The 144,179-nt window shown below is 39.0% G+C and overlaps 2 protein-coding genes and 1 pseudogene across 2 annotated transcripts in view; 1 reads left to right on the top strand and 2 right to left on the bottom strand.

Annotated features, from left to right (window-relative positions):
• The window catches only part of LOC139726506 (uncharacterized), a 67,712-nt gene extending 53,054 nt beyond the window's left edge, over window positions 1-14,658 (bottom strand). The window contains exon 1 of the mRNA XM_071637463.1: window positions 14,597-14,658. Within this exon, the coding sequence (XP_071493564.1) occupies window positions 14,597-14,658 (62 nt within the window). The remainder of the gene's footprint in view (window positions 1-14,596) is intronic.
• An 822-nt stretch (window positions 14,659-15,480) lies between these two features.
• On the top strand, window positions 15,481-37,766 carry LOC139726505 (F-box only protein 9-like). The gene is made up of 13 exons (XM_071637461.1): window positions 15,481-15,596; window positions 17,890-18,264; window positions 19,550-19,607; window positions 21,970-22,053; window positions 22,965-22,992; window positions 24,211-24,240; window positions 25,515-25,617; window positions 26,403-26,566; window positions 27,125-27,324; window positions 31,506-31,621; window positions 32,105-32,215; window positions 32,809-32,888; window positions 35,235-37,766. Exons 1-13 carry the CDS (start codon window positions 15,591-15,593, stop codon window positions 35,341-35,343), a joined length of 1,464 nt encoding a protein of 487 aa, XP_071493562.1. The 5' UTR covers window positions 15,481-15,590; the 3' UTR covers window positions 35,344-37,766.
• Window positions 37,767-46,992: 9,226 nt separating this feature from the next.
• On the bottom strand, window positions 46,993-111,093 carry LOC139726519 (exocyst complex component 3-like; annotated as a pseudogene).
• Window positions 111,094-144,179: the final 33,086 nt, after the last annotated feature.

Genomic DNA, 144,179 nt, shown 5'->3' with positions numbered 1-144,179 from the left:
AGAATGGGTGACGTTTCTCTTTAATGTTCGTCATTACGTGGGATAGATTACAACCAACCATGTATTCGAAGCCCAGCCAATTACATGCTGCTATACAACCAACCCCGACGCTGTACATTCCATGTCTGTTCCCGCCGCCGTCCTTGCATTTGATAGAATTAATTAGAACATTTTTTTTCTTGTCCATGGCTTGTTTAAACACCATGTAGTCGCAGCGTCTCTGCCGTACCCGAATGTTTTGAGTGTTCTTCACTGGGCCTTTGCGGATGATGATGATGATGATGATGATAATGATGGTGATGATGATGAGGAGGAGGAGGAGGATTTTTGTCTGTTTGGGTGTATAGATAACGGATGAGAGGGAGGGGAGGAGGGGTTTAGGAGGAGAAAGAGGGGTCAACAGGGGGGAAGGTGGTCAAGTTTGGCATTCTACCAACAACATGCGTTGTATACAGTCACTATAAGCTTGTCATTTCTCCATTCATTTTCCAAATACATGCGAAAAAAGACACAACCAGCCGTATGTCCTTACCGTTTGTCAACGTCACACGATCCGTCCTGACAACATAGGCCTTACAGCAAGCAAGGAGATTAATACTGATTATGAGCAATCATGCTGTCTTGTGAAGTAGTTTATGACTTGTACACGGCATTGTTCAACATTCTCTTTCAGAAGAACTTTAAGCTTTATGGCTGATTTTTTTTTTTTTTTTTTAACGCAAATGTCAAATTGTATTCTCTTTTTTTGCCGGAAATAAAATAAATTGAAATGCAATGAAATGAAATGAAATGAAATGAAATAGGCTGCAACATATTTTTTAAATGAAGAAATAAAATATACTGTCGTCTATGAACAATCTTATCACCACACGAGTATGCTGTTTGCGAATGGTTTATTTTAGCATTACTAATTCAAGGCAGATTCAATATGGTAGCTCACAGATTTTCGAACTTCAAAGGCGTCTGAGCAATCAATTCAACCGCTTAAAGTTTGATACTTCTTTTTTTCGAATATAGTATAGGAGGTGTATATATCACGTATATAAGAACCAATAAGCTCAGATTTCTCAAGCCGAAAATGATCCTAATCAATACCTTGAAAAACCAAACAACACACGTGAACAGGACCTTCCTAAACAGAAATTCTAGTTGTTCGTTTACTGCAACCAATCTACTACAGTTATCGCTACCTGAAGGTCCTTGCAGCCTAGTTTTCCTTTTTATCTGAACTTGTGAAACTGGCCAGAAACAATCACGGAACAATAGAACATCGAACTCCCCACAGGAATAAAGAAAGATTGTCCTCTGATCAGTCTGATACCTTTATTTTGTGATTGCCGCTTTGTTGGTTTCCCTTGACAGGGATATACCAAGGCTTAGGAGCAAATTCACCAAAAAACGTGTCGTGGATTGAGTGAATGAAGCGATATCACATCAGGTAAAGTTTGTGAATAACATCTGACAATCCGTTCATTAGGTATGAATCTTCAAATGTTAGTGTCGCCCTTGCTGGACCTCAGGGCAGGTCAGCGATATATAAATGAAAATATACCGAGAATCCTGCAAAAAACGTATTTTTGTTGAATGAAAAGTAGGCCTACACATTCCCTTGACTTATCACTGACATGTAATGTTGATGGTAACATTATTCTCCCTGCTATCTGAAAGCGGTAAGTGCTCTTCCATTTTGTGAGAAATATGAGAACATGTTGAATTCTGCTTATATTCCTTTTATATCGTTGTCCTGCACGAACTGCTGCAGCCTGCTCATCCAGCGATGGCGGCGCTGAAACTTCAAAAATTCATAAATTTTGAACGTATTGCTCGATTTTTCTCAGACCTTCACTGATGTGTTCCACCATGCAAGGAGTTAGTGGTAACTCCTTGCTGGTTCTACTATTATTGCTGCTTTTGCTCAATTCACATATAATTATTTGGGGGTTAAGTTGTCCTCTGTGAAAAATTACCACATGAACACTTTCCACTTATTTTTGTCTGTCCGACATAATTATCATTACTTTTTTGCTCTTTGATGTAGATTCAATATACAGTGTCAAAGGTCACGCATGACGGACTCGCAAATCGAAAAGAAAATAATCATCTGACTATGAGTGGGGTTCTTCGATGAAATATATATCTGACTATACGAGTCAACGAGTCGTAAATCGTTTGAACATTTAACGTAATTAAAAGGATTTTTGTCACCTGCGCTGGTGATAATTCATCTCTGTTTACACTAAAAGACGCCATCTTTTATCATTTTCCTTCTTAAACGACATGGCCACAGCCATGTACTTATCTCGCTGTGTGTTTCTTAATTCCGCTTGGCCTGCTTGGCATTAACCAGCTTAGATCTCTCGCTACAGCTTTATCGTATCGACTGATATCTTGTTCTTTTCTATTTCTCGTGTTTTCTTTTTTATTATACTTTTGCTTCGTTGCTGCGACTGTTGCCATTGTTGTTTTGCTGGTATGATGTATGAAGTTGTTATTGTTGAGAGTGCAATTCAACTCTACAAAAATGGAAATAAACATCGATAAAAGAGGTCAGATTATGAAAATGATAAATATAATCGGATTTCAACCACAATACGTCAGTAACAAAACTAGATTTACTGTTTTATTCATTATGGGGGAGTACCTTTCACAGTCTATTGTGTACGTTGCTGCGAGAAACGTACCCGATTTGATCATCTATACTTCCATTAAGCATAGTCGTTCACAGAACAGATGGGATTTTTGTTTTTATTGTTATTCTGATTGCAAATCATACCATGAATTCAACCTTTGGGCACATTTAGATATTAAAGGCTCTACAAAGAGAAGGCCAAATAACCAAATAAATAAGTAAATGAATAATAAATAAATGAAAATGATAAAACATTGATAAATGAATACTTAAGCATACAAAAGTAATCAGTGAATGAATGAATAAATGAATAGCGACCTAAAAAGGATAGATAAGTATACAAATAAATGAATAAACAAATCAATGAATAATTCAGGAAACGCATGGAGGGGAGCAATCAGCATGAAACACTAAACATTACGGGCTCACAATGTGTCCAAACAAGGACCTACTTCGACCACGAAAGGTGAAAATCCGCTAATAGTCGCAACAACCTATATGGAAAAAGAGGACGAGTTGATGTTAAGAAGGCCAGAGAGATAATGGATATTACCAGTGATGAGTCACGGATCATGTAAAGGCTGACACGTGCTTATTGTTGGCTATTTTTCTTCTTTTTGGTCACCGAGTACACATCTCAGTGCTTCACGCATTTTTCTTCGAAAGAAGAATCATGATTACTTACGTGATTGATAGGATTACTTAACGTGATTGATAAGATTAATTACCTGATTATTTAAGAATCGTAATTACTTACAAAATAATTACGTTGGCCCAACGTGATTACTTCGTATAAGTTTGATGATAAATGACGATTCATGTTGAAGTTCTCTCTTTCTAGCAGGATCACTCTAGCCGAAAAAGAAGAAATAAATTATTTTAAGATTTTATGCTGTGACAGAAAAAAAAAACTATAAACGCATGCTTAGCGCGTCGAGCTATGACTGGTGGCATCAGGGAGGGTGGGGGTCGTCTTAAGAAACCGACACCACGAGTCATATAGCCCACGAGTTCGACACTGAATGAAGTTCTATGAGCCATACAGCCCATGAACTCGACACTAGGCAAATAAGGCCCATAAGTGCGACACTAGGTGTAAACAGCCCACGTGTTCGACATTAGGCCTATACATCACGAGGCTAATTTGTCGGTCTCGCGGAGCTTGTTTGCTTAAGTGTCGAACTCATGGGCTATATGACTCGTGAGCTGTATGACTCGTGGGTTGTATGATTCGTGAGCGTCGAACTCGTGGCGTTCACCCCCGGCCCGGGGAGGTGGGGTGGGGGGAGGAGAGAAAGCTCCGTCACCATTTTTGTATTGTATTCCTTTCATTACGGGTTTTATCGTATAGGAGCAAAGTGTATTCATGCTTTCTTTACCCTCTGCATATCATAATACTCCTGTCCATAAGTATTTGTGTGAAATTCTTGCACATTTGACTCACTGATGGTATAGATAGGGTTAACTAAAGAGGATTTCCATCGCGAGTTTAAATGCGCCGTTGCTATTGAAAAGGAAGTAGGTCATGATTGAGAATTTGAAGTTATGATTGTAATAAAAGGAACCTATCTGGTAAGTCTATGCCATCCCAACACATCCCCCCCCCCAACTCCCAAAGATACCCTCTCTGAATACAGTATTGCCATTAGCTCTGAAGGAAAGCCGGGAGTGAAGGGGTTAAATCATCACAAGCTGCTAGAGCGAGACAAAAGTGAGTGAGAGAGGAGGGGAATAAAAGGACGTAATTACAAGGACAAGCGACGACAGACAGACATAGGCCTACTGGACGATGCAAAAATAATCATGGCTATATTTTGTCGATGGAGTGCACTTATAATTTGGCAAATTGACAGCGCGAAATCGCAACTAGATCAATAGCTACCGCAGCTATTTAGAGTGAGAGGGAACATTAATGGATGAGATATATAGATAGGAGACGAGAAGCAACGTTTGTATGTTCAATGTCGTGATGGTGTTTTTTTTTTCTTGTGTATACCCATTTGCTTGAGTGAAAAGGCATATGATACTATCTGTTTTCAGAACCGATAGAATAGCGATTTGATACGATATTCGAACTCATTATCCATTCATTTACTCTTTTTTGAGAGAGTGGACAAATAGCCATAAAAAACCCGTAGTTGTAATATCACAATTTGTTTGGTTTGGAAGGTTTGGCAAGAGAGAGTTATACAAAGTTCACTACCCGAGAAAGAACTGAAAGTTATGGTTACGAAAAGCACACACACACACACACACACACACACACACACACACACACACACACACACACACACACACACACACACACATACACACACAAAAAGGCACATATAATAGCACACACACGCACTCACTCATTATACATATCCATGTACACACATACAAATCAACAACAACAACAACAACAACAACAACATGCGCAGGATTACCAAAGGGTAAGCGTCGATAGTCTCTGTCATAATTCATACTGAAGCGGTATGATTTAAATGTTGACTCACTCATGGTTAGTACATTATGAAATTAGTGATGAATTCTGTTTAAAAGGACCTCAGTTGTTAAACACTTACCAATGATCGTAGGCTGCCATAGCGTCACGTGTATCCTTTCAGTACACCAACAGTAAAACAGAGGATTGAAAAAAATAGAAGATTTCCGTTTGATGAATGAATGACATTCGACGGTACCGCACTTATAAATAAACACTTGCTCCCTCTTTCCAGTCAGGACTCGATCTCAACCGGGTTCAGGCATCCACAAGCGGAATGAGGATGGGTGAGGGAAAAACGAAAAGACCCACAAACAAACAAACTAGAAATGAAGTGAGGAAAAGACATGAAGGAAAATAAAAATATAAAATATGAGCATCACAGGCCGGAATCCCCGCAGTGAGTCAAGTTCAAGTGAGGTATACCGTCTGCCACCGCTTCAGGCATAGAGACGCAGACGTTACCAAGAGCCAAGCTCCGCCAAATAATCAGAAAGGAGAAATGAATATATCCAAATATTTAGCTTCGACCTCGGCCAGTCAAGTGAGATGGACTCCAGTGCAACAAGCCGAAGGCTGTGAGACCGGACGGAGCGAATTGGTTGGCAGCTCAGCCGTTGTCGTTCTGCGATTCCACGTCGCTGAAGGCGAAGGGGGAAAATGCTACTGCGGGCAAGCACGCCCGGACGACCTGCGAGCATGTCAGATTTCACGAACCAAACGGTTCGATATAAAAGATGGAATCGACGCACCGACCGAAATCATCACGGACGATGAAGGGTTCGTTTTGCGACTGTTGTACGCGTTATCGTCACTTGCGCAGTGCAGAGGGAGATGTGAGGTGTAGTGGTATACTGGAATCGAACAGGGGAGAGGGGAGGGGGCTTCGGAGTAGGAAGGGGGTAGGCGGGAGATATCGATAAAATGATGGAGGAATAAAGTACAGAAGAGAACTACAGCAGGAACTCCCGAACTTTTATGTGTGTATGTGTATGTATGTGTGTGTGTGTATGTGTGTGTACGTGCGTGTGTGTGCGCGCGCGCGTGTGTGTGTTCACTGTGAGGGGGGGGGGAGGTCCAATTTCCCCCTCATCCCTTCACTCAATTGTAAATCTTGGTGAGTTGAATCCCCGGGAAACTGTACTTTGGATATTTCCCGTTGTTTTTATTTTTAGCCACTATTTTTGTTGGAAGAATTATGTATAATCACCATTATATTTTTTTTCTGCTTCTTCTTGTCTTTGTTCTTGTTTATTTTTGGGGGAGGGGTGAAACTGTTTGTGTGTGTAGGGAGATACTCAGAGAAAACAGCTTGGTCCTTGTGAGCAATACGTTTACTGGAACTAAATTCGATTCCACAAGTTTTAAATTCAAATTGATAGGCGAATCGAATAGCAGGACATTTCTATCTCCCCCAAAGAGGGTGGGGACGAAGCATCCGATCAATGAATTGACCTGATTATTGGTATTGGTGGTGAGGTCGATGCGTTAGCCGGTCATACGCTTTGCTTATTTCTTCCTCTTCGAAAACAAGCAGTACGCGGAAAATAATGACACGTTTGACTTGATCCAAGAGAGGGCGCATCGAATTATCACAAATTCGACAAATCACACTGGAAACCAGCCAGCGGAACATTTCCCTTACGCAGACCTGCGGTGCCATTTCCCGCGAAAAAAAAATGAAATAAAATAAAATCCTCCCGGAGCTCACAGATGTGAAACTCGGCACATGGCCTTTAAAATTCTCGGATAGGCTGTTGTTACAAATTCACGTTCATCCGTTGCCATGATTCTCAAAGTTATGAAGTGTATTAATGTCATATGGATACTTGTTTGTTTGTTTGTTTGATTGTTTGTTAGTTTGTTTGTTTGTGTGTCTGTGTGTGACTGTGTGTGTGTGTATGTGTGTGTGTGTGTGTATGAGATGCTTGCCCATGCACCCTCGAAGTGGGCAAGGGGGTGTTGCTTTAAAAAGAAAGAAAGAAAAGAGAGCATTATTTAAAACAAACAAATGAGATAGATTGCAGACGGGAAGCGATTTTATCTAGTATCATAATCGGTAATTACATACATATTGATTGAGATATCAAGTTCAAGATTGAGTATCAACTATAGACTAATTGTACTGAAGAGGTTTAAACGGTACACAGATGGATTCTGCTTCTGTTACGTTAATGTGATGAGTCACAAGCAAAGGTAGAGAAAAATGTTGCGGTATTTTCATGTCAACATTACACAAGGATTTCTGAAAAGAGAAATGCGACGTTTACCCATATGGAGTGTGACGTGAGCTATGTGGGTTGGCTTAAAGTGGATAGCGTCTTTGCTACAAATCGGGTATTCATAATCTTTTTTATCTTCATAATGATCATTATCATGGTAATTATCCTCTTTATCATTATCATCATCATTATCATCTTCATTCTCATTACCACCACCACCATCATCATCATCATCATTACTACCATCATCATACCATCATCATCATTATCACCTTCATCATCATCATTACCACCATCATCATCACCATCATCATCATCATCATCATCATCATCATCATCACTATCATTATCATCATCATCCCCATCACCATTACCATCATCATCACCATCAACGTCATTATCATCATCATCACCACCACCACCACCACCACCACCACCACTATCCATCATCATTATCACTAGTGCTGCCACAATGACACGTTACTAAATCCATAAATCGTACACACACAAAGGAATAGACTGACTAAGTACGGAAGTGGGTAAACAATTGTGTCGCCTTAGCCCCTGCGTTGAGGTTGTAACACTTGCTTCAGGTTATGTCCTTTAAAAAAGTCTGGTTTTGAGTAAAGGCCAATTTCCCCGATGAAAGAGAGTTAATCGAGCTGTTTCATCAAATCGAATGTATAATGAGAAATAATTTACAGTTTCCTATCCTTTCACGATTCGGGGATAAATGAGCTATCACGCGGTAGGTAAATAATATGCAAGGTGATGAAGTCATGGTCTCACACACCGACCTACATACAAATTTGCACTTATATCTACCCAACTTATTCGTGTGTAAACATTGAAATTATAACAAACGCAAACAGAAGGAAACTGACGAGAAATGAATTGAAATTATAATCAGAAAGCACAAACTGCCACCTTTGCAACGGCATTGTTGTTTGTTGCGATATATAGCCAAGGAACAGAGGCACTTATCGGGAAAAGGCTTGTGATTGCCATTCTATCCAGCAAAGACATAAGTAGGATATTTTTTGTGCACAAGCGAGAAGCTGACAATAGAGGCCGTGACATCAGACAAAACTGAGGCCGAGGTTAACGGGATCGTATAGTTTTGGTTGAGACCTAATTTCAAGTTTCTAACATTCTTTCATGAGATGAGAAACCTTTTATGAAATATGAAAGAGCATGTCTTTCTATGAGGAATTCAACCTTTATGTCATGAAAATTGGTTTTGAAATGGCTGAGATATCCAAAAAAGAGCGATTCTAATAAAGTGTGGGACCCACACTTTAGTACAATCGCTTTGTTTTACTTTGTTTTTGGATGTTTCAGTCATTCCAAACCCGATCTTCATCAAATAAACTTTGAATTCCTCTTAAAATGGTATGCTCTGTACTATATCATAAGAGTTTTCTTGGTATCTCGCAAAAAGTTAAAAGCCCAATTCTCATCTCCACCAATACTGTACATCCCTTTAAGGTCTACTCCATGCACGAAGTCTGCAGAATATCTCAAGTGTCTCTGTGACGTAAATTGCGCCATCTCTCTTCACTTGAATCTGTCTCTTCATTATAATTCTATATGTATGGAGGCATCGGATTGCATAAAAATGATGTGTATACCCAATATACGATTATCATAACGGTCGGCTATTAGCAGTGGCAAGATGTAGTTTAATCGACAATCAACCCCCACTCCTCCCCACATCCCTCCACCCCTTACCCTGCCCATGGCCTTTTCCCTACACACGTGTAGAAGAGTGTTTGTAGAAAAGAGAGCAATTACATTTGTTTTTCATGTGATACGACACTTGAACAAGGATAAAAAGAAATACAAGAAGAAAACAAAGACAAAAAGAAGCGGAAAGGGGGAAGAACAGGTCGGAGAAAGAGGAGGAGAAGGAAGAAGAAGAGGAGGAGGAGGAGGAGGAGGAGGCAAACGAGAAAGTATGATGGCTAGAAAGAGGACCAGAAACAGATGAAGGAGGAGGCGGAGGAGGAGGAGGAGGAGGAGAGGAAAAAGAAAGATGATGAGTAGCTGGAGGGGGAGGAAGAGGACGAGAAACAAATGAAGGAGGAGGAGGAGGAGGAGGAGGAGGAGGAGGAGAAGAAGAAGAAGAGAAGAAGAAGAAGAAGAAGAAGAAGAAGAAGAAGTGGAGGAGGGAGGAAGAGGAAGAGGAGGAGGAGGAGGAGGAGGAGAAGGAGGAAGAGGAGGAAGAGGAGGAGGAGGAGGAAGAGGAGGATGAAGAGGAGGAGGAGGAGGAGGAGGAGGAGGAGAGGAGGAGGAGGGAGATGAAGATGCTAAAAATAACGACAAGGAGAAGATGAAGAAATACCGGGGGGGGGGGCAGTGGGAGGAAGAAGAAGAAGATCTGGACACTTATCCTGGAGGCGGAAGAAAATGGGGAAAGAAACATGAGAGAATGGTTGTGTGTCTGATTGCTTTATCCCTATCCCCTTTTTTGCTTTATCCGTCCGCCCATCTATCAATACCGGATGCATTCAGACGATTTACTGTCCATCCCGTTACAAATGCCACCTCTATAATGCTAACGCTTTGATGGCTTGCGTTGCTATGTCATGTCTGTTACAACAACAAAAAAAGAAACTCGGCAGAGCCATAATACTCATAGAGTAAGTAAGTCGGGGTCACCGTCGATATTCGCGAACTTTTTGAGGTTGAACTTGCCGACTGACATTTTCAGCTGGGAAGGGGGAGCAGCAATTTCCCCGTCAACTAGAACGTGACAAGCGCCACAGCAGCACAATAATGGTCGTCATTACCATAGAAGCGACAAGGTCTCTAGATTAGACATGGATCGATGGTTCTTTCTCTATTATGTCTCTTTCTCTCTCGATATTCGCGTATATTTCCATCTCTTATTCTCTTCGCAATGGATCGGTTGCCTTGTACCAGAACTAGTCATTATGGTATTATTACTGGCAAATGATAGCGGAGTCAAGCTTGCAATGCACAACTGCTTTCGTTATTGGAATGTCTTTGTCTACGGTTAAGGTCCTCTTCTTTTTTTTTAATAAAACCATGGAGACCTCTCGGACAAAATTCAATATGACGTGAGTCATAAAGACGAACTGATAGCTTTACCACAATTTGAAGCTTTTAATTAAGTTACTGTTCAATTCTATTCACATTTTTCTTCTTCTTAAAGGAGGAAGGGTCATTCTAAAGTAGGTTAATCTGCAGTGCAGTCACGAAGTAGACGAGAATTTGTCGTCTTTGTCCTTTTATTTTTATACATAATATTTCGTACATCTTTGTGTCTTCGTCTTTATAATGTTATACATTGTATCATGCATATAATTATTCACATGCTGTATGTATTTATGATATACAAACGTGTACATATTTATGATTCCTCTCTCATTCTCGCATTCTCATTCTCGCATGTCAATTGGTCCATGCATGTGGATTAGCTCCTGAACTGTGTGTTTGACAACCATGAAATCCTGACTGGCCTGCGAATTACTCTGCTGGGAATTGGAAGCCGAATTACGTACAACGTTCTCACGCACATCGACAAGATTGGCAGATATCATAATGGTCCTCTTAGAAACGAAACTACACTTCATGATCAACGTGGCTTTGATAATGAGTTATAAAGTGATGGGTGACACGACATTTGTTCCTGCATGCGACAATTGCTCCGGTCTTATTTTCTCCAAGGACGTGAGGTTAGAGTTAGTGTTGTGATATGGTTTAGGTTTAGCTTGATGTGAGGAATAGGATTAGAATTAGGATTAGGATTCGGATTAGAGTGATGTTGGTGGCTAGAATTTATGTTTGGCTTTGAGTTAAGATATTTCATTGGAGGAAACTGTCGCAGGAGCAAATATCATGGAACCAAGATGATGATGCCAACGTAAAGAGTGCAAGCCTGGTTCACTTATAGTATCGGACAAAAATTGTCGTGTCATCTCAGGGAGTCTACTTCAAAACGGAGTTGTGGTTTTCTTTTAGCGTCTGCAACTTCTGTCAATCATACACCGCAGCAGCTTGTAAACTCTTTCTTTTCCAATAAGGACAGATTTGCATACGCTGTCACTGGCATTCTGTAATCTGGTGGTTTTCAAAGAATTAAGATCCCAACAGATGTATCCGACGTGTTCCTAACGAGACAGAAAAAGAAACAAAAAATGATAATATTCCAGATAAGAAAGTACAAAAGAATAACGACCACCGGAGAATTTAACGATGTGTGTTTCCATGTACTTTTACTGATTTTCGTTTCCACGTTACTCTTCGTTGTAAAAATACAAACAAACAACAAATTCAGCTATTGGCTAGAAATTTTTTAGCGAATACTGATTAACATCAGCCCCCGCCCCCCCCCCCCCCCCCCCCAACACGAATAGCATGGTTTGCAGCAAAGAGTTGACATAGGAATTTATTGATTTATGATTCTGTTTACGGGAACAAATTCATGACGTATTTGGTAGAAAGGTCCGCATAGCAGCAACAACAACAACAAAGAATGGATGTTGCAGAAGATATCTTATTCATACTTGAAAATGTTTAAATGAATAGATTGTATTATAGAACTGGGCCCCCTTGCTAGAAACTCAAATTGCGTTTAAACGCAAGTCCTTTCAGCAACAGACTTGCGTTTAAACGCAAAGATGCATGAGATTTGAAGGAATTGCGTTTGATTTTTTTTTTCTAGCAACGAGGCCCGTGGCCTGGTCTGTACAGTTGACGGATTGCAGTAAACATTAACTGAATACGTCAATGTTTAAGAAGAAAAGCCACGTTCAAGTCGACCTCTTTTCTCAGGATTTACATTAAACAGACGGAAGTTTCACAATAAAATTTTTAGGGGAAAAAAAGGAATGTCGATTGAGAGTAAATATGCAAATAGGATGGGGTAATGGCATCACCTCTTCGCATTTTTTTACTAATGTATACACTAAAATTTTGTGAAGTATTGTTTCAAGTTGATGAATTAGAAACTGCAAGCCATTCATCTTTATAATAAACACATTATCGTTTTACGTGATAGATATAATCATTTTCTTTCTTTCTTTCTTTCTTTCTAAGTAATTTCAAAGAAAGAAAATTAAGTTGGGACCTGCGTCAGCATCATTTGCTTGTTTGGGTTGCGAATAGAACTCAGAAAAAAAAACATAAACTTTATAAACTCTATTACTCTCTTCTCTTTGATAAGTTTTGTCTTTTTAATTATTTGTTTGGTTGCTTATTTGGTCGTTTTGTTTTGTTTTGTTTTGTTTTTCCGTGTGCTTCATTCATTATTAGTTTATTATGATGATATCTGCCAGAATGTGGTTTGGCTTTTCACTTAGAGTCAAAGGATTCAGAGAAAAAAAAAATTAGTCGTGCGAAATCTTTTCATTGTTTGCTATGATATCATTAATGGCAGCCATTATGTCCCTTTATTTCCTGCAGTGTGTAGTTAATCGACAACATTCGGATGTAACTTGACCTACGTCACTTGTACGTGACTGCAGCAGTCAAAGTGGTTTTAAGTAATTTATATAAGGATACTTTTTTTTAGCAAGTCAAAGTATTTGACAGAATTCCAGTGTCTGACAAAATATCTTATAATCATAATGATCATAAATGATCAATATAATATATCATGATCCAGAGAATTCCATATCTTCCTTCATCAAGAATTATATGTTACAGAGATTAAACTGTCAGCAGTCACGGCACTGTGATAGATCATATGCCACTTTTCATCACCTAGTATTATAGATGCAGTCCAAGTCGGTTCGGCCCCCTACCGCTTTCCCTTTATTTCAAATTAAGCTATGTTGACCTAGCTCGTTTGCTAGACTCGTCTGCAATAATAATTTGATATGCTGTCACAGATGCGTGCGATGATTACCTCGTGAGCTGTGATTGTCTCCATATCGGACCTGTCGGAGACGCCAATTATTATTTCTCTCAACGTCGGGTCGGGAGCAGCAAAGACGAGGTGCAATGATTAGCGCCATCTACTGGTGATGGATAGCGATTCCATTCCAAAGTCAAAGTAACCACGTCTTCATTTGAGAGAGATGTAAGACAGGCAGAGATGAAGCTGGGAGGACGAGAAAAGAGAGGAGAACTTCTGTGAAGCTAACGGCAAAGATTAATGGGGAAGTAATTGACCAGAGATGCCATATACGTGAAGACAGGAAAGGGGGATGCACCAAAGAAGACATCCATTTCCAGGAAGAGATAAAGACATTAACATTGTTGGTATCTCTTTCTTTATACCGCCCTCCCTGGTTGATATATCGTAATCACACTGCAATTTGTGTATTATACAGTCACTTTCATAATCTACAAATCACTTTCCGATCGAAAAATATTCTTTTTATTATCTGTATTATAATTATAATAACGATTGTCAATATGCCAGAGAGAATACTAGTATCGGAAAGGTGTGAGTGGTATATTGAATTCCTGTCACGTGTGGTATCAGTGAAAATGATGATATTATCTTGCATATGCCTATCTTGCAATTACTGCCTTATGAAGATGGTATCATGCTGTGCATGATGATCTCATTGACGGGTAAAAAAGACTTTAAGATGGAAGATTCAAAACGGACATTTCCAACTGGGATTGGTGTTGTAAGTATTATGTCATGCTTGGCTATTTTAATTCAGGGTTGTGCCGATTAGACACAACGCAGACCGTAAGATAAGACTACGCACAAACGGCATGACATGATTACCATTTGTGAACATCAATGATGAATGATTGCCAATTGACATCGCAGCTTCATCCTTTATCCTTCGACCAGCTCTCCCATCCATTAACTCATCTTCAGCTGCTTCCTGCTCCTCCCCCCCCCCCCCTCATTCCGACTCCTCGTGTCTCTCCTTATTGCCCCATCTCATCCTCCTCTCCTACCATCTCTTTCCAGAGCCCCCTATTCTCTCCCTCCTAACACCCCTTACTCCCCTCCTCCTTACACCATCTTTGATCGCCCTTCCTCTTCACCCCTCCACTCCCCTTCCTCTGTCATTCTCTTTCCCATACCTCTCCCTCCTCTCGAATCTCTACTCCATCATCTTCCCTCCTATTGCCACCCCACCCCTATCTTCCTCTACCATTCGCACCTCCCCCCCCCCATCTATTTTATAACCTTCTCTCCCAATCGCCCCACCCTTCATCTTCCTCATCTTCTCCCTCCCCATCTTCTTTTCTCTCTCCTTTTTCACTCCCGCCTCTCCCTAAACCACCCGCCCTCCTTCCCTACCCCTCATCAGCTCCACCCACCTTCCCCATTCTCTATCAATTCCCTCATCTTCATCTCTGGCTCCATCTACAGCAACATACATCTTTCCGCTTAACCCCCTCCCCCCACCCCCCCCCCCCCCACCCCACACACACACACACACACACACACACAGTGACACACACACATGATGCACATCACTAAATGTAATTTCTCCTCGATACCTTCGGCACCCCTTCTTCTAGTGGCTCGGTTCGCAGCCCTGTCAATACTAGGGAGCTTTAGATTTTCGACGCGCGGACGTTCAAAGGAAAAAAACACGTTCTGAGCTTGCGCAGTAGAGCGCGTAAAGTCAATCTATTTTTAGCTTGCGTCGCCTGAGTTGTTTACTACGCGTACTGGGCTATTTTCACGTCCGCACAGTTTGCGACGTAGAGAGCTTCTTCATGCACTGATCGTATGGGGGCTCGATTTGACTTTTTCTACGTTGCGTCCCAGCGTAATCTAAAGCTACTTTTCCACACGACGCAGGGAGAGGAGAACGTCCAGCGCAAGCGTCGGCTCAAACGTCCGCGCGTCAAAATCTAAAGCTCCCTACTGTATTCCTCATCTCATCTCAGGTTGAGAGCCCCGCGGAGCCCCACCCTCCTTACCCCCTTTTGGTGCTGCAGCTGCGTCCCCGTATCACGTATGTATGCAGTAAATACCTCGAGGTGAGGTCATTGGTCATCTGTGATGCATACATGTCTTTAGCCACACCAAGGAGATTTTGAGCCACACCTAATTTGTCCAGGGTACGTCGTTTTACGGAGACCTGGGAAGTTAACGTACACACCTACGTGCACCGTACCGTGCGACGCGGTGAGCTGTGTTGCGCAATCAAACGTCAGATCCATCATAAAACCCGTTCCTCCATGAAGATTGAGTAAACAAGCTCAAGATGGCCGCAGTCTCAAAAGCACTCAAATTTGGCACCGTAATTCGCTACACTGACCGAGAACTGGAGGCTTGAATGACGGCCGGAGGCGAGATTTGATGATGGTAATTACTCTTTCTTTGCATAAATGCGTAATTTTGTCGTGATGAGGTCTCATAAGGAAAATATTTTGCAAATATATCAGGGAAGTTCAAAGGGTACAGCTTCACCGTCATGCGTCCATTCCTTCAGTCCCATGCACTGAAACATGTGTATGCGACCACAAACGTACGTCGACTGCCATAAATCAAAATGTTTAATTGGTGTAAAATTGCCTCGGAAGTTAGCACTACTATAGTACTAGTTTAACACTCTACTTGTTTGTATTTGAGTTGTGTGCCTTAGATGTGGAAATTTATGTGAAATATACATAGAATCTAGATCTAATAATATCCAATTGTACTGGAGTGGATACAGTGACAGTCCACAGGATGGAGTTCTTTGACTTTGTCTTTTAGTTTTATAGGAAACTTTCAGAATCGGTATGCGGGATGCGGTAGTAAGTTATCGTGGTCAGCTAGAGAGTGTAAATGCTTATCCGATATTACTCATTCGCTTGGAAAGAGCTGCTTCATAGATATTGTTATCACATCAAAGATCCATTGAGGGCATGTCTACCACTTTAGTACTGCTGAGTGCTGTACCGACATGCATGCATTTGTACTGCTGCGTGCTGGGCAGCCGGCAAGTGTTTATGGGAAATGTGTTTTTAAGCAAAATCAATCTGTCCTCAAGGGGTTAAAAACACAAGAAAGGTCATTGCAATCGCAGTTGGAATTTGGAAGTGAAATAGAAGCTACTCAGGGCAATTCAATGACAATGTATTAATGGAGGTGCCACATTAGCATGTACAACATAATATCACCAAAATTAGGAAAAAGTGAACTAACTTAAACCTGTTAGTTCTTTCATTTGGACATCAGGCCTTAGAACAGACATCCTTGCAATTCTAGTTGTGGAAAAGATGAGTATCTGGGTTAGAAAACGAGTTTGATGTAGCATAAACAAGTCCTGCACAGAAATGAGAGTATGCTATTTCCTTCTGTGCAGTGGTTGTCGAGCTAGTCCCTGCCCAAACCATGATTTTTTTTTTTTTTCAATGAAAGAAAAGACTTTGAGGCAATACAAAGCTGATAAAAAGGGAAAAAATTAATTATGTGCTGGTAATGTTGTCAAAAGACATATGTAAAAAGCAGACATAAAACTCTTGGTAAGTCAAAGCAACCTACTTCAGTATGACACCTACCAGTAGACAAGAAGAAAAATCAAATGTCATTAATTCTTTCACTTACCCTTTTCACTAATATATATACACCATGTCCCCTGCCCCCATTATGACATACTGATGTTTCATTCTCTAGAAAAGTATTGTAGTACACTGTACAATTGTACATAAACATGTCAACATAGATGCTTAACTTGTAGAACCTTTTCATCATCATTCAGTGTTCACATTCCCTCATCTGTGAACGAGTTGTAAAGTTGGTAAAGCAGGTCCACTCAGGTGTAGCAGTACTTGTGCCGAATGTAGCAATGTGCACTAATCCAACAGGAAGGCCAAGGTGACAAAGTAGGGATTAGGGGGATTACTGTAGGTAATCTCTCTGCATTGACAGTAAGATCCTAGTTGTGAATCAATGTTATCCATTCCTTCTGCAATTCTCTAAATACCTTCAATGTCCCCAAACGAGATTCTTTTTGCCCATTGACAATAACAGAGAACAGACAGGTTGGTAATCCACCTGTGCGAAAGCAGTCAAGCGGTGCATACATCCCCTTCCCATGGTCAACTACATCTGTACCCTTGAACAATAGAAATATCCATCGGGTGTGATGTATGAATAGAGCGTGCTCTGATGGGCTCACAGACTCTTTTGTTCTACACAAATCAGGCACCAGAATATGATGACTGGGGTCAGCGAACCCAGATATCTACTGTGATCAACTTTGATGGCTAATGTACATGTTCATACAAGTTATGTAGCAGAGCACGGGCAAACTAAATCAGAACAAAGGTAAAAAAATTCTGTGATGTACGAATTCAACCATCAGTAAGAGAAAAAGTGCTGATAGAATAAACTCTAATCTTTTTATCAAACTCATTTTTTTTTTGGACTTTATAACACAAAGAAGCATGAATTTAGGCCACGAAAGCAGGCACTCTCATCTTCTTCTTGGGAACCTGGTATACCAGGTTCCCTTATATCAGTTGCTCCCACAGGAACCTGATATACCAGGTTCTCGTAAGGAATGGGTTAATTGCCAAACAAAGTGCTCCAGCTTGCATGCCAGTTTGCAAATGGAGCACAAAAGAGTTAAGAGCAATTATGGCATCACTTGCATCCAACTTTTGTTCAGGCAAACGAGAACTTGATTGTTCCTGTTTTGGATGGCGATGACGACTCCGACGCAGACGAGATGCTGGAGCTGGAGGGACTCGACACCGGGAACGACGACCACACTCCAGCCTCGCCGCTGAGTCTCGAGCAGCAGCTGGCAAACTTTCGGCAGCAGTGGCGGCAAGAGCTCAGCGGGGAGCAAGCCGCCACACCCTCCCCAACGTCGACTCTGACGACGACCGCCACTGGACTGAGCAAGGCGGCGGTGTCGAAGGGGAGAGACAGCGCTTCCTTGTCTCGCGTCCAGACTGCAACGAACAACAACAGTCCCTCGCCAGAGGTCGCGAATGAATTCGAGGTATCCTCTCTCCGCACAGAGTCTGTTGAAGAAAAGGTACAGTTCATTATCATGTATTCAAGATACAGTATTTTATTTATGGTAGCATTCAAAATATGAATTAAGCTAAAAAAAAATCAATGCATAGATATCTGAGTAAGACCCATCAGTGTGAAAACTGGACAAAGATGCATATCATCAGTATTTGTGCTTTGTTATCACCAAATTTCCGAGTCTCTGAGCTGCTTCATTCCAGTGATATACCTTATTTTAGTATCTCCCACTCAATTTCTCAATACTTCTCACAAAATTAGTAGGAAAACTCTCAACCTGGGCACCGTTTCATGCAAGTTGTCACCCTGACAAGTTGTCAGTCTCTGACAATTTCAGTACAATGCTTAGCTTTGATTGGCTGAGAAGATCTGGTCACTGAATGTTACTGTGGTAATTGTCAGAGAATTACAACTTGTCAGGGCTGGTTGCTTTGATGAAACGGTGCCCAGGTAGACACTGCAAATTGCCATTATTATACTAGATGACTTGTGTGGGAGGAAACTTTCAGTATGATCCATCGGAAGGGTTTGAAATGTTATCGAGAGAGGTCACTAATCCTGAAACCAGGTCAAGTTACTTACAGCCTCCCAGAGATAGCATTTTGAACTCTGGGGTTAGAACATGGACTATGACCTAGACAAGAAAAGGCATCATGCATTTGTATTCTGTAATGTTTTGCAGTATGATAGTCAACATACTCTAAATTTTCTAAGGTAGACGTTTGTTGCAGGATTGCCACCATTCTCACAGTACAATGTATGTACAGCTGCGAGAGTGCAGGTTTTATGCCTTGTTTGCATGAAGCACATACCCAATGTAGTCAGGCCCTCTGTCCCTAAATCACATCTCTGTACATCATAAGAATGATTGTTCGCTTGTCATTTAGCATATTTTGTCGTTCTCTCAGCTGCAGTAAAAACTTCACTTTAGCATTCATTGGTACTATGTTATATTCATTTGCACATGAAGGGGGAAGGTTGCCCAGCATACTTATCAAGTTCCACATGAAACCTGGCATGAAAAAACTCACAGTCTTGCATACAAAGTTTCTAACTTTGTAAGATACCAGTGTATTTTGCAATAAGAATGCACACTTCTGAAAAATTGCAAATCTACTTGTGTTACCTTTTTGGTCTTAGCTAACTGCACGAAATTTTTTTTTTTTTATTAATGAGGTATGGATTGTAAAACTGTACTTTTGTGTACCTTTTAGGCATTTGAATGAAGAAAAAGATACTGGAGGAAACATCGCTATGTCCCTGTGTTTTCATCTCTATTTTGTTTACAGGCCAAATATCTGTTTCAGCAAGGCGTTCGGCTGGAGAGAATTGGCAAAGTCTATGAAGGTAAGAACCTCCATGTTCACTGTTAAAAATGTAGCCAACACGGAATACGGTACATAAAACACCTTGGTGTTGCATAGAATTGATTACTATTCCTTCATTGAAATGCACCATTACACATATCTGACAAACAACTGTTTAAATACCATGAGGCATTTTAGGCATGTTGTTGTATCAGCATTCGCATCCGAAAGACGAAATTTTAGGTATCTTCCTTCAAATTGTATTTGATTTGTTTTCCTGATGGTTTGTTTTTTATCTTTGTTTTTGTTTTTGTTTTTTTTTTGGGGGGGGTTGGGTTTTTTATTGTGTGCCCTTTTCAGCATCCATTATTTGTAGTAGTAATGTCATTGTTGTGTGATGGATATTTTTTATTGAATTGAATTAAATTAAGTTCAATTTTTTATAATTCAAATCAAATCAATTCGATAAAACATTCAGTAAAATGGCGGAAATACACGAGCATGGGCTCGAGGCACAGCATGCAATGAGCTGAGGTAGACCCTTGGACACAATATCATTGTGAAATTGGGCAATTTTCAGCATATGGGTGGAAATGAGCTGTTTTGAGGAGATCTGCGCTCTCAAAGTGCTTTTCTAGTTCAGGATATGTAGGCGCACATGTAGGCGTAAGCAAATTTCTTAATGATTATGATTATATAAAATGACTTGTGAACCACTGGAACTTCAGTGGAAGGGCATGGCCTTCTAATACCCTGTATGCATGTATTTTCTTAATGCAAAATTTTGTGATGTGATTGAGTGTGCCAAAGACTTCTGAAAGCTCAATGTGTGTTGTATGCAGCAAGTGAAAACTTCTCTCTTCAAACTAAAGAATTCAGCTGTTTTGCAGCTGCATGCATTTTCAATGAAAGTTCCATCAAGTGTGGTATGGGATGGAAACCAAACTTCTCTTTGGTATTGTTAATCAAGCTAATGCCTCAAGGAATTTTTATAGTTCATTGGACACTGTATGCTCCAGCACTTTCAAAAGAGTTGGAGGCAATGAAAGTGGGTGAAAGTTGGTATTAAAGCAGTTTAGGTTTTGCCACTTTTATAGATAAGAATCACTGGTACAGTTCTTGTTGTTATTTGTTCCTACTCTTGAGAAACAAACCAACAAATGAACAAACAAAGACAAAAATGAAAAAGCTCGAGAAATAAAGTGGAACAAATGTGGATGAAAGGCTTTAGAATGCATGGCATACTTTGTTTTAAATGGGTTTAAACTGATTCCACCTATTCCTTCAGAAAAAAAATTACTATTCTTCAATTTACTTGTTATAGGCAGAATTTCATTCTTGTCAACAGGTTCTAAAAATGAAGTGAGATTCACTGTTTTGGGTATGTAATCAGTGAAATATTATTTCCAATGGTACTTTGAGAAGATTGTTTCAGGAAGCTCAGCAAGATGAGAGGCGTTCTCCCTGGATGGAGGTTATTGCTACGGTACTTGGTAGCACTCCACTTTCATCTACTTCAGTGAGTTTCCTTGGTCTTGTGTTCAGCAGTGATGCCCACCAATGCAAAAGTTGGAATTGTTATTTATAGTGCTCTGGTCCTTCCTCACAACAATGCCTGGAATTTCCTATATTCCAGAGAGGAAATTTTGTCCATACATGTAGGGGCCTCATCCCAACAAAGTAGAATTCCACTGGGCTTGTACAGTAATTTGGCCTGTGCCCAGGTCTACCAAGGAGATACAGTACTAGTAAGACTAGGCTCGCTTAGTACCACCTTGGTTCTGCCAACCCCAAACATTGAAGGAGAGGAGCAGCACACAAGTTGTAGGCCTACAGCGATTTCTCTTCATGGGACCTGTCCAAAGAGAAGTGATTATTCAATTAGTTAGCCAAGAGGGAGGCATGTATTGGAATTCTCATTACATGTATGTGTTTTGTGCTATCTAAACACAATAAGCAGGAAAAAAAGTCAGTCCGGGGGTTAAACTCTCCATTACCATCCACCTTCTTGCTGAATACTGTAAAACCAGAAATTTTTGCATGCATTTTAATTTCACAAATTTTTGGAGAGCCATGATTTGCAAAATTAAAATGCATGCAAAAGTTCTTGTCTACACTACATTATGCATAGAATGCCAGTGGCATTTTGCAAAAATATTATGCCGCGAAAAAGTCTGTCGGCTCCAATTCGTGCAAGTTTCATGCCGTGAAAATTTCTTTCTTCATTGTTGACAATCTTCATGTAATGAGGCAGATGACCCAGTTGCAACACTCACAGTGGTGATATGCATGTGATTACTTTTACAGAAACTTAGCTTCAGCTTTAACTTTAAGTTAACTTAGCTTTAGTTATGTAAAACATATTCATTCCTTTATGTACTTTTTATTTTTTAACCCTCCAGCTGTGATGTTCTACAGGCAGGCACTGCAGTTAGTCCCAGACATTGAAAGTCGTGTGCAGGAGAGTGAGGTGAACAGTCGCTCTGGTAAGATATGGACACTATTAAGCAGAATTGAGCTATCATTCTGTTTATGTAGAAATCAAGAAATCAAAAGATTGTCTACTGGTTCTAGCATACAATTCATTGATAAGTAAGCTGGTTTATGGGGGGGGGGGGTGTCATTTTAGGCCCATCTATAATAGATCTTGTATACATTAACCACGATCACACTGGCAAAACTTTTCAAAGTTTTTAAGTTTTTGAAGTTTTGCAAGTATGACTGCACACTTCCCGAAATCTTCTCGCAAAACTTCTTATAACACTTCCCACTAAAACTATGAAAATTTCCTAAATCCCAGCAAATCTTCTCAAAATATGTGCAGTCTGAACGCACATGGCTAATCTTCACGAAGTTTGTCACGTGACCAGTCCAGTTCATGTGTGTGGCACTGCTTTCTTCTTTGATGCACATGCCTCGCATGTGCATCAATGACCCAAACTTCAAGAACTACATAGATGATTATAACTTTAAGAAGTTGGCTGCCAGTTTGAACGGACTGGCCAACTTCACAAAGAGTTGTCGAAGTTAAACTTTGAGAAGTTTTGCCGGTGTAACTGCTGCTATTGACTGGTGAGTGTGATTGGATATTGAACTGACTGTATGATGCAGTGTGAAGTTTCTCACATGAGGATTTTGCAGACGGGATCAAAGTTGTAAGTTGTGAGGAATTTATTGAAATGAAGTATGAGTTTCAATGTAGATACCATGAATTATGATTCAATTATACAGTGTTAAAAATACAGGAAACATTTACCTGGTAGTAATCTCTGTGATGTTAGTGTGATATTGCATTGCTACACATTCTGTGGACATGGTATATGACTATAGTGCATCACAGTGTTGCTCTTCTCTATGCTAATTTATGTTTATGTTTTATTTTTTTCCGATTCTGCAGGCAGTAACCAAGTGTCTGATGATGAGGAGTAAGTAATGATATCCTTTGAAAAATAACTTCATTCTACTATTAAAAGCCTAGAGACTATACAGAGTATACCTATTATGACACTGCATCAAAACATTGCCAGACACAGATTTTTTAACCCGTTGAGGATGGACTGATTTTGCTACAACACGCATTTCCCGTAGACCCCTGCCGAGTATACTCGGAACTCGTCCTCAATGGGTTAATAGTAATGGACAGCTTCTGAAAGAACAGACTCTGAGCTTTATAATGATGTAAAACTCTTAATAGCTCTCTTAGCCCATTCAAATAATGGCAAGAAAGTACTCTGAAAAGTGTTTACTGATGAGGAAGGGGGCTTTGAAGGTTAGGGTCTATCCAAGTGTGAAATCTCATGCAGCAGTGCTCTGTGCCGTGAATGGGACTGGGGAAATTAAAAAAGAATAAACAAGCACCCAACTCACTGGATATAAAACTCCTAAGCAGTGGGACTACAGTGTACTTTGGAGGGGATTATCTCCTCAGGCCGAAACTTTGCTCACTCTTTATATAAAAAGCATTCTATTCATGACGACCGATAATACCAATTTTCAGTGTAATGGCGTCATCCTGACCAAAGTTATTGAAAGTGAAAGGTGTGTGAAGGGTTTTCACGAAATGAAAAGGAATCTCGAAGATACCTGATCACCCAGACTAAAAAAACAACAAGTGTTCCGAAAAGAACACCCAGGCAGAACAAGAGGAGGAGGAAGAGGAAAGGAAGTAGAGAAAAAGGTCTTGTTGAAGAGAAGATGGGATATCAAAAGTAGAATATAAAGAAGTATATGATAGACATGTACTGGATACACTTCTTTTTCTTCTAGTACAGTTTTAATCAAAATTTAGATACTTATCGCAACTGTCAATTGCCAATGTCTCACTTACTGCATTTTCTTTTGAAGGTGACATGACATTTGCTCCTGCGACAATTGCTCCTGTCTTTTTGTCTCCATTGTCTTAGGGTAGAATTTGTTTTCGGCTTTAAATACAGTGTAGCATGCAGATATTTCATTGGAGTAGTTGCCACAACATTACAAATGTCATGGAACCCTCTTCAAAGGGATGAGAAGAATTTAACTTTTTAGTGCTTATTGTGCAAGTAGTTGCTATGAGATGAAAATGTCAAAATCAGTATATCAATTAAATTCTTGGAAATGCTTGTGATGCCCTCATTTGTGACTTTCATTCCCTTGCTTCTTAGAAACAACAATGATGTCACTAACATGATGACGTAAGTCAGTGCATTTCCGCTTTGTGTGTGAGCCCAGAAACAAGTCATGCCACTTTCTCTCCCGCATGCACATCTTGTGCCACCTCCCTAGACCCACACATATGTTTCTTTGTGTTGGCGTCAGAAGCATTCATTGCACTCAGAGAAATGAGCTTTATGATTATGTGAACGATATATTGCAGAACAAAATAAAAGGAATTATCGTTCAGTACTTGCAATCATGCATGAATTATGAAATTGTGTGGCCTACAATGTATATTATGATTCATCAGCATGCACATATTTGTTGGTCAACATGTCACAAGAAAAATTCAAAAAGGTATAATGCATCAGGTAAAATACACAAAAGTGACTATAAACTCTGTGAAAATTATGTGACTTACACTAGTTCCTTCGCATGTAGATATCCTTCATCCGAACTTTGTCATTCAAAAGTTTTGCCTATAATAGAAAACAGTGAGGTATATGTAGGAATGTATGTTGCTTGTTGTCTGTGCTCAAGCGGATGGTATAAATTTTACCTGTTTTGGTTTGTTTTGTTGTTGTGAGTGCAGTGTATGACTGTACCGTGTGCTGTCTGAAGCTGTAGATGTACAGTAGGACTAACCAGTCTGCTGTGAATGTTGAAGTCTTTAGACAGATTATTCATCATATATGTACAGGGATTGTATTGTTAACTTATTGCTGTGTGGCATGGCTGTTTCATTCCTAGAAATTTTAACACATGAAAAATTCGATGTAAAGTCATACAAGACACATTTTTCAAGAGCACTGGAAAGTGTGTTGCTGTGGCAATAGTGCATTATGGCCCCCAAATCAGAAAAAAAGCCATGTAGATTAAAATTCTTCTTAAGTTTTTACTTGACTGCGAAGAAATTTGGCTCACATTGATTGTGATATAAAGTTGTGCAGGATTTTGAAGAGTTTCAAATATGTATTGCCATGGTAACAGTGCATTATGGACCCCAAAAACGGAAAAAAAAAGCCTTGCAGAAGATAGCATATTTGTGAGTGCATTGTTTATGATTCTCGGCAGTTTACCTGTACAGAAGTGTAAGGTGGGGATATCAGTCAACTTCAGTCATATCATACTGGTTTGTTCAAGGTTAGCACCAGCCGCACAGTCAACCAGTGCCTATTGACTCATGTCGAAGGGGGTTTCATAATCTTGTAGGGATTGAGTTAACTTTGTGTGGTATCAACAGGGAATGATTTCCTTTTTGCCATCTGGACATTAACGTCTCAGAGATATTTTTTATGCTGTTGTTTCGTAGGGAATCGGTGGATGACAATGAAGTGGACCGACTGGCCGTAGAACTCCGCGCCATGACGACAAATGATCTAAAGAGCCACTGCCGAAACAACACTCCACAAACCGTATGTCCCCTCATCCAGTTCTGTCATATTCTACTAGTCTGCTATCTGTATTTATCTACAAATACTTGGTCGTTTCATCTAGAAATACCATGGTAGCCTTTTCAGGCCTACCAATATTCTGCTGCTGGCCTATTCTGACCTGACGTTGATGTAAATGTACCTGGCATAATTTCTGTTGTTGATTACAGGGTGGAATTTATTACAGTTGTGCCCTTTCACAAAATTTCTTAGCTTATGCCACAATCCTCTGCAAATGGCATTCAGCATGAAGGTAGAATGTATTGAATGTTTAAATCAAACCACATACAAAGTGTCACAAATTTGCTTTGTACCCCTTCATTTCCTTAAAAGTATCTTTCGAATAAGGCACCATCAATAAGTGCAATAGTTATGCGAGTGTATTCAGCGAGACTCAGCATAAATTTTTTTTTCATCAGCATTGAGAAAGAGTGATTGAATAAACATGATAATGGGCTTGTCTAGTCCCACATCCATATTGCCACTGTTAGCGTTACATGTTCTGCATTGAGTGTGGTTAATCTCTGTAGTTTCTATTAAAGTGTCTTTGCTACATTCTCATCATCGTGATCATAGATCATATGATTCACCTGTATTACATCATTGAGTTGATCAAACAGTGAAGGGCAATGTTAGTAAGGTACTGTAGGTAGTCTTAGTACAGTGTCTGCTCAAATTGTGCTAGCCCTATTAAAATGAAACAATCAACTTGTCGAAAAACTTGTAGATGTAACCACAAGTTTTTGGTTTGTATTAACTGTTTGCAGGCCACCCACATCTCAGTATTGCCAGTGGAGGTGTTGCTCTACATATTTCGCTGGGTGGTGTCAGCAGACCTGGACCTGCGCTCCTTGGAGCAGTTATCCAGGGTGTGCCGAGGTTTCTACGTGTGCTCTAGAGACAGCACCATCTGGAGGAAGGCTTGCTGCCGGTAAGCTTGGTTGCCGTTAATCGTTAGCTTTAGCCTTGCTATTATCTTCTTCATTATCATCATCAGCAGCAGCAGCAGAATCATCATCAATGATAAGCATCTTCATTATCATCATCACCATCATCATCTTCATCCCCATTAACATATCATCACCACCACCGCCGCCACAAACGTCGTCGTCATCATCATCATCATCATCATCATTGTATCACTGTCTGCATCCTCATTACTGTCTTTATTATATCATCACTGTCCTGATCACATTTTGTCTTCTCAATTGAGTATTTCTAATCAATCATGATAATAATTGTAATTGTAAAATTACATTTTTGTGTATTTCAACCCTTCTTGTTCAGTTTTCTTCAAACAATCCCTGCACTGTAAGAAGCTGCTTTGGCATCAAAGTCTACTGTTGAATTCTTGTTGACTTTAGATATCATATCTACAGTACAGACAAAATGATGATATTGGGATTTTTTTCTCAATTCACAAATAAGATGCTCAAGTGTTGTTAAATCAGAGGAAATTTATACTTCAAGTTTGCACCCAAACTCTCAGGATCTGGGGGAAGATGGCATACCTCTCGAAGGAATATCTTTCTTGGCGGCACATGTTTGTGGAGCGCCCTCACCCGCGCTACGATGGCATCTACATCAGCCGCATCACCTACGTTCGGCAGGGCGAGCCGAGCATGGACAGCTTCTACCGACCGTGGCACATCGTGGAGTACCACCGTTTTCTGCGGCTCTTTCCAGATGGTGAGAATCTGACTTGAAGATGTATCAATTTACCTGTGGCAGGTGATGGTGACTTCACTGTAGTGTTATCATAGTCGTATTGATGCTCAGGGGGGTGACACTACATTTGCTCCTACGACAATTGCTCTGGTCTACTTTTCCCCAAGGATTTCGGGTTAGGGTTAGGGTTGTGATAGGGTTTTAGGTTTAGTTTGATGTGAGGATTAGGGTTAAGGTTCAATAGGGTTATGTTTGTGGGTACAATTTATGTTTGGCTTTAATAGCGTGCAGATAATTTCATGGGAGCAATTGTCGCAGGAGCAAATGTCATGGAACGATTCAGGGGAACCTCATAATGAGGTACTTGGGGCCACTGAAATCACCTCAAGTTATCAGGGATTAAATAAAAACGACAAAATAATGTGCTAGGAATGGGACCATCAGAATTACCTTTTTATACAGATTTATCAGATATCTTGCTATATCTGACCTCATTGTAATGGGTTTCCATTGTATATTGATGGAAGGTGCATGTAGCTGGCTTCAAAGTTCCTTCAAACTTTTTTCGCCCTGCTCAAGAGAGGTAACCCATTAAATTCCAGAAACTTAGTTTCTCTGATTTTGTGCTCTATCTTGTTATCAGAGTTTTTATTGTTCATTGATAGTGCTATGAAACCAGAAATGTTCATGTGCATTTAAATTTTGGGAAATTCATAAAAGCCAAGATTTGTGAAATTAAAATGCAAGTAAAGGTTCTTGTCTACATTATATGTGTTAAATGCCAGTGGCAATTCGCTAAGATTTTATTCCACAAAAAAGGCAGTCAGCTCCAATTTTTGAAAATTTCAGGCTGCGAAACTATCTTGCTTGACAGTATATCATTAGAATAGCATCTTTCTTTTTCATTGGAGACCTATCTTGGCCGTAAAACATTATCTATTTTGGTTGCAGAATTACCACATGCCTCTACATTACTACATTTATAGCAGATCCTTGAATTGGTAACACATTTTAAAAGACGAATGTTCTCAAAGACCCCGTTGCATGGGGAGAGGAGGCTAGCCTGATTGAATCTCTCTTCATTTGCTGCCCACCGGAGTTCATTACAAAACTGTGACTGGTGCAGGACTGTTGCAATACAGTTGTCTGTGCATCGAAGTGTACTCTCATCCATAACATTAAACTCCATTATAAAATGGGTTCAAGAATGTAGCCAATAGGAAGCGCTGAAATGAGTGACGTGTGCCTTGGTTACTCAGTCCCATTGCACTGCGTGTTAAATCCTATTGCCGATCGTCTGTGCGCGCGGCGGCTCCTTTGAATTGCATGCATACGCGCTGTCAATCCTGTAAACAACTTCTAGTTCGGGCTGCCGGCCGGCCGGCCGGCCTTTCTTCCCTTGTGCATAACATGTGTGGCACAGGTTTGGCGTACGTATACTCTACTTACGTACACTTTGTACAGTACAGTAGACCAAGTGTTGTGGGACCGGACGCGTACATGGAGTCACTTTGAAGGGCAAATCCAACGATTTAGCAGGTTAATTCTCACGCCGTTTTCAGAGTATGTTGTCTAGTAGACCTATATGAGGAGTCTATATCAAGTCTTTAAGGTAAAGGGTGCATATTCTATGTAAAATAAGGAAGTTTTCATGCGGGAACTTAAGTGTCCGGAAACCCAACCCCCCATCATACTGTATGTGCGGGATTTCCGAGTGCGACGTGCGTAAATGTTTGGGACGAACATCTTCGGACGTCTTGACCCACAAAGGTACGTGAAAAACGCTGAAAAATGCTGTTAGTTTTCGAATTTTCGACCCATTTTATAAAACAAAGGATTATTTCGTATGTTTCACAATTGTAAATACCCTCGAGTGCACTATACGCCTACACTAACGCACTCTATCCTGTGCATCATTTGTATAGTTTAATTCTTTGGCTGTGTTTGTGCTGCAAATTAAGCTGTACACAATTTGTTATGGGAATTTCAGAATTCATCCGAGTTTCTCCAGCCTTCCCATTACATGGTATCTCCAAGCTTCTGGTCTTCAATATTTTTGCCTCGTATTAGCAATTTTTTATGCCTCCGCCACGTAGTGGTGCCGGAGGCATTATGTTTTCGGGTTGTCCGTCCGTCCGTCCGTACGTCCGTACGTACGTCCGTCCGCTTTCGTTTACGCGATAACTTGAGTAATATTTACTGGAATTTTACCAAACTTGGTCCAAGTATGAAGTATGATGGGGCAATGATTTGATTAGATTTTAGGTGAAATCGGCTAAAGGTCAAAGGTCAAAGGTCAAGGTCAAATCATGAAATTTATCCGTTTACACGATAACTCAAGACTGTATGGAGCAAATTTCACCAAACTTTGTTGGAGGATGATGTATGATGGGACAATTACTTGATTAGTTTTTCAGTGAAATCGGACAGAGGTCAAAGGTCAAATATCAAGGTCAAATCCTAAAATTTATCTGTTTACGTGATAACTCAAAACTGGATGAAGCAGCTTTCACCAAACTTGGTCCAAGGATGATGTATGATGGGACAATTAGTTGAGTAGATTTTAGTGACATTGACAAGAGGTCAAAGGTCAAAAGGTCAAGGTCAAATGCTAAAAATGTTGCTATTTCCCCCATATCTGTGCAATGCCTGCAGTTGTTTTCTTGAAACTTAGTGTAGACATGTACTACTGCATAAAGATTCTCCAGAGAGAGTTTCATGTCATAAGGTCAAAGGTCAAAAGGTCAAAGGTTAGGTGAAAATGTTGCAATATCACTTTTCTCACAAATGGTTCAATGTATCTTCATTGAACTTGGTACATATGCATGTACTGACTGGCAGGGATTATCTAGGGAATTTAGGGGTCATGGGTCAATAGTCAGGGGCCAAAGGTCAAGGTCAACTTCTCAAAATGTTACTATTTCCCTCATATACGCCTGTACTAGTATATGCAATGATTGCATTATTAGTTTTAAAATTTAGTATAATGTACATGTATTACTTAATGGAGATTCTCTTGGAAATTTCCAGCCAGAAGGTCAAAGGTCAAAGGTTAGGTTTAAATGAAAAAAAATATATATATATATTTTGTACTGGTAATTACACTCTCTCTTCATATTTTGAAAATTATACTCAATGCATAAACATATAATAAGGTCGGTCAGAAGTCAAGTAAAAATTTCCAATTCCCCAAATATGTGTACCTGCACTCTTTGATAGACAATTATAGCAAACCCAGTTCATGGAAAGTGAACATTCAAGATATTTCTGATAAACCTGTTATTTCGATATTTTGCCAGTTATGTGAAACTGTCATCACACATTGTGAAGACATTGTACTATACACCTATTGGGAGAATCATGCATTATGGCGGAGGCATCAGTCGCCGTAGCGACATTTCTAGTTTTTTAATTTTTGATTTTGTGCAAATGTAAAGAATACATTTAGTTCCATATGACCTCCAATCTCCAACCTAGGCTATGCAATACAATAAGCCAGTTCGGGGTTCCACTTTGAGCACGAGCAGAAAAAGGTCATCTGTACCAGCAGACCATGTTGGTTTTTAAATTCACTGACACAAGCATCTATGATGTAATGATTATTCAAGTGATCCTTTTAAGTGGTGCTTGCCAGCACATCCACCTGACAGCAAAATCAGTATCTGACGGTATGAATAGAAAGAGTTTGTTAATACATTCAATGAAATATAATGAAATGGATGCTTTCCAAAATGCCAATGGAAGGATCATTATGGTCACCTGGTCTATGCAAGTTCATCCTTTGTGTGAATATGACTGGTGAATTCCATGAATTGTTACATTGGGTAAGCTTATGCCTTCTGTCGCTTGAAACTAGTGGAGTGCCTAATCAACGGAGAAAGAAGAAAGGTCATTTGTACCCATGTGCCCATGAGCTACATTACCCCAAACTGGCTTATTGAGAGATGTCAAATACAGTGAGGACAGAATGATAATTTTGGTAGGAGAATAACCCCAGGCAGGAGCTGATACATGGTTGTAGCTTAAAGTGATCATACAAGTATAGGAGATTCAGGTTTCTTAAAATGATCATGTTCTTCCACAGTGCTGCTGTGAAGAAAATCCTGAAAATGTTGAGATATTGGGCAAAAAGAAAGTAATTTCAACTTGTGTCTCATCCTTATCTGGCCCACCCTTTCCCCGTGTCCATCCCTTCCTACCAGGCACACTGCTCTTGGTCAACTCTTCGGAAGACCCCCAGAGCGTGGTGAACAAGATGAATCGCTTCTCGGTCATCTCTGGCAAGATGACAGGCAGATACTGCCTGGTGGGCGAAATCGTAAGTGTCATGTTGCCATAACCTAGCTTTAACCTGTAAGGACTCATCATATAATAAACTGCCATTGACAGTACATGTAAAGCAGGTTGCTTTTGACAATAAGGAGGTTAAATTTGTCTCACTATATTCCACCCTTTTTTGCTGTAATTGTGTCTCTTTGTTCTTCTATTATTTTCTCTGTCCATCTACCTATCTATCTATCTATCTATCTATCTATCTATCTATCTATCCATCTTTCTCTATTATTCTACCTATATATTGCAATGTACTAGTATATGACCTCTATCTGTCTGTCTACCTATCTATCTACAGTGTATCTATCTATCTGTCTATCTATCTATCTATCTATCTATCTATCTATCTATCTATCTATCTATCTATCTATCTTTCTATATAACTATCTACATGAGTGTATCTATCTTTACATACGTTTTATCTATTTTCTGTTCATCTATCATTCTGTAACCATGGGATACCTGACAGGTGGAGGCAGTCCTGGAGAAGGAGAAAGTGAGGGACGTAGACCCTGGTAGGAGGTACATCAGGAGCCACGCCTCCCACACATTGCCGGAGTCTGAGCAGACGTTTCACATGGTGAGGAAGATGTAGTACAAATGGGTGCAAGTGTACCAAGAGCCCCTTGTTCTTTATCATGGGTACCCCCTATTGTGTAATCTCCCGCCTCCCCAATTTCATCTTCCAATGATGCTTGGCATAACTCAAGCAGGTGCCAGATTCTGCCTCATATAGCTGCCCACATTTTACTGTTGTGTTTCTTTTTATCAGAATTGAACGAGATATTTCAGTAGCCGTTGTAGTCAGAATTAAAACTAGGTTCAAGTTCTTGTCTCAGTACCAGATGCAAGCACCGGTGTCCAAACTTTGAATAGTCCTCTAGAAAGCTATTTGGTGTCCTCTAGAAAGTGACAGCTGTCATACTCATGCAAAAAGAGGGAAGTGCTCTATTGCTTGTTCCTCTTATATCAAGTTCTTGTGTTCCCTGCCATTCTCATTTAAGGCCTTGAATGGATAAAAGTCTGTTTTTCATGAAGTTGTTGTTTTTTATATATATATATATATATATTAACACTGGATGATATAATATCCTATGAATATCAAAGCATACTCCTGAAAGGCATGCCAGCTAAGTCACATGTTGTCCATCTCCCCCTCCTCCTACTGTGCAGGATCTGAGAATCTGTAACCATGGTCACAGGCCAGACACAAAACTGGAATGGCATCACTACGCCTGCCACACCCGTTACAGGTGAGTGGTGACAGGGGTGTGGTAGATGACCTTTTGCAACTTTAAAAACAGCTTTATGAAGGTAACCCCAAGGTGTGAATGAGGCTAAGCAAATTGAGGGTTTGTTATTTGTATTGCCCATTTGGTGTTTATTAACAGCAATGAAACGTTGCAAATGTTGGGAACAGCAGCCATTTTCTAGTCTTATATTTGGAATATTAAGTATGAATCCCAAGAGGGTTCTTTGCAGATGAGTGAATGTTTGTTTTTTTCTACAGACTTGGAGTGCTTGTATAAAACAAAATGTATTTCTACACCTCGTTAACCCATTGGCCCGAATTCACGAAGGTGGTACAAATGAAACCATGGTTTAAACCATGGACAAAAACCATGGAGCGCCAAGTGTCGCACGGAATATTTCGTTACAAAATCAGTCATTTCATTGATGAAATGATTATTTTGTAACGAAATGACAACATTTTGTAACTAAATGAACATTTTTCGTCCAAGAAATGATAATTTTGTTAATGGAACGGTCATTTTGTCGACGAAATGGCCAATATCGCAACGAAATATTCCGTGCGACATTTGGCGCTCCATGGTTTTTGTCCATGGTTTAAACCATGGTTTCATTTGTACCACCTTCGTGAATATGGGCCTTTGAGTGCTGATTGGTACAGACAACCCCAGAGCACTGTCCACACCGTCCAAAGTCCCTGACACAGAAAGGGGTAAAGATGATGATGATATGCAGAGTGGATTCAGATGAACTAAATGGTAGAGGAGGTATGATCAAAATTGGAGGTAAAAAAGGAAGTTATAAAATTTAACCTGTTGAGGACGAGCTGATTCTGCCGTAACACATATTTCCCATAGACACCTGCTCGAGTACACTCTGGGGGGTGTTTCATCCACGTTTGTCAGCGCTGACAAGTTGTCGCTGACAATCATCATAGTAACAGTCAGTGACCAGCGCATCTCTGCCAATCAAAACCAAGGATTTTGCTGAAATTGTCAGCGCTGACTTAACGTTGCTGAAACAGTCATCTTCACTCCATTATTACTGTTGCTGAATTGTCCATCACAAACATGATATCAATAATATTTTTGAGTGGCAATGATTTCAGAGAGTTGTGAGCTGTTGCCATCATCACATCAGCTCATTTGCAATATCTGATTGCATCCAATATCACTTTTCAGCAGAAAAACATGCGAAGCTTTATTTTTTTTTCTAACTTTCTCATTGTAAATTGTTGTTGTTGTTTGTTTTTTTTTTTTAACTTCTGCTGTTCTTATCATGTAAGCTTATTCTAGTCATGGAAAGCCACCTTGTACATGTTTGGGAATTGCACTGTTAATACAGAGATACCAATTGTTAATTTGAGCAGTACTTTTTGTCCCCGCCGAACGAGTTCGAGCAGGGGACTATGAAACGGGCTCCGTACGTGTGTGTGTCCGTGTGTGTGTCCGTCCGTGTGTCCGTCCGTGTCTCCGTGTGTGATCAAAATCTTCAATTTGCTACTTCTCTGTCATTTATGAGCCAATTTTGATTCTGTTTGCTTTATATGATAGCACTATGTGGGAGCTTTGAAACTTCTACACAGAATTTCAGTTGTGACCTTTGACCTTGACCTTTGACCTATATTGTACATTTTGCTACAAAATGCTACTCCTTCGCCATTTCTATCCCGATTTCGATTCCGTTTGCTTTATGTGATGGCACTAGTTGAGGGCTTCAAAACTTCTACACAGAATTTTGACTTCTGACTTCTTTGACCTTTGACCTTGATTTTTTGACCTGTATTGTACATTTTGCTACAAAATGCTACTCCTTCGCCATTTCTAACCCGATTTCGATTCCGCTTGCTTTATGTGATGGCACTAGGTGAGGGCTTCAAAACTTATACACAGAATTTTGACCTTTGACTTCTTTGACCTTTGACCTTGATTTTTGACCTATATTGTACAATGGCTACAAAATGCTACTTCCGGCGGGGACATATATTACGCACCGCGTAAATTCTACTTTTCCTTGTTTTGTTTTTTTTTAATGAATATGCTGCAGGTAGAATGGATAATGCTGTTTTTCCACAAAAAAAAAATGTTCATTTTCAGTCTTCAAAATGCTGCATAGCTGTGTACTAGGCTGGCATCTGTCTTAATATACGTAGAACATATAACAAATCTGGTTAAAGCCGAAATTCACCAAAGTAGACTGATTAGTGGAAAGTATGTAGTAACATTCTCAGTACAAGTGTTTACTTATGATGTATTATACTTGTAGTGTGGTTATTTGCTGGAGCAGATGTTATTGTGCCTTTTGCATTCTATGTTGAGGTTTGTCTTATTCTTCCCTCCATTACCAAGGTCAACTGGAAATGTGACGGTGACCGAATTCGACATGAACCACCAGTTCTCACCGTTCTACTTCTCCCGTGTCAAGAGCTATGCAAAGTTCTCGCAAGAACCCCTGTGAAGCCCGAGGCTCAGAGCTGCATTTGAGGTGTTCTGGGAAGGCAATGTTTATCTAGTTCGATAATGACTCCGTTAACACAAAGAGTATAGTTTATGCTGCCTAACATCAAGGGTTAGTAAGCAGATTTGTATCATAATCTAAATGTAATAAAGGTAAAGAAATCAATATTTTTATTAAAAATAAAAAAAACACTTAATTTTTACGGAGTGATGTATTGCAAGGTAAAGCAAGGAGAGTATGATAAGATTGTTTGAGTGTCATTTCTTGACTTTGTTTGCCAAAAATTAGGCGATCCGATGTGCGGCTAGGGCATTTGTGCAAGTTGTTTTAATACCTTTCCACCCTTCAAAAATTTACTTGTGAGGAGTTATGTAAACTTTGCATTCAGCGTGCATTCATTATTGCAATATTTGTGATTTTTACTGACATGAAAAACCTCTCTTTGGTTAGTTTTCTCCGCTTTTTCTTTTTTCTATTTTATTGTGAATGCTTGGAATGTTTGGTAATTGATGAGAAGTCCTAACTAAAGCTGTTGTGTCCCACACATTTGCTTCAGACTCCAGTTCAGTTAAGTGGAAGTAAATGCATGTGTACATGCTCACATAATACATGTAGTGACAAATGTATCATGGAGAAAGGGTGATATCACGTGGCGATAATAGCAGTTCATGCGACACGTTTCAGATGTAGGATATGTAGTGTTGTATGTAACAACGTTTAAAAAACCATGACCAGTGAGAATACGGGAAGAATGCATGCTGACACAGCTGAGTACAATTTGTAGTGAATGATGTTCGCATCCTGTATGCAAACCTTCAGCTGGTTATGCATACAGGACACGGTCCAGCACAGAGTGTCTTATCCAATTTTACCCCTCTGAACTCGGAATGACTCGAGTTGGCGCTTTTCTGGTTCAAAGCAAAAGGAGGAGGGAACTTGTAGTAGTTCACCTTTAATGTATTTTTGTGGGCACAACTTAAAAATCGTAGAGTGCAAATAACTCCTTGCCTCGCCTGTGGATGCATGGAGGTGATTTCTATTATTTAGGAACCCTTCAAGGTTGAGGTGGTGGTGCCTTTTCAGTTCTCGCAGGATGACTCTCAGACTTTTACTTTTGAGCAACTATAAATTGGTTATTATGGGTACAGAGTTTCTGCATTTGCTGTGATTGAGATGAGGACTAAGTATATTTTCAAAATGTAAAAAAAAATTACAATGAACAAGGATGATGACATAGCAGCTTAAAGGTGCATGGTCCCGGTGTTTTTAATAGTCAAATGCGTACGTGGGCGCACATGGCAAGTTTCCTATAGAGACCTACGCTATCGACTCCTCTTTAGTGCTTACGCTTTGGCCCACTTCCCCGAGTCCGAAGAAGTCCGATTCACTGTAGTCGGTGATTGGATCACAGTACGGCTCATGATTCGGCTGAGGGGGATGACAGCTTCAGCAAACTTCTTTTGTGATGTCATAATAACAAACACATTATGCACACACCCTGGCATTACTACAGACTGTGCGATGCGCAGAGAAGACAACGAAGGCAACGTTACTTAGCAACAGCTACGCACTTTACTCTTGATGACAGCTCAACTTCGGTAATCTTCGTATCAATGCTACCGGTGATCAGCAGTATCATCAACAGCGCCCTCTACACTACCGGGACTATGCCCCTTTAACCATAAGATTGCATGAGTGGGGGCTCAAGGAAGCAGAACAAAAGAAGAAAGCATGCATAAATGCTACAAAGGCGAACTTGTTAAGCAAGTGATATGCAATGGAATTACATCCCTGCAAGTCTGAAATATGTACAATATATGTGAGCCTCCCATATCATCATCCTTGTTCAGTGAAATTTGTTTTGGGTTTTTTCAGAGTATTGGTTTCTCCGATCTAGTACCATGATAAATTCCACAAATCTAAACGTGCATCTGTCAATTTATGTACTACATGATGTGAAATTATGAAAATCGTCTGGACTTCCCCTTTAAAAGTGACAAGATACATTGTAGTCTTTTTTCTGCTGCACAGTACTGTGTAAAGAATCAAATATTTCAGTGTCCTTTTGCCAAATACGTTTGTGGTGTTTCCATGTACTATTGTCTCAGATTTCCCGAACAGCTGCAGAGAATGTTCGGAGTATAGCAAAATGAAAATGTCTGTCGGAACAGCACGTACAATGTACCTGTTTGTATATATGTTGATTGTTCATTGGTTAGGGCTGACATTACTTCATGTTGATGAGGACATAACTTCATGTTCATGTTGTTTTTTAATCATACTTGTAATCAGGAATGATTTCTCTTCCATCTTCTTCCTTCAATATTCATCAAAAACTTTGTTGTAGCCGTGACTCACTCTTACGCATCAAAATCTTGTTTGCCCCATTCAATTTTTCTCATCCAGGGGAATTTGCCGTGAACAATTGACATTTTTACCAGTTAACCCTAACTAGGCCGGGGGGGGGGGGGGGGGGGGGGGGGGGGGGAGGCAGGCCTCCAAGGCCCCCCCCTCCCAACGTTCCGCGCAATGTATTGCTATCGCTAAAAGCTATCAGCGCAATATTTCATGACTTTTTTCTTTCAAGTCTCCCGCATCTTTTGACACCAAATTTGCGATGCCCGGGCACGCGGTTCTGAAGTTGCGCAAAAATATGTACGTGCATGTCAGACCAAAAATTGCTCAAAAACTTGAATTCGTGTACAATTTCAATGCAAACTGTGCTTAAAGGCACATTTCATAAAAGCATGATTATTTTGGGGTTTTATTGATTAAAATCAATTAATAACATATTTTCTTGTTCGGAACAATGTCACGGACAAATTTCATCGAAAGAACAATGAAAAACATAAAGTCGAAAAAACAACGAAATACATAAGAAATTCAACAAACAATAAAATACTTACGAATTTTTTTCTGATGGCACAATTTTTTCTCTTACTTTTGCTAAGGACACTAAAAAGAATATTTACACAAAAAATGTGCCTGTTTTGAGCTTTATTTAGTGATTTATACCAAATTGTCTGATTTCATGCATCATTATGCATAAATTAGCATAATTTAGCATAAATGATAATTTAAAAAAAAGATTAACTTCACGGTATTTTAGATTACATCATAGGCAATGTGTGTGCCAATTTTCGTCGCAATCGCGCAGTCCTGGGAGGCCTCCCCGGCTCTATCATCTACCTAAATAGCCCGGCCTAGTTAGGGTTAATGCCACATTCATGGCAAATGCTTTCTAGCACAGAAAAACAAGCTTTGCTAACTGCACTTCAGCCGCTCATATCCAGAATTAGTATCCCAGACTGAAAATTCTGCTGGTATTCAAGAGTACCCAGTGGTTGCTTCAAAAACATTGTTTCCATATGCCTGCAGAAACTGTCAATTTTTTGCAATAAAACGAAAGCACACACACATGCCTAAGAAATATGTGAAGTAATGCTGTGATAGCATGATTTGAATTGGGTAACGAAGAAAATGCAAAACATTAGCCAGACAGATACGCTGACAGTATTGCAGTCCCTGAGCACATCAAGTTGTACATATAGTTGCTAGTTAATGGATTACAATTTGGGCCCTAGCAGTTTATTATCAGTATTCCATATGAGAATGAATCACATGCAGCTTGTTGGGGATAAAATAAAGTGTTCCTGGTACTCCTAGGACATGATTGATTGTCATGTAATGTTGTACCTACCCACTACTGGAGAGGGAGGGCGCATCAGGTCTAAAAGTTGGGTATTCTCATCTAAATTCTTGTACACTTTTGATCTCGTAATGCTCCAAAACAACTCATTATCCTGGCAAATTGTGTCAGTCAAGCAGATTTCTTAGAAGACTCTTTACAGGGGCAGATCCAGGAATTCCGTAAAGGGGGTGGGGGGGGGGGAGTGGGGAGGGGGCGCAAACAATATTTCTGGTGCTACTTCCGGGTTTCATCCCTTTTTTTTTTCTTTTTACATTTGTATTCCTTTTGTTAACTAATAAAGAGGGGGCGCGTCCGGTGCGCCCCCCTCTGGATCCGCCACTGCTTTCTAAGCAAATTCCAAATGGTGGAAGATAAATTTTGAGCCCTTCTGAGAACTCAATTTACCATTAACCCACAGCTGACAGGATCATGGTGGGGATGGGGTCCTGTGTGCTCTTAGTCTGTGAGGATTTCAGACCCTCGAAGGGAATGAGTTCATCTCTTCAAGGGGATAAGAATGGCTGTGTTAGTGATAACTTCTTACACATACTCTGATATATTTCAGGGGTGTATCCAGGAATTCCGTAAAGGGAGGGGGGCACCTTTACAAAACTAAAGGGGGCACACTTACACCCCATTTTTGTCTTTTTATTTCTTTTGTTTTAACAAAAAATAAAGGGGGGCGCGTGCCTTGTGCGCTCCCCCCTATATCTGCCACTGTATTTGTCTATGTGTGTTTGTTTTCTTTTACAGCTATTTGTTTCGGAGAGGTTGGATGTTCCACTCGCTATAATTCTATATGATAGCTGTTGTATGTGAGACAAATATGATACAGTTTTTCATGTACAGGATATTTTGCTGTTGCTTTTTCTTTCTCTGCCCTGTGGCCTGCTTACATCATTCATGTTCACTTATTTTATTGCATAAACTCTGGGCGTGTATATGCTTCTTTCACTTATGGCTGGTTTGCAGTTCTATTACGTGAGTGTTCAGAAATTCATAAAGGCATGTTTTTTAATTGGTGACTGTATTGAAAACAAAAATATATATATATGCTGAACAGTGATCTTATGGTGAATGCTTTCTTATAAGCCTATGATGATAAATCCTACCATTCAGGTATATTTTATAGTATGAGGTAATATCTATTTTGCTACTAATGCCATCAATATGTTTTACGTGAGCGAACTTTATACTGACATGAGTTAATTAATATTTCTATGTTCCTCCTTAATTCCAGTTTTCCAGAAGCCTAGTACAGTAATATATTTGTGCAGGTTGGTGTACCCAGATTGTCAAACAGTTTTGTGTGTGCTCAAGTCTTGTTTGTCAGTGCAAGAAGCAGCAACACTTATGCTAGTCATAATGTTTGTATGTTTGTTTGTTTGTTTGTTTTTCTTTCCTATCGGCTTAGTTAGAATTTCTGGAACCATATAAACTGACAACCAACCTGGTAATTATGCAATATGCTAATGCATTTCATAATCTGTACACATACTCTCTCCCTGTACAATACAGAGAGAGAGAGAGAGAGAGAGAGAGAGGAAAAATATAACAAACAAATGGGAACGTGTATGTAGGGCTTTTCCATGAACATAAAAAAAAAAACCAGCACCAACAACAAAATCAAGTCACATGTCTTTATCTGGGTCATAAAAGTGCTACCGGATTTGACCATGTCTTTGTACATAGGATGTTTACATTATCGGAAGTCGTGTTCAAACACCGGGTGAAAAATGAGAGTGAAAGAAAATAAAAAGTTCTGTTTGCTGCTGTTGCTGCTGTAGTTATTTCCCTTTTTCAGAGAAATCAGCAGAAATTCTGGCTTGTATTGTGATGTTTTTCTCCTCTATGAGGCCATCATATACAGTGTTCCCTCATACTAAACTTCACCAAATTCTGAAGAGCTGCCATTCTGTATTATAGCGTGTTTTCTCCCTACTTTCTGTCCGTTTTCTTTCGCCGCCCTCGCGCGAAGAAAACATTAATTATCTTTGGAAATTGTCATGTGAGGGCGCTGTCAGGTCAACAATGTATCGGAAAGAAGACGGATCCAGGTGACAAAGAGATTATTGAAACTGAAATGACCTTGTCTGTGGTGGTTGCTGCTATCGGCAGAAGGACATTATTAAAATGACCGTTCTTTGGCCCAAAAGTGACATCCGGCGTATCCTTCTGTTTCCTGTGGTGTTTAGTGGTGTAATTTGTGTTGCTAGAATATCCCTTGCGGCTTCAGAATCGTATGGATGTTTGACTGAGTTATGGTATGTTAGTTTGCGTGTGTGTGTGTGTGTGTGTGTGTGTGTGTGAGAGAGAGAGAGAGATGGTGTGTAAAATATTTGGATATGGTGTATAAAATGTATTTGGGTATGGTGCGTAAAATATTTGGATAGATTTAAATAGTAAAAGAAGTGTTTTAAAGTTAATGTATTTGATTGGTAGAGGGCAGTTGGGGTTTGGTTAGGAAATATAACATTATTAGTTTTATAATGGTTCAAATTTATGCATTTTTACTTCTCCGTGGTTTATCGTTGACGCCTGTTTCTTTTTCTCCGTTGCTTGTTGCCATATCGCCTATGATTTGTGATAATATTAATTAGTATAGACAAGGAGGTGAGGGTTATGTGCGATGAAATATCATTATGGAACTTTAAAGGCAATTTTATTGAAGTGTAAAGGGTTGTGATGTGAGCGGGTACCCTAGAACTACGGGAAGGGGGAAGAGTAGGTCAGGAGTTGCCTTTTTCCCCTTTCTTTCTTCTCTATGTACTTTTTCTTCTTTTTCTTTTGTGTGTGCGTACGAGTAAGTTACTATAGGTTTCCCATCCATTTTCGCACTTTTGTCATTCAATTTCAAAGATTTATTATTCAATTTCGTCCCAAGAAGCACGTGGAACGCAAATCCTAACTTCAATTTCGTCAATTGTCATTGTAATTCGTTTTTCGTCAAACATTTTCGAAGACATAGCATGCAAAATCGTCAATTGTCATTCAAATTCATTCCTCCCGCTGACGGATCGTGGAATGTGAAGATCAAATTCGTTTTTGTTCACCCAATTTCATTAATTTTTCATTCAAATTAGCCAGATGTTGTCGTATGCGAGACGGTACGTCTGTTTGTATCAGTGTGTACTCGGATTGCTTGAAATTGTGTGTGTGTCTATATCTGTGGTTCTGTGTGTGTGTGTGGGGGGGGGGGAGGGGGGACACTTGTGTGTATGTTAACTTCTGAATGTAAAATGTGAACGGTTACAGAAGAAATATACATGAATGACTGGGAAATCACACCGCATAGAGATATGAGACGAATATGAATGAAAATTTAACGAAAACGATTGACATTTAAGACTAAATCGATCCTGCTGTTTTGAGTGCTGCGAGTGAGACTGACGAATTTGAACTGTAAATGACAAAAATGTATGCCAAATGACTAAATTGAATGGAGTTTATTTGAAAATGAACGACGAAAGACGAATTTGAAAGTAAGATTGTCCTATTCCCGACATCCTGCGACGAAATTGAAGTAAAAATTTGTGAAATTGAATGAAAAAAGTTTGAAAATGAATGGGAAAACCTATATACAGGTACATAGTATGAATTTAAGATAGGACCTATACAAGTATGTCATGATTATAGATTGTTTTTCGTTTTCTGAGTCATAGTTGATTGGATACTGTTGCATACATTCAAGCTGAATGTTCTGTTATGTTGTATTATTTATAAGGAATCAAATAAAGATTACCAAAAAAACAAAAACAAAATATGTTTGTTTGTGTGTGCGTGTATGTGTGTGGAGGAGGATTGGTGTAGTGAGAGTTCGCAGTGAAGACGGGCTTTCGTGGACGGTATGATTTGGTGTTAAAGGGACTGTACAGTACTGGTTGAGGTGAATATTCATGTTTTGAACATTCCTAAGTAAGATAATGAGAAAGCTCTTGTGAAATATGAAAGAGCATGTGATTTTAGGACGGATTCAACGTTTATTTGATGAAGATTGGTTTTCAAATGGCTGAGATATCCAAAAAAGTGATAATAATAAAAGGCGACAGGCCACGCCTTTTATTGGGATCTCTTTGTTTTACCCTGTTTTTGGATATCTCAGCTATTTCAAAACCGATTTTCATCAAATAAACTTTTTATGCCCCTTAGAATTGCATGCTCTTTGACATTTCATAGAGTGGTTTCTGAATATCTCACAAAACCTTAAATGCTAAATTCTCACCTCGACCAGAACTGTACACACCCTTTAACGACATTTCGATGTTGTTGATTTTTATCGAATTTGGCCTCTTATGCTTGCAATCGTATTGTGGGCACAAACAAAAACGTGACCTAGCAGAATATAGTGATGAAAGAAGCAAAAGGAGGGGGCAGTATAATATTACTATTAATTTGTCAACATTGTATATAAACTCACTAACTGAGGAGGTCTAAGATCTCGGGTCGAAAGTTGACAAGCCCATCTATGGAAGTTAAACATGAAGTTAATACAGTCCATTACTTTTGACCAAACGAACAGACCCTTGTTACTGTTTGACATCAATCTATATAATAAAGAATGCGTGTGTCAGCGTGTACGTGTCTATACCTTGTTATGTATAGACATGGCTCGAATTTCTGAAAAGGGTATATAGCTTAAACCAAATTAATCGTCCTCAATTTCTAACTCAATGGGGATAATACTAGTTTTATCAATTCGTTCTTTTTTCACTTTCAAAATCATTCACTCACACACTCAGTCAGGAAACTGTCATACACTTTACACGGTGCAGTCTTGTTTTTCTTTAGATTGCTTTATTAGGCTTTGCACATGATGCACAACAGGCAAGTTGAATTACATGAAAACATTAATTACACACCTTACAGTTCATTTCAGTCACATTTTGAGAATTCCAACACCACTTCCAGAAACAGTTCGGTCGAGTACGTATTACCTACATTATCCGGTTGTACCAATTAACATTATTGGAAGACGGAATTTCGAATTAACCATACAGATTGATTCATATTCCAGTCTTTCTATTTGTAAATTATATTCTCCACCAGTTTTAAATCAGTATCACACGTCTTTCCGTACTACACCCTCGATGTCTATATTTTGTCTAAAAACAATTATTCCCGTGATATTTTTTTTTCAGCGTAGCATAAATACAGACAGTACCATGATAAAGAAATACATACAGTATAAGAAAATATACAGTTTGGTCACAATTGTTATTGTTTGTTGTAGTTCTTACTTAAATCTGATCACAATGTACATATATAGGCTCTTACTCTGTTCGTATAAATATAACTTTCGGCAAGAATATGACATACTAACAAGCGTTTGCCACGTACTAAAAAAATGCTATCAAGTTTTAGTCTGAAATTCCAGCTTGATTGTAACACCTGACGGACACTGTAATTTTCTCATCAACCAAGAACCCAAAATAACATTTTAATGCTCAAATTATTGCAATCCTGTACATTTTACGAACAAACGCATATCCATTTTTAGTCGATATTGAATACATCGACACACTGCAGAAACTTAAAGCTGTATTCAGTCCTGCCGAGCTGAATGAGGCTACAATTACACCTGTTGATACAATTCGCACCGCACGTAGGGTGAAGACCATTATACGTAACACCTCTAAGTGAACGTGTTGTATAAGATATCACAATGTATTCCTGCAATTATTTACGAATCAAAATTGCCAAAGCTTTCTGAACACTAGATGTCCAGATCCTCCTTGCATTCGCCGCTGGTAGGTGGCATATAAAGAGATCTCAGCACTCCTCCACATTTACACTGGGGATAAAGCACCCTCTATCATTGCGTCATCTCCCCTTTGGTTTCGGGGAGGGGAAGGGAGTATAAGGAGGGGTACGTCTCCACTCTCAACGTGCGATCGTTGCTCATTAACGCTTTTCATCAATGGACAACCAATCCGTCAACAGCATCATTGACAACGTAGATAATTTTCAGATTTTACATTATCAAAATTATTAATCATTATACTTAGATGTAATTAATGTATTACAATAATGATAATACAATTCAATATTGTGCATGATCTTCCTTCATCAGTTCTGCGACTTTGCTGTATAACACTGCAGTAGTACTTGACGACAATCTTAAATAGAGCAAACACTACTATTCACACGAAAACTGGAAACATAATTATCATAGTAAATTTCAAGCGGAAGAGTCTACAGATTCAAATACACATTGAATGACACAAACACCCATACAGTTCATGTTACTATAAACTATCTTCCCACACTCACATCGACATTGCATATCAGTTTTTCTGCCTTTTTAATCCCGCGTTCTGCTTTTTCTAAACGGAGCAGCGTTTCAGCCTCATTATCTTAACAGCTTTCAATCTTTCATAAATCTCGTTTAGTCTTTGCTACGTAGCGTATATGTTTCCGATACCCCCTTTCCACCAACGAACCTAAAAACGAAGTACAAAAAATGGAACAGCTTTTACGCGAAATTTACATGCGTATTGTAACTACACCCGGCTCAATCGCAAACGTAAAACTTCGCTGGGCTTTGACGAAAACAAAATTTCAATAGCAATTATACATCTTTCGTAACGGGCAGTGGGTGCAGCCCTAAACCGCATTTGTTTGGTTGGTTGTTTTTAAGGAAACTAAAATACAAAAGTAAGGCAGTTCTGGACTGGTATATGAGCTCGACTCTACTCGTAAAACGAGACACAGTAACGAGACAAAGTGGAATAAATTTCAAGAAAGCGTGAAAAAAGAGATAATATCATACAAAAGGCAGTGAATGTGAAGGAAATAATCGGCTCCTGCAAAGGAACAACTGCGACAAAATCGAACGGACAGAGTTGTAAACTTGAGGAAAAGAAGAGTTGCACATTGAGATCATTGACAAAAAGAGAACCCTATATTTTATGTAAAAGTCGGTTATCTTTAAAAAGGAAACAATACTTGTCTAATTTATAAGCTGCGTGTCTTATAGGTTTGCATGATGTTAAAAACTCCTTGGTTCATGTAGACAGGATATATAACTTTAGAGATGCTGACAATCAGCTGTCGGAATCACGAAGAGTCCGAAACGGAAGCAGGAAGATTTATTTCATGTTAGCATGGTTACGTACATGCATCTGAGCGGTCAAAAAAAATGAGGAAAAGGTGAGAAAGACCCTGATAAATGCTCTTTTCCAGATATGAAGAAATATTGCCATTGTAAGGAAGCCCCCTGCAGAGAATCTAAGAGACTAAGCAGCTCTATAACTTGCTACAGATTGATTTACTGCGACATATATATAGCATGAATTAATTCGTAAACCTCAAGTCTGCAGTTGCTGATCTATCATGAATCTGTTCAAAATTGTATTTTTCCTGTTGCGGTAGTGTGTTAAACATGCATTTTTTTCCCCATTTTCTATATTACTACACAGATAAATACAAAAATGCGTGGACCTTTGTATTTAGATCATTCTACCTCAACTACATTGTAGGTTACATCTAGATATGAAAGGGGGAGACGGAGACCGTTGACAACTTATGTGTCCATTCCAACAATTTCAATCTTTTAAAATTTTTGACGACTGGACTCTTACGGTTTAGGAAAAAAAAAACGGGATCATTTCGTACCATGATATCCAAAAAGTTGTTCATTATTTTTTCTAGCAATAAAGCAAAGGGAAATGCATGAAAACTATTATTGCCCAAGAATGCGTATTCATGCGATCTGCTTGACATTTAAGGAGAAAGTATGACAGATAATTTGCTACAGCACCCTTAAACACATTTCATTTTCATCATGTCCTTTTGTTTGTTTGCTTGCATGTTTTGTATCGCTGGATATTATCAGTATTATGGAGGGGATGTGAGAATTGTGTTGCTGACTTACGACGTGTTACGAGTTTCATTCATATAGCCAACGTTGTGGTAATAACGGATATTATTAAGGAATCGACAAAATGGTTATTTTCATTCTGGAATTCATACACAGAAGTTTCCCTCGTCAAAATAATGCTGAAGCACACTGAAAGGAACCATTGTGTGGCAAAATTTATGCTGCAGGGAGTGCACTTTGTCAAAAAAAAAATAGTGAATAACATGAGAGAAAATTACTATCCACATGTGAAGCTCGTCAAAAACAGATCATAAAATTTATAAGGACTAAAATATAACATTTCTTTTCTTTTCTTCAATTGATCGTCTACAGCAACCAGCCGCGCGGGCTTCTAGGGAGATCGTGATTGCGTGTCAATGTGTTGTCTTGCAGCCAGCTGTCGTGAAGGTGTGAGGGCGCTGTTCCATCCATGAGATGACGTCAGCCATTAATTTAAACGTTGTAGCACACCAGGTTTAACCCTTTTGCAATCTCGTCTCGACATTCCATTGATATTGCGGGTGGTAGTCTTGACCTAGTTCGTGTTTAGGGTTAGTAGGCATTCCTTACGTTCATTGCTTGCTCGCAAAACACACAACGACTAACTCCACTGTTGTCACACTTTAAACACTTCATTCTGCATGCAAACTTGCATAGTTAGCTCACACATTTGCGATCACGTACACTCCGGTAGTATGTACATCGTTTGCTCCACTCGGAAGACGGAAGAAGTTGACGTTTCCATGACAACTCCACCGATTGGAAAAGGGTAATGTGATAGTTATAACGAGATTGGCACAATATGTCCTGCCGTGAAGTTCATCAATCTCAACTTCAACACAATGTACATGATGCGCAAGTGACATCTTCGTCCTGCTCAGCTGGTGTAGCCCCTCCCACCGTCAGGAAGTATAGCTCCAATGTCAGAATCATAAGGTCATAGGTCACAAAAAAGTATGTTCACTTGCACTTTGATACACAGCACGCGCACCGCGGTATAATGTTTTAGTAACTGTTCCTGTTTCCGGTGTCCCGGGTACTACTTTCGGTTCGGTGCTGTGCGGTTTTTCCAGGAGTTGTTTCCGAACATCTCAGTTTATCGTCACAGTCGATTCTCCTGAGCCATATCCGATGCTATCGGTATCGTCCTGTGCCATGGAGTTGACCAGGATCTGAGTGAGATGAAATATCACACAGCAGAAATGAAAACACATAGAAAGGCTGTCATACAGACTAAAACTTAAATAATGTAATGCACTTACTATTAGGATGCAACCTAATGTACTTATTAGCTTGCACCAGGCAGTGATGCAACGGATAAAATACAGCATAAAAAGTGTGGATAATGCATGCAGGCGGCCAATGGGATAAAGATACCCACTTCACAATCAATAATCTTCTGGTGTCTTCTCAATAGAATGAAAAAAAACCCAGTTTTATCGTTCATTACTTTTTCATTTCAAACGTACTACTATTAAGGAATCAATCTTTGAGATTTAGCAAGACCACAAGACTTCTGAATTTTACTGAGGCAAAGATGTGGGAACAAAACTCATTGTGTGACAACTTAGTGTCAAGTTCTCATGATGTTGCATTGGCTATCAACCCCCATCGACTTCTACCCCCCCCCCCCCCACACACACACACACGCACACGATAGAAAAATCGTTCTTTACAAACAAATAAATCGATTGAAAAACAATACACACCTTCTTAATTTTGGAGCTACTGATGTCACCACGGAGCCTTAGAATAGCCTTCAACTGTTTCCTTGTTAATTCAGGGTGTTTCTGGATCAGGCTCTGAAAAAAAAAAGGAAGCTTAGTAAGTGGGCATAATAAATAAGCATATCAAATAGATATATTCTTTTTTGCATATTCTGCCAGTACTTCACTATTTCCCTTCTTCTGCCAACTTTGATTATAAACCATTTTGTGTTGTATATATTTTGTACCTGTAACTGGCGCTGAAACTTAAAAAATTAATTAATTTTGAACGGATTGTCCGATTTTTCTCAAACTTTCACTGAAGGGTTCTACTACAATATTGCAGCATTCACTCAATCCAAACACATTATTATATACACCTGTACATGAATGAACTTGTCCTTTAAGACTGTCAGTCAAAAAATTCCCAACAGCTGGAAAGGGCAAGCTATAGAAAAAGGCGAAACAATTTCATAAAACAGAACCAGTGGGTCCACGAGGAGTCATCGACGGGGGAGGAGGGGGAAGAAAAGGAAAAAACAAACAAACAATGTGGTTGATGCTCACCGTTACCACGAGATCGATCATGGACTTGTCAGCCAGTCTGACGACCTCGGCCATCCGGCAGAGGATGTTCAACCCGGACATGCGAGCCTAAAATGATACAATAAAGAATAACATAAGAAAGGATTATAAATGGAAATCCCAAAGAGTCACTGGGTACGTGAATTGATAGTTTAATAAACAAGTGAGATAGATACTCTCTTCCATCTCTCTATTATGTCTGCCTACGGGTACACATAAACTCACAAACACACACACACACACACACATACACACACATATATACAGATAGATAGATAGATAGATAGATAGATAGATAGATAGATAGATAGATAGAGATAGATAGATAAATAGATAGATAGATAGATAGATAGATAGATAGATAGATAGATAGATAGATAGATAGATAGATAGATAGATAGAGAGATAGATAGAGTTAGATAGATAGATCGGTAGATAGATAGACAGACAGATAGATAGAGTTAGATAGATATGGATAAATAGGTAGATAGGTAGATATGTATTATGGATGGATACATATCCTTGGCCCTGTTGCATAAGAAGATGTCATCAAAGGTAAATCAGTTATCAACCTGTCAGTATAGAGATATATTCAGAGATTCAAAATTGACTCTCATGTTTGATTTTAGCTTTTATGCAAACAGGGCCGTGGTTTTCAAGCGGAGTGGGAAATCAGCGCAAGAACTTCCATCAGTACAAAAAAAAAAAAAACAATTAAGTATATCGTCCTACATATAATTATAGGCATACATCGAGAAATATATGGGACATTGCTGCCTATTTGTTCCTCGCTGGTTTTGGCTAACAAGGTAACCCTGGCGATGAGTGTTAATGGGGCTAGTATTTTACCACGGACATACAACCACCGATCTCTAGAGACCACTATTGGCCCATTCACGCTGTACAAAAAAGGGAAGCCACCGCGCCGCCATATTACCAGGCACACTCATTGAGGACTTTTACAGAGATTACAGAGTGATGTCGAGAGCTCCCTATACAAGTGCATGGGCGATGTGCGTGGTAAGATGGCGGCGCGGTGGCTTCAAAGCAATAGGCCGATGAGATATTCAGACACATCCTGTAAAGAGATCAGTGCACACAACACACCTGACCATCCCTAGTGACACGGGCTAGCGTGTTTTCCACCTGGTCCATCTCCAAGCAGATCTGGTCGGCGGCGTCCCGGCGGTCTTTGGCGTTCTTGCACGTAATACAGACTCCCCTGGACAATGATGAAGGCAAGGTCGAAATGCAATGAGTTGACTTATCAATGATATCTGAACTTTTCCCATTTCCCTATCTCACCATTATACTTTCATCTTCGAGTGCTCATTGAGCTCTTTATCTAATCGATTTCGCGCAATATAAATAGCAAGAGAAAGAGAATTTCAGTTTAGACATGGTCAACCAGTGCATTATGGGAGGAATTCAGATTATGACAGCCACGTGACCCGACAAGGCTTCGAGGAAACATAAAATAAAAACAAAGCAGCAGAACGAAACTGACAAACACTTACGAAACACAAACTTGTTCCGTGGGAGATCAAAACTCACTCCGAACAATTAAGAGTTTCAGCAAAATTTAACATTATACCTGCAACTCCACCTGAAGATGTTGTCGAAGCCACCACATAATAATGTAACCATCGATCATACAGATAAAAAGTGGTATGATCCAACACTTTGCGGAAATGTTAACCCCATTTAATTCTTGACTATCATGTACTGTAATGTTTCATAAAATTACATGAAAATGCAATAAAAGTACAATAACAGTGTAAACAATACTTCAGTGGATAGAAACAGACAGACAGACAGACAGACAGACAGACAGACAGACACAAGACACAAGCAAACAATAACACGATTAGACAAAAACCGGAAGTATAATGGGTATGACCAGCTTACTTTCTGGAGAATCCCTTTGAGTACTCGACCCGCAGGTACTGTTCGAGTCGGTCTGGCCAATCACTGATGAGCACTCGTCTCACGTGACTCGTGTAGTCGATGATGAGGTCGCACACATCTCCAACGCACGACGTTTTGTTGATGCCGAACCTGAGGAAATATACACAGGAGTTCAAGAAGTTTGTCAAATATAAACATATATTCACGTAGATATCCACACATACACCAACAAGTACATACACAAACACCTTTTCGATTATCTTTTTTTTATCATTTTCGTAACAGATTGGGCCAGTGATGGGGCATTGCTTCCGTGTTTGAAATTTTGTGTCCGGCCATTTGATTTCATCTGTATCTGAATTGATATGGGAAAATGCATTACAAATGCAAATCAGCCATCATCGCAGAATACGTCAGATTTACATCGCTGTCTGAAATGAGGATAAATAAATTTTCTCTGTTTTTATGAGACGTTATTTGCACCAGCAAGAAGAAAATTCGCCGTTGAACTGATAACACTGGTATACTGCAATTCATCCTACACAGAAATGGCGTTACTGTATGTCTATGCAATACCTGCAAAAATACAATCATGTTTGGAAGTATGGGTCACGAAGATTTGTCTGTATTGACAAGACAGGGCACCAGGTAGAGAGAAATGTTTATTATCATTTAATAGTCCACGTCAATCTGCATGCGACGAAAAAGCACTAGTAAGCGCTGTCATAAACTATCGCATCAGAACACAATGTCATGCACTATAGGTAATGAGTAAGGGGACTGGGGCGGGTGTGTGGAGTACCTACCACTGCTTGGTGCCGACTTGCTTGAGGAGTGGCTTCATTTCGGCGTAAAGGTCGTTGAGGAACTTCTCGACGCTGCAATAAAAAAAAAGAACGAGACACGATTAAAATCTATGTTCAGTTTCTCTGGGTAGGCCTAGCTGTGTATACAGACTTGAGTGAAGGCAAACAAAGCATATAAACAGAATAATCCAGTTGTCATAATTTTATTTGTACAGTACTCATGGAGGAGGAAAAGAAACGCCACGACTAAAAACTAGAGGTCCATCCATGGTGCAGGAGATGAAACTTTAAAACTTGAAGGGTCAACACTTGCACCTCCCAAGAGCATAGCATAAGGAATGAATTCCTAAGGAGCATCATAATTATGTCATGATGCATGCATATGACTTCAGATTTAAGTTCCAACCAATCATATTACACTTTATTCATGATTGCATATAACACATGTTTATTTTTCATCTCAATTTGGTAGTCTGGTGTTGTACTTCTCTCTAGGAATGGAGCTCTCTCGTATGGAAAGTGACATTCATATAAAATGTGGAATATGGAACAATGAATAAAGAATTGACTCGCAGCCATATGTCCTCGCTGTGTCACGCATCCCATTCTTCCTTGCTATTGATAGTCATCGTCATTGTTCATCAGAATCTTATCTTTCCCTTCCTCCTCCTTCTCCTCCTCCTCCTTCTTCTCTTTCAGTCTTTGGATATCCTTAACTCTTTCCTATCGACATATTCATTTTGAAATGTAATCCTTGAGTATGGCATCTCCATCAGCAACACCATCACAAACACGATTATCGCCACCAACAACAATCATCATCATCATCATCGTCCTCACTGTCATCATCATCATCTTCATCATCATCATAACCATAATCATCACCACCACCACCACCATTATCACCATCATCATCATCATTATCGTCGTCGTCATCATCATCATCATCGTCGTCGTCGTCGTCGTTATCATCATTTTCATCATCTTCCAAACCATCATTGCTTTATCGGAATTGTCATTATCATTATCACAAATCATATCATTCACCTTAATCACCATCATTATTGTTATCATCATCAGTTCCACATTATGAGACAAGAAGACAAAACACCAGTCCCCGCGTATACCCTCACCATTCGTCGGCCAGCGTCTTCATCGTGTTGAGGGAGTAGGTGAAGTCGTCGACTTCCTCGTCGTCATCGTCCACGGCTTCCTTCTCGGGACTCTGCTTCGGCACCACCTTGTCCTCGACCGAAAAAGGTGCCTTCTTGGCCGTCGGCGTCAGTTGCTGCTTGAAGATGTGCGAGCAGTCAATGATGGTTAGGAAGTTATTCAGCGCCGCACCCTATGTTCACCGGAATCATAAAAAGAGAGAGAGAAGGTATGTGAGAGACACTGGTGCAAAAAAAAATTGACTGTGTCAATCGTAATACCCAAGGACAAACCAAAGACTGAATCTTCTAGAAGGTTAATCTTAAAGAGACTGTACAGTTCTGGTTGAGGTGAGGATTTAGCTTTTCACGTTTTGCGAGATATTCAGAAACAACTCTATGAGATGTCCAAGAGCATACAATTCTTTGGGGAATCAAAAGTTTATTTGATGAAAATCGGTTTTGAAATGGCTGAGATATCAAAAAACAAGGTGAAACAAAGAGATTCTAATAAAAGGCGTGGCCTGTCGCCTTTTAGCATTATCACTTTTTTTTTTATTTCAGCCATTTGAAAACCAATTTTCATCAAATAAACGTTGAATCCTTTTTAGAATTACATGCTCTTTCATATTTCGTAAGACGTTTCTCATTATCTCGTTTAGGAATGTTATAAACCTAAATCCTCACTTCAAACAGTACTGTACAGTCCCTGGAACATCAATAAAAATCCTTGAATAAAAAAAAAAAGAAAAACCCCTCCTCAACCTTACTGTTATTACCAACAATAAACATTTTTATGCCTCCGCCAACGAAGTGGCCGGAGGCATTATGTTTTCGGGTCGTCCGTCCGTCCGTACGTACGTCCGTCCCGTTTTGTTTTTGTCGATATCTCAAGAACCGTGTGGTGGTTTTACATCAAACTTGGTATGAGAGTATATCCTGGGGGGATAATACTTTGTTTGGATTTTAGGGTCACGGGGTCGAAGGTCAAAGGTCACAGGTTATTTTGTGAAAAAAGAGGTTGAAAATTCATGTTTTTCTCCATATCTCGCAAATGGTTCAAGGTATCTTCATGGAACTTAGTATAAATATGCTTGTTCCAATGGGCAGTGATTATCTAGGGAATTTGGGGGTCATGGTTCAAAGGTCAGGGGGTCAAAGGTCAAGGTCAACTCCTCAAAATATCACTACTTTCCTTATATTTATGCAATGCCTGAAGGTGTTTTTTTTTAACTTGATGTATATGTATTACCCAATATATATTCTGTGGGAAATTTCTTGCCAAAAGGTCAAAGGTCAAAAGGTCAAAGGTCAAGTGAAAGTGCTGAATTGCACTTTTTCCTCCATATCTCAAAAGTAACTCAAGGTATCATCATGAAACTTACATATTTATGCATGTTCAACCTAACAGTGATTCTCTTTGGAACTGTGAGGTCAAAGGTCAAAGGCCAGGTTTAGATAATGCTATTTTCCCATTTGATACTGAAATTATACTTTTTCTCAATACCTTGAAATTACTCAATGCATAAACTTATAAAAGGGTCAAAAGTCAAGTAAAAATCATCAGTTCCCCAAATACTTGCACTCTGACATTTTAATCATTCATCCAGTTGAATCTAGTTCTAGGAAAGTGAACATTCGCACATTTGTGTCAAACCTGTCATTTTAATATTTTGCCAATTGTGTGAAACTGTCATCACACATTGTCAAGACATTGTACTATAGACCTATGTATTAGGAGAACCATGCATTATGGCGGAGGCATATCAGTCGCCGTAGCGATATATCTAGTTCATTATCATGCTTCTTCTTATAACTATGTTTATCATCGTTATCATTTCCATGATCGGAGTAATCATTATCATCATAATTATTATTAGTAGTGGTATTATTATTATTATTATTATTATTATTATTATTATTGTCATGATCATGATCATTATCATTATTATTATTCATCATCAACATCATTATCATTACTATTGACGGTGTTGTTGTTGTTTTTGTGGTCGTCATCACCATCACTATTATCGTTATTATATAAATGTATAGGTAGCAGTACGGAGTATCATCAGTATTTTCGTCATAGTTTTCTCAGTATGCTGCGGAAACTCACTGCGTATTGCACGTAATGTTTGGGCTTGTTCGGCTGCCGCTTCTCGTCCGACGTGATCTGGGCGAGGTGCGGCTCCACTCTCTTCCTGATCTTCTTGACCAGGGCCGTGGACGATTTCGAATTCGGCGACGGTGTCGGCGAGGGCGGAGGCGTCGTCGCAACCGACCGCGTCGGGATGTAAGCCTTCACGGCGGCTGCATAAAACGAAAAGAGCAGAATAACAGATTTAGCGAACAGAGTTTACTTTTTTTATCAACAGGTTTCATGGTTCATACTTTGCAGTGAAACAAAAGTATTCACGCTTCAACTTATGATTTGCATAAATGAGTATATTGACATGTTGCACCTTTATTCCTGAATTTTTTGTTCAATGCCTGGTACTTCTATGAGTCCGTATACATATCGTCCTCTTCCCGTGTTTCGTTGGAAATATGAATCAAACATGAAAGGAATTTTGAATATTGATAATTTACGGAGACGTCCTATGTTACGCACAAACTGTATCTACACACCCGAGTTCGTTATATTTGTATGAGCGTTGATTCTCGTAGCGTGTGATATTAAAAAAAAAATGTTCTTTTCGTGTTCGACCCTTTTAGATCCACAAACCATCCATGATTATGTATAGTCCAATTACTTTTCCATTCTATTTCCATTACTTAATTCCGTTACGCTTTCCAACTTAATTGTCAATAGTGAGTGTACTGTGTTAGGTATAACTGTTTCATAATGTTGTTATTCATTTGTGTTTGTGTGCGTGCGTGTGGGTGGGTGTGCGTGTGTGTATGTACGTGTGTGTGTGTGTACGTGTGTGTACGTGTGTGTGTGGGTGTGTGTGTGGGTGTGTGTGTGTGTGTGATTCCTGTGTTTCCTCCTCTTTTGGCAATTCTGACGTGCTACCTTAACACCATTATTGGCTACGAAGACAAAAATAGACGTAGGATCTACGACATTTGTTGGTGGTTTCTATCTTATTTTATTTTCTACACAAGCTGACGAGAAGTTCGAGGTGCCGCACTCGAAGGCCGGAGTGTCGTCCGTCAAGCAATGGGACGAAGCAGGCTCGGGTTAAATCAGGGAGGTGATCGGCTCATCGCCCTGGTTAAATATAGCTCGGCGGTGACACATCGAGGCGCTGCCCTTGAGTCGACCCTCATATCACATTCACGCAGGGACATCCAGACTTATATTAAAACTCACGAGACGAAGTTTTTTTTTTCTGAATGGTTGATCATACGCCTATCACACCCCCCCCCCCCAAAAAAAAAAAAAGCTTCTGCGGGTGAACTCGAGAGCAAGAATCAAATCTGATTTCCTTCGATAAACAATCCCGAAACGTGCTTTCGGCGCGATCACCCTTCTTTCGTGAATTGCATTTTGAGTCTATGCAGCTGGTTGACAGTCCTACTTAAGTCGCGTTCGACACAAATAGTTCTACGTCTTTTATATTTCTATCTTTTTTTTTGGGGGGGGGGGTAGACTGTCGTTAATGTTACCATTATTTTGGGGTTTTTTGAGAGGGAGAAGAGTTAATGCTGATTTGTATAATTCACCACACATTAAAATGAAAGTGTTGCAGAGTTAAAATATGAATTAAGAGACAGGTATTACTGACAGAGACAGGTATTACTGAATATGAATTAAGAGACAGGTATTACTGACCGGTTTTTTTTTTCCACACAGTGCATATATTGACAACTATTTCACTATCGTTACCTGTTCGCTACTGGTTTTTTTTCTATTACTGTTGTTTTCTCTGTACATTTGTATGCATTGTTTCTGTCACTCAAGAAAGTGAGATTTATGTTTGTATATTGTGGAAAAAACGAATAAAATTTAACTTCAACTTGAAGACAAAAAGCAACTGCAAGGAGTTAAATCGCACACACATGGATAAAGATAATGTACCAGCATGGAGGGTATAGGAGATATAATTCTATTCAAGATTTCCAAGTATGCGGATATATCAAAGTGATTGGCTATCAACAAATTTTTGTTTGTGACAAATAAAACCTGCCTTTCTCACACATGATTGAGGATCCAACAATAGGAAGGTAAAATTTGTTACAAACAAGACTTTTTAAAACAGTCCCTTTGTTAAAAAATGACATCCTTAACTGGTTGCGCGTGTATTCCTGTTCAGAAGGGGAACAATGACGAACGCGTCTATCTGTAGTTGCTATATAATTGGAATCTCTTTGAAGGCAGACTGGGATCTGGTGCGCTTCTAGGCTAAAAGTTCAATCAAAACGGAACGATCGGATCAGCTGTACGCCCCCAATCAGGATTTTCACTTGAGCGCTCAAGGGTATATACCACGAAGAAGAGAAAAAGAGGGAAATGAGAGATACAGTAGGAGAGGGAGAGAGAGAACAACAACAATGACAAAGAATCAAAGAAGAACTATCTGCCAATAGGTAATCTCCGCGTGATAGATTAATAAGCATTTGACTGCCCATGACCGTACTGAATGCATATGCAGACAAAAGATACACACAGACACACTCAATAGAACCGACCTCGAGAAGTGTTACTGTGTAATTGTCTGTCTTTTGAAGTGGAGGCATAGTCAAGAGTATCTCATCAGAGTACATGCAGATTAATTCGCACTCATGAATCAAACTAATAATGCGTTAAAACTAAATCATCTCTGACGGGCGTTCTTACAAAAACAAAAAAACAAAAAACACCATCGAACACGTTTTCACAATCACCACTCAACTTCCCATCACTATATCAGTCCTACCAAGGAGCTCCTTGATCCTACCAATCACGAACAATGCCTCACCTGCGTACTGTTGTACAATGATCCGGACCTCATCCAGACAATATCCCAGGAATGCCTTGTACGTTCCGGCACTGATCACTCGAGATACTTCCAACTGATAGTAAAGATAAGCATACAGATATACTCATATGAATTTTACACTAATGATGGTTCGTTTAAACATGTACCCTCATCATACGGAGTAATCTCAATTTCGGGCAGCGTTCGGTTAGCTAGTGATTCCCGAACCAGAACACTATTTCGCTAGACAGTCAAAGTATTAAAAAGATGGAATCAAACACAATTATTTCGTCAGCTCTCGCGGTTCACACACTTGCTGAATATTAAAAAGTGTGTGTGTGTGTGTGTGTGTGTGTGTGTGTGTGTGTGTGCGTGCGTCTGTGTATGTGTGTGTGTGTGTGAATAAAAGTTGACAAGTACCTATGATACAAAGGATTTACATGGACATGAATAAACCATTCTTGCGCGAACTGCTGTTTGAATGTGCCCCTTTCAGATGAAAATATGTTCGGTTTCAATCAAGCTTTCCAATTTTCTTAGCCACATAATAATATGAGATGATTGAACGAAACATCTTCAGTCTGCGATTAACTCACATTTTGCTGGAGAAGCTCGAAGAGATGGACGGGGAACTCTGTGTAAAGGAAACCGTCTTTGTCCTGTTTGGGAGGCTCGTCCTTAAACCAGTCCTGGAGAATAATAATGATAATGAAAATGATGATGATAATGATAATAATGATAATAACAATAATATTAATAATAATAATAATAATGATAATAATAATAATAATAACAACAATAATCATCATCATCATCATAATCATCATACTAATAATGATAATGATAATAAAAAAAACAATAACAATAAACTGGTAAGTAAAAATTAAAGAGAGTCCATTGATTTGTCTGAAGTGATATGTGGCAAGATGGAATGTGATGCCATGGAAAAAGAGACACTGCTAAAACAGCTCTATTATGGCTTTCCAGCTGTGTAGGACAATTGGAAATCACTACTGATGAGCCCCTTTAATGATATCAAACTTTATCCATTGATATTTCACCCCCTGCATTGCCACAATAGACATTTACTCCCTTGGGTCGAGAGAGACGTCAAGGCGGGTCAAGTTTGTTGTCCATGAATGTAGCGCTTAATTTCCATTTATGTTCATCTGTAAGAATAGAGCTGAAAGTTTGTTTCGTTGTTCTGTCTACAAGGATTAGGGCCCTATGACCACAGTTGCTTTGATTTAGACGCCTTGTCAAAAAAAAATAAATGATATGCACGGTGAGGTCGCGTGGGCTCGTCTGTATTTGCATTCCCTGATGACAGTCGTGCACGAATGACCACTCCATTGTGTGCCCAGCCTTGGGTATGGTGCATAATGAATTCTACCTGAAAAGATCACTGGAGGAGACTTCGCCGCGACTGCCGCGACTCGTGCGACTCTATGAAAGACGAAGAAGTTCACCAAAAACGGGAACTCCACGGCGACGTCCGAGACGTCTCCAAACAAGGTGACAACTTATTCACAGAATTCACAGAACTAGTCTCCGCTTCTAAGGCGACGTAGCGGAGACGACACGGTATTATCTCCAATGACCATCTGGACCACAAAGTCTACGAAAAGATTTAACATGTTCGATTTTAGCTCTCGCGACTCTCCGGACACCCGACTAGTTTCCCGGAGACGTCCCGGAGTCGTCGCGGAGACCACTGCCCGACCACTCCGAGGTAACCAATAGTCTCCAAGTTAATGAAATTCCCACTTTAGGGCCAATGGGACAACGAATGGAATAAAGTTATATGCACTTAGCTTCGATGACAAAATTAACGCAGTGGCAATAAAATAGCTTACCTCACTCTCTTTCTTCAGGGCATCGTTTCCCCACTGTTTGATGTTTGCGTGCACCGTTTTCATGTAGCTGTACAAAAGTTTAAAAAAAAATGATCATACTGGCATATCAGTGTGTGCAAATGCACGAGCAGGTCTGGACGCTCGGAGCTTAGAATATAATTTGCATAATTTATTATCGTCTATAACAGTACATAAGATTATTGAATTAAATACAAGACACGCTTCTAGATCAGCATATACAAGAAGTTAAAAATAATTTCTGTAAAATGGTGCTCTTCATTTAATTCATTCTTAAACCTCTAAAGTACTTTAAGTCTATCATCTCACACGTTTGTTACAAACATTATGATGTCTGATTCTGGACTTAAAAGCGATTTTCTGGATCATTATCAACGATGACAAAATAAGAGCATTTTCTTCAAGTATGCTGATACTTATATGCAGTGCCAGGCTAGTAAATGCATGTAGATATTTGGCTTTTTTTAGGCAGTTACATTTACACTGCCTGGACTTAAAAGCGATTTTCTGGATCATTATCAACGATGACAAAATAAGAGCATTTTCTTCAAGTATGCTGATACTTATATGCAGTGCCAGGCTAGTAAATGCATGTAGATATTTGGCTTTTTTTAGGCAGTTACATTTACACTGCCTAAACGTTATACTCTTAGACACATAAACCATGCACCCATACACCCCCTCCCTCCCCCCCCCCCCACACATACACATAAACATAAGAGTATGACAAAGGATCATCAATGTATACAACAAGAAGTCCTACAACCAGATACAGCACTGTGACAATGATCATGTGATGAGTGTGTAAACATGAGGCCATATTCATAATAATACATTATGTTTTAGTACCTGTGCTCGCATTCGATTCCTTCTGTAATGTTTACTAAAATCAAAATCACAAGCAGACGAAGGCGCATCCGTATTAAACAATACATGGCCCATATCCTTGCCACGTCAGTAAGATCATTATCTGCGTCAAAACTATGTGTCTCCATTCAACCCACGCTACCACCGACATAGTTAAGTTAACCGCTTAACATCTCAAATCACAGAAACAAAGCAGCGAAATGCCTGATTAAACCTGCGCATAATAGGACGCCACACATGAGAGCATAACAGTGACGCCGTTGGGCGTACATGTCATAAAGATGCTGAAAAACACACGCCATACATAAAATATTGGTCGCGGAACAATGGGACGGAGTTGCGGCTATTGGAACACAGTTGTGCCTGTTGCAAAGAGAGAAGAAAAACTTACAAACCCTAACTCTAAATCAACAATCACAGGATTTTCTTAACATTCTTTTAAAATTCTCTGTGTGCCTCGTTAATTTCGTGTCCATAGGGCGTATATGTGCAAAATATGTGCACATTTGACCCATTGGCACAGAAGGGGGGGGGGGGGGGGTCGGGGAGCGCTGGGTGCCCCCCCCCCCCCCCCCCCCCGATCTTACCAAGAGTAGCAAGAACGATCCCCACAAAATCGTTTCACGGCCCCTATACACCAGCACCCACAACACATAATTATTTGAATTCTACGATAGTAATATCATACAAATTACGTAATAAGTGTACCTCTGTTCCAGTTCCCTGGTGGTGTGTTCCGGAAGGAGGCTGTTTGCCGCTTTGACCAGACACACCCCGGTAACAAACGACTGGTTGAACTGTTCCATCTCAGCTCTATGTAAGAAGGAAGAATAACAATAGTGGGAACAATGTGACAAACAGCAAAGGAAACGGGTGAGCCACTTCGTTTAAAATTAAAAGGGGCCAACGATAGCATTTGAATTTCATTACACATATCGCTCAGCCTGTGGTTATCATTATCATAATTGTATACATGAATGAACAAATAAAATGAAAGAGAGAGAGAGAAAGCATTGAGTAAAGGGTCATAAGTAGGCCTACCTACATACATGCATAAATTGCAAACGGCAAATAGAAGTGTAGGGTGTACGTATGCCACAAAGTATATTCAGAGTCGCATATGGACCCTATCCCGACATCAATAGTATATTGAACCTTTGTGAAAATGCACAGATTCCCCCCCCCCCCCCCAATGCAATCGCAGTTTTAAAATGGTTGCATTACTGTTCCCACTGGGCCGTGACTGTCATATTATCGTGTCATCTTTCGAATGGAATACAATACCATCCTACGCGTGAATATTGTTCCATGACCGCATTGACACTGAACATGATTCAGACTATAATTATAGGTGTTTGTCATGATACGCTTCTGTGATATATGTTGTTTTGGTTTGGAAGACAAGAGTGACAGACAGACAGACAGACAGACAACAGACAACACAAGGAAATGGGGTGAGGGAGAGGGAGATGTTCTATTCTCCTATAATTGCTTTGTTTTCAGCCAGACTCGGAGTCGAGTTATACACAGTCATAAACAATTCTCTTTCTATTGTCAGTATAAGTGAAAGAAAAGAACAAGGTTGGGTCAGTGGTACGGGGTCAAAGATATATCCTTGTTCCTTGTATCGAACTCGAAAAGATAATCGTGCTTTTATGTTCCGGCTTGCAAAGGCCTATATCCTTGTGATTTCACCCGATATAAAGTGTAGCACATCAAGCTGCTATACGCAACATGGCGTATCGGAGTATAAAGACATGCTATGACTCACAAGAGGATCAGTTCTGCTTTTAATAGCTTTGCAGACGATACCCCATGATTCACGATTAACAACTCGGTCACGTGATCAGGTTAACCAATAGCCGACCCAAACGGGGTAGGACATGCATGTCATGTCTCTATTCATTACGCCGCTTCTGGTAAAGACTACAGATGTTCCCCGAAAACATTCAAATAAACTGTGCATTCTTACTATATATAGAGGCCACTTAAAGTGAGTCTTGATATAGGGTGCGTTGTCATTATCATGTGGCTAGTAAAACTCTCAGACCGTCGTGTATTTGATTCCTAGAAAAGAGCGGTTTCGTGAGCAATGTAGGCTACTAAATACATTGTTAGCAGGGTGAAGTAACGAGGCCTATGACGCCCGGTTCCGTAAGGTTATGGACCTGGCCCATTCTAATGTATAATGCATTTCACGGAGAGTTCAATAGTATAAAGGTGCATGATGTATAACACGATCTGCTGTTTTCGACTTATTGCTCCATGGGGTTCCAAATGGAAACGGTGCCGCTAGTAAACATTTCGGGTGCGCAGACTTGCGAGGGAAGTTTCCCAATACAAATACTAGAGTAATGTATAGGGTAAATGCAGCATATTGGAATACGCAGTCGAAAGCTCGAAGGAAATTCAGACAAATTGTTCAAAAGTTGATGTTTGTTCAATAGTTTGTCAATGTCTCGTTAAGTTTCGGTTTATTCCGTTATGCCGCATATGACTCTAGATGACACCCTGCCTTGTTCTTCAATGAAAAGAACACTTTCTGAGAACTTGTTACTGGGATACTTTCATTCAAGTTTGTGTGTGAGTGTGTTAGGGGAGGGGGTCGCTTCTGGAGAAGCGAGGCCAGGTGTTCGTTCATTGTCCCAGAAAACAGGTAATGTTGTCAAATTCTATTTATATTCCTCTAATGTCGCTGAACTATTGTGACATCACAAATAGATGCAAATTTCCCCTTGTAAATATGGCGGCACACAGAAATTACCTAAACTGTTGGGTTTTTTTTAAATCACAACTACATCATATTAAAACACAAGTTGTCCCACTTCACTAGGCGTTTGAGTATTATCCTTTGAGTAATCCTCTTGTACCTATTTGAGTATGGCCACGTACTCTTTGGGGAGATTTTGCCTTTCATAAGATTTTTTTTAAAAAAAGCTTACTTGTGTTCTGTTAGCCAACTAAGCAGCTGGATGATTTCATTATGACGTAATCCGGTCGAGATGATGTCCTGAATCTACGTTTGAAAAAAAAAATCGACACATAAAGGACAATAACAAATACAGTAAAACAAAAGAGAACTGGCATCACTGGATAGAAACTTTTTTAAACATATGAAAAGAGGATATAAGGATATTAAGCACAAACCTTGAATATATACAGACATATACTACACACACACACACACGCACACACACACACACACACACACAAACATATAGTATAATGTATGTGTATATAACAAAATAAGCCACAGAGAGATACAAACTAATAAATATAATACAAAATGCATAATACGGATATATACATGTTCATATATTATTGCAAACATAGACTTACATGCTGGGCTAGGTATTCGTAGTAGGCATCGACAAAGAACTGTGCTACCTCCTTGTGAAGGTGGACTGTCTTTTCGAACAGTTTCTGTGTAAAAGAAATATGAAAGAGTTAAAATATATAGGAGGTTTCAGTTGAAGACGTTGAGATATTGAGGGAGGTTTGAGTTGAAGATGTTGGGATATTGAGGGAAGTTTGAGTTGAAGATGTTGGGATATTGAGGGAGATTTGAGTTGAGGATGTTGGGATATTGAGGGAGATTTGAGTTGAAGATGTTGGGATATTGAGTTGAAGATGTTGGGATTTTGAGGGAGGTTTGAGTTGAAGATGCTGGGATTTTGAGGGAGGTTTGAGTTGCAGGTATGTTGGGATAATGAGGGAGATTTGAGTTGAAGATGTTGGGATATTGAGGGAGATTTGAGTTGAAGATGTTGGGATATTGAGGGAAATTTGAGTTAAAGATGTTGGGATATTGAGGGAGATTTGAGTTGAAGATGTTGGGATATTGAGGGAGATTTGAGTTGAAGATGTTGGGATATTGAGGGAGGTTTGAGTTGAAGGTATGTTGGGATAATGAGGGAGATTTGAGTTAAAGATGTTGGGATATTGAGGGAGATTTGAGTTGAAGATGTTGGGATATTGAGGGAGATTTGAGTTGAAGATGTTGGGATATTGAGGGAGGTTTGAGTTGAAGATGTTGGGATATTGAGGGAGGTTTCAGTTGAAGACGTTGGGATATTGAGGGAGGTTTGAGTTGAAGATGTTGGGATATTGAGGGAGGTTTGAGTTGAAGATGTTGGGATATTGAGGGAGGTTTGAGTTTAACATGTTGGGATATTGAGAGAGGTTTGAGTTTAAGATGTTGAGATATTGAGGGAGGTTTGAGTTTAACATGTTGGGATATTGAGAGAGATTTGAGTTGAAGATGTTGGGATTTTGAGGGAGGTTTGAGTTGAAGATGTTGGGATTTTGAGGGAGGTTTGAGTTGAAGGTGTTGGGATAATGAGGGAGATTTGAGTTGAAGATGTTGGGATATTGAGGGAGATTTGAGTTGAAGATGTTGGGATATTGAGGGAGATTTGAGTTGAAGATGTTGGGATATTGAGGGAGGTTTGAGTTGAAGGTATGTTGGGATAATGAGGGAGATTTGAGTTAAAGATGTTGGGATATTGAGGGAGATTTGAGTTGAAGATGTTGGGATATTGAGGGAGATTTGAGTTGAAGATGTTGGGATATTGAGGGAGGTTTGAGTTGAAGATGTTGGGATATTGAGGGAGGTTTCAGTTGAAGACGTTGGGATATTGAGGGAGGTTTGAGTTGAAGATGTTGGGATATTGAGGGAGGTTTGAGTTGAAGATGTTGGGATATTGAGGGAGGTTTGAGTTTAACATGTTGGGATATTGAGAGAGGTTTGAGTTTAAGATGTTGAGATATTGAGGGAGGTTTGAGTTTAACATGTTGGGATATTGAGAGAGATTTGAGTTGAAGATGTTGGGATTTTGAGGGAGGTTTGAGTTATAGATGTTGGGATTTTGAGGGAGGTTTGAGTTGAAGGTGTTGGGATAATGAGGGAGATTTGAGTTGAAGATGTTGGGATATTGAGGGAGATTTGAGTTGAAGATGTTGGGATATTGAGGGAAATTTGAGTTAAAGATGTTGGGATATTGAGGGAGATTTGAGTTGAAGATGTTGGGATATTGAGGGAGATTTGAGTTGAAGATGTTGGGATATTGAGGGAGATTTGAGTTGAAGATGTTGGGATATTGAGGGAGGTTTGAGTTGAAGACGTTGGGATATTGAGAAAGGTTTGAGTTGAAGATGTTCGATTATTGACAGAGATTTGAGTTGAAGATGTTGGGATATTGAGGGAGGTTTGAGTAGAAGATGTTGGGATATGAGAGGATTTGAGTAGAAGATGTTGGGATATTGGGGGAGGTTTGAATTGAAGATGATGGTATATTGAGGGAGGTTTGAGTTGAAGATGTTGGGATATTGAGGGAGGTTTGAGTTGAAGATGTTGGGATATTGAGGGAGGTTTGAGTTAAAGATGTTGGGATATTGAGGGAGATTTGAGTTGAAGATGTTGGGATATTGAGGGAGATTTGAGTTGAAGATGTCGGGATATTGAGGGAGATTTGAGTTGAAGATGTTGGGATATTGAGGGAGGTTTGAGTTGAAGACGTTGGGATATTGAGAAAGGTTTGAGTTGAAGATGTTGGATTATTGACAGAGATTTGAGTTGAAGATGTTGGGATATTGAGGGAGGTTTGAGTAGAAGATGTTGGGATATGAGAGGATTTGAGTTGAAGATGTTGGGATATTGGGGGAGGTTTGAATTGAAGATGATGGGATATTGAGGGAAGTTTGAGTTGAAGATGTTGGGATATTGAGGGAGGTTTGAGTTGAAGATGTTGGGATATTGAGGGAGGTTTGAGTTGAAGATGTTGGGATATTGAGGGAAGTTTGAGTTAAAGATGTTGGGATATTGAGGGAGATTTGAGTTGAAGATGTTGGGATATTGAGGGAGATTTGAGTTGATGATGTTGGGATATTGTTAGAGGTTTGAGTTGAAGATCTTGGAATATTGAGGGAGATTTGAGTTGAAGATGTTGGGATACTGAGGGAGGAAGGAGAGCAAGAGGGAGAGATTAACGGAGAGAGAAGGGGGAAGGGTGAGAAGAGGCGAGATCCATGCATGGTTTTTCATATCTCTCTAGATAATAGAAGCAATTATGCGAAAAGAAAGGTGATGGCTGTCATTCCGAGGTTAGTCTCCCCGTATAGGGGCAAAGCCCGGAGGAACGACGCAAACGCACACAAGGCACGTGTATTACTTATGCGCCTCGCATGCGTTCGCGTCGCTCTCCCGGGCACACTAAATCATTTGCACTTATAAAACGGAACTTTTTTTTTTTCTAATGATGTCTTTGCATCAACGAGTGATTTCTTTACACAGACTAGATATTGACACAATTACAAAAAGTAACTTTTTTGACAATACTTTTTGCATCAACAGGTGAATTCTCTACGCATCACTTTGTCACACAATGTTAGCTTCTGTCGTATGTTCGGAACAAATTCATGCAACCTACGTAGGGAGCGCTTGCGTATTATAGTGGTGCACTTCGCGTGTGTCAATACCTCGCCCTCCTTTTATTATGTATCAAAGATACATTGTTAACGTTCTAGACTCGTTCTATTGTGTTTCGGGTGAAAATAATTTTCTGCAAGTCTGAACATGTTCCGTATATCTCTACATTTTGGTCTGTTTGCTCGTTGGTTGTATGTTTGTCACTCCCAATCTTGCTTTTGCTCTTTACACGTCGCGCAGGACTATTATTAAAGGGCTTACAAGTCTTTCCCAACAAATCTCTTTACAGCTCATTTCAACACAAGTTCAATACCAAGAACATGCCCGGGGGGTGCATGACACCGAAATGCATTCAAAGTGCTTGGGAAGACAAATTTAGATACCTGTTTAGAATTACGCTTACATTATGCCCTGCGGCATATCTTCAAATGTACCAATGAACTAATTCAAGACAGGATAATAATTCCTGTCACCGTCACTACGAGTGGGGAATTCCAGCTCAGTAAGCTAATCTCAACGAACCGAATCTCTGCACCCAGTCAGCCGACGAGTCTTTGGGTGAACTCTTCCTAAAAGACGCTCTCGTTTCTTTGCTCAGGCTTGAAAACTTTTGTATTTGCGCTCGTCTGCACTCTTTATCTCTCTCTCTCAAAAAAAACCCCATGCTTTGATGTCTGCATCCGACTTTATACGATGACAACACAGGCCTATTAAAGCCCGTAACGCTTGATAGCTGGCTACAATGATGACCAAGGGTAATCAAAATTGGCGAAAGAAAGTGAAAGGTCCTACTGTTTAACGTGAGCAGGGCGTGAGTGCAGATTACAGTCGCATACAGTTAGTTTAATGGCGTGAACAAATGGTTATTATACAGGTCAGAGACAGTTCAGTCTAAAAGTCTTAGATATCGCGGTAGACCTCATACACAAGGAAGTGGCACTATTTACTGGTTTTCTTTAGCTGCAAGAACGACGGAAGACTATCTGAGCCAATCATTTCAAAGGCGTTGGGTCAACGCCAGTATCCAGCGCCAGTGTTGTGAAATTTCTAGCAAATTTGAATGCCGGTTTTCCTCCCAAAAACGAATGAAAAAGGCAGGAATGAGAAAGGCAGGAGACGGCTTGTCTTGGATAAAACAAACTCTGCTACAGGAAATCACATTTTCGTTTGTATAGTTCAACAATCTTACGTCAGTGCTTGAGACCAATGAATAGAGAATGAATAGAGAAAGAGTGCAAAGTTTTGTGTGGGAAGTCCCTAATATCAAATGTCACAAGGTTGATTGGTGATTTACTGTTCAGGAAATACACAGGACGGAACGGGTAATGTCTTTCGGTTTTATACCAATTCCATACAGAAACAGAATACTAAAGAGTTCTCGAACTTGAACAGAAACAAGACATCCACAGAAACGAATAAAGTTTCACATGTTTAAAAAGGAATGTTGATATACAGAAGCCAATGTCACAATCTCGCAAGTGCCTCACTAACTTTCGCATAAAGAATTATTTACTGAATTATTTAAAAAGAATTATTTAAAAAGAGAACATAAAACTGTTTATATAGTAGCAAACGTATTAACAGCAACGGCTGTTATCATATACCTTTTAGACAGACCACCGAATGAATTATGCAGCAACGGATACTCTACTCTAATTGCATGTTGTACATTTAAACATCTTAAACGATCACGAGGGTGGATTTTGACAAATTTCGCTCAGTTCTTTTCGTTTGCATGAACTTCTGTGATTCATTAGAAAAAAATACGACGATATGCATGATCAAAAACAAACAAAGGCATAAACAAGAATGAAAAAAAAATCCATTATAACAAGACAAGGAAAATCAAAACAAAAACAAAACAAATTGGAATTGGACACAATGTCATCCAATCATGTGTCTTATATGTACCATTATGATAGGGGGAGGTATATTTCTTTGTCATGCATACCTTGACAACGTGCAGGTCCTCTCTCAGCTTTTGACTCATGAGCTCCATGTGTTTGGCCAGCCAAGAACGGTCTTCGGAGCGGTCTAGCTGCGGTGTGTTCTCAACTCTAGTGGAGGGAGGGGGGAGGGGAGGCAATAATGACTCTATTTTATGATTCATCTGACAGGTGCTTCGAGGTAACATATCCTCCACCAAACAACAAGACAAAGCACTAAAAAAAGCGACGACGACACTGTCTTCACTTGCTTGTTACACACATTCAGTATACAAAACACGCGGGGCGTTGGTACAGTTGTTGAACTTATCTATAGGCCGTCGGTCTTTTGCTTCAACTTATTTCGTTTCATTTCATTTCATCATTTATTTTCCATATCGAAACAACAAAATTATTGCGAAGTAACATTGACGATTTGCACAAGAAGGTGGAATGTCACAAAGCAAATACAAAATCAATACAAACAGTAGTATAGCAAAAGAATAATACATCGATTCCCAGAAATATATTTATTTGATTTGATGCTGTATCTTTGAGTTTCATCATTTTTACTAATCACGGCTAATATTCCACCAGATAGATCGAATTTCGTCTCTTTTGTTCGTGTCATACTTTGGTTATAAACAATGTTGTCAATTTTTGTTGCAGAATTATCAAAAGCGTCTCCATCGCTGTACTGCTATATTTAGAACCAATTCTTAAAATTGGTAATACAGTTCTGAAGATGCAATCTACCTACCTTTCTATCTATCTGTCTATCTATCTATCTCTCTATCTATCTATCTGTCTATCTATCTATCTATCTATCTATCTATCAATCAATCAATATATCTATCTATCTACCTTTCTATCTATCTGTCTATCTATCTATCTATCTATCTATCTGTCTATCTATCTATCTACCTACCTATCTATCTATCTATCAATCTATCAATCTATCCATCTATCTATCTATCTATCTATCTATCAATCTATCTATCTATCTATCTATCTATCGATGTTTCTATTTATCTACCTATCTATATCTATCTATTTATCTATCTATCTTGCTTTCAATCTATCTTTCTATCTACCCATATCTATCGATCGATTTATTTATTTACATGCGTGACATGATTATATTTATGCATATACATGCAGAAATGTATACGACATACACAAACATCGATATGATATATTATTATGAATATGCAACTCTGTTGGTACATGTGACAGACAGGAGTTAGGGGGACGTTACGTAACAGCGTTACCTCAGGAGGGGAACCTTTCGGAGCTCTTTAAGACACTTCTCCTTCCACGCCTTGGGTCTATCGGGGCTCTCGAAGCCGTTCTCCCGGTAGCACGTAGCCGCCTCCTCATCCCTCCTGGAAATTATCCAAAAACGAAATAATAATAATGATAATAATAATAACAATGATAGTAATAAAAAATAATAATAATAATAATAACAATCATAATATTGATAATAATGATAAGGATAATAATAATGATAATAATAATAACAATGATAGTAATAAAAAATAATGATAATAACAATAATAATATTAATGATAATGATAAGGATAATTATAATGATAATAATAATAATAATGATAATAATAATAATAATAATAATAATAATAATAATAATAATAAATAAATAAATAAAGCGATCCAGGGATAAAATGTTAATATATATGCTCGGGACGACGAAAGATGACCCTTTCATCAAAATTAGACCTAAAAAGGAGAAATCTTTATAATTCGACAGTTTCACACGAGTTGTGAAGCAGTGATGCCTTTCCAAAAGGCATGAAAGAAAAAAAAAAACACTTCCTTCGCATGAAAAATAAAATTTAGCGATCCTTATTTTCTTCAGAGGGAATCAAATTTACATAAAAAGTTATCGATATAAATAATATTGTTTTCATAATTATGTTCTTATACAAACCGAGGATACCAGAGTTGTGAAGCGATTACATCATTAATTATGCTAACTTGCATATATCAACCCATTATGTGATGGAGATCGATCTCACTGCTTCGCGAAATGTCATAATTTATAAACTTTATAAGACTTTATAAATCTTTGTTTGCTTGACCGTGTGTGTGTGTGTGTTAATTGCGTGTTTTCAGCGTGCTACGATTACTCAGTATCATATTATTTCATTTGACGTTAATCGAGTCGCCTAGGTCACTGCATGCTTGTCTTTATACGTGGGCCTCTCATTTCTGATAACACAACATAATGGATTAATACAGGTAATGCACTTGTTATCCTCATTTTGTTTTCTGCTTTCAAATGTATACTCTTATACTTTTTTTCACATCTCATTGATCTTTTGTAATTGTATCTAAAAGAGTTTGAAACATTGGAAATAAGATTTGAAATGAACTGACTAGAAGTTCATTATCTTCGTCCGTTTTTTTTTTCATTATGATTGTTCAGCACGACGATTCGATTGGTTTTTTTTTTAAACACAGTCAAACAGAACTCGGTGATGAGTTTTTTTGTTTTTTTTTACTGAGGAACAAAAAAAAAATCTTTCTTGCGATCAAAGAATGATTAAAGCAGGAATCCTATATTTGACCTGTTTGAACGATCTAACCGAATGCATTGTTACGGAACAAGCAGTGATTGCTTTAATAGTTGAACAATTACACTTTCACACCAAGTTGATGACTATACGATTGGTGATCATGTCTGCCCCCCCCCCCTCTCTCTCTCTCTCTTGTGATTATATTCAAAACACTTGTTTTTGCTTTGTCTCTCTAATTGTAAAAAGTTCGTTTACACTATGAACTTTCCAAAAAGGAAACGTGTTGGATATGGTTTTTAGACGGTACACTGAACAGTCAAGAACATAGACAGTGCCCACGCGTTAAGCACACATGGATGGTTGACTATCGTGCACACTATAATCCTATTATCGTAAAAATAATACATAGGCCTACATTCCTGCTGTTATATATATTCCTCAATTCCAAACAATCGAACTACACAATCACTCCCCCAAGTTCATGTTTACACATCAGGGTGTAATATTCTGTATAATGGGCATGTGAGTGCTTGATACTCAGTATTCAGATGAGCTACAGTATATATAGATGTGATAAAGGTTATGTGTAACAACATAGACTGCCAGCAACGTTTGTGTGATGTTTTTTATTCCATCAAGCTCTATATATCTTGTTTCCTGTCAGCACCACGTGACATCGCACCCTGTTATTGCTTGGAGCGTATCTTCAAATAAAAAATAACAATGGGGAAAAAATCGCAATATAATGCGGAAGGGCGGCCTTTGATTATCTGAACAATGGTTGACAGTACATGAATGTACAGTATACGAAATTCCCCGGGATTCAAAAAATTGCTTCATTTTTTGGCTTCCTCCAAAGGATGACAAAGCGTGCAAGTTTATGGAATTTCCCCTCGACGTTGAAGGTGGAATGTGATTACAATATACAAGTATCAATATCACCGCTTTTTGTTAGACACACCTATATTCATACGTAAGAGTTTGGCAAGCGTAAAACAACAGGTGTTTAGTTTCAAACTAAGGCAAGGGCGCTGCCTCGGTAGAAATGTGGGTTACGACCTGTAAAAACCTTCGCTCAAGCTTTACACGTGTGTTGTCATACAGGGCTTTATGAATAGGAATGATATCGTAAATTACACACAACTTTGTAACACCCATCACTTGGGAATAAGAAAGATTTCTGTATATGTGTCGCAGACAATGTTCCACTGTGTACAGGACAATTGCAGATAAATCATAGTTTTCGCAACTTTTCTATTATAGAGTGTTTAGTGTTAACGTTTTTGCTGTTTGTTTTTGTATCACTGGATCAGTCAGTCCCTGCTATACCGTTGTCCTAGAAGTATGAGCTGTTCAGAACTTTACTAACAAATTCCCCATGATCAAAATTGATATTCAAAGGTGTCTTTTTGTGGCACGAGGACGGACAAGTATCAAGCAAAATCTTCATCCCAAAACTATTCACGTGCGACATGCACATATACATACACACACACAAGTATAGGCCCTACACAGATGCACGCGATAACAACCAACACATCCATATAGGCCTACATACAACCACTAACTATCATGATGCCTATATAGGCCCTGCACATAATACTCAGTACATAAATTGCGGTAAACGACGGAAAAACTGCTCTAGTCCTTGCCCATTTTTAATCTCAAGCCTATTTCCGCAGGGAACACAATGTCATTTTGAGGACAAGGACGAGTTAGAAGGGCAAGCTACTAAAGTGTTATATGACTATTGTCACATTGCCTTGTAATAGATATGGAAAAATACCCTACATGCCCTACGAACAAGTTAAAAGATTTTATTGCCACAACAGTGACCTCACTTTGTTCCTCTTATCATTTTTTTTTCCATTTCTAATTCTCCATTTACTAGATACAAAAGACGGGCGTATTATAGGTTGGCGTATGAAAGCTTGAGCTGTAACTACTAGTATATTTTCGATAGTTTGTATTACGTGTCAACATAATAACCAACAAGCACACCATAGACATACATAACTATCCATGCGCAGACACACAGTTGGTCACATATTATTGTACATACGTTATACACATAAACATTGCAAAATCTGGATGAGGCGTACGATGTTTAAAAGAATCCCCAACTTTACATCAGAGGGCATGGGGGAGGGGGGGGGGGGGGGGGGAGGGCTCCCGCTTTTATCTCCTTCAGTGCCAATGAACCGGATGTACACAAATTTTACACACCCATCTATGGACAGGTAATGTGGCATGCAAAGGAATAATGTACATGACAAGGCACGAAACTCAAATTTGTCCTATGGCTATTGACGATAAACCTCGCAATCTATAGGCCTATATAACCCTGGACATATTCCGTCGTATACTAGTAGTCGGCGTCAATGCACCGCACCAAATTTACAGTAAGTATAACATGCGTCGGCTACACGAGTTGTCCACAGTATACACGCACTACTTTTCAGTGGACCCCTTATTTTATTTTTCCACAGTGCCTGGATAATGTAATAACTTTGGTTTGAAACTATGTATACGTGCTTCAGTGCTTCATTTATTCCTTCATTACTTCTAGTAATTTTATCGTACAGTCAACTATTATGTAATCGAAGATCAATTGCAATTTTCTTATAATTATGTCATGTTCTGCGGAAGAAGAAAAACATCTAAAATACATTGAACTGCACTGAATAAAATCAATCAAATCAAATCATATCAAACTGAATTAAATCAAATTACGTCAAAATTGAATTGAATTGAATTGAATTGAATTGAATTGAATTGAATTGAATTGAATTGAATTGAATTGAATTGAATTGAAATGAATTGAATTGAATTGAATTTAAATGAGGTGAAGTGAAGTAAGTATTATTCTCCCACTGTGGCAATTTCAATCCAAAACTGCCTACGTCTGTCAATGCGCATTATACGCAGCCATGGTACCGTAATTGGAAAACAAAAATATTTTTGAATTAATGACAATTATATAGAGACTTGATCTATCCTTATGCGACTCTAGGCAAGAGTCGAAAGCAATATCAAATTGATTTAGGACCCTTGAAAACTGTTCTTGACAGAAAAAAAAAGAATAACCAACTAAATTGAAAATAGTTGACATGGTTATAGGACCAAGGAGAGATTGAACTTCACCGCTTGCTCTTCGATTAAGCACCCTCACGGGGGAAGCAGCGAAAATGACCCTCGGTTTCGCACCGGAATCAGCGAAACAAAGGAAAAGGGCAGTGCCCCATATTATATTGAATCTAACAACCTGCTCAATTAATAGTTTCCTTTAACTGGGTTGTCGGCTGACGTATATTCTCTGGAAGAATCACCGCAACGCAGCCGAATAAAACGACACTGCATATTGCACGATGCGCTCCTCCATTTCAATTGAAATCATCTCTGATTTTCACAAAACTGGATGCTCTTACAAGTCCTTGTTCATATCTTTAATTCTTTCTGCGAAAGTCGATAAGAATATAGGCCTACCTATAAAATTTAGCTCCTCTGTGGTTCAAACTATGATTGTGTGTTACGCGTCATATTCCCCTGTGGTGCCGGAAGTGGTTTTTAATTTGGAGCGAATTTTTTAAAGTCAATGTTCCATTTCGCCATCACCCCAACGTGTGGAAAAAGTCGATGACAATTTATCTGATGTCCTTTTAGTTTCCCGCGAAAGGTAGAAGGAATGTTGCTTCGATTCCCTTGACCAAGAACAATTAAGGGGTTATCATTTTCCTGAAATACTCAAACGGTCATATTACGCAAACTAGAATAGAGCAGATATATGATGTACATATAGGAGAGAGAGAGAGAGAGAGAGAGACACACACACACACACACACACGCAGATATATAGAATTCTGATAGACACACGTTGAGAGAGAGTGTGTGTGTGTATGTGTGTGTGCGCGCGCGCGAGTTCGTGCGCGAGATTTTCGCAGACGACCTATCGAATGATTAGACGTAAATGCATGTGACGTCATAACAACTTCATCCACCCCATGTTGACTCTGCGAAAAGATCAGGATTCAGCAAAGCAGGGTCGCGTATTCCGAGAAAGAGACGTGTCTACATCGTTAAACACACACACACACACACACAAACACACACACACACACACACACACACAAACACACACACACACACACACACACACATCGGAAATAGAAGTTCCAACAATGCCCCTCCCCCGCCCCATCTCTTTCTCTCTAGCTCCCTCTCTTACCTTATATGCGATTCTCTTTCTTTCTGTATGCAAGATTTTTCTCTCTCTTTACTCTTTTTTTTCTCTCTCTGCGTGCGAAGAATAAAGAGGGCCCAGATAGGAATACCATCTTTGCTCCATAACGCAGCTGTCACTGCCATTAACTTCACACTTGTCTACACCACTGCGCTTTCTTACTATCTACGTGGCGTGACATCATGTCAAAGTAAACAGAAAAGAAGAAGTAGGACTTATATCCGTTTTAGGGAGAAAATCTTCAATAAAGGCTTATGGTGGATGTCAGTAGCAGACTGCCTTGTAACAGGCTCAGTCATGATAGATCAATCGTAATCAATGTATGGATGACCGCATCGTTTCCACGTAGGCGCCTACTCGGTAATCACTCTTTGTCCTTCCATATTCCTAGCGAAGATACTAAAGATTCATCTACATTTTACATCTTCAGTAAATATTAGTAAATGAGCTAAGAAGATCTTTAATGCTTTATTTTGTTCTGCTTTTTGGATTTTTTTAATATTTTAGTTACGATGTTAACGTTGAGTCCGCTAGTAATGCACTTGCGGTCTCATTCTGGACGGACGGATGTACATGAGGGCCAAATTTTCGCGCCACTGGTCTAGATTTCAAGACATCAGCGGGCAGACCGTCGTTACTATAGTAACATGTTGCTATCGTGACTGATCGATTTTGCACACGGAGCTTGTCTAACACATTCTGTTCACTCTTCTCGACGTTCACAGTGCGGCTAAGCGACAAATTCACGCGATTGCTTGCATGTGCGTATATAGGATTATGCGTGCGAGTGCATGTGAATAGATGCGTGTAATCAAGAGAACAAGCACACTAAACAGCTGAAAATGCATCTTCATGAATAAATTTTCAACCTTCACGTGGATTTTGTTGACGCTCAAACTTTAATTAACCCTTTGCGGGCTTTTAGTGCCAATTTGGCCAAAAAAAAAAGAAACCAACAACAAGCAAACCCAAAACAACAACAACAACAGAGCAAACAAGCAAACCTATACATGGTTTAATGTCCCTGGTACGGAAAGGGTTAACACATACCTCTCCTCTTCCTCTATTATTTGGAAGCAGGCCTCGACCAGAGCTGGGTCACCTGAAGACAGGACTAGGAACTTCCGGATGAGGACCCGGATCTGGTCCAGAAGTGAGTCCTAGTTCGAAACAGAGAATTATGAAAGAAGGGGGGGGGGGAGAAGTTAAATTCTCTACTCTCTGTGAAATCTCTTTGTTTTTAAAATTTGGTGGCACTCGCAATAATAAATAAACACATAAATAAATAAATGAATAAATACAATAAATAAATCAATCAATTAACTAATTATACTAATAAATAAAATGGAATGAAATTGACCTTCACGAGAGAATCAATATGTGTTGTTATTTCTTTCTTGTGTTAAAATCCTCAGTTTGAACATTGTCTGATGTGATGTGAAGTATGTCATACAGTTAAAGGCTCCTTGAATGGCTCTTCGATTGTAATATCTCTATCAGCACTTATGTGACGTCCATGATGACTGACGTGTGAGGGATTATACATAATTATTTTCATCTGAAGGGTTTAAGATGATAACATTGTTGAAGGAGAATAAAAATATCCTGAACGGGACTTCAAAATTCCCCGAAACATTTTCAAACCCTGCGTGCGTTTAGAACGTTCTGTAAAAAGTAACAAAATTCATCTGCTTACACTGAATCTAATAATCCCCCATCTTAGAGAACATCTCCGAGAATGTAATGTCCATGGGGGAACATTACAAGCGGGGGGGGGGGGGGGAGGGGGGGACAATCACGTGACCATTCACGTTGATGGAATTGCTGACTGGAATTTATTTGAACAACCCTTAAATAAGTAACACCAAAATGATGCTGATGATGTACGTTGTCATAGAGCATCTACGTGCGAAGTCAGCATGGCCATTAAAAATCATGACTGACTCATGCAGTCTTGTACTAAAGAAATAAGAAAAAACATCAACTACTGAGTACTACTTTATACGAAAAAGGTCGAAAAGCGTGCCGAGTGGTGCATGAAGGCATTTAGGCAATCCCTGCAGACACGACCCTTTTCAAGGAAGCGGGTGACAACCATCGACAATGCAGACGTTTGTATTCTTGCAGTCAGTGTGACAGGAAACTAGTGACATATAAATCATATCTTTATAATGTATTATGCAGAGTAGAGGATTGCGGAGCGGAAGATGATCCTTTACAATCACTTTTTGCCCTGCACAGTAGTGTTTCACAGTGTGTTCCACAGTGTGAACACATTGTGACCACAGTGTGAAACAGTGTGAACACATTGTGAACAGTGTGAAACACAGTGTGAACACATTGTGAACACAGTGTGAAATCTCTTCACATTGTTAAATTTGAGCGTTTTAACATGATGCACACACTGTGAATCATCAATTCACAGTATGAAACAGAATATCAATATGTGAACATCCTGTGAAAAACCACATCACAGTATGAAAACCATCTTCACACTGTTACATTCTGGCGTTTTCACATATCCGACTATACTCGGTATGTGAACACACTGTGAGACACTGTGTTCTTTCTATCGGGGCAAACTCGTCATGAATCATATCATTCTTCTTATAATAATATTTGTGTTTCCATAAGAGTCCCATTTATCTATGACTGTAAGCGATCGGACATGATTGATAATAATCTATGAGGCCTATATATACTCCGCTCACGATAGGCAAGGAAAACTTTATAAAAATGACTTACTGCCCGGCTCTTGACGCCGCAGAATGATTTGCAGTTGCCAGTCAGCTGTAAAGAGAAATAAGACAGAAATGACGTCACGGATATAACAAGAAACCAAACGTACAGTAATGAGTCGAATCCACATGGACTCGGAAAAATCATTCGATTTAGCTGAATTTCGACAAAATAAAATGACTGCCGCGTGTTTGATTTCCATCTCTTTGATTCATTCTTCCACTTATCAAATTTTTCGACTTGTGCGTGGTCGACCTGGGAGAGGTTGACTTTGACTGTACATATGATTACATACGAAAGAATAGCAGTTATGAGAATAGCAAAAAATAAAAGATTGATATATATATATATATATATATATATATATATATATATATGTATATAAGTAAGCCCTATACACATCATGGTTGTCACTCTTGATATTACAATCATCAAAATCAATTTCATCACCATTATGACCACAGAACACTAACAAAAACAGCCATAACGGTGATAACAATAATCATAGACATCACTATCATTTTTTATGTTAATATTAATATTGTTGCATTCCCATCATCATCTTGACACAACCTCTATTAATGATTAAACTTTCCAATAACAAGCGACTAACATGTACTTGTTAATACCTCATACTAACAGCTACACCAATTGCCATGACCAACAGTTTCTTATCAAGACAAATGTCAAAACCTGAGAAACATTAACATTTCCATAGTTCATTGTTCTTATCATTTTGGATCAACTCCTGTTTATCAAAATCCACTTTGACAAATACAAAGGGTATCTATTATATGAAGAGGGAGAGAGAAAGAAAATCTTGAAAGGTTATTCTCACCGCTTCCTCTTCCGGGTTAAGCTTGAGATTTTCGGAATGCAGCTTACTGAGCATGTCATCCCGCCATTTCTCCTGAAATTTCATCCTGGAACAAAAAGAAGAGGAGAACACGGGAGAAAAAGAAAAGGGAATATCAAGTTCAAGTTCAAGTTTGTATAACATTTATTTTCCATCTTTTTTTCATGTAGGAAATCACATGCATGAAATTATTGTACAGGAAGGCAGAACCTCAAAAAAGCAAAGCTTGTGGTGAGCTGCCTTACAAAATACATTACATCACAAACACAAACACAAAAAAAACCCAACGAAAACATGATAATAGTTCCCATGACAACATTGAAATGAAATATTCCTCAAAGGAAGTTGTACAGAGAGGCAACAATGAGTATGAAAATATGTGACAAGCTACAGGCTCAGGCAAATGTTGCATATCAACATCATTATAATCCAAACACCATCCATCGCATGCACCATGTGACTGATAATGAACTCATTGCATTCGACGTGTGGAAGGTCTACCGCAGACGTTTTGCACGGTATCCTCGGGTCCGGTAAGCAGTAAGCAGCGGGTTAACTAACAAAACAAAACAAAATAAAACTAAACTAAAACAAAAACGACGAGAAAAGATTTTACCTTGCACATTCTCCTCTAAAACCTAACTCTGATATATCCCATCCAGGTTCACGGAAGATGAAAAGTTTGTATGTATCACATTAAGCAAAGCCCTCTATAACACATCAGTCTGAGTGACTGCTATTTGTTTCGGTTTTTGTGTTTGCTTGTTTGTTTGTTTGTTTGTTTTTTGGGTTTTTTTTTTTTGTGCCTACACTCTAAATGACCAAGAGAGCATTATCTCCAATTGAACAAATATTCATCTCCCGTTTTCTGCTACTACAGCTTTGATTACCGAAACATCATGAAATATAAAAGAATGGGAAATTACATGTTCTATTTTCAGTTCAAAAAAAGAAGTTTTCAATCCCTATGGATGTGAATGTATACAGTGGATTTTTAAAAATATTTTTACTCAATGAAATTTAAAGTATACTTTAGCCAGGCAGTTCCCACTCCTGACACTCTAAATTGTTCTGCTACGCACTTCAATCCTGTAGATCTCAGTGATTTTATTTTTAGACACTTTTCGACTTCTCAGGAAAAGAGAGCCCCGTGGGAGCAGTCTCGATCCTCGACTTCTTAATTCCATTCAGAAGAAAGTGGCTAAGAGCAAGGATTCTACGATCTGGAGAGGGGATGTTCGTCCCAGTTGTAAGGCGAGACTGTGTGGAAAGGGTGATTTCCGTTTCTCTATCTCGAACTGCTAATTTTAAGATGTTTTATCGGCTCATTTCGCGCAGAGCAAAGGGCAAGAGACCTCTCCCCGTGGTGTGAATGTAGAAATGGGTGTCATATTAACCCACCTCAGATTTGCCTCTAAACGAGTGCAACATTGAAGTTTTTTTAAGATCTGAAAAGGGGGAGCACTTTGGTGTAGTGGTTTAAAATATGGGAACCTAACCTGGAGGTTCTGCATGGCCAGTCCGAATACTGATCAGTGTTCATCCTGGACAAAATCCCCCTGTTTAAACTCATAATGCCCTCTACCGTTGCCTAATTAGACTTTATTATGATAAACACATCATCATTATAGTAATTACTGATATGATCGATAGTATCATTCATAAGAACATTATTACCATTATCATAATTGAACATCGTTATTGTTATCATCAATATTGATATCGTTTGTTTATCTTTATACCGTTTATTTCTGTTTCATATCTTTTTGTTCAAGTTGCCACAGTTCAACCAGTATAATCATTGCCTTTTAGATCCTTATGATGATTGCTCTATTTTTTTACTTCTGCCTCGCAAAGCGGACATACCTGTGCGTCATTTGTATACAACATTGACTTTTGGTAAACATGTTACGGTGATGATTGACGGTTTCGATGCAAACAGGATATGCTCACATTGTGACCTCATTGCAGATCACATGACAAGTCCAAAATGCCCGATGACAATGTGTACGGAAATGTTTTCCTATTCACATAAATCAGATTAGTATAGGCTACTTAAACTTATAGCTAGGACAAAAGGGATGGTACCGTGATCCGAGAACGAGCATGTTACATAGACAAAAAAAAAAATAAAAATAAGAAATAAGTACACTGTAATATGATAATGATGATAAAGATAATAATACTACGATGTGTGTGTGTGTGTGTGTGTGTGTGTGTGTGTGTGTGTGTGTGTGCGTGTGTGTGTGTGCAGGGAGGTGAGTCTCACCTCCCTGGTGTGTGTGTGTGTGCATGTGTGTCTCTGTGTGTGCAATATATGTTATATAAAAGAAGCCCATACGGGAGTGCTTCTAATGCAATAACACCACACAATTTAAGGTCACAGTGTCGCGGTTATGTGGGTAACGGAAATGGGGGTTCGAATCCAATATAATCTGCCAACCTGATGTGACGATTACATCCACGTGATAAAAAGTCAATAATCAACGAGTAGTTAAATCTGAGGACGAGGCGTGTGGATGCGCGTCAAAAATGGAAAATGTGGACAAGCAACCACAACAAAAATAGACAAAAACACCTGTAATCTCTTATAAAGTGACATCTGCGGTATGAGAGTGTTTCTTGGTGAAAGAAATAATGGAGGAAGGGATAAATGAATGAATGAATGAATAAATGAATGAATGACTAAATAAATAAATAAATAAATACATAAATACATAAACAAATAAATGAATAAATTAATAAATTAATTAATTAATTAATAGATAAACAAATAAATAGATGAATGAATGAATGAAGTAAATGAATGAAAGACAGAAAGATGGGCAGAAAAACAGACAGAAAAAAAGAAAGGGAAAAAGAATGAAGGAAACAAACAAAGAAACAGATACGCCAAAAAAAAAAAGGTAGGCAGGTATAGATTATATAGGCCTAGATAGATAAGATAGATAAGATAGATAGATAAATAGATAGATAGATAGATAGATAGATAGATAGATAGATAGATAGATAGTATGTAGGCCCTATATGTATAAATATATGTAGATACGTATATCGATCGATAGACAGATATAGATAGATAGAAAGATAGATGGATAGATAGATAGATAGATAGATAGATAGACAGACAGATAGATAGATAGATAGATAGATAGATAGATAGATAAACAGATAGACATATACTACAGAAGAGAGAGAAAGGGGAAGATGGAGGAAACGAGAAATATGTTTCTCGGCAGACTACCAAGGAACTAAGTTGTTACTGTATTGAGTCCTAAAGAATTTCTTTACCCTGCTTGACCCCGCTTGACTGAGCCTGTACGGTGAAACTCCGCTCCATATAACTCGACTTGAATTAACCCAACAGAATATAAAAAATATTCGAAATATTGATAACTTAAGCTCTTTTCTACAAGCAATTCAGAAAGTAAATGTCCAGATATTGTATTATTTTTTCCTTGCCACTCATTTGTAACAAATCCTTGTGTTATTTTTGTTTGTTTTAATTACGCATATCACTTTTGTCACAGTTTGATTTTGTTGTTGTCGAAATGTACTCTAAGTCATTCTATACTTGTATTCATATTTGTTCACTGTATGCTGTTTATGCTGTGTTTCGTCAGCTTTTTGTTATTATTATTCTTGTACCTGTTCTTCTGTTTTTGATTCAGTTTTGTAAATTATTATGCACGGCCTTGCTGAAAAGCAGCTTCAAAGCTGATAGCACGCTTTCTACCGTGTTGAAATAAATAAATCAAATCAAAATCAAATCAATAGTGTCTATTTTTATCATAATCAGACTTGTGTTGGGGGATTTTCTAAGTTCAACGCGTGCTTTCCCGAGGGAGATATACTGGCTACAGTCGCACATATGGCTTTGTTGCCTTACAACTCCCTCTCAGATTCAATAAGCTTTCTGGTCTTGAAGGCTAAAAGAGTAAAATATAATCATGCTCTCCATCAAATCTTAAAACATCAGTCTTTATATAAGTAAAACACAGCGAAGGTTTAGTCGCTGGGTATATAGTCGCTAAAAACATATTTTACGATATTTTTATGATGAAACAGTTTTATGGAGAGTTGCTAGGCAACGGTATTACCATCACCTGATCTAGTCTGCATATGTGGTTGCGACCAGTTACCCTGCCTCGTGACGGTATGTGGGCTTTTAAGGTTCCCAAACGTACTTTCTAATTCTGCGTCCAATTTCAGTGTAACATTTCTTCTGTTTGTTCGTTTGTTTGTTTGTTATTTTACTGTTTTATATTGTTCGATACAGTTGACTCCGAACATAGAGCGTATGGTCTTGCACTTTACATAACATCGACAAGGGAATGAAGAATACGGTCAAAGGTTGTAAGGTCATTCTTTCTCCCTCAAAGCAACATTCAAGTAACCTAGGAGTCTACGTCACTAATGAGGTATAAAAGAGCGTATTATGACGGTTGGTTGAACAATATACTGTTCAAAAAAAAAAAGCAAAGTCTTCAATTAATCCCCTATTTTAAATGACTAATTTCACGAGGAAGAACTCATTATCTACGTGTCAGTCATCTTTGAGTGGAATCAGCTTATTCATGATGAATTTCTTTCATTAAAGACGGCATTGTTGATACGCTGTGACAGGGTAAGTTCTGAAAAGTAACCCGTTCCATACTGAATTCTGAAATCCCTATAGACTTCGTACACAGGCCACCAGGTTCCCGTATGAAACCGGTTAAGTACAAAGAACCTAAAAAAACCCAACAAATTCATATGACGGTAATAGTACTTACTAGCAGAGAATAATCACCACGTGCAATATACAAAAAGAAAATGGAATAACATCTCTTTAATGAAACAATGAAGTATGTAAAAGAGTGATTATAATCATAACTGCGTATACATTGCTTTTAAAAAGGCATGAACTGGCACAGATAAAAGGCAGTATTTGAGAACTACTTTTATGAATAATATTAACGTGATCAATCATTTGGTGTACAGCGTGACTATTTATATGTAACTTTATAGCAAAGTCATTCGAGTTGGCGTTCATGGGAACATGGCTTGTTGACGTCACATGCTCCGACAGGACAATTTTGACTGTTGCCAGGGTGCTTGGCGGAGGTGGAGATTCACCACCGGACAGGGGGGGGGGGGGGGGGGGGAGCGTTTTGAGGTTATTGCGATTTCGACTTGACCAAAAACCCTCGGCTATCCGTTTTAACAGACAAAGGCTTATTAAAATCGCTATCCTGCGCCATCGTTTCTCATAATGTTTGAGAGATACTTATAGTTTAGACAAAGAAAGTATACTTCCTCAGCCCTACATATTATTTTGTGTAAGCGTAAATTCTCTTTAAACAAAACTGTACGAGTATTGTTAGCATCAAGTCTCCTAAATAGTTCGCAGACGATAATACCCGCATGTATACGATTAACCCTAGCTACATTCAGCAGGTACTCGTACATTCAGCAGTAAAACCAACCAAACAAATCGGTTTAAGTTTCATCGAAATCAGGCAGAGAGTATCATAAAGAAACGTTTGGGACTTTTCGGGCGTCACACATGCACTTTCTCGAAGTAGTCGCAGCACTTATGCAGATTAGTAGGAGTGACAGCGTAATCGCCTCACGCGTCTCCCAAACAGACATGCAACTGAATTTGGAAATAGATTTACTTTCTTGCCATAACAAAAAAAAAGCAACTCGTAACCTTCGCAATCAAGAGTTCTGTTGCAATAACTCAACACTTTTACGTTGAAGAGGTTACTATTTGTTACTAAATTATTAACCAAACTTAGTATCAGCACCTCACCTACTTTGCTTACAATATTATGATCGTTGTTGCGCCCAAATTATCACTGTGCTGTGAAGACAACTTTGAAGTTTAAATGTTTGTCATTTTGTGTGATTTTGTGTCATCTTTGTCATTTAATGCTCTGTCAGTTACTTTCATAGATATTCCTGCGTTATCACATCTTATCAAAGTTTGAACATGGAGCGGCGTTGTAATTTGAGACCAACCCGTTCTACTTTTACTTAATTAATCATTGTCTACGTGACATCAAAGGGGAAAAAAAGTCCTTTATTCGCCCGGACATGCCCCCATGGTCACATAAATGATTTCGCATATCTCTGATAAATATAAGTTTGCCGTTTTTGTTTTGTTTTTCTATTGCTTCTTTTTGAAGAGCAGTGTCAAATGGTGTTTTTAGACGCGACCCCATAAGGTTGTCAATATTTCCAGCACTGTTAGTAGGCAATATACTTTTACAGATAGGACCTGTTCTAGCCGGATCAAAATTAACGCGTTATCGTATTCAAACAGGTGTAACAATTATAGGCTAAAGCAGATGAGCGCGTGTCTGTCTGTGCGGTTTCAGCCGCTAATGTGGTACATAAAACGAGATTCTGTGCACTTTGTATGGAGATGATCCCGCCTCACGAGTAGCTGGTCATATGCGTCATATATTATATGTTAACATCGTTATAATTGACACACAAATACAAACATATATAAAGATATATAGCTAAATAAAGCGAAAGATTTACAGATATTTAGATAGACAAACACTTAAAGGACAAGTTCACCTTCATAAACATAAGGATTGAGAGAATGCAACAATATTAGTAGAACACATCAGTGAAAGTTTGAGGAAAATTGGACAATCGATGCAAAAGTTATGAATTTTTAAAATTTTTGTGTTGGAACCGCTGGATGAGGAGACTACTACAGCTTGAGAGTCATATGCGTACAACAGTATAAAGAAAATGTAAAGAAAATTCAACATATTTTCACTTTTTTCGCATAATAAAAGAGCACTTGACTTGCCACTTTCTTAAGGCAGGGGGAATAATATTACCCATAACATTTGTCGGTAACGAGTCTGGGGAATGTGTACTTTTTTCAAAAGATGAAATTTTGTGAAATTCTCTTTATATTTTCCTTATATTGTTGTACGCATGTGACATCTAAGTTATTCACACACTGCAATGGTCTTCTCATCCAGTGGTTACTGCACAAAAACTTCAAAAATTCATAACTTTTGAACGGATTGTCCGATTTTCCTCAAACATTCAATGATGTGTTCTACTAATATTGCTACATTCTCTCAATCCTTATGTTTATGAAGGTGAACTTGTCCTTTAAACAATATTCTATTTCACTTGTTTGTAGTCATTCACTTACTCAATTACCCGTTTATTAACTTATTCAAGTGTGGTTTCCATGCAAGTGACCACCTTTCAGGATTTCACATGATATTGCTATTACAAGGAAAGCGCGTGACAGCATATATATGCATAAGAACGATAATGTTTTCATTGATAAGAATGGTTATCAAATACAGATAGACTCAAACGAGCTAGCGCGAAAGATGCCCTTTAAATGTGTTATGCTTACACGCGCTTACAAGTGCAGTCGCTCTTGACTTGTATAATCCCCGCATAAAATTATTATAATACCATGTTCTCTGGAGGAAATGCTACACAAAATAGTCTATTATACGTTTTCGTATAAACTTTCATGACTCGAATAAACTTTCATTCCTTCATAACATGGTATGCAGTTTAAACAGACAGATGTCTTGGCAAAAACAAAATATCTTAGCCCCATTATTATTATACTACATTCCTTGGGGGAATAACATTGCCATATTCGGCTGAGAAATCAGCCGCCGCCCCCCCCCCCCCCCGCAATAAAAACGACATTTTCCTTGCGGCGCTGCAAAATATAGTTCAAAGTACATCAAGGTGTGTTCAGAATGAACTCAATCATGTGAAATCAGTCTGGAAAAAGCTAAAATAAACAGGTGACTCATTTTGTGGGGAATGGACCGCTCTAGACGAAGATAGTGCATGTCTTATTGAAAAAGGATTCAGAGAATGTTTCAGCATGGAATACGAAAGTACGAGTGCTAAGCGAGAAATATAACAACTTTTCCTCTACATGGAGATACGATATCATGTTTCCCTTTACTTAATGTTGGTTCGTGTAAATGAAAAATTCCCAGTGCCATCAACACCGTGCAATATTCGGTTCCTAGACACGCACAACACCATGTGACAAGATGTATAATATACACAAACAAAATTATAAAATTTCAGCAATCATGTAACAATACATTATCATAATCAATAATTATGAAAAAAGATGAGCTTTTAGCATAGATTTACATTTATATCAAAATGTATAACGTGCATAACGTTTTCTGGGCATTATTGCTTAAAGGGATAGTGCAGTATTGGCAGAGATGAGAATTGGGGTTTTACTTTTTTGCGAGATACCAAGAAAACATTTATGAAATAGTACAGAGGATACCATTTTAAGAGGAATTCAAAATTCATTTGACAAAAATCGGGCTTGGAATGACTGAAACATGCCAAAAGTGATCATAATAAAGTGTGGGTCCCACACTTATTAGAATCGCTCTTTTTTGGATATCTCAGCCATTTCAAAACCAATTTTCATTAAATAAACATTGAATTCCTCATAGAATTACATGCTCTTTCATATTTTCATAAGAGGATTCTCATTATCTCATCCAAAAATGTTAGAAACGTGAAATTACGTCTCAAACAAAACTGTACGATCCCTTTAATGCTGGTCATACTGGTGTCAGTTTTGCAAAAGCCGTGTCATCAAATATCTTTAGATTTCAGACATATTGCGCAAAACACGCATTTCCCTTTAAATACAGTGTACATCGTCTTCACATCGTAATGCACACGGGCTGTGGTATAAGTGTCACTATAATCATGTTACCACATAAGGTGACATAAGTGAGGTATCAGTATCATTGAGGGTATTTTTCCCTTTTTCGCCATCAACTGTTAGGTATACAGCCAGCCTGGACTGACACCAATTATTTTGACTATTTGAGCATATATATGGTGTAAAATTTCAAGGGGCCTCGGGTGTCAAACAGGCACTGAAGTTGGTTTAAACATGAAACATCGTAACATCTGTCACGAAGTTAAAAGAGAAAAGAATTACCCACTACAATACACCTGCCTAAAATTCATCAAGAGCACTGTTTACAAACACAATTTCATGCGTAGGCCTTAAAATTATCACATACTCCCTCCTCAATAATTCCATTTAGATTATTTAACTCTTTGCCTCCGAAAAGGCAGTTGGCATCCAATTATACATGGTGCGCACCATTCCAGCAAGTAGAGGGTTTAACAACGAAGGTCTGCCGTCAGTCGTATAAGGATTATACCCTCTGCGCATGAAATGCCATTATTTTTAGGAGTTTGGCCAAGTTTTGGAACTTCCTCATTCTTTGGCTATTCTTTATGTTCTTACCCAGTCTTTTTTCTCGACTTTTTTTTCCAATCTCAACTGCGATAGTCCCCTTGAAGGCAGGTGACTTGTTTCGTGTCTTTGGCCAAGTAACTGACCCTTTGTTGGAGGAAGTGGAGAAAGAAAAGCAGCCTCACGTGGGCATAGACTTCGATTAACACCATGCAGTTTCCAAACTTATAACAAACAAAAACGATTGCATCGAAGATGTGCAGAGCATAAATATCCGTAACAGATACCCCGCAGCTCGTGCGGACAGAAATAGGAAGGACATTGCTTTTAGGTTTGAACTTCCGTAGTAATAATAGACCTTCGAATATCTCAAGACTCTAGTTCCTTCAAACTTAGTTCGTTTACTTTTAATTTACTCCTTTTGACATTACTATCTTGATATTTCGCTGTCGACCGTGTGGAAATTCCCCCAAAATTGCAACACTCAAGATACACAGTAAGCCAAGCAAAACAAACAAAACTAGAAATGTCGCTATGGCGACTGGTATGCCTCCGCCATAATGCACGATTCTCCTAATAGGTCTATAGTACATGTGGACAATGTGTGATTACATTTTCACAAAACTGGCAAAATATCAAAATGACATGTTTGTCACAAATGCATCAAATGTTTACCTTCCTTGACCTATGTTTAATTGGATGAATAGGAGAGCATGTACTTTAACTTCGACTTTGACCCTTTCATAAGTTTACGCACTTGAGTAATTTTCAAGGTATGGAGAAAAAGTGCAATTTCTGTATTGAACAGTAAATTGTTATCATTTTCATCTGGCCTTTGATTCATAAGAGAATCACTGTCAGGCAGAACATACATAAATATGTACTAAGTTTAAAGATTACTTGAGCCGCTTCCGAGATATGGAAAACGTAGTAAGTTCAGCACTTTCACTTGATCTTTGACCTTTTGACCTTTGACCTTCTTGGCAAAAAAAAGAAAAATCCCAGAGAATCTCTAGTGGGCAATATACATGCATACATTAAGTTTTAAAAAAATAATCCTGCTGGCATTGCATAAATATAAGGAAAATAGTAAAATTTCAAAATATTGCCCTTGACCTTTGACCCCTGACCTTTGACCCCATAAACCCCAAATTCCCTAGCTAACTACTGACAGTCAGTACATGCATGTATACTTTGTTCCATAAAGATACTTTGAACAATTTCCAAGATACAGAGAAAAAAGTGACATTTTAACATTTTACTTGACCTTTTGACCTCATGACCCCAAACTTTCTGCAAAGAATCTTAATTGGGTAATACATGTATACACTAAGTTTCAAGAAAATATCTTCAGGCATTGCATAGATATGGGGGAAATAGTGCAATTTTAAGCATTTGACCTTGACCTTTTGACCTTTGACCTTGAGCATGTGCACCCAAAAGTTGATAGGCACAACTTCACCCCCTAATACACATACATGCCAAGTTTCATTAGTCTACCTCAAAAGGTTTTGATAGTTACCCTGTCCACAAAATTCATTACGGACGGACGGAAGGACGGACGGACGGAAGGACGGACGGACGGAAGGACGGACGGACGGAAGGACGGACGGACGGACAGACGGACGGACGGAAGGACGGACGGACGGACGGACAACCCGAAAACATAATGCCTCCGGCACCACTTCGTGGCGGAGGCATAACAAAACAAAACAATTTGTTGATTACCGACTAATGACCCTATACTGGAAAGAACACTGTGTTCACAGTATGTTCACAGTTTGTTCATAGTCGACTACGTGAAAACGCTCGAATTTAACAGTGTGAAGATGATTTCACACTGTGGGTGTGGTTTTCACAGAGTGTTCACATAGTAATGCTTTGTTTCACGTTGTGAATTGACGACTCATATTGTGTTCACACTGTTAAAACACTCGAATTTAACAGTGTGAAGAGATTTCACACTGTGCTTACACTGTGGTTCTCACACTGTGGGATACTGTGGTTCTCACACTGTGGGATACTGTGGTTCTCACACTGTGGGACACTGTGGTTCTCACACTGTGGGACACTGTGGTTCTCACACTGTGGGATACTGTGGTTCTCACACTGTGTTCACACTGTGGTTCTCACACTGTGCTCACACTGTGTTCTTTCCAGCAGGGGAGGTATCTGTGTAGTCCTACACTGCCTAGATTTATACGGTGGTGATTCATTAAACACAGATACGAGTGTTACACATGAAGAGACTTCTTTCGTAATTACACCATTAAAGGAAAAAAAAAAGAAACAGTAGGAAAAAATGCTTTTAAAGGGCTCGTATAGTTTTGGTTGAGATCTAACTTCAGGTTTTCAACATTTTGGGGTGAGATAATGAGAAACCTCTCGTGAAATATGAAAGATCATTTAATTCCAAGAGGAATTCAACGTTAATTTGATGAAAATTGGTTATGAAATGGCTGAGATACCCTAAACAGAGCAGTACTTGTAAAATGTGTGACCCACATTTTATTACGACCGCTTTGTTTTACTTTGTTTTTGGATGTCTCAGCCATTCCAAAACCGATTTTCATAAAATAAACTTTGAATTCCTGTTAGAATGTCGTGCTCTGTACCATTTTATAAGTGATTTCTTGGTATCTCGCAAAAATTTAAAGCCATCTCCTCAGCTCCACCAATACTGTAACATCCCTTTAAGTGCTAAACTCGGCCGATAATATTCTGGGCTGCACATTATTTCCATAAGAAAACAATGTGACTGCTGCCTGTATAAAAAATGTCATCTTCCGACAAAAATTAGTGCAAGTCTCCAAATTAGGGCAACCTGAACAAATTAATCTCATCTTCTCTTTGTCTGACATGAACAACAACAACAACAACAACAGATCCGTTACTCATTATGTGGGCAACATGACAATGAATCAAAGCTATAATTAGTCTTCCTTACCAGTCGTTCCTATTCGAAATAAAAGTAATTAAGGAGGAGCGAACATGATTGTGGGGCACACTAATGTAACTTGATCAGAGAAAATACCTTTAAGAGGTTGTCGGGGGTCGACGATTTGGGGGCTTAGATTGATCAGCTTTTTGACTGACAAATCTATCATCATAGTTCCTTATTCTTTGTCTTCCGCCTAAGCGTGATGTAAATATAACAAATCGGGTGTGCAAAATTACGACGAATGCTTCCCGTTTTCGTCCCATCAACTGTCAATCAAACAATAATATCCAGCGAAAGAAGATTTGCTAGGCGTTGTGCGCAGTCTTACTGTTTAACAAGGCAGTCACGTAAACGACTAATAATCACGAAACGTTCTTTTTAACACAGCGCGACAAGTTTAGAACATGACTAACGCTGTACAGCAACAGACACCCAAAAGGTGAATGTGAGTGTAACGTCTTTGATTATGGCAAGTCAGACTAGTGAGCGAGGTTACTTATCTACAGGAACGAATGGCAACATGTTGAATACTTTGTGGAAAAGCAGATTCATATATACATATAGAACTATTATGACCAAATAGTTTAAAAGTTTAAACAAAAGCCTGATTTTTACAAAGCAGGTTGAATTGTTACTTCTCATTATGGACTTATTTTCGATTGACCATTGTTTCACCCTACAATACTAAATTCTTATATACTTTTTCAAAGCTTCGGGGTTTTTTTTTCCACAACATATTTCTACTCATTTCCATTTTTTGCTCTTGGATTTGCGTTCTTTTTCTCTTTGTTTTATAATAACCTCGTTTGGATATCAAACACTTGGCAATAGCTTTATCTCCATTATAATCTTGAATCTCACTCTTCCCCCCCCCCTCTCTCTCTCTCTCTCTCTCTCTCTCTTTCACTCTATCACGCTTGAATAACTTTATGATTATTATCACTACCACTATAGTAATAGCAGTAGTAGTAATAGTATAGTCAGTAATAGTAATAGTAGAAGTAGTAGTAGTAGTAGTAGTAGTAATGGTAGTAGTAGTAGTAGTAGTAGTAATAGTAGGAGGAGGAGTATAGGAGTAGTAGTAGTAGTATATAGTAGTAGTATATAGCAGTAGTAGTAGTAGGGGTAAAAGTAATAATATTTTCATCAGCATCACCATCATTATTAATTTCGTAATATTATCTATGTCACCATTATCACAACCAAAGCTATTATCATTCAGCACTATATATTGATAACGCGGTATCACTGTTTTTGTTTAAGACAGTGTATCCCAGACTGCACTTTGTATAGTTTTTCGATCTTATCCTGCACAAAACAAAAACTGGATAATCGTGGGGAAAACATAAAGCTGGAAAGTTTATCCAACAATGCTTTAAGAATAAGAACGATATCATTTTGGCGTTTTCCCTTCCTATCTGCATGCGCCACGTGAGGAAACGCACTGGATACCGGATGGTAACTTAGTAAATGGAAAATAATGGGCTTGGCGAATGGTCATTGTAACATCACACCCTCTGGACAACATGGGATACTTTTGTTTTCTTCCGGAATCAGACATTGAAACTCCAGATTCACAATACTATGAGATGCTATATGAAAGGTCATCGACAATGTACTTTCTTCGTCTCAGAACAGAAAAACAAAAGATATAAAAGCTAAGATACTGATGTGATGATAAGTCCAAAAGTGTATTTTAGTGCATGCCTGCAATAAGCATAAAGTGAATGAAAGCAAGAGATTTGCTATAAGCAGACTGGCGAAGAAATAAGGTATAAGTTTTCTTCAATTTGTCTGCTATCGCCTCTGTACAAATTAAATTTGTGAGATCGCAAGTGCTGACCTCCGTTCAGCAAACGTGTTGGAAAAGGAACAGCGCGAATCGAGCCTGTCATCTACTGCTTTCCAGGCAGCGACGCTATACATTTCCTGTCCATTAGGATGAAGTGCCTTTCCTATAGGGGCATAGTTGACCACTGCAGCTAGAGGACTTGAAGCAGGGACATCGAGTTTGATAATCCGTTATCTTACCCACTAAGCCACAATAGGGAGCTTAAAATTTTAGACGCGCGGACGTTCAGAGGGAAAAAAAAAAAACATGTTCTGAGCGTGCGCAGAAGCGCGCGTCAACTTGATGCGTGCTTCTACGCACGCTCAGACCATGTTTTTTTTTTTCCTTTTGAACGTCCGCGCGTCTAAAACCTAGAGCTCCCTAATAGCTCCCTAACAACTCCTGAACATGAATGCCAAATGTTCAGATAAGGAAGTATATGTTTGGCAATAATAATGTTCGTCAAGGTGCGTCGTTCGGGGCGATACATAATGAACATGTGTTTTGAAAAACACGCTACTGGAGAAAGACAGACACAAGAGGGAGAGAGAGAGATACAAAGAATTAGACTATTGTGATATATACCAATACCAGAGGTATTGTGGGAACGTTATTCATTTCAGGAGTAGGTGGCATGACAGCAATGCTTGTCAAACAATGTCGACGTTCGATCGTCTGATCCGAAAACATCCATTGTTTGTGGCTGTGTATACTATTTTGGCTGTGACAGTAATGTTGTATAATATCGGGTGCGCAGCAAGTCGCTGCAACGTCGTCATGAAAAATCCCCTATAGGAAACAAGTGTGAGGAAGCTGTAACTTGACTTCATTAAAAGGATAATATTCATCAACAGTTAAAGTTATTTGACTGCAAGTAGAGATGCAAGAAATTCTTATCAACGTAAAACTGACAGAATTTAGACAAATTAATAACACAGATCAAGACTCGCTTCGATGACAGTCTACTGGGATGGAGGGGCAAAAAAATGGCGCCTGTTAGCTACAGCTACTCAAGATAGCCATGGTACATTGGAATCCTAACGCCATTGTGACGTATTAAGCGGAATTGTATTGTTTCGTTGGCGAGTTATTTACTTATTTATTTCTCTTCACAGTAATGGATGCTAAGTAGCGCGCGAGGTCTGTATTTCAAATTGTCAGCAAAAGCAAAAATGCAATACCGAAAACGAAATAACACAAAACAAAAACATGGCGATGCACAACATAATCATTCAAGTTCGTAGTGTAGCTGAAGTTTGTTAAAGAATCGATAAAGCATTATGTTCCCAACCCTCAATACAGTGCCATTTCCCACCCCTCCCACCCCACCAGGCAACAAAAACATCCCGGAACGGTTACTAGAGTGAGTATACTGCTGATAGACAAGGGAGTGAATCATAATAGCCCAGAACATGTTAATCCGCATTGTATAGATTACACTCATTCATTCCTTCAACTCTGGAAGCAAAACAACCAGATATAGAAGACGGACTTAACTGATGACAATGTCCGGCGTCTTATCTTTAATGCACTTTTGGTATTGATCAGTACGACTGTATGAGTAACCATTGAACAAGTGTATTGCATCAAAACATACTCTGAAACTCAATAAACAGAATCAGAAAAGGGAGGTGTAACAATCGTAAAAGCGATGATTATTGAATGAATATCATAATCTTCACGGTACATTTGAAAAAAGAACCCTGAAATTAATTTAAAATAAATGTTCCTATCAAATAACAAAATGTTGCTGGTAGGCCGACACAGAATGTGTACTTTAACAAAGCAGATAATCTCTCGTGGCCTGAATCCAAAGAGGTGGTTTATAATCAAACCCCACTGACTATTTTAAGAGCGCAAAATAAATGATTAAGCGTACTCCTTGTCCTAACAAGGATTGGACTTCTGCTACTATATACGCCAGATCAATAGCGTATAGTATGTAGTAGATGAACCAATCGACAACATCAGTCACAAGGTCCATGGTTCAAATCCACTGGCAGTAGCGCTTGTACCCTTCGGCAAAGCACCCTACACTCATTGCTTTCAGGTCCTGAGGAGGGGACTTCAAAGGGATGGTACAGGTTCCGTTGAGATGGGGCTTTACGTTTCCAACGTTTTTTATCATGATTTTTTGAAATAATGAAAAACCTCTTAAGAAATATGAAAGAGCATACAATTCTAAGAGGAATTCATAAGTTCAGTTGCTGAAAATTGGTTTTGAATGACATGACTGAGATATTCAAAACAAAGCGAACATAATAAAAGGTGAGACCCACCTTTTATTAGGATCGCTTTGTTTTACTATGTTTTTGGATATCTCAGCCATTTCAAACCAGATTTTCATCAAATAAACTTCGAATTCCTCTTACAATTGTATGCTCTTAAACACTTTCATTAAGTGGTTTTTAAGTATCTCACAAAAAGTTAAAAGCTGAATCCTCACCTCAACCAATACTATATCATCCCTTTAGCAGTCGTCGTCGGTCCTAAGACTGATGCTCGCTTACAATCATACCTTAATCATGACAGCGACCCACTGTAATTGTGGATTCCGGCATAAGAGAGAATGATCATGATGATTACGATTACGGGTGATGTTCGTTAATCCGAAGGTTCGTTAAATCCGAATATGAAATATTTAAGGTTTGCTATAATTCCGAAGGTTTGCTAACCCGGAACTGAATTTAAGTTCGTTACTCCGAAAATGTAAAGACGGTGCGTACTAATGAATCTTCAGAATTACGACACTTGTCTTAATTTTCGGATTAACGAAACCTTCAGAATAACAAACCTTCGGAATAACTAACTTTCGGAATAACGAACCTTATCTTATTTTTGGTTCAACAAACCTTCGGAATAACAAACCTTCGGAATAACGAACCTTACCTTATTTTCGGTATAACGAACCTTCGGAATGACGAACCTTATTTCATTTACGGTTCAACGAACCTTCGGAATAGCAAACCTTCGGAATAACGAACCTTATCTTATTTTCGGTTCAACGAACCTTCGGGGTAACAAACCTTCGGAATAATAAACCTTCGGAATAATGAACCTTATTTTATTTTCGGTTCAACGAACCTTCGGAATAACGAACCTTATTCTATTTTCGGTTCAACGAACCTTCGGCATAACGAACTGTAACCATAATTTCAAGGTAAGTAATCAAGAAGGAGATGGACTTACTGTTCGTACTCCCGCCACAGGTTATCCGCCTGCCTCGTCATGTCGTTGAGTTCTATGCTTTCTTGTCCGTCGCTCGATATCGTATTGGATGGCTCTTGACCTCTTGGTCCGCTGAAAGTACGAAAGACAAAGAGACAAAATAAAAACAAAATGACCTACATCCGTCAAAATATTCAAGCTATGACGTCGCCGCTACTGTACTTTCCCCAACAAGCATATAAAATAACTCTGGCAGTTGATGATAATATTGTCAGCTACTGGGGTTATTAATATTTCACCATTGCAGCACTTTAATGTCCCTTGACAACTTTATTCGCCCCGTTGAAATTCAAAAGGGATTTTGTTATAATATTCTATTTCCTTTCAAGGCAAGCTGTTTGAGGTGTTGCAATGTTCAGCAAACTAAGTAAGTTCGTCGGGTTGCCACGGAGAATTGATATAATGGAGGTACGTTAAAAACATAACAAATTAGACAAAAATGTGATACAATAATGTAGTGTGCAGATAACAGACGTACCAGGACAATAATCACCAAAGAAAACTCAGAATCATTGAACGCAGAATGGAGGTGCAAATCAGATTTGCAGGATTAAGAATATTGCGACCGGATTGTCAGACCAACTGTACACCGAATTCACGAATAGAATAAATGCGCTTAGCAGAAAGAGGGAGGAAAAAATAAAAGGAAGCCAGTTGACCAAACTGACAGAGAAACAGGTGGAAAGTTATATCGAAACTTTCGACTTACAAAACCGGCGATCAAGAAAGGGAAATTTCCACTACTTCGGGTCAACCAATCGGTCGGGGAAGATAAACCGGTCCACCCAACTCGCTGCTTTCGCCTGTCTGCTCGTCTAATGAGCTTTTAACTGGCCTTGTTATCACGGACCTGTTACCAACTGATGTGACATGAGGTTCTATCGTAATACTATATACCCCAGCCAAGAATAATTATTTATCATGACAATGATACAACCGACTAGTACTTCCTATGACATGATGACCCCAAAACGATGAGTATGTGAAAAGTTGTCTACACTGAAGGCCGATAAGGACTTCCTTGCGTGGTAGCATCCCTTGACAATGAATTATACGCCGCAAGAAAAAGAGAAAACAATGGCTATCAACGCCACCATATCATTAGGCCCACTACACCTAAATCGAGTCGATGTCTTGAGATGAACTCAGTCAAAACTACATTAAAACTTTTGATCTTTATAGTATAATGTAGTAAGGCCGGAAACTTGACCAAGTCGAACGAAAAATATTGTAGACTTGAGAGGAAAACACTGGTAAGCATAGTCACACGTAACAGACAGACACACGGACAGACAGACAGACACACATACATGTATCTTAATGATTATTTCAGTCCTACAAACCCTGCTGAGAAGACGTAGGACGCTTTAAAAGTTTGGTGCAACCATCAAAAGTTGCTAGACGCCATTAATGCGTTACAACAACTAGTGTTATCATCTCTTATGTGTATCATAGATATACATATATACATACATAAATACATACATACATACATACATACATACATATATACATACATACATATATACATACATACATACATACATACATATCATGTTGTGGTTACCACTATTGACATCATGACATTGTAATCATAAGGAGAAAACAAACGATGATCTTGTATCATTATTGTGAGACGTTTTAAATGCATTGTCTTTGCATTTTGCCCTATAACCGTCCAACCAGATATATCCCTTCCCACTGTAGTTGTATGAACTTAGGGTGCGTATCTGTATAGATGATGTACGTCACTCTAATTGCAATTTACGGTACCTCTGCACATTGGGAACGGACGCAAAAACCAGGGTAGCGAATCGTTGATTTGGCCTAAAACTTTCGAACTGACTCACTGGCCTTTATTACCTCGCGTTAGAAAAAAAAGGCAATCAAGGCAATCAGTCTATAAAGGCAAGGTCATTGGTGGTTAGAGATACCATAACCTTTGCAATAATTACTTTACACGCGTTCAAATCATGTGACGATTGTCCTTTGCGAGCAATTGTTTCTTTTGGTGTGTGACAAAAATCTTTACATGGAGGGGGGGGGGGGGGACAACAGCCAGACTTGTCACACATGGACGTATCTTTCCTGAAATGCGACCACTGTCCCTCAATCCGTTTTCCGTTTGTGTTACACAAGAAAAGAAAATAAGACACATCCAGTACTGGTCACTTAAAGGGATTGTACAGTTCTGGTTGAGACTTAATTTCAGGTTTCTAACATTTTTTGGTGAGATAATGAGAAACCTCTTATGAAATATGAAAGAGCATGTAATTTTATGAGGAATTCAACGTTTATTTGATGAAAATTGGTTTTGAAATGGCTAAGATATCAAAAAAAGAGCGATTCTAATAAAGTCCCACACTTTATTACGATCGCTTTGTTTTACTTTGTTTTTGGATGTTTCAGTTATTCCAAACCCGATTTTCATCAAATAAACTTTGAATTCCTCTTAAAATGGTATGCTCTGTACTATATCATAAGTGTTTTCTTGGTATCTCGCAAAAAGTTAAAAGCCCAATTCTCATCTCCACCAATACTGTACCATCCCTTTAAAATGTACACCGACTTCTCAAAAAAAAATGTTCGCTTCACGCGCTGATCTCGTACACGTCATAGTGAAGGTATTAAAGTGTACCCCCTAACCCCCTCCCCCTTTCTTATCATTCGCCAGAAACCTGTATTAATTAATATGGCTCGTTGAACCAAACTGAGTTCGTGTAAGCTTTATATAAATTATATATACATGTAATATATGACGATGCATTTTTATGCTAAAATTAATCCGTTTCATATCAACAAGGAAGGAAGATCAAAGATCGATTTTGTCAATGTGAAAACACACAAAAAAGACCTCCCTATGAAGAGCGACAAATTTGAGTGTAAACATTTCCTTTCAAACACACACTCACACATGCGTACAGACACACATACTACTGGTAAGACAGTGGAACCACAAAAGTTAGACAGTGAATCGTGCTTTTCTTCCAAACCCACTTCCTTCTCAATTCATCCTACGCTGAAAAGTTCATGCCATCACAAACACAAAGCTCAAATCCAGGCGCTTTCTCATTGAAAAACGTATATTATATGAGAGGGTAAACGCAATGCGCAATATCAGTCCTATAGCCTACTCAATGCTTCTCAAAGAAGTTGTCCCCCTCCCCCCCCCCCCCCCCCCCCCCCCCCACACCCCTCCCCCTCCGCTTGCCCAAACCTCTACAAGGGTTTTTCCAAGATGGCACGACGGACTATGATCATAACAACGGCTTGCATCTGGCTGAAATGCCCCGCGAGTCTATCAATATTTCATGTCGACGTTATGTTTTTAATGTTCCTCGAATGTCACGCGAACGATTGACGAAGATGAGGTCATATAAACAAATGTGAATATAAACATCGGTTTCTTACTACCCAAGATCATCCGCACTGATCTGTGTACTGGAAATAAAATAAAAAAAACGAGGGAAAGTATGGAGAGCTTAAAGTCAAACATATGGGCTAACAGTACGGTTGGTTTATAATTTGACACTGGCCTTTCCCTTATATCATCCCAACACTATTAACACACATGTAAGTCTTGTGGAAATAAATCTTCCTTTATTTGCATTCGAGTGTCACACCACAAGCAAGGAGACAGATCCTTCTTGAAGGACCTTCATTTTGTGATAAGACGGAGATGCATTTAACTTTTTTATACTGATGATCCAAAGCAACGGTGTCCGAAGTGCTAGGTTGCTTTTACTTGCATTACAGCATCATTTTTGTCGATAGTGCTGTTCCTTCTGTTTGTGCCGACATCATGCTCATAATTATCTCGCACGAGTCATCTGTGCGAGGTGCTAACGAGGACCCAGACAGCGTCATCAGATATAGACCAAACGTGACTGTGAGAATAACGCCGTGTTTTCCTGATCTCACACGGACACAAATTCCCGTCACGTGCGGAAAGACGAGAACGACGCGAAAAGTCGAAAAAAAAAAACATCCCTTGCGTGATGTTGATACTAAAAGAATACACTTGTCGTGTGAACATGGCATCCATGAGAGCGCGTATAAAACCTCAACATTCAAGCAGTCTATCAATTCAAACCACAAAACAATAAGCCCACATTGTGTTTGAACAGACATACAGAATATTAATTTGCATCAGTGACCACAAGCACCACCTTGAAACTATCTGCATTCGGCAGTTCCTCCAATAAGCGAATATTTAGACTGGATTTCCGATGACCGTGGGAGCGGTTAATGAAAAAGTGTATCCATTTTTATAATGCGTCTCTCGTGATTTTTGCCCACAACAAACACAAAAATCATCTCCTGGAGACAAATTTCTCTTCAGGCCACGTGTGGTTCATGGTGGCAAAATACAGACGATACATTGAATTTCATGCTAGCAACTACAAGTCTTCAAACCATTGTAGCCCCTATAACCTACACCACTTGCAAAATCATTACGAGATACCCACTGTGCATTATAGGATCATATGCGTTGAACAGGAAACAACTTCCAAGATCATTAACACTTCTTTTTTTTTATATACCAACAGTAAGGGACACTTAATTAATGCTATAAATTAATTAGTGGTTCTAAGAGGATTGAAAGAGCTTTGCAAATTGGATAAGGAGAAAGGGGGTGAGGGAACACGCACACATAGACACAAGTAAAAACACGCACAAGTGGTATAAAAGGTACGGTATATACGTACTCCAGTGCGGTAGGGCCGCCTTGGTTCCACTTCCTTTTGGTGAAAATATTCCATTTTTTAGAACTACCCATTGTGTCCGCACGCTCGCTACCACTATCCGCATCAACGCAAAGTGTTCAGTACTCTAGTGTCAGACGTAGGCATCCTCAAACGTTTTATACCAACTCCAGTAGTCCTCCGATCTCCAGACTTCTCTTCTTCGTTCATGCCCCTCTCATTCCTCTCTGCATCCCCAATCTCCCCATCCCCCCCCCCCCTTTCAGCTAAACTCCTTAAACATGTCTTGGTGTCACGCAGCATCACGTAGTAGACTTTAGACTCTCTGGAATTTTGGCAGACACTACCTCCTCTTTTCCCCATCCATCCCAAGGAGAGTTTCCGAGAAGGAGGAACTTTCCCTATTTTTTTTTTCGTCCAAACCCCCATCCATGTCGTCACGTGACCTTTGACGCCATCGGATGGTTATTCCATCCTTGGCTACCTTCTGGAATAAAAGGGAGGATTGGGATGGAGAGGAAGGGCGATGAGCATGGGGGAAATAGGGGCGAGAGTTGGTGCTAATTTTGCGCATTTCTGTTTTATCTATAATATATACCCTTTTGACACTGCCCCTTATATTCCCCTTCACACCGCGTGACGAACTTCTTCTAGACTTTGTAGTTGTATGTGTGTCACGGGGCAGACCAGACAGTCAAAGGTGTCAACGTGAGCGAATGGCGAACTATAGTTTCATTATAAGCAAACCTCTTTTGCCGAGCACTTCGTCTCGTTTAAAACTACTTTTAATACTACAATTATCATTATCACTGTTTGTTGTTGTTGTTGTTACTATTATTACTATTATTGCAGTATTTATGTAAGAGTAGTAGTACAATGTAGTAGTAGTAGTAGTAGTAGTAGTAGTAGTAGTAGTAGTAGTAGTAGTACTTCTACTACTACTAGTAGTAGTAGTAATAGTACTTCTACTACTACTAGTAGTAGTAGTAGAAGTATCAGTGGATAGCAGTAGTCATAGTGGTGGTGGTAGTAGTAGTAGTAGTAGTTGTTGTTGTTGTTGTTGTTATTGCTGTTGTTGTTGTTGTTGTTGTTGTTGTTGTTGTTGTTGTTGTTGCACCAGTAGTATTACTTGTAGTGGTATAGGAGTAGGCTAGTTGTAATAGAAGCAGTAATATTATAACATTATTACAATGACTCAAAACAACGTTTCTAAACACAACAATTGTTTTACCAGTGGGCGATGGGGCAGATTTTGAAAGATATAGGCCTAAAGTATACACGCACAATGCAGTGGAATATTCAGGAAAGGCGTTGATTGTATTAAAAACTCGGTGAGTGAAACTGTGAAACGTCACGGCTGTGGGGACGATTATACTATGTCTAACCAAAGATTCAAGAAAATCCAATAAAACAAAACCAAAAAAGTGAAGTGCTTTCATGTAGGCTTCCCATATAGGATATGTGAACTGGAAATTTCGGCTTTTCAGTGGATTCAGCCTGACCCATGTAGCAACCAAGGACAGATAACGGAATATGTTCATCCGGTTGTGAGAAATTCCGCTTATGGTCGTCCAAGCTTGGATGGCAAACATATACGTAGGTCCTATAAAGTTAGAAGGCAAAATTATAGCTAACTCCATTCTTGTTAGATTGAGATATTGGTAATTAAAGCTCCTCAAAAAAAAAAAACACGAAGAAAATGATAAGAGAATATGGGGTATTCCTAACTCCAAGAATTCTTTTTTTTCTTTTTGGTGATGTTACTAGTAGGCCTACTATTTGCTTATCTGGTGATGGATTTTTTTTAACTTGGCGCTGGGTGCCATGCGATCAAACTCTTTACACATAATTCCCATTAACTTCTGCAATGTCTCCCTCCAGCTTTTCATTCATACTTATAGTTTCTACAAAATTGCTCTAATCCTCACTCGATATTCTGTTGCACTGAATTCCACACATACAGACGCTGATACAAACTCGCTATACAAAGCATAGGACGATATCGTTGTTCGGGACATAGGCCTACAAGCTGAAGTCGAATAGGTCCTACTGCAGTGGAATATTGTGTCGTAATCTTTACAGCAGCTTATTCACACAGAGTACCCGCATGATTGTGATTTTATATCTATTCGATTGAAAATTAGTAGTTACACTGACGTATTTATGAAAAAGGTGGTGATTTTAGTGTGTATAAATCTATGAATAAAATTATATCTTTGACAGAACCATTACAAAAACTTTGAAAGGACAATAAAAATTATCTCAAGGGCCAAGTTAAAAGAAACCAAAACCCACAGAGAAATGTGCACTGAGTGAAAGCAGTAACATTAGTAGAACACATCAGTGAAAGTTTGAAGAAATTCGGACAATCGATGTAAAACATCGATGACATCATGACATCATAACCTCTAGTAGTCTCCTCATCCAGCGGTTCCAACACCAAAACTTTAAAAATTCTCAACTTTTGCATCGATAGTCTGATTTTCCTCAAAGTTTTACTGATGTGTTCTACTAATGTTGCTGCTTTCACTCAATCCACATTTCTCTTTGCGATTTGGCTTCCTTTAATCAATCAAGGGAAGAAATAAAGAAGTACTAGTAGGTCCTAGATTTGAATTTATCGTTTTGATTTTCTGTCTGATCTTTCTGCCACAAATCTTTTCTCTCAACGGTGATAAAGTGTTTAGGACTAGACCGTTGTCAACGTCCGCATCACGTTGTCCAGGGTCTCGTTTCATAAAACTTGTTATCAGTGACAACTGCCACTTTTCTGCGACAGATTTGCTTTTAGCCAATCAGATGCATGGATTTCAGTAGCTTATAACAACTATGACATTTTGTCACTGATAAACAAGTTTTATGAAACGGAGCCCTGGGGGCATTTCATGAAGCATTTTTGGTCAGATATTTTTTCTGACAAACTGTTACAAGCTACTGAAATGCTTGCATCTGATTGGCTGAGAGCAAACTTGTCCGACAACTTTGACGGACAAAATGCTTCATGAAATGGCACCCTGATCTCTTGCAGACAATCATGATAAAGTATATAGGGCCTGCCTCGCCAGGCGCTGGGTATTATGTGGATGACTAAAGCTCAGCCGAGTCGCTCTCTTGCGACTCGTTAGTAAGATAATTAGCCTCTCGAAGCGCCTCGGGATTTCCAAAGCCCTTTAATCCTTGCATTGGTTGGGCCATGGAGCTACTCCATGGTTGGGCCAATGGTTTAAGAACTACATGTATACACACATGGTACATACACATGCATACATACTTATACATACATGTAATTCAACATTCATTCATTCATTCATTCATTCATTCATGCATGCATACACCGTACCTACCATACAAAAAAAAAAAAAAAAACCAAACATACATACATACTTACATACATACATATACATACACATATTTGCAAAATTCAGTTAGAATCAACACAGATAGAGTGGAAAGGAAGAGATTAAATAGATAGGGGCCTATACTAATGGGTATAAATGGGCTATATCACATTCCACTTCAAGGCTTACAATATAAAGAGATAGATAAAATGATATAGATTCATTTGCTGGCATATCAACATTTATTTAAGTTCCCCTATGATTCCAAGTGAGAGAAGGTAAAATACAATGCATGCTTTCATTATGAAGGTACCGTTATGCCACATAGATCGCTCTAGCTCCTATGTTTGCGTGTTACCCTATGTGGGTGATTGCGAGAGGAACGTTTTGATCGATTCATATTGCATGGTGCCAGCCTCGTAATTATCGCGATAAACCACTAAACGATCACTTCCTTTCTAAGTCGTGAAAATCCGTTTGTTTCATTGCTACCATCCCTCCCCCCTCCCCCCCCCCCCCCCCCGTCAAGTTTTACACAGTCCCACTCGTAGACATTGGAGTGATTCACTAATGGGACAGCTGCCAATAGCCATCCATTGTTGGATACCTTAGTGCGTGGAAATCCCCCTCTGGAGTGGGAGTGGGATTTTACTGTGACGTCACACAGACAGAATGGAAGAGGATTCCTAAAAAAGGACCTATAAGTCAAGAAATATGGGAAATTTTGCTGTTTCCAATGTTTCACAAAATTTTTCACAGAATTTTTCACAGATGAAACCTGACGTATTAACAATAAAAAGATTAAAATAAAAAGATTAAAATAAAAAGATTAAAATAAAAAGATTAAAAAGATTAAAAAGATTAAAATAAAAAGATTAAAATTGTTAACAAATATGGATATTTGAAAGGGGTATACCGTCATAATGTCACACCTGTCAATTGGCTCTGTACGTGAGAGATAGAAATCACGTTTAAATCGTAATACAAATGACTTTTTTTCCTTTAAGATTCTAAGAACCAACGAACTTATCGAAGTTCTAGTTGCAGGTCGATCGAACATTTCTGAGGCCATCACCTCCATTAATTTGCATGATGTCATTGTGACTTTTATTGATATTTCCTGAAATCAGGTCAAATAATATCGCCCCGCATAACTTTCTCGTGTACGTATAAACGCTCATTCTCCCATTCACGTCTGTTTCTGTTTCTCCATTGTTTGTTTGTTTGTTTGTTTGTTTGTTTAGCTGACATGAACATGGAGTAGAAATACCCTTTCACTTCGTCTAGCCTATCTATTTGTTTGTTTGTCTTTAAACCAGCCACCATAATGTTGGATGGTCATTCCGAGTTGTACACGAATGTTTACAATTATGTTCACCACAACATACAAATTTGTCAATCAACTTAAAAAAAAAAAAAAGAATCCCGAACCGATTCCAGGTAGCCAAGGAGCAAAGTACATTACCCAGCAAGACCCGTGACCCGAGATGGTATCTGTTGTACACATCATGCTCCGCCCCAAACAACCAGCCCCACCCCCTCACACCCCACCCCCAGGTTTCACGAGCGATAACATGAACAGGGCCTTAGTCATAATTATTATGTTTGTAACATGGGAAATGAGGCCCGGTGTTGTGACAGACTGTCTCTCACAACCATGGTATTGGTATAGTCCCCGGGGCTCCATGGTGATATCGTGGTCTGACTGTGATAAACGGCTACTTGTCGCAAACTTCCTTCCAATAATTCACGAGAGATAATTCTCGTCACGTAATACAGGGACGACGTAACGGCGCAATACATGGAATGATCCAGTAATTCGTTTTTACGAAAGGGTAAATGCTGTATAAGTGGCATTTTAAGTCAGATATTAAATTTTGTAATGCAATGATAAAGAGGCATGATTACCATGACTGTCGGGACATTATTCTATATGTTCCTTTCTTGCTTTGATAGTTTGAAACAGAGCGTGCTTTAAAGACCGTGTTTACTTTTAGGAGCAGTGATTTAACAACTGTTCAAGATATCACTTTTTTGTATCACAAAAATCCTACCATTTAAAATGTTTGCAATTAAGCCTAAAATATAAGGAAATATCACTATTTTTCTCATTAAACCATAACTGTGGACGGAATCTGGAAACATCTTTATTGTAACATTTGTTTATATTTTGCATATTTAACAATACTTAACATCGATTATACTGGTTCCAATTATCACATCGGTTGTTTCTATTCCTAACTCACATTTTAGAATTAATTTGAAGAACTAATGCTGTGTTTTTATTTCATCTGCAAATGGTAAATTATGCCTTTAATACTCCTATACCTCCCTGCTTCTATTTTGCCGAAACAAAATCAACAGATCTCATTCTTTCCCACACGTTTTGGACCCGTTTCATATATATTTCTCTCTCATTCTCTCACTCTCTTTCTCTTTCTCCTATATTTCTGTATATCATCATATAGATTCATTTAGATATTCCAAATCAAAAGTAATCTACAAATATGTATAGGCCTGCATAATGTTTAAGGGAAGTTCATCACTATCTCTTGATAACATTTTCAGTCACAACTCAATTCAGTAAACAAGGATAACTAGAAATGAAACTAAACAAAGGCAAATCACGCGCATATGACATTACTTTTACGGTCCATACAGAAAAATAAAGCAAAGACGAGCAAAACACCTGAATCACGAGATGCCTTGATATTCACATATCATTGGACTTTTATGTCAGAGTTATAACCATGAAAAAGAGATTTATGAAATCAACGTGTCACATTAACGCGACAATCCAGTTTTGGATTGAAAATAACCGACGTTTCTCGACAACAAAACAGTTTTCCGTGTTTCTTTTTTATTCTTTGATCTAATCAGGAAGGAGAATAAATCAAAGAAATGCGTCGTTAAAGGCTCATAACGTTATGTCTTTTTGTTCTTGGTGTGTGATAATTCATCTTAGAAGATGTGGAAAAATTTGAAGACCAACTTCACAATGTTTCCTGGTTCCTGGATTATCTTTGATTTATGTTGAATCTACTGAAGGAGACACGCGACATGTCAAAGACCACGATATCAATTGTCATCAGAACTTCGCACGGTTTTCGTCGCTGTCTTACAAAAACTCGATCACTTTTCCAATTGTCCCTCCCCCATCAAGAAAGTAGGAAAAAACCCTCACATTCGATAATGATTTCAATAAAACCTAATGCCTCATTCGCCCTGTCTAAAATGGATTGTGTCAAATGTAAATACAGTGGCCATTGATACGCGATCAATATTGAAATGCATTTGTTTGCGTAACCTCCATAATGACGCTTATTCTAATGGGAAAAACGACAGTTTATTATGATATGTTCCCTCATCTTTCACATTTCATCGTGCATATATTCACAATGCCACTACTCTTCAGCAACAACGTAATTTATGTTGAGCGATAACGACAAAAAAGACGACACTGGTGTTTGTGATATTGCTGCATCAATACATGTAAAAGCCAAAGGTAATAAGAATTATGGTATTATCTAATATCACTGTAAATACATAAGGTTTTTATCTAGAGAGGTTATATATCATATTGTTATTAAACTATGTTATGCTATATTATGTTATATTATGTCATGTCATGTCATGTCATGTCATGTCATGTCATGTCATATCATGTCATATCATATCATGTCATGTCATGTCATGTCATGTCATGTCATGTCATGTCATGTCTCATGTCATGTCATGTCATGTCATGTCATGTCATGTCATGTCATGTCGTGTCGTGTCATGTCATGTCGTGTCGTGTCATGTCGTGTCATGTCATGTCATGTCATGTCGTGTCATGTCATGTCATGTTATGTTACGAGGTTATACGTTATGTTAAGCAACAAAAAGACCAATACACTGGTACAGGTAATGGTCCTAAACCAATAATATACTAACCAATAGCAATAATTATTGATTATAGCAGGCCAAACTCAGCAAGGCTCACTATACTGATTTATGACATCATATTACCCAGCATGATAACATAATTATGCCACTGGGAAATCCCATAGTTTCATATTGCCAAACAAACAGGGTTCTTCGCCTATTTCATGGTTATTTTCCATTCTCCTCTTATTGTTGTTTGCCTTTTGTTAAATCATTCATTTAATATTTAACTATAATCCGGATCTAACGTCCAATATCATATACATATTCCTTCAAATACAATAATTAGTTGATGAAAACACAAAATATATGAACATATACATTAGAAAGCGCAAAAAAAAAGATAAGCAAAGGTGCATTATCTACAGTAACGTGTTTGAACAAAATCATTGTTACTGAAAAAGAGAGGCCCCGATTAAAAACATAAGCTTGCATTATGAAGATGTCGGCCACTCATTTAATTGGAAGTTGAACAAAAACTTCGGGGGGGGGGGGAGGAGGGGGGAGAAAAGATCTCTCGTCCGCTGTCCGTGACCCCGACTCTAATTGTGCAGATCATAGTTTGTGGTTGGAGTACTTCATACAGTCATTTGTGTATTTAGATATCGTTCAGTGCAATTCAAAACAGTACGGTCATATCGCATATCTAGTGCGGGATTACGACGAAAATTTGATAGTTCGCAACAGGCCCTACACTGTGTGGAGTGGCCGATATCGGTGTCAATGTTACCACTGCAGGAGAGGCAAATAACAACAAGTTGTTACGTCAAGTGAAGATGATTTAGCTATCACATCGGAGTTTTGGCACATTCATTCAAAGTCCCTAATTTAGTGCACATGAACATGATGAATACAGATAAATGTAATCTTTGGGCTCTGTCACTGCAGGACAATTATCTCAATTGGAATTATGTCAATGAAAACAGGGGAAAGGGGTTGCTTCTGTGCGTTCGCAGATTACGGTACATTGTCATATGCATTGGTCTCCACAATAGTTTGTGGAGGCGGTGGAGAACTTGTTGTTTGTTTGTTCATTCTTTACACCTGACTCTCTTCTTGGGAGCGTTTCATACCCAAGTCAAGAGATAGCTTGGTTGTAAACAAGCCCACCATAATTATCAAATACACTTTTTGTTTGTTTTTTGTTTTCAGGCTGTACTTCCCTTTCAAACACGCCCCAACTCTCCATGAAACCGTGACTTTCAAGGCTCATGAAAAGAAAAGGAAAATAGATAAACGTGCCGAAAACTTTTCACATCGAACAAAATCAGACGCAGATTAATTAGGGATGTGCTTGACGAACGATGGCAAGGATTATTTGTCGAGAGCAGCGTAGGAGGTGACAAGACCCGCTCCAATACGCCTCAACAATAAGCCCCTCCTCCCCCACGCGGAGTCCTTTGTTACCTTTAAAGTTTAAAGCCCAGTGTTAAAAGGAGCCCTTTAAAAACGTAAACAAACTCGAAACTCGCTGTGAAACCAAATGAACGTTTTCGCTGCCCCACCCTCTTATCGGTCTTACCCTCTCTTCACTCTCTCTCTCTCTCTCTCTCTCTCTCTCTTATTTTTTTTTACAACTGACCATACAAACACACACACACACACAGACACACAGACACACAGACACCCAAACACGTAAGTATGGAGGTACGAGCTCGTACATAATCGGTGAAATAAACTGCTCTTTGACTAGCTTATCCCCAGAGCTCCATTCATGTAATTTATTACATACTCGAGCAGAGTGCATCATCGATGATCATGCTCTTTTTACATAATTTCTATGTATCAATATTAGATATTTACCAATATGACCGACGGATGATCTTTATTTCCGACATCTGTTTCCTCCTTCGAACCGAGTTCTCCCTGCGCATCGATCCCGGGTAATTCCTCCTAAATCGCATCGAATCCCTGAACGACGCGCCCCGCCTAAACGTCATGCTACGACCGCGTCGCAGCGAGTTGCGGAGTCGAGCGCCATAGCCACTGAAGCTCTGCGACCGACTCGGCGTCTTCTTCGCTCGACGACATCGTCGTCAACCTTGCTGTCGCGGCCGCGGTTCGTCCCTAGGCGACGTCGAAAACGACATTCGCGCCTCGGCCAGTCTCGGTGCTGCCCACTTCGGCAGCCGAAGCTTCGGCCCACACCACCAACTCGGCATGGTCAGCGGCAGATGTAGGCTAGCGCAGCGAAGTCAGCCGGACAGTGACCGGTTCAACAAAGTACTGTGGTTCAGTTAAAGCGCAACAGTAATCCTTTGCTTACGAAACAAAGTAAGCGTACAATGCGATAGAATATCACGTTCTTGGTGAGGACTGCAGCGACATAATGTTTGCAACAATGAACATGACTGTCATGCAATCAATCAATATCCCATAGGTAACTCTGATCGCTGAAACTTGTCCGATAGTTCAGTTGTCATTTCCGTGTTTTCTTCCACTGGGTCATAGTGCTGTATAAAATGTTCACTCGTATTAATGATAATCCATTTGTGTATAATCCCTCGTGAAGCAGAGTAGCGATGTACCATCTAAGCGACCCGTGAATCGCGATTTAAAAAAGTTTTCCTTTACTATTAATGCAAAACATTAAGAAAGAGAAAAAAACTTGTGAGACGTCAGCAGCGGCACCGAGGGTGCGCCTGTGTGCGATCGAGAGAAGACTGAAAACCACTCTACACTTAACTTGGCTTGCTCTCCTAAAGTTTAGCCTTGCGCCATATCAATAGGAAGTGCTGCTTAGCAAAGGAGAAGAGGCGTATCTCTGATACACACCACCATACACAAAAGTTTTGCGTGTGTATGTGGGGGGGGGGGGGTCCTTTCTTGTTCTTTTTCTTGTTCTTTTTTTACTCGTGCATGATAACACGCGCGCAACAGACCGTGTATTTCTGTAAGCCCTTCCTGCTAGTAATCGGGCGCTAGACGCACTGAAAGGCACACGTATATGAAGGTGACATTTGGCTGCAAGAGCAAAACAGGCATTAAAAAAAAATGAGTCATTTACCAACCAGCAAAATTACCTATGTCACAGCGGTAAAAATACCCCATTTGGCAAGAGTCACATAAAACATTCGACGTCCTCCCCCCCCCCCCCCCACTTCTTTTACACCGATCTTATTCGGCAAGAGTCACACAAGACATTCGACGTTCCTCCCCCCCCCCCCCCCCCCCCCCCGTCTTTGTTTACATCGATTCTATTCGGAGTCAGATCGCCTCTGTTTCGTTGCCACTCCGATGTTACGAAGCTACTGTAAGCTACTGTAACTCTTTGGTTACGAAAGCAAGGTGAAACGCGCATTAATTCCACTTGAAAGTGAAGTATCTCGGGGACAGCAGCTTCCTTGAAGGACGTCAAATGTATCATCAACCAATCGATTATCATTGCATTCTGTTGAGCAACAACACAGCGGTAGGCGGTATGTTCCAGAAAAAAAAAAGACAGGAAGGCAGAGAGCGACTGGTAAAAAGGCTAAGATACGCCTTGTCATTAAGCTCGACGAGCCCGAAAACTGAACTTTGATAGAACATATACCGTGCATGTAGAGGATGATTATACTAATCACACTTCTCTCTCTCCCTTTCTCTCTCCACTTCTAGACAGGGAAGGTTGTGGCTTTCCTGCAATCTCCGCTTTACTAAAGAGCAAAACACATTGAATACACAGAAATCAGAGTCGAGTTGAGTTTGTTTCCTTTTCGCTATCCTTCTGAAATACATGATAAGCGTACCGTCTAGGCCTACGCTATCAGAACGTCACATAGCCATCTCATTTCCCTATAACATAATCTATCAAATTGTAAATGTGTTTTTTACAACTTGGTCGATAATCAGTTCTAATAGCACAAAAGGGGGACTACAACGTGCATGTGAAATTGCAGAGAGGACTCGACAAACCCAAGCGAGAATATCTTGTAATAATGTGTAATATGTATGATATGAAATCGTGATATGGATCCTGATCAAATGATTGGCTGAGAGCTATCACGTGACCAGTACTTTGTTTTGCCTGAATGCTAAAATTTACTTTTAGCTGATGTCCGGTAATCGAGATCGCTTGTCTTTGCTCAGGTTCCAGGTGTAGGACAGCTGGTTTGCAATTGTTATTTGGGAGTGCGATTCAGAGAGCTTACAGCGGGTGCTGGCCTCGGGATGTTTCCACGATAATGATACATCATGTCACTATTTGATAAAACAAATAATGCACATTACTTGGTCGGACGCTAAATAACGTCATCCACACTCTGTAACTTTGTAACAGTTCAAAATACATGCATCGTGTGTTTGGAACTGTTCATTAAAAATTACTGTCGGTTGAATAACTTTAAACTTAAAATTTAATGACCCGAGTGTGTCATGTATTCCATTACTTGCATATAGATGTTCTTTGCATGCACGTTACTATAAGGAACAAGTACATCGGTATTCAGGGTAACTGTTTGTAATTGACAAACTATTTGAACGCATAGTGTACGGCGCGTATTTGAAGAGTCAGACAAGATTTTCCCGATGTAAGGCGACGACGAGAACAATAATGCATAATAATTATGGCTTTAGTATCTCCCAGGGTCTAATATTAGCCCCAATACTTTGATATCAGATCTTTTCCTTGCTTTTAGCATGGATTAAGAACATTCTTCAATCACTACCCATGACAGAGAGACAAAGAGAGGGGGTGGGTCATTAGCTGACAATAAGATGCCAACTAGCCACAATACAGTAAACAGGATAGGAAGCTAAAGAGAATAATGTGCACTTTGGACTGAAGGGGGCGCTCTTCATCTTACCTCGAGTTAGTACAGACAGGGAGAACGTTTTCTTTCGAAATCCTACATTTTACCGTCATCCCCTCTCTCCCTCACTCCCTCTTTCTGTTCCATCAGATGCCATGTCCTTAAAATTATTTTCATGTGGTACACAGTACCTTTAAAATCTGGGGAATTCATAAACACCCACTACTTTACGGAGCCACGTGCTCGATTGCAAAAAGTAGGGCACACCTGCGGCTACTCCTGCACATACTCATGTAAAAACGACATTATTTTGATCACAGAAGTGCGTACGTTTAACCAGGGAGGTCACCTCCCTGGTTTAACAGGGCAATTAATTATGGCGGTATCAATGGGAGAGAACTAACAATGCAAGAAGAAATAATACTGTCTGTTATGCATGACCTGGTTCAATCTCTCGAAAGTATTTTTTTCATTTTGATTGTTGTGGGTTGTTGTTGTTTTTTTCAATTTATTGTCATCTGGGACTCTTTGAAATTCCGAGATGTCAAAAACGATCGCATCGGCGCCCTTGATACTATCCTGGGACGTATTCCTTTCCTTTCTTTGTTTTATTTTCACAGCACCCAAACAGCCCTCGAAGCAAACTCAAATGCAGAGCAAGTATTGGGGTTTTCCCCTCACTACCGGCGCAAGTAAGAAGCAACAATAACAACAAGTGTAGCAAAGTGTTGCTTTTTTTGTTTTGCGGTTCACATGATCGTGTTGCATGCCCAGGGGTGCGAAGTGCGACGACAAGTCCACCCGACCACCCGGACACGAGGTTGCCTGAGCTGTCGTGCGACTTCAAGCTTAACACTCCATCCCCGTGATTACTGAGGATGTTGAAACAAAAACTTAGGAGTTATTTTCCATCACAGGCATACGGACTGGACAAATAAAACAAAACACGTGAAAGGAGACAGGAAATAAAAAACAACAACACCCGTGAATTTTACTAAAATATCCGGCATCTCAAAAAAAAGTTAGGTTCATGCGGCTAAGTGTTTTTTCTCTCTCTCTCTCTTTTTTTTTAGAATGGCTTCAAAAAGTCATAAACAAGTAAGAGATTCCGAAAGGAGATTTAAAGTAATAATATCCTTTTCAATATTACGGAGTAAAAGGGGCTAAAGTAATAAAATTATGCATATTTCGAGACCCATGTATAGATAAGTATATAGATTTGAGAATTAACAATAAATTAGGGGGAAGTGAAAAAAATAATAATGGAGGTAATGATAATAATCGTAATAACTCATATCATGATATACAGATATGACCATTATGCTTATATGCTCCTATCCCGCCCTTTCCAAAAAAATGAGATTTATGTATGCATAAAATTACGTTGAAGAAAATTACAATAACAATGATACAAACCATTGTACACAACTGAATAAATTAATATTCATAATTACTCACACTATGATCACATCGATTATCATTATTGTATTATAGTCATAACACAACTACATAAATTATATTCCTTTTCTAGAAGTCAGCATAAAATCGGCATTTAACCCTAATTGTAATCGACAAATTTTGTTGCAATATCTCATAGACTTATCCGACACCACCTAAAAAACCGTGTACCGAGTAATATCAAATGGCTGAGCGACATTTCAGCAATCTTGCCGAAATTTTCCCTCTTAATATATCGTCCTTATTGCTGCATAGTTATGAGTCGTAATTACCCCCTCACACACAAACACAAACACACACAAACACACACACACACACACACAAACACACACACAATGTCATAAACACACATGACCTTTTTTTACGAATTATCTTTTTTCGATACAGACAAACTGAATCATTACCATATTACAGTGCAATCAATAAAAGAGAAAACTTCCAAACTTCTACCCTCAAAAAAAAAGGCGAAAAAAAAGTACTAGTGTGCAGGGAGGTTAGCGAGAAAGCAAAATTGGGTCAAAACTGGAGTATTATTATGGTTGAAGGAGAAAGAGAGGCTACGCCACATTGGAGACATGAATAGAACACCGTCTCTGGAGGTCGATCTGACTGGAGTGTTTTCTTTCGAGCAAAATCCCCACGAAATTCGTGGAAAAATATAAGAGATATTGACGTCTTTATAGGGAGATACTCAACGTCTTCAGGGGGGGGGGGGGTGGAGGTAAGCAAGGCAGAAAGACAAAAAATGATACATGTTTATCCTCCGGTCACGTTTTTAAGCAGAATGTTATCTTGAACCACAGATATGATGTCGACTCTGGGAAAGGTCTTCTCTTCACGGAAAGCCTCGAAATTGAGATGGAAATCACCCGAAGCAATTTGTCAATCGAGGGACGATTATTTACATTATTATCTATCTATTTTCTCTTTTTTTTTTGAGGTGGATATCAACTCACAACTTTGAACAGAACACAAAAACAAAACCCCAAATTTATCGATGTTCCGAAATCATATTTTATTAGCACACGTTTAAATGATGATAATTTATTGTGTGATCTGTTTATGATATCGTTTGATTCGATATCAGTCTTGTGCGGGGCAAATTATTTTTAATATAGGGTCCATCTTTTTCACTCTTTTCCATGAACATGAACAACAACATTAACAACAACAACAACAACAGAACGTTCTCTTGAGCATTCCTTTTTCTTTAGATCATGCTTTCGCTACATGTCGACGAAAACCAATGTCTCCCGTCTCAAACGAAATGCATAGATGTATGCATTTCCAAAACAAATGGGGTGGTAGGGGAACAACTTTACGTATAAGGAGTGAAACAGGAAGAATACAATTATTAGATGCTTTGTGTGTAAATATCTATATCTTGTGACTCTATGTGAGTTTTGTTTCTGTTTTCACTAACGGCATCAATATTCCCCTGCCCATTCACAGAGGATGACCCACTCAACAATCGCGATGACCAATAAGAACAGATGCCCCAATCAGAATGTCCAATCATCCGATCTTTTACATTACTGACGAGAAAAGCAAGACGTTCCATCAATCATGATATTCGGGATGGATGGCGGCGGGGGGAAGGGGGGAGGGTTTGATGACTTCTTAATACAAAGACGTTAATTGATCGCCTGATTTATTATTCCATAGAGAAAATAAAATAAATTGTTGATGGTGTTTTTTCTGCCATGTGATATGGGCGTATCGAAGCGACTGTGTACCACACTCTCTATAATCATGAAGCTTTGTAAGACATACGATACATTTGTAATCCTTCAACATTTTCTTTACAAAAATATACAAACACGACATTGAAACACATGCACACATTACGGGCACGCACGCACACGTTTCCCCTGCATTGTCTTCCACAAAACATGGAAGTTATGCCCAGTAAGAGAAAGGCGCATTCCGATGTCTTTTGCTAGGCATGTCTTAGTACTTTAGCAATGGTTAACAGATAATGTCCGTGGCAGAACGTTGGTTTGGAAGCTCTGTTCGTTTGTTTGTTTGTTTGTTTTGTTGTCGTTGTTGTTTGTTTTAGTGGGATGGGTATATCCAAGAAGGCCCACTCAGAAGAATAGAAAAATATTTCATTAGAATCTACTACACTATATAAATCATAATAGTACATATTATTAAGAATGATACACTATGCAAAAATGATGATATTATCATCATTTTTGCATTGGTGACAAGACATCTGCTCCTACGACAGCTGATCCGGTCTTACTTTGTCAGAGGACTTACAGGGTTATAGGGTTGTGATAGGGTTTTAGGTTTAGTTTGGTGTGAGGATTAGGACTAGGGTTTAGGGTTATGTGTGTGGATAAAACTCATGTTCGGCTCAGCATGTAGACATTTCATGGGAGCAATATTGTCGCAGGAGCAAATGTCATGGAACAGCGACACATAGTTCTTTAAATAGTTTCAGACATGACTGTGTCAATCAACTCCCCGGAGGGGAGATAATCCACTGAATTGGCTCTCCCCTCGGGTCAACAGCAAGTACGTCATTCATCCCAAATCAGCATTGGAAAAACCCTAAAACAAAGGAATCATATAATGTATTCATTATCTGTTTTCCAAAAGAGGGGGAAACCGGCTGGAATTTATCCGAAATTTCCCCTGCAGATGATATGATTGTGCAAGCGTCTGCGAGGGACGCTCTTCCGCGGACGGCTGTATCAAATGCCGGAATCATAACAGCGTCCGCATTTTTGATAAACGTTATCAGAGTCCATGACCTGTCGTGGCCCTCACTATATTCAAAGCAATGCATGAAGGTGTATAGTGTAACGTCACAGAGAAAACTGGTATCTCGATTTGTCTATCATATGCTTCTTTTATTTCCCCGATCCCCACCCTCCACAACCCCGCTCCCGCTCTCTCTCTCTCTCTCTCTCTCTCTCTCTCTCTCTCTCTCTTTCTATATTTCAATTGATTGACAGAAAGTGAAAGTATAATGAATTGAAACCTAACGTCAAAAGGTCAAGTACATAACATCTCAATTTTCAATTCCGGCAGAGCAAGAAATACATACATGACCCAATACCGTTTTAACTTAAAGGGCTTCTAAAGTGGGGCCAGGTCCTACCTAAAGATTATCCATCGCAAATAATAATAATAGTAACAATAATAATAATAATGATAATAACATATACAATATATATATATATATATATATATATTTACTTGTTGATTCATTCATTAATAGGCCTATATATAAACTTTCGTTTCATTTCAACTTTAATATTTTCATATTTCCCAATGAAAATACATCAGATGAGACAAAATCAAATGATAAATAAAGATATGGTAAGCATCATTGAAATAGCAGATACAGTTAATATGTCTTTATTCTTGTAACAAAGATACAATAATATATATATATATATATATATGTATATATATATATATATATATATATATATATATATATATATATATATATATTGCATTTTACATAATTGTATTGGGAATGAATTCGATCATGGTGTTAATCATCATTATTACAGTCTGGTTTCCAGACCGGTGTCTTATTCGTCAGAACGATTCGAGAATTCTCACTTGACCAGGAAAATCTACGTAATTCTGAAAGAATTAGCACTTGCATGTAAGAAAAAAATGCAGAAAAAATAATGAACATAGAAAACAAAGGATAGTGTTTATTCTACAAGCAACACCAGTATTTTCGACTTTGTCAGTCCAAAAAAAAAAAAATACTATCATACCATGTTTGCGATAACAATCTAAACAGCATTGCCATATTGGCTGCTGTGTCGTTTAGCCTCTTTCATTCTCGATTTGATTCATTAAACTGTCCAATTTCATGTCAGAAGTTGCACGATCAAACAATACTAGCACATTTGCTGAATGAAAAGTAAACAAACTAGAATATACAGTAACAGTACCCCCCCCCCCCCCCACACACACACACACCGTTCACTTTCTCTTAATAAGTCTCTTTGACTTAAGTTGAAAATACAGATAAAAGTTCATGGTCGTGGCATATTTTAGCGTCATGCAGCGATATACCACCTGAGTAAGACAGGTGTTAGGTTAAAGGTCATTACTTGCTTCCGGCTTTGCGCAAATGAACATTTCAGGGGAATCATAATCATTGTTTTATCGTTCAACCACAATCCGTTTGAGGGGTAGAAGTTCTGGACAAGCTAGATTCACTGACTTATTTTGTTGTTTTGTTTTGTTTTGTTTTGCTTTGCTTTATTTTGTTTTCTTCTCCGATTCGTTTCCGGTTTTTCCATCGCACGACGGAAATCATTATCGCTAAGACGACAAGCTTGGGGACAACAGGCCTAACTAATCTTTCGATTCCTTCCAGAATGTTTCGTTTGATTGAACCATGGACCATGATTGACCGTATCCAGTATTATCTATTATATGTCAATCTTGTTGATTACTTGACAGACTTCACTACAAGTGGCCACAGATGGCGCCCTCACTCCCCGTCCCGCCAGCGTTTTTTTTTAAAGACGGCACAGATTGGGGCATGGCGCGTGTTAAACCTATGGGAAAAACGTTGGGTTAGGGTTTTTGGTTATGGTTATGGTTAGGGTTAGGGTTAGGGTTGGGGTTAGGGTTAGGGTTAGGGTTAGGGTTAGGGTTAGGGTTAGGGTTTGATGGTTAGGGTTAGGATTAGGATTAGGGTTAGGTTTAGGGATAGGGTCCCCGATAGATTTTTAGTTTCCCCAATCTGTGCCGTCTAAAAAAAACACGCGTCCCGCCATGTTCTGTGAAAAATAATTTTGTTTCGGAAAAGATCATTTTGTTATCATTTTTAAAAGTGCGAAACCAGAGACCGAAGGACCAAACGAACGAACAAACGAAAATAATAATATTATGTATTTTTACCGTTTCCTTGCAAGTTGTCGAAAGTTGGCAAGGGTGCAGCAGCAGCTGGTCAAAAAGTTAGTTATCATAAGTTGTAATAAACACCATACCAACAAGGAAAAGTAGAAATTACGCGGTGCGTAATATATGTCCCCGCCGGAAGTAGCATTTAGTAGCAAAATGTACAATATAGGTAAAAAGATGAAGGTCAAAGGTCAAAGAAGTCAAAGGTCAAAATTCTATGTAGAAGTTTTGAAGCCCTCACCTAGTGCCATCACATAAAGCAAACGGAATCGAAATCGGGTTAGAAATGGCGAAGGAGTAGCATTTTGTAGCCAATGTACAATATAGGTAAAAAAATCAAGGTCAAAGGTCAAAGAAGTCAAAGGTCAAAATTCTGTGTAGTAGTTTTGAAGCCCTCACCTAGTGCCATCACATAAAGCAAACGGAATCGAAATCGGGTTAGAAATGGCGAAGGAGTAGCATTTGGTAGCAAAATGTACAATACAGGTCAAAAATCAAGGTCAAAGGTCAAAGAAGTCAAAGGTCAAAATTCTGTGTAGAAGTTTTGAAGCCCTCACCTAGTGCCATCACTTAAAGCAAACGGAATTGAAATCGGTTTAGAAATGGCGAAGGAGTAGCATTTTGTAGCAAAATGTACAATATAGGTCAAAAATCAAGGTCAAAGGTCAAAGAAGTCAAAGGTCAAAATTCTGTGTAGAAGTTTTGAAGCCCTCACCTAGTGCCATCACACAAAGCAAACGGAATCAAAATCGGGTTAGAAATGGCGAAGGAGTAGCATTTTGTAGGCAATGTACAATATAGGTCAAAAATCAAGGTCAAAGGTCAAAGAAGTCAAAGGTCAAAATTCTGTGTAGAAGTTTTGAAGCCCTCACCTAGTGCCATCATATAAAGCAAACGGAATCAAAATCGGGTTAGAAATGGCGAAGGAGTAGCATTTTGAAGCAAAATGTACAATATAGGTCAAAGGTCAAGGTCAAAGGTCACAACTGAAATTCTGTATAGAAGTTTCAAAGCTCCCATGTAGTGCTATCATATAAAGCAAACAGAATCAAAATCGGGTTAGAAATGGCGAAGGAGTAGCATTTTGAACATTTTGATCACACACGGACGCACACACGGACGGACACACGGACGGACACACGGACGGACACACGGACGGACGGACACACGGACACACACACGTACGGAGCCCGTTTCATAGTCCCCTGCTCGAACTCGTTCGGCGGGGACAACAACACTTGCAAATGAGTAGAGGTAACATAAATTATGTGAAGCCACTTATCCGTAAATTGGCAACACAAACCACGTGACACGGGCTCATCAGCAAGTAAAGTTGCCCAACCCTGGGCCTTTACAGCAAAGAGGGATTCAGATATGAAACGTAAAGAGGAAAGAAATCGAAATTTCGAAATTTGGAAAATATTTCGGGACCGACGAGGCTCGCCGCACCAGTATTGTAACACACACTAATGCATATTTCACATGAGGATGACAGCTACCCCCAAGACAAAATTTGACAGTGACTTTAAGTTCTTAAAAGTGAAATAAAAATAACAAGGAAAGTGCATAACCCTTCTGAACTTGTCGCATGTAAGGTCCTCGCCATAAATTCCAGACCCGCGTGCAGCTGCTCGCAATCGTATGGTAACTGCGTCTGAAATGCACAGGGCTTACCATGTACATAACTATGGTATCAGGAGAAATATGTAGTTATTTAGTTGATTGAGGTAATACACCGATTTAAAATCCACTTACGCCCCCCCCCCCCCCACACACACACATGCACACACCTCCTTTCAAATACGCAAAGATCAGCTTTACGTTCGACGGCACGACATGAATATTTTCGATTTGAATCATTACACGGAGAAGAGTGATGGTGGTTCGTCAGTGATGAAAGTACCCCCTCTGTTGTTGAATTCAGGATACGTTCTTTCTGATCTTGGTTACCTTTGGGATCCAGAGCTACCAAGTCTCACGCATTCTGCGTGAGACTCAAGCATTTAGGGGTCATCTCACGATCTCACGCATGGCACCCATTTTTCTCACGCATCGGGCGAAGTCTACAACTTGGGCCTACAATAATGAGCATAGCTCAAAGGATTAAAGTGATAGTTGCAATTGAAGGTATATTTCCCTTTTGTCTGTCAAAATAAGTACAAAATAGTCACTTATGCACCTGATCGCACTATTAAGAGCTAGAAATTGAAAAAGTTCCCTACTGTGCGAGGAGGAAAAAAACCCCTCCCACACCCTCCCTCGCGCACACATTCGCGCGCCGAGATGCCGAGTCATGAAAATCTCACTCATAAAAATTTATTGAACTTGGCATCCCTGGGGATCAGTGATTTACAATTTTTCAAGATATGACATTTAATGCATATGTTTAGGTCTGTTGTACCACAAAACATATCGTATAAAAAATTTTGCGGTAAAACCTAAAATATGAGGAGATATCTGTATTTTTCTCAGTAAACCATAACTGTAGACGGTTTAGTCTGGAAACATTTCTAATATAACTATTGTTCGCATTTTGTATATTTAACAATACTTAGCATCGATTTTACCTATTCAAAATTTTACAATGGTTGTTTCTATCCCTACTTCTCATGTTAGAACTATTTTACCGCACTAATGCTGGGTTTTTGTTTCATCTGCAAATGGTAGATTATGCCTTTAAAAGGTACAGTTTTGGTGAGATGGCGCTTCGCGTTTCCAACCTGTGTGTGGGATAATGAGAAACCTTTTATGAAATACGAAAGAGCAAACAATTCTAAGAGAAATTCAAAGTTCCATTTGAAGAAAATTGGTTTTGAAATGGTTGAGACAGCCGAACACAGAGAGGTCTTCAATGAAAGGTGGGACCCATCTTTTTATCAGGACCACTTTGTTTTACAATTTGTTTCAATGCCGATTTCATCAAATAAACTTTGAACTCTTCCTAGAATAATGTATTTCTTTACTATTTCATAAAAATAAGTGGTTCTTATTATCTCGCAAAAGGTTGAAATCAGAATCTCCGTGTCAAATGAAAAACCATACCGTCTTTGTTTGTTTGTTTTTACATAATCCTATCTCACAGACACCATTCTGCCCTACTTTGGCAAAAGGAAGCAAGTGACATCGAGTACAAATGCTACAAATGAAGAAAGTATGTTTTGGGGTAGGCCCTTCAACATGAAAATTTGTGATGAGGAATAATGTCGGTATTCAAGCAAGTCATATAGTGATGCATTTATGACAATTCGAAGAATTTTGATATTCCCCTAGAAACTCATTATTATGTAACTTACTTCCTTTTGCCAAAGTATTACAGATTTGTAGCAAACATTAAAAAAAAATGGCAAAAGGAAGCAAGTGACAATCATATCATAAGGATGTCATTTGCTTCCTTTCGCCGAAGTATTTTAGATAGTGTGCAAATATAAATAATTTGGCAAAAGGAAGCAAGTGACAATCATATCATAAGGATGTTACTTGCTCCCTTTTGCCAAAGTATTGTAGATTGTGTGTAAATATAAATGATTTGGCAAAGGGCAGCAGGTGACAATCATATCATGAGGTTGTTACTTGCTTCCTTTTGCCAATTTTTTCCATGCAATTTTGTTTACTTGCTTCCTTTTGCCACCCAAATATCTCAGAAATGGGCCAAAATTGTAACTTTTGGATTTTTCAGTTAAACAGAGCATGCCTCAAATATGCCAAATCAATAAAAATGTCAATATTCATAAAACTGTCACTTGCTTCCTTTTGCCAAAGTAGGACAGCATTCGTGTTAGGTCATTATTAGGTACTGCACTGCAGTATGGCAAGTAAGAAGGGCTCTGACAAGAACGGTTCAATGACATTTGCTCCTGCGACAATTGCTCCCCTGAAATATCTGCACGCTATCATAGCTAAACACAAATTCTATGTACAAGCATAGCCCTAATCCTAATCCTCGCATCAAACTAAAACCTAAACCCCCATTACAGCCCTAACCTTAATCCTAAGTCAGTGGAGAACAATCAAGACTGGCCGGAGCAATGATATCGCAGGAGCTCAAAGAGATTTTCAGGAGCTGCACCAACAGAAAACAAGGACGAGCGCCCTCTTCCGTTGAAGCATTACAATATGCGCGTTATTGGCACCATTGTCGGATCTTTTTTTCTCCAGTTTGTCTCAAACTTCAGCCGAGCTGCGGATTCACTTTCGCTAGCCTGTGTTGTTTATGACATTGACCACTCGGCAGCAGAATTCAGTTTCGATCATTACTGAAATTTCCGTGAAGGAAGCTGTTACCTTCTAGCACACTGCGTTAAAAACATATCAACTGGTTAATCATTTCCTGGTTTCCTACCGCATGTATACATAAATTATATTATGTCACTTTCATTCTATTTCTTCAGTCACCGCGTTTGCTCATGGCGAACGTTAATGATACGTTATAAGACATAAAATTCTCCATCTCTTTTTCTCTCGGGATGTAACTGTGTAATATTATCATTACACAAACTATATTATTTTGCAACGTTATAGCATACAGTGATACCTTCTTCGATTTTTTTTTCTTTTAATCTCTAACTGATTTCTCTTCTTCTTCTTTTTTCAGATTGAATGTCTGCCAGGTTGCTCTTTTACAACGTGGAGTTGTTTGTGCCAATAAATCATGCCTGGGATACCACATCCGCATTTCTTGGTACTGGAGCAAAGGTGTATCCCCCTCCTTGGCATAAGCGGAGCTGCAGGGATTTTTATTGCTCCATGGGAGTAGGCACCTACAAGCTCGTCAGTCCGAAGGTTCGTTATTTCGACACTTCGTCTATCCGAAGTAAGGTTCGTTGAATATTCCGAAGGTCTGTTGATCCGGGAACGAAATGAGGTTCGCAATTCTGTAGGTGCATTAGTGCGTACCTTCTTTTTTATTTTCAGAATAATGGACATCTTTAATCATTACTGAAATTTACGTTAAGGAAGCTGTAGCTGCTAAGCACACTGCGTTAAAGACATCATTACTTGTAATTGGCTTATATTTCCTGGTTTGCTACCGAATATGTACATGGATATATATATATATATATATGGGTGAGAATTTTGAACGATGTACAATTGCCAATTTTCGCACCTTATGACATTCTTTCCCTTAGAACACACCAGGATGATCTAAGAAACCAGATTTTTTCATGTCATCTCAAAGATTGGCAAATTTCCTTTCAGGAAATATATGGTTCGGTTGACTTTTGCCTGATATTTTTCATTTGACAAGTACTTAAAGCATAAAAATACGGTAAAAACGCTATTTTCACAATAATTTTTGTTTTTCAAACTAATGATGTGCATTTTTAAGCGTACGTGGCATCTAATATCTGACCATGTTCTGGACCTGACAAATCATCGGTATGAACCACAATATTATAAGAACTTTATGAGCACGTATAAAATCACAGAGAACAATTGAAATATCAAAGTCCTAAACAGACGAACGTCCGTGGTGCTTTTATTTCTATCGCTGCTGCAAATTCTAATTTGTTGTCCCAACTGTAATGTATACGAAAATTTGGTGTTCCACCTAATGAACATATCCTGCAAAAATTGTACGTCTGCTGGCTGTACATGGGACGTAATATTCATTTATGCAAAATTATACTCAGTTTTCGTCACGGACGTGCTTCCGCTATTTTCTAATAAAGATCGTATCCCATTAAACGCTATTGGTGATATTGTTCTGAGTCGTAATCAGCTAAGATCTAGCCACACGATAACATGTTTGTTTTGAGTTTCTGTCCATCCTTTGTCAAATAGGAACCGAAATTATATTTTTGAGACGAACCTCCGAGAAAAAAAGAACGTCCGTGATGATTAAAACGTTTTCGAGTGGGACACCATCTTGTTTTGATGACGAAGGTGCATTTTACCTTTGGCTCTCTAGCCGAGGAGCTGTATGTTATTTTTGGAGCGGACTGAGGCTTGTCCGCAGTTTTTGGACCATGCAATTCACCGAAAACCAAGCAAATAATTAATATTTTCTCTCAAAATTCAACTCCTGATCCCCCTCTGAGCAATACATATGTTGTAAGGATGTCAAATTTCTTATAATTTGCATTGACAATACCTTTTCAAATTTTTGAAAGAGTTAGGAAGGCTAGGTACTCTCTGCCGATTAGTTATCCGTCTGGGAACATGACCCTATCAGTAGAACGAACGTCCGTGACAATTCCAGCGAACGTCCGTGACGTATGCAATCCCTTCGATAGGGATAACTTGTCCCGAAAGTGTCCTGTGTTCTTTAAAACTTTTAGCTCCAATAGCCACAAATAAAGTTTTACAAAGTAAACAATGAGTTTAGGGCAGTAGTTTCAGAATTTTTAAGGCTTTATGTGATCATGATGAAGAAACAGTTGAAAATGTACTCACAATTTTACGCTTGTTTTCCCTCTAATTATACAAAAACAGCTAAACACTGAAAACAAAGTTATAGGAAAATGGAATTTTGCGTAATCTGTAATTTCTGTGCATTTGAATTTCTTTCAAATGAGGATCTGGAGACAATTTGTACTGTTACAGGTTCTGAAAGTTTCGCTCACGGACGTTCTGTCCGAGAAAGGAAATTGCTGATAATTACAAATATATCACTGCACATAAAGTTAATGTTAGTTGAACATATTACCAAATCACCGAGCCGCTCATACCCAAAAGTGAATAATGTTCAGCACTCAATTTACTTGTAATAACAAAAGGAAAACGTTTTGGTCACGGATGTTCGTTGGTAGAATAAGTCAATGGATTACATGGTAGGAGAAAGAGGATCAGTGCCACTTTTTAGTGACAGGTGCGCCAAGTGTTTATCTTTTGAGTATGGTAGCTGCCGTCTCAAACAGAACACATCCAGTTTTGGCCTCCATAACGGACGTTCGCTGTAATTGTCATGATATTAAATGCCTTAATTCATTCTTATTTTTCTCTTCTAAGTCTTGACGATTTTTCTCTCATTCCCTCAATAGCCTGGACATGCTGCGACCAAACAGAAAACAGAAACAAAACAAAACAAACCAAAACAAATCCGAAAAGTGCTACGTAATCACATGCAGGAGAATGACGGAAGAAGTCTGTAATGGGCATGTGTTAAATAAAGAATGGAAAAGTTTCAAAAGGACGTGGAAGCAGTTGAATAAAAATGACTGAGAAACAGAGAAGGGATCGAGCTCCAACACACAGAGAAAAGAATTGCCAGTGCACTCCCGTTGTACCAAATTCCTCTGGAGAAGTTTTTGTTTGTTTGTTTATGTTTTTTTTTATTCATCGAAATGCCGTCACAAGCGAACAAAAATAATGCAGTATACAATTATTGTCTGATGAAAACAAACAAATCCTCCGCTTATCATCACATGGTGTTGTTTTATACTCATCAATGAAAAGCAATGTTCATTTGTAATTCTTTCCAAGATTTTTTTTTTTCATTTTACATTTAAGAGACAGAGAGATCGTCAATTTGTTTGTGCTTTTGTGCTTACTTTGAAAACACATGTTTAAAAAAGTAATGATTAAGAATAGGTTTAAGGTTGCACTTTGATACGTTCGCTCTTCCTAAGATTCGTTACTCCGATGTCCAAAGGTTTGTTATTCTGAAAATGAAAAAAAAAGTCTGTAGTTAATTAAGGAGGTTTGTTGTTAAAAATTTTCTTATTCCGAAAGTTTGTTAGTCCGAAAAATAAATATTAAGGATCATTATTTTAGGTCCGTTCTTGAGTGGAAAGGACCTGATATTCGTTTAGGTGAAAACGGTTATTATGAAGTTTGAAATTTGGAGGATTTTAGTTGTTAACTTGTTTCTCCACATTTGGATAAGCGAACATGATTTTTCATGTTCCAATTCATAAACCTTTCGATTAACCTTCGGAGATTCCTATCATTTACCGAATAAAAAAGCTTCATAATTATACGAACTCTACCAATTTTCGCATTGACAAACTGTATGAATAACGAGCCTCCGAAATGACGCGCTACAAAATGTTTGTTATAAGAAACCATATTGTATAATATCGAAGTCACAAACATCCATCCAAGTAATATGGACTTATTGTGTCTTGTTATGACGAAACTTCGCAGTATCGAACCTATTATCATTTCTGACTTATATAATAACACAAATTCTCCTCGGTAACAGTGTGTAACACAAGGAGCAAACATAGAGGGATTTCTTCCCAACGTATTCGTTTGCCCTCCCCAGCTAAACTTCGTATTTCTATAACGGAGCACATTTCTGTTGTCTTTCTATGTTAATTCTTTGTCATAATTTTAGCTGTGACCATGTTCGTTATAAGCAAATTTTGCATTGTAGACTTTAGATAACAAATGTAGGACCTGAATCTTTACTTCATTATAACGAAATTTTGATAAATATATTCGTTCTCAAGGATGGACTACGTCACTGAGATTACACGTACGTTTGTACGTTCATTTACGAGAGATGGAAAAATTGTTTTCTTTTATTCCTCGGTATGAGAAGATAAACAAGCTTGTATAATTGAGAATTGGTAATATCTGTTTAGGATTTTGCAGAGGAGTTTGTTCTCGACATGAAATTGCTGTTTGTTGTGAGTAGAATGCGTTTCCAACTCAAAAGAGCTGCATCTTGTTTGTTCCGAACGTCCGTGAGCTACATGCGAACCTCCGTGATGAAAACTATGCTGTGTTCGTTGGGTTATAGAGACTGCCTAGATCAGATACATCTTAAAAATGTATGTTATTATTTGGGAGTGGGGATTGAAGTATGGGATAGTGAAATAAGAGGTCAAAATATTGAGTTTCTGTAAAATGCGCTTAAAGTGGAGAAAGTGTTTAGCGGAAGAGCAATATTTCAACAGAAACGACGAATTTAGTTAAATCATCAGTTGTCTACCATTACGTACAGGTTAAGAGTACAAGTTTAATATTCTGCAAGCACGTACAAATGTCCCTTAAGACATTTTGATAGGATTTTGAACTGAATCAGATCTTTGCAAACTATGTTAAATGGTATTCAAGTGTATGTGCTCTACTATTCCTCACGGACGTTCGCTGCTCTGCACATGGTAAACTTCAGCGGTGAATAAAAACTTGTTCCTCTAGGAAAATCCTAGTATAATTGGGTTCATATTAAAGCTTGAGTTATACTCTTTCAGGTAAGATGAATAATTTGGAGAATTTCCTACTTTTTAAATTTTGCCTTGTTTTGGCTCAATTGTACATCGTTCAAAATTCTGACCCATATATATATATATATATATATATATATATATATATATGTCATTTCTCAAGTTTAAAATGACACAACTTCTCCACCTCTTTTCCTTTCGGGGTGTAACTGTGTAATATTAAGCAAACTATAATACTATTTGCTACGTCATTGCATATAGTGACACCTTCCTCGATTTCGTTTTCTTTTAATCTCTAATTGATTGATTATTCTCTTTTCCAAAATTGAATGTCTGCGAGGTTTCTCTTTCGCAACGTGGAGTTGTCTGTTTGTGCCAATAAATCATGCCTGTGACACCGCATCCGCATTTCTTGGTAGGTAATGTATCCTCCTTGGCATGAGCCGAGCATTGAATGGCTCCATGGGGGTACAGTTCGTCATTCCGAAGGTTCCTTATTCCGACAGTTCGTCCATCCGAAGTCAGGTTCGTTATTCCGAAGGGTATATTGATCCGGGAACGAAATAAGGTTCGCAATTCCGTACGTTCATTTTAGTGCGTACCCTCTTTTTCACTTTCGTATTTATGAACATCTTTAATTGGTAGTTGCTTTCACATTAAGCGTTTCGAAATTATATTCGGCTATACGAACATCGCCCTCTCCGTACAGATGGGTGAAAAATGCCACTACACAGCAAGCAGAAAGAGTACACATTATAGGGCCTATTTCATGGGAGAAAAAGAGATATTCTCAGGGGTGTAAAGAAGGGGAAAGTTCATTTCTTGTCTAGTTCCAAAATCGGTATGGCTCCATCACTCGGCACCGCGAGGTCAGGTCTTACAGTCACAAAGGTTACGGCGTGAGTTCAAACGAGTCAATAAATCACCACGAATACCAGTCAGTAAAAAGTCATGCCCTTCGCGAAATTTAGGCCTGGACTACTGTAAACTCCATGTCAGGACTCCAGTTCAGTTTTTATATACTGTAATAATACCCAAAGAGCTATAGCCCTTTGATATATCAATATGTGTGTGTACACGTGTCGTCGTAATTCCCCCTTTACACCGGAGGAAGGTTCCGCTACGTCCTTGGAAATTAGGAAAATTGCCAAGGTGGTCGCGCAAACTTCGTCGTTTTTGAACAAATTCCCCTACATGCTACATCCGCGCCACGTCCTTGCTTTAGAAGTTATAAGTTGCGCTGACGGTGATCCAAAAGCGTTTATTGGGCGCGCAGACGCGATCGGTGTGGCGTTGAAACGGTTCCCGGCGCGTCCTTTATTGCTACGTCCGAGCAGATTGCGACTCGTCGTACCTACGTCTCCATCACATTTATCTACGTTTTCTTGAAAAATACATGCAAACGAGAGTGAAGCGACGCATTTCTTATCGCCAAATGAGAGAAATCTGTCCATCCGAGAAGTCAGGCAGATACGATTTATTTCTTTTTTTATATTATTATTTGAATTTTTATTATTTGAATTTATTTGGCGTTTATCAGATACGAGGCATCGCGCTCCCTAGCCTTTTGCCAAGGCCTCGCTGTGTGGTGGTGAGGAACGAAGCAAGCTCGCTTCGCCCGCCCGTTTAGCCATCATAGAGCGAGAGGGCCTTGTCAAAAGGCTACCACACTACTTGTCATCATCATGCACCGAGACTTATCTGCCCTGACTGTATGACAGCAGACTGCTCCCCGCGCATAAATATAATTGTAAAGTACTTTATTCATTTATTTTTTGAGTAATTGTTCTTAAGTGAAGTATCGATTTTTATGCTGATAAAGGCGCAAATATTCTAATGTGAATGACGCGCTTCTTAATAAAAACGACAACAACAACAACAGCTTGACGTATATAGTGAGAGCAGCGATGCGACTATGGAACGCAAAATCTATCCAAAAAAAAAATGAAGTTCTGAACCTTTCTAGTCTGCATCTCCTTGTCTATTATATAGGCATACAAACCCGTCGTAAATCGCCGTGACATGGTCATGTTGATCCTTGCCAACTGCGCACCATTAAAAAAGTAATAAACATCACTTATGGAGCAGTCACATACTGTACTATCGGAGAGGGGATGGTTGATGCACAATGATCAGCGGTTCAAATAGTGATTGATGCCTTACCTCTGGCTATGTTGGTGAGCTCATGGGAACAGTTATAACCCTTTTTTTTCCAAAAACTTTGTCATATAAATTTCGCTAAAACAGCCAGTCACTGAGGTCACAGTCATGCATGAACCAAGTGCTCTCAAATAACGTCTCGTTCCAGTCATGGAGCGATAAAGCTCCCATAAAGCTAGGGTGACGAGATATGTCATACCCTTGATTTTTTTTCAGAGTCCTGGCATACTTCGTGAGAAGATTGAGGTACGGAAATGCATAGAAGAAGAGGACCTCACCGGTATAATACTCTTATCTTATTGTCACGAGCTTTTCTACATTTCACAAAGGTAATAGCTATGTTTCAACTCCCTCCTTTTTACATGAGTTGTAAATTCTTCGTCTTACGAATATATAGTTTGTTTTCACTTAATTTTGAGTAAGATGAAAAAAATCGTGACTAAGCCTTATACTGCTCTTGATAAAAGTATGTTGCCTTGCCTCATTATATCTTCTTCAATTTTGTTTCCACCTTTGTCTCGTCACAATGCCTTTTCTAGTCGTATTAAGTGGATCTGCATGTACATTCAATTGTACAAATTAACATGGAGTTGCTGAAAATCAGCAAGAGGCTGGTTGCGAAAAATTCCTGACCGCGCTGAATTCAAACAAACAGGGTCTAAAACATGCAAGTTTTCTTCCCTTCGTGTATACTCACACAACTAATAGCAAAAATACACCCCGCAACTAAAACTCACATCATCGTTACGCCCCCATGGGTCAAAAAAAAATCATTGTGGAGCCTGCTCACAGAATTAGAACAACCTTGGATTTCATTCTTGACTTTCGTCATCTGACCCGGGGGCAACATGACCGAAAATTTTGATGTCGGTGACATCTGATCGTAATTGTCATGAGACAATTAACAAAATAAAAAGTTGAGAAGGTATGAGCAAATATGATTTGGATATTTTCCTATCTTCTTTCTGCCAGTTAATCCCCCGAGACAGAGAGCTAACAGAAGGCAGCTGGTGGATGCTTTGTAAAAAGGGGACAAGAACCGTCTCTTAAAGGGACTGTACAGTACTGGTTGAGGTAGGGATTCATGTTTTGAACATTCCTAATTGAGGTAATGAAATGCCTCTTATGAAATATGAAAGAGCATGTAATTTTAAGAAGGATTCAACGTTTATTTGATGAAAATTGGTTTTGAAATGGCTGAGATATCACCAAAAGTGCTAATAATAAAAGGCGACATGCCCCAACTTTATTAGTATCTCTTTGTTTCACCTTGTTTTTGGATATCTCAGCCATTTCAAAACCGATTTTCATCGAATAAACTTTTGATACCCCTTAGAACTGCATGCTCTTTGACAGCTCATATAGTGGTTTCTGAATATCTCACAAAACGTTAAAAGCTAAATCTTCACCTCGACCAGAACTGTACACACCCTTTAAGGGGGGTAAATATTACCCCCTACAGCACCCCCGCTTGAGCCAAGGGAAGGCAGAACCGCTTTCCCCAGCCCGCTCTCCAACAGGCCATAAAACTGACCTTGGTGTCGTTGGTTGGCCTAATTCCAAAACTGTGTTCACCTGTGTTTCAACTAACGGTGCAATGTCAGTGGTATACGTGAACGCCGTTTTAAGCCAAAATTGCGGCTTGCCGCATGAAAACATAACGTGGAACACATATTTGGCATGCATCAAGAGAAAAACACTACGTAGAATTTCATTCCTAAGCTTTCACAAAATAATGGTACCAAGTTTTTCCGTCACGTCAATTTGTATTCGTTTGATGCCTGCCATCTTCCAATCGAGATAACAAGTATTTAATAGCCATGAGTATAATATAGGCCTATGCCGCAACCATCCACACTCATGACCCTGAAACCATGATAACCACATGTCCTGTGTAACCCTGGATATACCTACTTAGAGTACTCTAAATCTTTCATTTTCGCCCGTGTATAGAATAAAACAAAAGCATCATTTCATAGAATGAACCACTTCCTTGATTTATATAGAGTGGGGAAGACAACTGCACACTATACAATTTCAATGGAAAGCAAAGACATGAATGTATGTGGGTGTATGTGTGTGTGAGTGTGTGTGTGTGTGTGTGTGTGTGTAGGCCTCTAACTATCGATAGACATATATATATATATATATATATATATATATATATATATATATATGTGTGTGTGTGTGTGTGTGTGTGTGTGTGTGTGTGTGTGTGTGTGTGTGTGTGTGCTTGTGTTTCAAGAGTCTAAACATCATCCTCAAGGCACTTTCCTATGAGTTTCGATACGCAGGGCTTGAGGACATATAGCCAACCATAGCACTTCCAAACCTGCATGAGGTTAGGACAGTCGGTATACATGTAGATCTATAATTCTTCCAGTTTACATGCGTGAGTTCGAAACTTAGCCACCTGCATGGTCGCACACACCCACGCGTACCCAAATACATATAAACACACATTATTTTGAACACTCGCATAATGAATTGATCGCTCACATGAGGGTGATCTCACACACATACGCACACACACACACACACACACACACACACACACAGCTTACAAAGCACTGACAAGCGAATGGCATGCAAGGTAATGACAACTGGGATGTTAGAAGGGGACGGGGAGATTCCCGTCTACCACTATTCCAGGAAATCCTTCGTTCCTGTTTACGACTGATCGGACGTTAGGTCTCAGATGAAAAGGATTATAAATTACTAAGTATAGCCGCGTCCTAAACAATTCAGGGAACATGTAGGTTGGCCTCGCAGGTCAGAAAGTGTCCCTGAAGAGTGGGAGGGGGGGGGGGAAATGAGGGACGACTCTCTCTCCAACGATGGGGGAAAGAATCCGACAAAATACTGTTTACATCGCTTCAAAACAAAGTATGTTTCTTCTTTACCGGCTCGATGTTATCCCCCATCCGTGCCGTCATCGATTGTGGTAAATCCGGCTTCTTTTTAAAGATTTGACATGGGCAGTCTGCACGCGAAGCTACTCGAAAGAAGAACTGAAGATCATGTTCAAAGCATGTAGTGGCAGAATATTGCCGTCCCAGGGTTTTTACCAAATATGTGGGCTGCATTCCAAGAAAGGAGGTTAACGATGGGGGCATGGTGCTATCAACTTTGGATCCTTGTGTCAATAAATACGAATGCCTGTAGTGAAAGCTCTTAGGATGTCGGCACCAAGACCAACGTCAGCGAATCCTCACAGTGGACAAGAAACTACACTGTATAACAGATGATAACCTGAGGAGTATTGTTTGCACGCGATGGACGTTATGCGCTCTTTTTTGGCTAGAAATGAGAAAGATACAATTGTATTGTATTGTATTATATTGTATTGTAATGGAGATTTGTATTGTATTGTATTGTATTGTATTGTATTGTATTTATTTTCCGCAATTTTCATTTCCATTTTGACATCCGAGCTCCTCGACAGGAAGTGGTGTGTCTGTGGAGAGACAGTCCTCCTGGAAAGAGCACAGTGCCCCACAGTGTGAAACACAGAGTGAACACATTGTGAACACAGTGTGAAACCTCTTCACACTGTTAGATTCGAAAGTTTTAACGGTGTGAAAACATTGTGTGAATCATCAATCACAATGTGAAACACACCACAGTATGCAATCATCCTCACACTGTTAATTCGAGGGTTTTTTTTCACACTGTCGATGTGAACACAGTGTCAACATATCGTGTTCACCCTGTGTTCTTTCCAACAGGGAGACTTCTCTCCAGTGTTATTCGGTTCTGATGACCAGGGAAGTTTCCTCTCCCATTACCATAAAAAGTACGAAAAGAATGGAATTTGAAGTGAGACATGGGCCACAATTCCATGAAGTACGTATGACGAAAAGAAGATGTCATTGCAAGCCCATATTCTCATTGGCTCGTTCCTCAATACGTCATAACACTATTCTTTCATTGTGTCACTCATTCAGCCAAAGTAATAATCTTCTATTCTTTTACAAAGTCATCATTAACAAAGTCTTCATGACTCAGGTTTCTACATTGACATTTCAAGACTGGGAATTCAGTTTCCCACGCCATTAGTTAGTTGCTTTAGTCGGACAAGGCTCCTAAAAAGTGTTCTGACTTTTAGAAACAGCCTCTGTCATCCTTGGTTACAGAAATAACGACAAACTCTCAGTGTATTGCGAACCTACAGATTGTATGTGATAGCATCCAAATCGCGTGCCTGACTGTACACTTTCAGTGTCGTTATGTGAGGAAATCCTCCACATTTGATCACTTTGTCAAGCTGCTGTTGGGTGATATGGCATTTGTTACGAGCACTTGATACTGAGACAACAGTGACGACGGCAATGATATGCAAAAGACGTGTGTGTTTCTATTATTACTACTACTATCATTAATACCGGAAAAGGTGTTCGTTACGAGGATGTGGATACTTCACCTAATGACGATCTAAATTTTGATCTTCAAGGCTGCACAACAAGAGATTATATTCTTCCACATAGCAACATCCGTCAGAGAGTTTAGGCCATGTACTCCGTATTGATCTGCGTTTTGTTCTCTAACTTTTCTCTCTCTCTCTCTCTCTCTCTCTCTCTCTCTCTCTCTCTCTCTCTGTAATCTATCTATATCTGTGTAATGATTACTTCAATGTCCGAGCACGTTATCATCATTAGGTTAGTGACACCCTGTTACCGTGAAGAGAGGAAAAAGCATACAAATAGGTGAGTCATCGTTTCAAGCTAAACAAAATAATGTTCCCGTTTCGCCGAGATGTTCTTTAAATCAGTGATCAATAATTATCACAGCCGAAACTTCGTCATACAGCGAGACCTGAGGGACATTCACCCCCAGTGAATCTTGCTTAAAAGCATGGAGCTACAAACGTAATTTTCGTTTGTATAGCTCCATGCCCCAAGCATGGATGATGATGATGATGGATGATGATGGTAATGATGACACCCATTACTATCTTTGTGTGTTTCTGTGTGTGTTTATAGCTCATTGGCTTGTACGTAAGTTGCAACGCATTCTATGACATATCTTTGTAGTTTCTCCCCTTTTTTGCATGAATCCATTTTTGTCTGATTAAGCAGCACTAAAAATTAGCGAGATGGTGATCTCAACGCTTCACAAACTTGCCATAGTTTTTACACAAAAACCTTGAAATTTCTAGTTTTCTTGTTGTGTTGTTGTTGTTGTTGAAACGCAATTATGTCCCGGTCTCAGTCCTACTTACGTATATCTGACTGATCATTATTTTGCACAGCAATGAAAATTCGATCAAAATCGGATGTAAATGAGTTAATTTCAAGAAATATGGAAGTGTCACTGATTTTTGCAAAACAGTTCTTGATCAGTTGTTATGAATATGAAAATGAGTGAGCCGATGTTCTCATAACACAATATTTTACAAACAAAAAAATTAATACATTTTTCTTCTTTTTGCTTTATAAGTGTAAAATATTATGTTATCTCTGGTTCAATAACTTCCGAAAGGGGAGGTGTAGGCCTACCTCCTTGGTTGTGCTTGCAAAATGTAGTTCTTTCTTTTCAGATTAACATTTAAAGGGGTGGTAGAGTTTCGGCTGATGATATATACACATATTTTTTTAAGACAATGAGAAACCTTGATAAAACATGAAAAAGCATTTAATTCTCAAGAGGGATCCAAAGATTATTGATGAAAATCGGTTTTGAAATGGCCGCGATATCCAAAACAAAGCAATGCCAATTAAAAGGTGGGACCCATCTTTTATTATGATCGCTTTGTATTACGTTGTTTCTGGATGTCTCAGCCATTTCAAAATAGATTTTCATCACATAAACGTTGAATTCCTGTTAGAATTGTATGCTCCAAAACATTACATGAAATTATTTCTCAGTATCTTGCACAGAGGTTAAAGCTGAATCCTCACCTCAACCAATACTTTACCATCCCTTTAACTCTTTTGGAATTCCTCTTCAATGATGCGCGCGTGTCTGGCTGAAATCATGGGTGTCACACAAAATCATCACAATCAAACGAAAAAGTACAAGGATTTCCCGATGACTTATTGTTAGGCCTATATCTGCCAGATCTAATAAGGACATTATCCATTGAATTTGATTCCAGACTTCGTGGAATGGCACGATCAACACAAATGTAAATTCCATCGCGTATATATAGGGCCTACCAAGTAATAGGTTTAAGAACAAAAGTTCGAAGTTATCTACGCAAAAGTGCGTTCCACCCGTTGGAGGTCATTGTCGTCCTGCATAATATACAAGTTCTGCGTTTATAAACGACAGCTCCGTCATATTCCTGAAACAACGTAAGCCTTGAAACTTTAAAGGGGCGATATAGTATTGGACATGGTTGAGGTGAGGATTCAGCTTTATACTTTTTGGGAGATACTTCGAACCACTTTATGAAATGGTCCAGAGCATACATTATTCTAAGAGATATTCGGTTTTGAAATGGCTCAGATATTCAAAAACAAAGTGAAACAAAGCAAAAGGTGGGTCCCAACTTTTATTAGGATTGCTTTGTTTTGGATATCTCAGAAATTTCAAAACCAATTTTCATCAAATAAGCTCGGAATTCGTTTCAAAATTATATATTCTACCATATTTCATAAGAGGTTTCTCACTATCTCTAAAAGTCACCATCAAAAAATGTTAGAAAGCTGAAGCCCCATCTGAACCGAAGCTGTACCATCCTTTTAAGGGAAAATCCCGCTATGTCTGCCAAATTTCACTTTCATATGAAGAGTAAAGTCAAAGCCACGAATAGGAAATTAAAAAGCAGTTTCACTTAACCATGAGGTTAAATTGTTATGAAAGCTATAGAAGGTATTCCCTTTCCAAATCTGTTAGTTATTCGGGAAAGAGTGAGAGTGAACTTGGTCACAGAAACAAATTATTATGCAAATAAGATGATGTAATAAGTCCTCACCTAACAAACCTACCAATCCTGCACACAAAGCTTTATACAGTCTAGTAAACAATTTCTTTAGCGAGGAGCAATCTGCTCATAGATATCTTGAAAGTAATCGTACAATCTTCAAAACGTTTAACCCCTCGACAATGCCATTGCAAGCCAATGAAGTTTTATCATATAGCTCAGTTTGAAAAGTTCCACGTTTCTAATTACGGAGCCAGGGAGATGTTATGAAGTGACTTTAATTCCATTAGAGCTGATGTATCATACTCGCACGACTCGCGGTTTTTCATTCTTTTTTTATATACATCAGTTGGTGGTCCAGTGAGCATGGAAGGAATTTTGTAGGTCAGAGGACATTAAAAGTGCGATTTAATGAAAAACATGTTCAAGTTGACCCTGGTGAAAAAAAAAAGCAAACTTGCAGACGAGGAGATTTATGGAAGTCGCATCAAAATGGGACGCAGAATGAGACATTCGCGGAATTCCAAGGTTTGACATCATCTCATCGAATACACGCAAGTTGGAAGATACTATGATGTTATCAACACTGACGCCTTCCCCGTTGGTTTCGTGCACAAACTTCCATTAGTGTTCTTTTGGTTGATGATTTAGGCAGATGCACCTGATATCCTACAAAGTAATATGGGAAACTAATAGGATTCCATAACTTTCTTCCCTCATGTCCAATTGAAAAAAAAAAACAATTCCATTCTGTCTGATTTTTTACTCTAATGATTAGACTCAAACATGGTGCGTGACATTCCCCTTTAATGTTGGTTTTAGCATGGAGCTCCATAATTCTATAGCAGCAATCTTCGCACTACTGTATCCACACAAGAATCTAGGACAATTACCCCTTGGACAATAACCCCAAACCATATCCCTGATCCTAATCCTCAACCTAATCCCGACCCTAATCACCTTTAAACTAAAGTCTAACCCTAAACATAACCCTAATCTTTACTCTGACCCTATCACTAACTGGTATTTTGCCGGGGGTAATTGCCCTGATACGTCACACAAGCCTCAATATTCACACCAACTCCTCGTGGACAATAATTATCTATTGAACTGAACTAATAAAGATAAGGTAAATTGCCAAAGAAAAAAAAAAGGAAGAGAAACCAGAAACAAATACAAACAAACAAATAAACAAACAAACAAGAAAACAGAACCTGCCTTTTGTCAGGAATCCACACAGCGGGACTAATACTGGAGACAGTTTTTTTTTCTAATAGTATAGTCTGGTTACTAGACCCTTTGATAACTTCATCTCCTTCCATTTCTCTCGTCGTTAGAGGGCGTTAATATTCTTGGAAACAAAACACTCTACAGACAGATGGTCTTGAAGCTAGACTAACTTTGCTCCTGTTGCGAACTACGAGGTAAGGGGTGGAGGCGCCACCAATTGGGGTCAGGCACCCCCGGGAGCCACCCCATAGTAGGCGCAAGCACTAGTGGGCGCGAAGTAATTTTTCATGCTCATAGATCTCACACCTGTTCAATAATTCTCCATAGGCACACATGTGAAAAAAAAAAGATATTTCAGAATATACACAAAAGATGTTACGTCTTATCTTGTCCTAGCTAGCTGCTAGTCTCGAATTAAGACGCGCGATGTGAAATACAAACCTATCAGCTACAGATCCCTGGCTAAAAACGACAACGAAAACGTTGACATTTTTCCTCGAGGAATTCTTTATGGGACTTGTTGATAGGTGTACGATCACAAAGTGATGATGCTTATGTAATATTTCCACTCGGAAGTTTGATCAACAGACTGTGTGCTGACCAGGTCCTTCGAAAGTTTAATACACCATGCAGCTATAATACAATACACGGGTACACCAGTGAGAAGAGTCTCACCTCCCTGGTAACACACAACGTCCTGGACAGTATCACAGATTGTGTGTTACTTTTGAGTTTGATGACATGAACCGATTTCTGGTTAATCTCACACAGATTTGAACATTCGAACGGGACTGACCTTCCGCTTTATTTGGCAATCTCATTCGTACAGGTCAAGAGCATATCTATCATATAAGGCAACTATATTGATGATTCAGTAATGTGACGCTAAATGCAAGTATATGAAATCGATAAGTTTTTAACGATTTAGTCATCAGTTACACTTTGGATAGACGAGTGAGAGATAAAACAGTATAGTCCTATCTGTAGGACTGATAAAAAAACTCCTATCTGTAGGATTGATAAAAAAACTCGACCACAATTAAAGAAGGTCCGAGGGAAACTGTGATCGCGGTATAGACCAACGTCTGGTTTAGTCAAGGAGGTGCAAGGCCTAATACAAATGGTACCTCCTCGGTTTAGTAAGAGTATATTCAAGCATTCCTTGAATTAGCCTTTTGTCAAGGCCCTCTCGCTGTATGGTGAAGAGAGCCCAGCAGCTACTGCTGCGTGGGGTTGCGCCTCTCGCTGTCGCGCTCGGCTGGGCTCGCTTCACTCGTCCGTTACAGCGAGAGGCCTTGACAAAAGGCTAACCTTGAATATGTCTGCCTGTCTTTTGCAAATTAATGCTTCGAGCGTATACCGGCCGCGCATACCGGCCCTTTGGAGGATATTCTCTCATACGACCAACTCTAAAGGACTATTTCTGCCTAAAAGGATGAGGACATTTTTTAGCATCCTCACTGTGCACGTTGACAGTAACACAAGCAATCAGTGTATGATACTGTGGTTAAAACCCGATTACTGATTACCGAAAATACTGACGAATAGATAGATAAAACAAAACGTAATCAGCAGTTACATACATAGAAACAAAAATCAATGTTGCTTCATCACCCTTGTCGATAGATTTTACTAAATGCCCATATAGGAACTATACACACTAGTTTCCTTTTCATTTTTGAGTGCTAAAACTATCTACGCTTGAATCAAATTTTCATGACACCGCTCCAGTTCTGTTTGTTTATAAGGTATTCCTGAACCTACACAGCTGTAGGTCCGTGCTATATCTATCCAAATTATATCGTGATGTGACAGACATTTTACTATTCAAATTATCTTGAAGTGACAGACATTTTACTATATCCAAATGATCCCATGAAGTAACAGACATTTTACTATCCGAATTATCGTGAAGTGATAGACATTTTACTATCCAAATGATAGTGAGGTGACAGATGTATTCTGCTATATCCAAATGATCCTGTGACGTAACAGACATTTTACCATTTAAATTTTCGTGAAGTGGCAGACATTTTACTATCCAGATGACCGTGAAGTGACAGACATTTTACTATCCAAATCATCGTGAAGTGACAGATATTTTACTATATCCAAATGATCCCATGAAGTGACAGAAATTTTACTATCCAAATGATAGTGAAGTAACAGACATTTTACCATCCAAATTATCGTGAGGTGGTAGACATTTTACTATCCAAATGATCGTAAAGTGACAGACTTTTGATCGTAAAGTGACAGACATTTGATCGTAAAGTGACAGACATATTACCATCCAAATTATCATGAAGAGACAGGTATTTTACTTTAATCTGCAGAACAATGAACTCGGAACAGCAGCTGAATCATCATGGCGCGCCGTATGGCCATGACAAAGCAGGTATTTCATGCCAGTGTATCTCGACTTGTATACTCACCTCCTTCTCGTCCGGAAACTGTCAATTATACGAACATCGATCTAACGATATTGGCGGGCAATGATAATGATAACAACAACATTAAGAGGCGTCGCCCACTGCTGAAGATGATATTATCGCCGGGAACTAAAAACAGACATGAAAATGATGAGCAGTTTATGTGCGACGGCCAGCTCTATAAATTCACATCTCCACGCTCTTACACAGCAATGCCTTGCGATTAGCAGGGAGCTAGGTGACCTTCTAGCGCTACTCTGGCAGTGTTGCGCATTTGCAAGAGATGCTGGAAATGATGAAAATAATACATGAGCAGGGAGGTGAATCTCACCTCCGTGATAATAGAGTGGCCACGGCTATAGGCAAATACTCGGTACTGTATACGCCGAATATTTCGCGAGAGTTTTATTTTCGCGAATTTCGCGTCGAGTCAGGTGCTATTAGCGAGTTTAAAGACACGCGAAAATACTGACTCTGATCACAGTGTGAATGTACGTGCACGTATACATTACATCCGTTCAGTGCTTTACTCCACCTTCGCGAATTTAAACACTCGCGAAATCGTCAGGAAGTCCCGATTCGCGAAAATTTAGCCTCGCGAAAATATGGCGTAGTGAACTCACGAGGCCTACTGCTCGTAGCTTAGTCTGCTTTCCAGACCCTTTGCCAACTGTACTCCATTTTTACAAAATGCGCTCTCGGCGGCGACGAAGTCGCTGCTTTCCCAAAGGCAAAAGACCATCCAGCTAAACTTGCTACTTCTTTTGTTGTTAGATGGCGTTGATATTCTGGAAAGGAAATTAATACGAGCAGACGGTCTGGAAGCCAGACTACTCGAAGCTCGGCTTCACGAAAGTAATGTTGTTGTTGTTGTTTTGTGTTTAGTGGCGTTTTCCATTCTCTTTAGAATATTTACGCCAAACACTTATCTATAAATTTCTTTTCCTTTTATCATTTTTTTTTTCAAAAAGAATATTATAATGAGTATCCTTGGTCAGCTGTCGGTACGTCTATTTGCCTGCTTAAAATATCATATCTTCTGGCCAATCCGGCTCATTGTCTCGAGCAGACTTCTCAGCCGTTAAAACGGCCTAGGCCCCTCCGATATGCAGGCAGTAGAGTCCGATGCTTACCAGCACAGGAACCTCAATTGGTCCGATACAGAGCCAAACAAAACAAACAAACAATATTAATAAATTACAAATATATATAATAATCACATATACATTCTTTAATAAAGTAAGCAATCTCTGGGCTGTGGTGCGCATGAAAAGCCTCTTCAGGGTACCTCGAGGCAGAGTTAGTGCAAACTATGTACACTCATAACATGTATGAAAGTTTATCTATCAGAAAAATCGTTGTGATCTTTTAACATATAACACAAGAGCTTTTTGGTATACTGGGTTAGTTGAAATTAGTAAGCTTTGAATGCTGTTCTCATGAATTTTTGTTTCAACTAACATCATAGCTCTGGGTATAATAACTATATCTGGGGCAGAACATAAGAAAATGATCAACTGTTTCTGGGACGTTACAATATTCACACATACCCGACACATGTTGGTTTATATGAAACAAATTGTCATTTAAACCTAAGTTCCCCATCCTAAGGCGATGTAGGATTGTCTCAGCTCTTTACGAAAGTAAAGAATATAGCAAACTTTCGATTCTATTACTTCTCTATAGTATATATTCCAATTCTGTATGCTTCATTTTCATGAATCTGCAACCATCATTTCGTTCGTCAGATTTTTCCCCGTTAATCAAAAACAATTTAATCATGATGATTGAATTGCGCTTAGATGTTCCATCAATTCAATGTGATTTTTGTTGGTTTTGTTTTATTTTTTCTTTCTCAATGTAGTGTTTGACGCAGATTTTCTATAGGCACGAAAATGAAAAAGACAGCCTCGGAACAATGTAGCAAGGGATAAATATAGACCGTAAACAATTTAATTCTTGTAAGCGCTTTTCATTTTGTGAGTACGGAGAGAGAGAGAGAGAGATGCATGGGGAGGAGGAGGGATTCTCGAACAAAATATGTGACCATGCATCACAAAACCAACATAACGGCGCATGCACTGATTTTGTGTGAGGACTGAAACAAGGTGAAATGGGTCAGCCCAGCCAATCTGGAGTTTTCTTCCATATTTTGTGAAACAACAAGTCTTCTTCTCTATTATACTAAAGTTTGGGATCATAAACGAACAGGAAGTTGTATTTCAGCAATTTTTCTCGAACACTCTTTAGTCATGTAGGCCTATAACATCCTGTTTTCCATTCATCATACGGCTAGCACGGCTTGGTAAAGATTAAACGCTGGAATAGATCTTGTACTTCAGAGCCTCTTCACATTTTCCAGAGTGTGTGCTTTCTTTCCTGTTAGGATAGGATAGGAGAGTCCACTTGAATTGAGTTATACCAGTACATCATTTTAAAGCTTGAAGTCTGCTCTGTCAGAATCTGCTCGTAACTAAAAATCCATGTCTGGCGACTTTTTGTTGGTATTGTGATGCAGGGTCACATATCATCTTGACTGTTTTTTTATGAAAACGTGCACAATGTCATCATTGTTTCTGTGATCGTAACTCTCATTCCTTCGGATTAGTCTTTCTTTACTCTTCCTTGTATTCCTTCTTCCTCCTCTTCCTCTTTTCTCT

Source organism: Diadema antillarum, unplaced genomic scaffold (assembly GCF_040938485.1).
Source record: "Diadema antillarum isolate AM-2024a unplaced genomic scaffold, OU_Dant_1.0 seq00000086_RagTag, whole genome shotgun sequence".
Classification (NCBI taxonomy): domain Eukaryota; kingdom Metazoa; phylum Echinodermata; class Echinoidea; order Diadematoida; family Diadematidae; genus Diadema; species Diadema antillarum.
This window is presented reverse-complemented; position numbering and strand designations above follow the sequence as displayed.

Excerpts from the sequence above, each read along its gene's own strand:
- LOC139726505 (XM_071637461.1), top strand. Across the intron at positions 31,622-32,104 it reads ACTGCCTGGTGGGCGAAATC|GTGGAGGCAGTCCTGGAGAA; the intron begins GTAAGTGTCATG and ends GATACCTGACAG. Across the intron at positions 32,216-32,808 it reads CTGAGCAGACGTTTCACATG|GATCTGAGAATCTGTAACCA; the intron begins GTGAGGAAGATG and ends CCTACTGTGCAG.